The sequence below is a fragment of the Symphodus melops genome, assembly GCF_947650265.1.
Source record: "Symphodus melops genome assembly, chromosome: 11".
Classification (NCBI taxonomy): domain Eukaryota; kingdom Metazoa; phylum Chordata; class Actinopteri; order Labriformes; family Labridae; genus Symphodus; species Symphodus melops.
In genome coordinates, this window is record NC_136701.1 from 17014703 (window position 1) to 17158881 (window position 144179).

General features: G+C 39.6%; 9 protein-coding genes across 12 annotated transcripts; 5 read left to right on the forward strand and 4 right to left on the reverse strand.

Annotated features, from left to right (window-relative positions):
• Window positions 1–16205: 16205 nt before the first annotated feature.
• b3glctb (beta 3-glucosyltransferase b) lies at window positions 16206–40214 on the reverse strand. Its single transcript, XM_079355762.1, has 15 exons — window positions 39987–40214; window positions 37878–37915; window positions 37741–37780; window positions 37228–37337; window positions 27987–28063; window positions 27735–27846; window positions 27495–27631; window positions 26836–26899; window positions 25523–25639; window positions 22051–22120; window positions 21076–21189; window positions 18333–18432; window positions 17840–17959; window positions 17214–17358; window positions 16206–16434 (listed from the first exon to the last, which is right to left on the reverse strand). Exons 1-15 carry the CDS (start codon window positions 40045–40047, stop codon window positions 16300–16302), a joined length of 1440 nt encoding a protein of 479 aa, XP_079211888.1. The 5' UTR covers window positions 40048–40214; the 3' UTR covers window positions 16206–16299.
• Window positions 40215–41683: 1469 nt separating this feature from the next.
• medag (mesenteric estrogen dependent adipogenesis) lies at window positions 41684–44114 on the forward strand. The gene is made up of 6 exons (XM_079356261.1): window positions 41684–41752; window positions 42231–42581; window positions 42761–42897; window positions 43188–43303; window positions 43393–43566; window positions 43665–44114. The coding sequence occupies exons 2-6, from the start codon at window positions 42376–42378 to the stop codon at window positions 43677–43679; spliced, it is 648 nt and encodes a 215-aa protein (XP_079212387.1). The 5' UTR covers window positions 41684–41752; window positions 42231–42375; the 3' UTR covers window positions 43680–44114.
• Window positions 44041–47295, reverse strand: alox5ap (arachidonate 5-lipoxygenase-activating protein). The gene is made up of 5 exons (XM_079356262.1): window positions 47154–47295; window positions 46988–47069; window positions 45443–45513; window positions 44445–44526; window positions 44041–44367 (listed from the first exon to the last, which is right to left on the reverse strand). The coding sequence occupies exons 1-5, from the start codon at window positions 47224–47226 to the stop codon at window positions 44205–44207; spliced, it is 471 nt and encodes a 156-aa protein (XP_079212388.1). The 5' UTR covers window positions 47227–47295; the 3' UTR covers window positions 44041–44204.
• A 2635-nt stretch (window positions 47296–49930) lies between these two features.
• uspl1 (ubiquitin specific peptidase like 1) lies at window positions 49931–66751 on the reverse strand. Of its 4 annotated transcripts, XM_079355753.1 has the most exons (10): window positions 63153–63356; window positions 62564–62674; window positions 62129–62282; window positions 61373–61495; window positions 60451–61279; window positions 58490–58600; window positions 57376–57505; window positions 55224–55349; window positions 53148–53308; window positions 49931–51987 (listed from the first exon to the last, which is right to left on the reverse strand). In XM_079355753.1, the coding sequence occupies exons 1-10, from the start codon at window positions 63161–63163 to the stop codon at window positions 50264–50266; spliced, it is 3480 nt and encodes a 1159-aa protein (XP_079211879.1). In that variant the 5' UTR covers window positions 63164–63356; the 3' UTR covers window positions 49931–50263. The 4 variants fall into 4 exon arrangements, with proteins under 4 accessions (XP_079211879.1, XP_079211881.1, XP_079211880.1 ...); XM_079355755.1 differs by lacking the exons at window positions 62564–62674; window positions 63153–63356 and adding an exon at window positions 66483–66751; XM_079355754.1 differs by lacking the exon at window positions 62564–62674 and having other exon boundaries at window positions 63153–63354.
• A 97-nt stretch (window positions 66752–66848) lies between these two features.
• Window positions 66849–70826, forward strand: hmgb1a (high mobility group box 1a). The gene is made up of 5 exons (XM_079355764.1): window positions 66849–66958; window positions 69235–69395; window positions 69555–69700; window positions 69845–70019; window positions 70146–70826. The coding sequence occupies exons 2-5, from the start codon at window positions 69249–69251 to the stop codon at window positions 70287–70289; spliced, it is 612 nt and encodes a 203-aa protein (XP_079211890.1). The 5' UTR covers window positions 66849–66958; window positions 69235–69248; the 3' UTR covers window positions 70290–70826.
• Window positions 70827–86523: 15697 nt separating this feature from the next.
• ubl3a (ubiquitin-like 3a) lies at window positions 86524–118836 on the forward strand. The gene is made up of 5 exons (XM_079355766.1): window positions 86524–87237; window positions 113654–113762; window positions 115265–115351; window positions 116305–116382; window positions 116897–118836. The coding sequence occupies exons 1-5, from the start codon at window positions 87208–87210 to the stop codon at window positions 116947–116949; spliced, it is 357 nt and encodes a 118-aa protein (XP_079211892.1). The 5' UTR covers window positions 86524–87207; the 3' UTR covers window positions 116950–118836.
• A 13170-nt stretch (window positions 118837–132006) lies between these two features.
• On the forward strand, window positions 132007–132990 carry LOC306831203 (olfactory receptor 1f45-like; the record flags this gene model as incomplete). Its single annotated transcript, XM_079355156.1, has 1 exon — window positions 132007–132990. The coding sequence occupies one exon, from the start codon at window positions 132007–132009 to the stop codon at window positions 132988–132990; it is 984 nt and encodes a 327-aa protein (XP_079211282.1).
• A 3731-nt stretch (window positions 132991–136721) lies between these two features.
• Window positions 136722–137702, forward strand: LOC306831204 (olfactory receptor 1500-like; the record flags this gene model as incomplete). The annotated part of the gene is made up of 1 exon (XM_079355157.1): window positions 136722–137702. One exon carries the CDS (start codon window positions 136722–136724, stop codon window positions 137700–137702), a length of 981 nt encoding a protein of 326 aa, XP_079211283.1.
• A 4948-nt stretch (window positions 137703–142650) lies between these two features.
• On the reverse strand, window positions 142651–143674 carry or41a3 (odorant receptor, family 41, subfamily A, member 3; the record flags this gene model as incomplete). Its single annotated transcript, XM_079355158.1, has 1 exon — window positions 142651–143674. The coding sequence occupies exon 1, from the start codon at window positions 143665–143667 to the stop codon at window positions 142651–142653; it is 1017 nt and encodes a 338-aa protein (XP_079211284.1). The 5' UTR covers window positions 143668–143674.
• Between the last annotated feature and the right edge of the window lie 505 nt (window positions 143675–144179).

The window sequence follows — 144179 nt, forward strand, 5'->3', positions numbered from 1 at the left end:
AACAGAAGCACTCTATTTTTATCCTTTGTTTTCTTTTTCATTTTTTTAGACTTAATATTCTTAAATGGAAATTCACAGAACTAAGTTTGGGCTTTGTTGAGTCATGTCTTTCCGATTTGCTTTATTTTCTTTAATCAACGACATAAATTCATCAGTGAGGGTCACTGACAAGGAACAATGAGTACTGCTGTTTTTAGGCCTGCATTGCCTTAAGTAGCAGGATACATTTGCTCACACGAAGTCCCATCAGCTGCTTTGTATTTCCAGGTTGCCAACCATGTGAAATTATGTAATGGAGCTGGGGGCCGTAAAAAAAAACAGAAAAAACAGATTTTGCAGATAAAGACTAGATAGATAGATAGATGGATACTTTATTGATCCCAAGGGAAATTCAAGAAACAAAATCAGCAGGCATTTTTAAACTTTAGTTTTTAATGGCATGGATTGAGATAAGGGTTTATATTCTGTCGCATTTTTGTCTGACATTTGATAATATTGTGGACTGGTTTCAGTATGCTGTTGATAAAAGGCAAGTGTTCCAGCAGATCACATAGGGCTTAAAAAGGACTAATACATGCCAGTTCCCTATCTGGAAAACACTTCTCCTTGTCAACACAAAATAATCAGCAGCTATTTTTCCATGACACATTTGGCCAAAACAAATTGAGAGTGGTTATTTAAGGACACAGTGTATAAAGTCTGAATCCCAGAATCTGGTGACCAAATACATTATGTTGCTCACCTGTCTACAACCAAGAGAAATTATAGCTCATAAAATAATTTCAATTGTGTCCCCAGCTAACATCTAATGCTGTATTTTCTGACATAGCTTCTGTGTATCTTTGTTGTTCTACTGTTTGTACATGTTTTCTACAGATACCAGAATTATGTGAATTTGATTCTATTTTCGAAAACGAAGGACTGCCATTTTGTGTTTTCATTAAAGCAGCGGTGGTTGAAGAAATTGAAAGGCCACATAAGTACATTTTTACTGTTAATTAAAATCACGGCTGGGGATGCAATTTAGCTAACAGACGGGCAGAAAGTAACAGAAAATTAAAAATCCCTTTGAAAATAAGGAACATTCGTTAACAGCTTATTTCATTTCCGACAAGGTTATTGCTGGGTGTTCAATGTGGTACACCCTCATCTCTGACATGACTTTAAAGAAAACTCTTTACTACATGGGGTAGATAACAAGCAAGGAGACAGGGAAGTGTTCTTGCTTCATACAACTCAAACCAAGTGCAGACATTGAAGTTATGTTTTAACTGCTTCAGATGATGGATATTCTTTGTTTCTTTTTCTGAGCACATGAATTATTCATTTCTGTCAGGACCTAAAGACAATTTGAAATGTTTTATTGTGTAGACAGATTAGTACAGAGTCAGCTGAGATGATTTCTAATGCCTGTAAAGTACAGGAAATATTTCCATAGTTTAATCACCAACAAATAAACAGCTATAAAGACAAGGTTGACATTGTACGTGTGGCTTTTTGAATGTGTGTGTGTGAAAACAATGTGTGAAGGAAAACAGCCGTCACACAAGTCCTTACAGAGACAGGAGTGGCTGCAGGCTAATTGGGCTCAGGCGGAGAAGCAACATGAGATTAGGTATGACCAAAGAGGTGTCACTGTTATGCGTCATCATGTCTATGAAGATGCTGGAACACAGCGTACGTACAGTATTCATCGGTGTGAGCTTTAATGAGATGTATTTCTCTGTGAACAGGTACACAATAGCATTTGTTAATCATAAACTAAATGGTTTAAAGCTTTTTGTCTGCAGAGAGGCATTGGCAAACATCACTAAGGGAAGATCACAAAAAAGGAACATGAGACAGGCTGCACGGATGCTGTGATAACGAGCATTCACTATAGACTACACGAGAGTCGAGTCGAGACAACTGTGACAAAGAAAAGAAAAACAGACCAATTCTATATGACCTTCTGCACTGTATAGGCTAAAAGAGAGGAGGAAAGGTACTGTAGAATATAAAAGTTACTGTGAGAAGTGTTGATCTTGCTGTCTCGTGAACATGGCCATACGTCTCATCTCTTTGTCTACATTTTGTGCATTTTGATGAATAAATCTCATCCTTGTTTAATCTTCATGTCTTACTTGCAACTTACTCTAAAAGGGTTTCCATGGGAAATGCAAACAAAGGATGTTTTTTCAGCATTCTTTTTAAAAAAAAAGTTATAACAACACCCACAAACACACAAGATATACACTGTGCCTCTCCATGAAACCAAGACAGAAATAAATAAATAGGGATATCAACTATTTTTTTCAGCATGTGGTTAATGTCTTCATCTGGTACACATCATGAATAATGTTTTTTTTTTTTTAATTATTGTCAGGTTAACTTTTGCAGGTCATCAGTAGATCTCTTTTATTTTCAGGCAGCTTCCTTTCTTCAACAAGCCCACACAGTGTTGGTTATGTACCAATCACTCGATGATCCTGCACCTTCTTAACATAAATCTCTGGGAGAGAACATACCGTTAAGATAGTGTTTCACTCTGGATGTGAGAGCTAGTTAGCTTAGCCGGCCAACATCCCCACTCATCATTAAAATAATGAGATTTTTATTTATGGAGCACTTAAAATACACTGCGCAAGAGTGGAAAAGTTATAAATTTGGCAAGTTTAGAAAACTGTGCTAATTGAGTAAATAAATAAAATGCAGTTCAGGAAAAAATGAACCTCAGGCAGGGCCTCGGGGGCCTGACGGCATAAACTCTTGGCCTTTTAGTTTCCAGCTGGAACTCTGGAGCAGCCTGATCTCATTACATCTCTTCTCCATAAAAGTTAGAGATACCAGTGGAAAGCCATAAAAAAATCTTAAGAGTGAATAAATTAATGTCATTATCACCAGGCAGCTGAGTCATATGCCGCAATTATCAATCAACCAACAATATCGCTTGAAGTTCAAGTTCATAAATTACAGCTAGTATTTAGCAGTGGTTATAAACTTGTGAGGTAATTATAAAGGCTCAATGTTTCCACATGCAATTTTGCATCAGTCAAGTTACAGTCCTGACACTGTGAGTTAAAAGCAAAATATCACAGCCCTCAAAGTGCAAAGACATACAGACTAAGATAAATATATGAGAAATAACACAATAATACGATGAAAGTACCTCAGGTAAAAACTCTCCAACTGACATACATGGTCAAATGAAATGCATATGATGGCTGCTTGAGGTCATTAGACCAAATGGGACATTGGCTGTGCTTCAGATGCGTTGTAGGTAAGTGGCAAAATCTTAAAAACAAAGAACATCCTAATCATTTTCTCCCTTTTCATTCCATTCACACACACTGCTCCTTTTTTTCACAAATGTTTTATTCACCTGCTGTTCTCATGCCTATTACTATTCTTTCTCCACCTTTAAAATGTCTTATCCTGTAGAAGGTTTCCTACTGTATTTCTCACAGTAAAATACTGGGCAGCAGAAAAGAGGAAATCATTCACTGCACTTTCACGTTCCCTCATTTCTCTGCTTTTAATGCAGCATTTCTGTTTTACTATAAGGCAGAAAAGTGTATTCTTTTCACGGTTTTATTTTACTGTGAACACACATTTCATTGTTATTGACTCTGTTAGCTGTCAAACTATCAAGAACAAAAAATGGTGGCCCTGAAAGCTCAGCTTTTAGAAAAACAAGCTAATCAGGTACCATCTTCATTTCAAAATCACGTGTAACACTCAAAAAATGTCGAAAGGAGCACTACCTTAAGTGCTGTTAGCCTAGCGATTAGGTCTCATGCCTCGTCTTAAAAATGATGACGACGAAGGTCTCAATATTACTGATATTAATGATGATGGTAAAGAGGTATTGTCTGATAAAAACGACTTTTTAAGATGGTTTCTATGCTGGTTAGAGGTCTGAAGAAAGGATGCTAATGTTGTCCTTTCCTTCTGTGTAAAGCACCTGTGTGTCCAATCACACTTAAAGCTGCTCGTTTGCACTTACTGACATTGTTTCTTTTTTCTGGATCCTTGCTTGTGTTGTAGAATGTACAGAAGCCAATGTCCTTGTCGCAGCAACTGTGGGTTCGAATCAGACCTTGGTCCTTTTCTGCACGCCATGACACCATGAGACCAAGACAGGCCTGGACTTAGTACTGACCTCAAGACCATCCAACAGCACAGGGATGAACTGGACCTCTGCACTGGCAAGTCTTATCAAACAATCTCAGAGTCTGTGTGAGCAAAATAGTTGCATGCTTTGATTGGGCATAAACCATTTTCATTTTTAGAAGACATTTTTCCAACTGGAAAATCGGAACCAGAGCTGTTCAAAACAAGAAATGTAAACTATTCATATTGTACATCAAAGAGCCTGCTCAAGCTACAACAGAGATCGACTGTTTCTCGAGTTCTGTGCGCCTGCATTCATGGCGAAGGGGCAGATTATTTTTACACTGCTATTGTTTACCTACAAGTTTCTCTCTTTGGGGATTACAATGCTCAGCTGAATAGAAAGTACAGAGAGGATTTTAACACAAGAGTCTTTCAGTGTGACAAAAACATGTTTCAAATGACGTAAAGAAAATAACAACTTTGACTATAATACAGCCAGCTTGTTCCGCAAAACAGGACAAGAGGTATTCTTCTTATATTGTGAGAAGAATGATCGATATTATTCATCACTCCTCAATGTATAGCGCTGAGGCTTTGGTTATTTCTCTGGATGCAGAGAAGATATTTGACAGGCTGGAATGGCCTTACATCTTCTTCACTTAATAAACTTTCTCTGGGGGAGGATTTGGTGAAATGGATCCAGATCGTATATACCTTACCTCTATCTTCTGTAATAACTAATGGGCTCAGGTCTAGTAATTTTAGTATTGAGCGTGGCAATAGGCAGGGTTACCTTATACGGTCAACATTGCCACCGTTATAATCTATCTAGACTCTCCAATTCCCAAATTGATGGTTAATCAATATGGCTCCCTTTGTGGGTATAAAGAGTGAAGCCATGGCACTAGGCAGTCACAATTGTTAGACCCAAACGTACCAATTCGCTGGTTCCCAGACAGCTTTTCCTATCTGGGTATTAAAGTTTCTCCATGCTTTGAAAGATCTTTATAAGCTTAATTTTACTCACCTCATACGTACAATAAAGCATGTCCTTGATAGGTGGTGTGGCCTGTCCCCATCTTTGCTAGGCTGTATCCATCTGATCAAAATTAACATTCTCCTGCGTCTCCTGTATCTCTTCCAAATGCTCCCAATGTTGTCGTCAAGAAAAATTCTTGCAAAGCTGAACTGTTCTATATGATATCATTTATCTGGTATAAAAAAAGGCTAAGATACAATTTTCTCAGTCTACCAGCCAAAGTTGGCAGATTATCAGCTCCATAATTTTCATTGTATCAATTGGCGGCACAGTTTAAATATCTTGAGGAATGGACTAACTCTACTTGGCTCAGTTGTGAATCAGCTTCTTTGGATGGAATCCCCCTGTGCAACTCGTTAAATATTTCCCCGGAAAAAGCATCGTTGTTGATAAATGACAATTTGGTCTTAAGGAATATGTTAATTATTTGGATGAAGTTTGGATCACAATTGCACAACAGTGCACTTTATATCTGGGAGCCAGGACTTGTGTTTTGGGTCTGCCTAAAGAGTTACCTGCTGATCTTCATAACACAAAACTGTTGCATATTCTGCTGCACAGTGCTAGAAAGTGTATTTTCCTCATGTGGATCTCTGATAAAGCCCCAACCCTAAATCAAAGACTGTGTACTCTGACAAACATCATCCCTTTTTAAGCCTTTTCCACAGCCTTAAATGTCCCATATTATGCTTTTTCTGTATTTAGATGCTCTTTAGCAGGGTGCGAAATACAGGGGGGTCTCGGGGGGTCGGGACCCCCTGATTGACATTTGAGCCCCCCTGAAAACCTCAAAAGCAACATGTTGGTGGGTCTCTGGAAAAACTAAATCACCTGCACTTGACTTTAAACTGTGCAGTGGACCAGAGAGACAGAAAAAGAGAGCGATGTCCACTGTTTGGTCTTTGAATAGAAAGCACACAACTACAAACAATGTATTATCCTGCAGATGTGATTCTGCGCTTTCTTGGCATTTGCTGTATCTCGATAAGAAATCTCTCCACACGTGGGTCTGGGATCAGATCTTTTTAAAACGGAAGTTCTGTTGTCTTGCACAGAGATCTGCGTTAACTGCAATCGTCCAAACCATTGGCAATTAATTCTTTACAGTGTGCTGTCAGCGTTCAGTGCGCGTGCAGCCAAGCATGAGTGTGTCTGTCATTGAAATGATCTCTACCCAAAACACTAAAACTCTTCAGTCCACATTTATAGAAGTATTCAAATGAATGCATTGTTGTCTGAACATGTATCTGACTAACACTTGGAGCGTTAATAAAAAGATTGGATCATTATTGTTTTTCAGGAAAGGCACACAGTTGTTCATAAGAACTGATCAGAGTGCAGGAAAATGAAAGTTAGGTGTCCAAACTCTTCTGGGGGAGATCCCCAGATCCTCCACAACCTGTTGTATTAAACTGTGGCCACCCTCCTGTCACAATTTCTTTCTTTTTTTTCTTTTTTTTTAAGCCCTGTGTTGGAGGGGGGGGCCCCTAATGCCACCAGGTAATTCGCACCCTGCTCTTTAGTTTTTTTCCAGGTGTCTTGTGCATGTTTCGGCACATGTGCAAAAATTCAAAGCTTCTCCTACCTCTTCCTGTTAGCAGCAGGAATAGCGGCATGAAACGTTCAGCCCTTAGCCCACCTCGTTAAAAATGGGTTTGTGACATCTCAAACCCATAATGTCACTGATCCAAGCCAATTGGCTCTAGTATCAAGCACAAGCTCTCATTGGACTGACTATAACATTCCCAATATGGTAAAAGGGGCGGGACATATCCGAGAACAAAGCCAAATGACCAATCAGATCAGACTTGGTACATGTGGGGACCCTTTTTTTCCCCTCTCTCTCTCTTCATGTGGGATTCTGAGTGTTAGAAATACAGGTAGATGAGAGAGCCTGCATGGAGTGGCAGCACATGAAAACAGACACTTTTATTTCAACATTAGCGATTGTGAAGTTACTTTAGAATAAATCAGGAATTAGTCCTAAAGCCCGTAAGAGTTAGCTTTGGTTCCTAACTCTAAAAGTCAATGGAGATTTTGAATGGGTTTGTGGTTAGACACATGAAATAAAGTCTGTGGTTAACACAAGTTCAAGAGATGTTGACGTTTTGTTAGAAGAGATAAACTACGTGAGCTAAATGTCATTAGCCATAGCCTGTCATGATGTCATAATAAACCAACCACAGTGGAGTTCACTATTTAGCATAATGTCAACTTTTTACTTCTCTCGGCTGCATTAACTCTTCAAACTTCATATAAATGGTGTTCATCTGTAAAGACCAGCTGAACTAAACAGCTACACATCAGACACGTGTTTGCCACAGAGCTTATTTTCTGCTATGATCTAAAATCCCATGGGCGAATCTTCGTAGGAACAACTGGTGCCATTTGTTTCACAATTAAGTTGTTTTTCAAAAACAAAAGCGGCAATTTCAACATGCACAGACATCATGTGTCATACCAACGTTTGTAATAGAGCAAACCGTTTGTAAATCCGTCAATATTTCATGGAGTTAAGAGTATTTTTGTTTATCACTGTCTGCTCCCATAGAGCGCAGCACGCGGGCTGCCTGACCCAAGACGGCCGCCACGTTGTTACGTCAGAGAATCCCGCGTCAATCCATGAGTCATCTAGTGTTTTTATACATCTATGGGCACACACACACCAACACGCACGCTGACAAAAGTACACCGCCACCCACACCAAACGTTTCCCTCTGCCAATGCTCCCAATCACACAATAAACCACACCATCATTCTCCTCCTTCGCATTCGTCTTTCACAGCGCAACTAAGGCTGAGACACACTTGAGAGCTTTTGTCTTGCAAACATTTATCCATTCATAGCGCTCTAACCGTGTGGGGCGTGAGGTATGTGCACCGCTGTGTCCCGTTTTTGTGCCAAACCGAGGCGGTTCATTTCCTCAAGGTGAATGGATGGATGGATGGATGGATGGATGGATGGATGGATGGATGGATAGATAGATAGATAGATAGATAGATAGATAGATAGATAGATAGATAGATAGATACTTTATTGATCCCGAGGGAAATTCAAGGCATCCAGTAGCAGTATACAGACAGACAGGACACAAGACATTAGTTACAATACACACCCACTGTCCCCCCTCCCCTCTGTATACAATAATCCCCCAAACAAGATTTAGCAGCCCCTATGTGACTAAGAGTAAATATAATTACAGGTTAAACCTGTGCAGTTAGCATTAGCATTAGACTTAAAACTTATATAGCATAATGTACATAACCTGTGAAGGAGAGAAAAACATGTGCTGATTAAAAGAGACCTGTAAACAGTTAAAGAGCCTTAGAAACAAAGTGCTGACCTTCTAGAAACTAGTTAATGTACAGAGGTGTTTGAGGTAGTGCCAGAGGTGTGAGTACAGTCGTTAAACAGTCAATGCAGGAATGCAAATTGGGCCATTAAAGTGCTCAGCAACATAAGGAGGAGTGATTAGCATTAAGTGTCCAAAACAATAAGGTGAAACCAGGAGTGAATAGGCGGACGTGACGCACCATAGTGGTCACATGACTTAATTGATGACTGAAATGTTTGTTTTCAAATTATCTCCACAGAGAAGATGTTGTGGTATTACTAAAATATTGATTAAAATGGGCAAGATAGTTATGAGAAACTAATATTGTAGAAGAAAATATTGTTCACTGCACTTTGAGAGGCTGGTCAAAATAAATACATCAATGCAGTCTGTGACGACACCTGTGTTTTTGCGACCTTTTTGGGGTGTTTGAGAAGAGAACCCCATTGCACTCATCAAGTCATTCAATTTAGTATGTAAAACTCTTTATTAATTATTATTTTAAGGCTCTGCCATGTCTAACTGGAGAGCAGTTGTTATCCTCATAATTCACCCAATGAGTTCAAGATAAAGCCTTTCCTGATGACAGAGAAAAACAGCATTATTTAATAAGAGATACATCAAATAAATTAGCCAGATAGCTGCACTCATTAAAGTGAGCTGGGAAGTAATAGATTCACTGGCTCAGTCAATGATGGAGGCTGGAGGCTGAGTGTGTGCTTTCAGAGCAATTAATTATTCCTCTGGTAAAGATCAAAGCCAACAGCGGTGTATAAAATGATAAATGTAGCCTACACGTTTACTTGACATCTTTTTTCTAAATAGTGTAAATGTTTAGTCATTAAAAAAAGAGTACCTCACATGTGATTTGAGGAGCGTAAATCCTCTTTTCCTTCTTATACCCTTTAATTGCTATACAGGAACAAACGTTTGGCGATAGTGTGGAACAAAGAATACCATTAAAGTTTAGCAATTTGTCTCAACCAGAGAGAGTACTAACAGTGTATATTGTTGTCATATCCATGATCTTATCACATACATCAAAGCTTGCTTCACATCTTATTCAACTACACGTGGGTGATTAACACGTTCAGGTGACAGGTGTCACTATGAAAGAAGATACATCACCCGCCATTAAACCAAACAAACTCCCAGACAGGCTGGTGATAGAAGCAAAAGACTTCATAAAAAAAGCCCTTATAAAGGGCTAATAAAGGATCACCTGGAAAATAAGAGCAGGGCATAAAAGAACAAGGGTAATCTGTCATGTTTGGGGTTTCCACGTGCAGTTTTGTTGTGTTTGTTTCCCTGTCTGTCAGTTCCCTCGTGTCTCCCTTCCCTCACTAATCACCTCATTAGGTTTCCACTCTGATCAACTGGCTATTTAAACTGGCTCCTTCCAGGAAGCCAGCGCCAGATTATTGTTTCATCCCCATGGGGTTTGGACCTCAGTGTCAGCTCTAGCTCTTCTAGTTATCTTGGATACTTGTGTTTATTCGTGCTTGTTAACCTCTCGTGTTTCCTCCCTCTCTGTAGTTCCCGTTCCCGTCCTTCCTGCGACTCCGTCTTCCCCGTGTCGTCTCGTGTGTCCGATCTGGCTCCTCGTCACGCGTGTTTGGGTTTTTAGGGTTCACTAGAGTCACATTTATAATCGTGTTGCACAATTATTTCCCCCTGAGTCACGTTTCTAATAAATTGTTATTTGTAAACGTCAAACTGTCTCTGAGTTGTGCGCTTGGTTCTAAAGATTTTCTGGAGCACAACATAATCTTCATTATGGTGCTTATAGTGGATTAAAGATTTAGGCGCAGTGGTTCAGAAGGGACACGTGAGGTTTTAACATATTTCATATTTTTAAAGAGCTATTAAAATATTTAAAACGACTTTCATAAGATGTTCTGTTTGGTAATATACCCTATTAATTGGTGGTCTATTTTCTGGCTTTCCAAAACAAAAGGACACAAGTACAACCAAAGTAACCCATTCTTCAAGACCAAAACAACAACAAAGCAAAATTAAAACCGCAAGCGGTGATGAAGGGACCGAAGCACCCCACGCATGTCGGCGCGTGTCGCGACCGCGAGAGTACGACCGCGGGAGTGCAGCCGCGACACGAGGCCAAGCAGCAGGCCTTACAGTCATCGAAGGTTAAAAGATTGGACTGCGCCGAGACATCAAAGTTTGATGGTACGCCGTGGCCACGCCCCTTGACGAAATAACGTGCAGAGCACAACGAGAGATCTTCAACATGTCTAGAACACACTAAGATTGAGTTTGCGATGATCGGATAAACGCTTTTGGAGGAGTTCGTTCAGATAGCTAACCTGTAAACCGCGAATTTTAGCCATTCAAAAAAAATATGGCGGACTTCCTGTTGGGTTTTGACCATGGGTGTAAGAGGATTTTATGTAGCGCCTGTCATGCCCAATGAGCATAAAAAATCTCATGCATGTAGGACAAAGAAACCTCTATGGGGAGGCCATTTTTAAGATTTCATGGGGGCGCCACTGAGTCATTTAGCCACGCCCACTTACTATAACAACATGACAAGTTTAACTTTTCCCCAGGGATCATGTGTCTGATGTTTGGTGACTCTACACCTTTATTAAGCACTGTAACAAACTACTTCCTGTTTGTGACAAACAACGCGTATGTACGACCACACCCTTTAACGAAATAACGTGCAGAGCACAACGAGAGATCTTCAACATGTCAAGATCACACTGACATTGTCATCGTGTCAATCGGATAATTGCTTTTGGAGGAGTTCGTTCAAATAGCTAACCTGTGAAACGCGAATTTTCGCCATTAAAAAAAAATATGGCGGACTTCCTGTTTAGTATTGACTATGGGTGTGAGAGGATTTTTTGTAGGTCCTGACATTATGAACGTACCAAAAAATTGTCATGCATGTAAAAGAAAAAAACCTCTATGGGGAGGCCTTTCAGAAAGGTAAAATATGGGTGCGCCGAGACATCAATGTTTGATGGTACGCCATGGCCACGCCCTTAAACGAGATAACGTGCAGAGCACAACGAGAGATCTTCAACATGTCTGGAATACACTGACACTGAGTTGATGATCGGATAAACGCTGTTGGAGGAGTTCGTTCAAATAGCTAACCTGTGAAAGAGGAATTTAAGCAGTTTTTATTGCATTCAAAAAAATATGGCGGACTTCCTGTTTGGTTATGACCATGGGTGTGAGAGGATTTTATGTAGCTCCTGACATGCCCAATGAGCATAAAAAAAATTGTGTATGTAGGACAAAAAAACCTCAATGGGGAGGCCTTTTTGAAAATCTCAAGGGGGCGCCACTGAGTCACTTAGCCACGCCCACTTTTTGTGCCAACATGTCTAGTTTCATTTGTCCACTGGAATCATGTGTGTGATGTTTGATGAATGTATGACTATATTAAGACCCCTAACAAACTACTTCCTGTTTGTGACGAACAACGCGTCCGTATGACCACGCCCTTTGAGGAAATAACGTGCGGAGCACAACGAGAGATCTTCAACATGTCAAGAACAAGCAGATACTTAATTTGCGTCCATCGAAAAAACACTTTTGGAGGAGTTCGTTCAAATAGCTAACCTGTGAAACGCAAGTTTTCGCCATTGAAAAAAAATATGGCGGACTTCCTGTTCGGCTTTGACTATGGGCGTAAGAGGATTTTATGTGAGATCTCGCATGCTTAATGTGTATAAAAATGTTCATGCACGTACGACGAAAAAACGTCAATGGGGAGGCCCTTTTGAAAATTTGAAGGGGGCGCCACTGAGTCATCTTGCGAAAAAAAATTACGAAATGACGAGAATATCAAATTTTTCGCCAGACCCGATGATGTTGGAGATTTTGATGAGTTTTCATTCACGTTCAAGTCGTCAAAAGTGGCTCCAAAGATGAGGAAGAAAAAAGAAAACAAAAATAATCATTTGAAAAACAATAGGGTCCTTCGCACTGGTCAGTGCTTCGGTCCCTAATAATAAATAACAAAAGTAAACAGAAAATCAGGATGAGCGTGACAGACATTTGAGGTATAAACAGACAAATGCGAAAATGAATCTGTTTGGTCTTCTGGCATGATGCTGGGCTACTTTTGATCAACATGGGGGTCCACAAAGAAAATAAATCCCCTGAAAACTAAAAGCAAATGGTAAAAGAAGTAGTCAGCTTGTCGTCCTACAAAAAGCAGGCATCACTAATTCCATCCTTGTTAGTAACATTTACCTAAAGGCTATGACTTTAAAACATCTTTTGTCTGTTACATTAAGCTAATGGAGACCGTAAGATGAGATAACAGATATACCTTATTAAGCTCACTACATAAAAGATAAGCTCTGACATCAAATCTATTAAAATATTTTCAAGTGTGTATAAGTAAATATCTGCTTGATATTTAATCTTGATCTGAACATTTGTGATTGACATAAGCAGTCTTGTTTGTAATGCTTAATGAAAGCTGTGTCAACATTGATGAATAAAGGCCTTAAAGAGGTGACTGAAATTATTGAAACAATAAAAGATGCACTGGTTATTCAAACATCCAAAGATCTAGGTTTTGGCACTGCTTATGAAAAAACCCATAAAAAGGAAAGCCAACAATGAAAATAATCGTGCAAAAACTTTCACCATGACTAAATTCTGCACTGATTTATTACATGAAAGAGGCAGGCTAATAAACCCCTGTGTAGTGACTGAATGAGTCTGATTTACTGTTCATTCATGGTAGAAATATGGAGGAACAGAAGGAAGGGTTACAAACTGCTGCTGTGCTGCTGGAGCTTGTCAAAGGTGATTTTCTGGTCAAACAGCTTCCTGCTTTGAATGTGTGTGTGTGTGTGTGTGTGTGTGTGTGTGTGTGTGTGTGTGTGTGTGTGTGTGTGTGTGTGTGTGTGTGTGTGTGTGTGAGAGAGAGAGTGAGTGTGTGAGTGAGTGAGTGAGTGAGTGAGTGAGTGAGTGAGTGAGTGTGAGAGAGAGAGAGAGAGAGAGAGAGAGAGAGAGAGTCTAGTGGCAATTAACAAAAAAAGTGTTGTACATTTACATTGGCAATTATGGTTTCATTTATAAGATAATGTGCAGTGAAAGCCAGCATGTTTGCCCTGTCTTAATGTTGGTAACCAACAGTGATGAAATAATCACAGCACTTTCATAATGGCAGTATGTGATCTTGTGTCTACCAATAAAAATGCAACTGAAATAAGAAGTTGTAATTGAATCCTGATATGAACTCAACTTTAAACATTGAAAGAAAAAAAAAACTTCTGAGAGGAAGGAGGGCAGACGGATAACCAAATAACATCAATGCACAGCCTGTCTTGCTTCCAATATGGTTTATGGTCATCTCATGCATACAGAAGTAAATGGAAATATTAACCACTTGTGTTATGAATAATTAAAATGAGGAATCTTTATTCGTTCTTAAAACATAAGCATTACACTATCAAGAAATGATGTCATAAGCCTGAAGCCACAAAACTTTTTATGAAACTTTATGGGTGCTTACTGTTACTATGGTAACAGTGTCACAGTGACATAATAGGTAGGCACTTCAAAGCTTTTGTGATTCTCGTCTCAATGAGTGTGAAAAGTCCAGAAAAAGGAAAGAAACACAGACAAAAGGAGAAGCTGGATTTCTTTAAATATAATGAAAAAAATGCAATTACTCAGAGACATACAAGCCTTCTTGAAATCTTAGATCATCAAACATTGTTTGAGAAATGGCTTGAAGTACTGACTAATTTGAATGTAAAAACTCCACATCCTGCCCCAACACATTTGCAGTTGTATTATTTTAATGTTGAAGCAGATCTCGTTTACTAAAACGAGATAATAATTCAAAAGATTTGGCAATGATTCATTCAAGTGGAGTAAACTCATTCAAGTGCGTTATTATTCGACAGATAAAAGAAAAGTGGGAAGGAGGCAGATTTGTGATACTTTTCATTTGTTTCCTAAAACAGCACGTCTCCCTCAACTTTTGTCAGTCCGCTGATTAAAAATGGAATACACAAAAAGAGTTTGCTCAACCATATGAATACTTTATTTCAAACGTATTTCAAAGGTGTAGTTTACATCCATGAAATAACAGGTTTTCAGCTGGCACTTCAAAAAGCCAGGTGCAACAATGAATTTTAATGCAGGCTTATGTCTGTTTCCGTAATTACTTTCGCATCCACACTGATTCACTAACATATGAACAAAATATCTGTTCCCAGAACAGAAATATAACAAGTTATAAAGAAACTACCTCAGTTAGACTCATGTAAACAACACCATTACCTGTTTGAGAAGAGGCAAACAGGAAGTACAAATGCAAATACATAAAGAAAATCAGAGCAACCATAACACGGACACGCACACACAATTAAACTTTCTTTACTTTACAGTTAGTCTTTTAAACACCATGTAGTTCTTTTAATGGTGTTTAAAAGAACTACATTTTCTTTTAAACACAATTAAAAGAAAATGTAGTTCTTTGGCAAGCTAAAGAGCAGTTTTCTGTTAAAGGTTTTTTACATGTTAATATACTTACTTGTCATACGCACAAGCCAATACAGATTTAGCTACAGTTGGCCTAAAAAAAAGTGGTTAAAAAAGTAACCTTTAAAAGATATTTAATTTTTATAAAAAGCCTTGCTATTAAGCCGTGTCTCATTTTGTTTGTTGTTTTATTCTGCAGCTTGCATTGCTGCCATCATGGCCTGATCTTCTTTACCACCCTTTACAACCTCTGTAGGACTCACCTGACTACATAAATAAAATCCATTAAACAGCCATCCACATGTTTAAACACTTAATGACTCGTCGTGAGAATTAAAAAAAAAAAAAGAACATTACCTTTCTTAAATAAATCTAACCGTGTGCTGATTTTTGGAAACATTTAGTTTTGATTCATTTGACAATAATGACACTTCCATCCACTCAGACAATCAAAGCAGCAGCTACCAGTGTGGCTGAACTTTGAATATACAAGAGTGATGCAGTAATGCTTGAAACACACTATTTTTCCCTGATATCCATAGCCTATACAATTGTTATGCTTGTATACAGAATAACATCCTTGCACATCATATTTTTCAATGTGTGTGCCTGCCGGGTTGCTGAGGAGTTACAGTTCTTTAAGGGGCTGCAGTATTTGTATCATGCTCTTAGCAGCTGTGCAGTGTAGATTCAGTAATCAATAAAGTATCTCTCTCTCTATCTATCTATCTATCTATCTATCTATCTATCTATCTATCTATCTATCTATCTATCTATCTATCTATCTATCTATCTATCTATCTATCTATCTATCTATCTGGGAACCTCTCCTCCATTTAATATGTAACAGATTGCTTAATATTGGTTGTTGTAAAAGTACAGTGGTAACACCAGCCTGAAGTTCAGAGACTTGTGTTTCTAAAGACGTTGTGTACCAAGCTTTTTCTCTAGGTGAACCCTATGCTGTCGTACATGCTTATTTTTTTACCATTTGCAACAACTGGAAAGAGACACTGGCCTCAAAAACAAGCTATATGAATCAAACCCAATTCACACAACCCTAAATCCACATACCTAATGAACATACAGGCTGCAACCCTACTGCAACCACGCACAGATTAGGAAAAAAATATATGTTTAAAAAGAAAGTGACCAGCCTTTGTGTAATATACAGAAAACTGTTTTTTAAATGTTGAATTAAACTGGCTCCTTGGTATAAGAATTCTGCACAGTCCACTCTGGTGGACTTGTTTCTGTCCTGTCCCTTTCATGTGATGCACAGTGAGATTGACTCCAATCCTGCGTGGTCTCATAGAAATCTTGTCAGAATGTCTCCAACACAGTGTTTCTACAGCTCATCCCGTGGGTGTGTGTCCTTCAGCCAGAGTTTGTAGACGGCCACAGGGTCTACGTTCCAGTGCTTGTGGAAGGAGATGGCTTGCTGTGAGGAGATCAGTGTCTCTGAATAGTCGTCTGGTCTGGCCTGAAAATATCAAGAAGAAGTGGTGGTTTGTCTGTGTTGGTATTTCACATCTTCTTACGGACTAATTTTTTAATTCAGGATATTCCCAAACCTGCAAACAATGTTTCCATTGCTCCCGGGGTGGTTCATTGTATAATCTGTTAATTTAGACCACTAACAATTAAGTGCCATGCAGAGAAAACTCAATAAAGATTAATGTTGCAAGACAGACCATGGACTCAAAATTGGATTTGTTTGGAACAAATCACCTGAAACCACTACTGGGGTGTCTAAACGACATCCAAGCCTGCATGTCTTTAAACTTTTTAAATTTCAATGAAAGTGAAAAGGAGGTGATAGTGTTTGGCTGTGATGCCCCTTTTATGGACATGGGTGCTTTGCAACCACATGTAAAGCCAATGGTTACTTAGTGGGTTGTAAAAATTGATTTCTGGCTCCTCGTTTGATTGCAGCGTTTTTGTTTTTAAATCGTTAAATTGGGCGTCCCCACAGTATATTTCAGAACTTTTACCTGTCAAACAGTGCGTTGAGATCACTGAGAACCAACCACCAGATGTTTTGAGCCTTTACAAAAACTAGGCTGAAGACTGAGAAGACTGGGCTTTTTCAGCTATTGCTCCAAAACTCTGGAACGAGCTCTCTCTCCTCCAACAACGTTAGGTTGCCTCCCACACTGCCTGTTTTAAATCTCGTCTTAAAACTAACTTTGAGGCCTTGGCTTTAGCTCTGAATTAAAGTTCTGTTAGTTTGCACGCATGTGTGTGTGTACTGTTTCCTACCTGGTGGAAAAGCGGGCTGTGAATGATGGGAACACCTATTAAAGTGAAGCACCTGCCCAGCACCATGTCATCAGGAGCGTCATCACTGAAACAGTCACAGCCACTGGAGACTAACCTGGACACAGCCACCCTGCTGAGGACCATCCTAAACAACACAACAGACTTTTGATACATTATGGAAATAAACAGAGTGTTGGTAGAAACCAAACCAGACCTAAAAGGAGCATAAACATCGGACTTATCAGTATCCACCACATCATGCATAAAAATCTGTATGATGCTCAAGACATTTATTTCATGTGTTGCAATATTAAGAATGGTGCTAAAATGTATAACCTTTCTACAAATGTCCTGTGAAGCAGTTTCATTGAACTCATTTTTTGCTGTGCATTATCTAACTCTGGCAGTTTTTATTCAACCTTGAAAGCTATATTCCTTATTAAGAGACTTTTCACCTCAAGCCAAAATGTTCTCATTCATCTCTTCTCTTCATGAATGGAATATTATTTTAGGTCTCAAATATTTAAACTGCAAAAACCCCAAGGGCAACATACAGTATAAGTGAATGAAACAAAGTCAGGCTGAGCCCAATTAAACACAAACAGCACAACCACTCTTCTTCTCACCCTCCTCCTCCTGTCGTGTAGCTGTATCCACTCTGAAGCAAGCCATAGCCGTATCTCTCCCCCAGACTTATTGCTTCCTTCGGGTTGTAGCAACTCAGAAGTCGTCTCAACCTGGGTAAACTACAGATGAACAATAACCAACAAACGGCTCATAGTTCGATAAAGACACGAAACAAACTTCTAGCTGCAACAAAAACATGCTTAAAGACTCTATGGGATTTTAAGAAGATACACCTTTTTTAAGGTTTGACTTTTAAACAAATATAATCCAATAGATTTTCTCACTGATTTTGCCTGATTGAGCTTTTCTCACGGCTATGTGGGCATGCACAATTTCTTGAACCTGCGCTGAATCATAAATAGCCAGTGAGTGAAAATGCTTCTAGCGCTTTGTGAAGGACAACTCAATAAATCATATTATTCAAACAGATCTTTGACTGGAAGTTATCTTCCAAATGACTTAATTATCTTCAAAAATGTGTCTCCTAGTTACCTGACGAGTGTATCATCATCAACAATGAGCAGCCAATCGGCTTGGGGCACAGCTTTGCTCAGAAACCGCCTCAAGATTGCAAATGTCTTTCCACAATGCCCTGTCGGGAGAAAACATGTCAAAGAAATTGTGGAAAGAATGATGAAGCTGGAGTTATTAGTTCAAGCTTAGAGTTTAATGCAATCTCAAGGCAGTGGATTTCTTTCGTCCCATGAAACCCATCAGACCCTGAGGGGAAAATAAAATGTCTGCATGTAGGTGTTTCGGTTCAAAATAGAAAGCCAAACATGAAGTTGTATTCATGAAGAATAAGTGGATTTAGATTCACTGGAAAACAGGTTGATGTGTATGAAATTATTCTTCTTGATTCTCTTAACGTGTAATCCTCATTTAGTTAGATTGCTCTAAACGTGTCATGTGATAATGTGTGGCAAAGAAAATGCCACAATTTGCTGAAAGAATCGATTCATACAGGTTTGTTTGATGTGTATTGTAATGACTTTGTTTTTTTTTCTGTTTTGTTAAAGCCACAAGTACAGTATCAGCTACTCTGTCAGAAGATTAAATAAACACACACTGGTGTGGCACATATTTCAAACAAACTTGATCTGCATCTACTTGGAGGAGTTCATTGTTTCCCAGTTGCTGAATTGCTAGTGATGCTGTAAATAATGCAAATGAGTTCATACTTTTACCGCTTGAATTTCCCTCGGGATCAATGAAGTATCTATCTATCTATCTATCTATCTATCTATCTATCTATCTATCTATCTATCTATCTATCTATCTATCTATCTATCTATCTATCTATCTATCTATCTATCTATCTATCTATCTATCTATCTATCTATCTATCTATCTATCTATCTATCTATCTATCTATCTATCTATCTATCTACTACTGGCCTGATCAACACGTTATCATTTTGGTTAAATCTCTACCAAAACCACTAATTTAGCTGGCATATTATTCTGTACAGACATCCATGCTGCCCTGAAGACAAATTCTTCTGATTCAAACGGCAACACTCTGTTGGAATAAATAAAGCCAGTACAGAAGTGCAAAACACTGCTGTTCCTCGAGTGTCCTCCTGATGCTTGCTACGAAAACCAATCCAAACAAAATCCCTATTAAAGTTCACATGAAGGTGCTTCTTTTTACTGCAGAAAGAAAAACAGCCTTCAAGATAAAACTGTTGTTTTTGTTTCTATTGCTCATTCATTTCTTTGTTGGTAAAAATTCAGGGGGTTAAAACACTTACGACATTTGTTTTGATTATATCAAGGCTCTTTTCATATTAAGCCTAATAAGGGATGTGGCAGACATGACAGACTAGTGGGGACTTTGGTTTCGTCTGTTTAGTCATATGGAATATACATGATAAGCTATATTAGTTAGATGGGCATGTGTCAGCAACCATCAATTGTCCCTGTCTTGACTCCATGTCTTTGCTTGTAACTAGAATAGCCCAATGTTAGTTGGAGTCAACATTTCCTGTATGGAGGCGGCCATCATTTGGCTTCAAAACAGCCCTTCAGAAACCAGTAATTGACCTCACTGAAGCTACGTCCATGATTTGGCTGTGCCCTGACATTGGTGATCCTTTACCTTTTTTTCATTTCAAACTTTTATTCTAACTTTTAAAATCACAGAGCTTTCCCTCATTTACAATGATGTTAAAATATCAAAAAGAGCCCAAATGAAAAATCAGGTTGATTCTCAGTATAAACTATTGTGTGCCATTGTCCTTAAATTGTCCAAGAGAAACAAGAGTGAAAACCTTGAGAGTGTGTGTTTTTTTTTTTAGGTCATTAGCTAATGCTTTGTGTTTTATGCTAATTAACCATTATTTAGATTGCAAATAGCTAAATAGCATGTTGATAATGGGGCATATATATTACATCTGCTGATGCCTGTTGACAGTTTGTTGAAAGTTACAAACTTAAGTCTCACATCGCGAGCATTTCATCAGGACCAGATATTGTTTCTGACTCCTTTTGGTTTCTGGCAAACCCACCCATTGTTTCTCTAGGAATACTAAAGGCCCTGTGGTGATTAGCTTTGAGTATCTGCTCTTTGATTTATGTGTCTTTTCCCTGATTGCTGTGATGCACTCAAAGTGGATGAGAAAAGGAAGTCAACAGCTAAAGGCAGGAAACAAAAGGTGAAGGTGATAAGTGGCTGTACTATGATTGGACCTTCACTTAAAAGTTGACGATTATTGAGTTCCAAAAATATGTGAAGCATTCTGTTGCTTTAAACTACATGCTTATCGCAACATGCTAATATGTTCACGATCACAATGCAGCTTCATATTTCTAACTTCAAACCTGTCACAGCAGACAGACAAACCTTCAAGCCAGCTTATACTGAAACTGTGAAACTGATTATTCTGAGGGTGAACACATTGTGCAGGAATTCAATGTTACTATACATGCTGTAGTAGTAGTCAAATGACCAATTCTATAGTCACACAACCATCTTCTGAAGTACAGTGGTAGCGTCGGTCGCCTCTCTCAACCAGGAAGTTGAGCGTTATTATAAATCAGGAGTCTGGAAAAGTGCCATGCATGACCAAGTCCATTTAACATCTACCTCTACCATCCATTCATGTGGTAAGCATGAATGTGGGTAACGTTCTACGTGCTCACTATCTTAGACCATCCACTTCTATAGAAACATCCTTTGATCCTTCCTCCTCTTGCGTCACAGGGTATTTTAAACTGTCGCTGATAGGCTCACCTCTCTCAGTATTGGGCACTCCAAGGTTGATTGTGGGTATGGAGGCGTCGGTGACATCGCTGTAATATTCTAAAAAAGCAGCGTCTTTCTCCCAGGTTGCTTTCACCACCGGGACTGTGAGGACAAAAAGGCGTAGAAAAAAAAAAAAAAGATTTGTCACACATTGTTCTTTATGCTTGCGTACTTTGGTTAATAACTTTAAAGGTCATTGACTTCTGGGTCATTTTCACCCTTTAAATAAACATCCATGTTTTGGATAATTACACAAACCATTTCAGATGAGCTTATGCATTTAAGCAGGTAGTTTTCACCTGCATGGATTAAATTGGGCTGAATGACCAACTGACTGTTCAGCAAAAAGTGCAGTTACAAAGAAGGAGGACAAGCGTGATAACTGCAGTCAAACTTTTTCAGCTAAATGTTCTGTAATTAACATTTAATTAGCATCTTTTCCCATAATAAACATCAACTGAAAGAGACTTTTAGACCTAAAATGGAGCAGGAATCATCATAACTGACTTCACATCTTCAATCGAATTGCAAACACACATGTTCAGTGTGTAACTTACTTTGCTCTTACGCTGTACTTCCAGTCCAGCAGTTCAACTCACATCACACACATCTTATTTACTCTGCATTGGCCTCCAATGAGATTCAGGATTTTTCTTAAGATCCTAGTTTTTGTTTATAAAGCCCTGCATGATCAGGCTTATAACTCTGACCGAGCCCATCGTTGACTTCAGGAGGCTCCAGGGCTCAGCAGACACCTCACACCCCCAACGTGCGTTTGAATTTGTTGCTAAGACCCTGTGGACCCTCCTTTAGTGTTCTTCTGTTCATTTTGTAATGAATTCATGACAGCCTGCATCTATTGTTTGATGGTTAAAAAAAACTTGTGCCACCATGCAGGATCAAACTTTTTTTTCCTTTAACATCTTCTGTCCATCAAAAAGTGACCTTAAACTCCAAACTCACCTCTCTCTGAGTGGAACTTTGCACACGTTTTCACAGCAACAAAAACATCTTTCTCTGAAACTGGATCTCCCTGCCAAAAAAGAAAAAGAGAAAGACAAAAAACAATGACTATTTTTACGCTTAAACATGGATTGTAATTATTCAATGTAAGTGAGTGGACAGGTGAACACCAACATTATGCAAGGTGCAACATGCGCAGAATGTAACAGACCTAAAATTGAGTCAGTGAAGAGAAATAAAAGAGAACATGAGGTCCTAAAAGTGAATAATGTGTTAGTATCTGAAATGAACACTATCATCTCTTTGGTGCTGACATCCCATTTCAAGTTTCACCTCTTATTCCATGACATTACCAACCGTAATCTTGATGCTAGCTCTTATTGACAGGTTTAGAATATAAAGTAGGCCATAGCACTACCAGGAACTTTCTCATGCTTGATAGTAATCCTGTATGACAGGTGCTAAATGTATGATATAAGCTTTGACTTCAAATCACATTTACTCAGTAAGGGCCATGTGCAGAGTTTGGTGTGTTTTTACATTTGTGTCCACATTTATATACTCTCTTTCCTATCTAACTCATGTCGACATGATTGGGTATGAATAGAGCTTCCCAGAGGAGCAGAGTTTCTCACAGTAAATAGGACTTCACCTCTCTGTGACAGTACTGCTAATGTTTTGGAACATAAGATTGCTACTAATCAGGGCATGACATGGTATACAATACACAATGTCATAAAACAAATCTGAAGAAATCCCTGTATACGAGACAAGGCAGATATATTGGATGGCAGTGATCTCCGGGCCCTCAGACGGCCCTGCATTAAAAACAATCTGGGTTGAGGCTCACTTAAGATGGACAGAGGCGAAGTGAAATAAAGACGGCCCTTATCAAGGAGAGGAACCATCTGATCAAGAGTTTAACCTCACTACCGTCTTTATTACTGCTTCTTTATAATAAGGAAGTTGTTGTACATTCACTATTATCTTAATATGCTCTACTCAGTATGGCCCCTTTAAAAGGTAGAAATTCATGTTCAACAACTTCCTAACTTACTTCCAATAAGTAGTAAGGAAGGTATTGAAGTCAAACTTGTAGGTAATGGCCAATTATCTCCAGACTATAGTCATGTAGAATGAGCTACTAATAAGCCCTTAATGATTACAAACAAGCAGCTTTATGCTACTAATTAGCATGCTAATAAACAGCTATGATGAATATTAAAACTTTAACTTAAAGCTCTACCACATGAGCATACGTTTATTGATTTAACCTAGAGTACATTTACACTAGATGAACATATTTATTTAATGAGATATACTTAACATCCTCTTTATCATTTTCAAACAAAAACAGATTCTTACAGTTCATGAGTTTTTGTATCGTTTTCTTTACCTTCCAGTTTTAACGAGAGAAAAAAACCCTCACTCTTTACCAGGACACGTCATGCCGCTATGTAGGCTTCCTTCCTCTCAGCTTATACAAATACTACTCAGATCTAAATCCAGTGCAGGAGTTAATAGCTTGTCAACCTTAGCGTGCATGTCAGGGTGTTTTTCTTCAGCAAATGTCATGGTTGATACCTGCTGTGGATCTCAACAATAAGATAGATAGAGGTACTTTATTGATCCCGAGTTTTAAAAATGATAAAGGGTGTTTGGGTGTCTGCTTTCCTCGGAGGGAATGAAGTGTTGACATTTTTGCAGTCTAGCAGATGAGCTAAGACATTTGTACTTTATTTACCCAGTCGTAAATGAATGGGCATTTTGTTTATTTCACTGCATTAGACTCCACTGGGTGCATGTCACCCAGTGGAATTTGGGAGTGGAATTTTGAGATTTACAGAATAAACAGCTTGACAAAAATAAGATCCAAGTACTTTCCAGAATCTTTTGGATACTACACATAAAATAAAAGGTGGGTGATGGTCTCTGTAGCGTTCAATATCTGTATACCTAGCAATGAGGCTTTTGACTGAGTCTATCATATGTAGAATTAGGAAGTGTACCGCTTTGTTTGTGATACAGTATCTATACTGTAACAACCGGTAACTTCTCCACTTTATATTTTCAAGCTTAGACCTCCAGAAAAACGTTCCACTCGGAACCAATTTATTTTTTCTTCTAGTGTTCAGCAAACCTTTTACACTTTATATCTGTCAGATTCAGACCATCTAACGTCATCAGCGGTCGAATAATAAGTGTTTTTGAACCATTGAATCATTCCTATTGTAACAGCACGAGTTAAGGAATTAAATTCTCTAAGAGGCATCGGAAAGTTATGTGCGGACATTAACATTTCATGAGACAACATGTTGCCAGGTGGTCGCCATGGTTGTGGTAATTCAGGATCGCTGCATGATGTCATTTGTTTGAGGCTTTAAAGAAATGTGTTACAAGCAAACTCTCTGCACACCATTGCTGAAAAAAAAGAACATGAAAAAAGGATGAGCAGTGTAAACCTGAATATTTCCCAAAGGGATTTAAGGAGGATAAAGAGTCGAAATGCTAATATTGGTCTTTGTGACTGTATATTGCTCTTTTAACAGTCTATATATGCATTCACAACTGCAATAAAAATAATTTTGTTTTGGAGAGATACTGAGAAGAAAAGAATTTAAAGAAATGCAGTTAGTTTGCTGCAGACACTCTCTAACTACAAGGCCATTCCCCAAGTAAAAAATCCTCAACTCTCCACTTCATAAAGGTGGAAAACAGACACTTCAGACAGGTAGTTCTGCTTTTCTTCAAGCCCGATTTCTGAAGATAAACTCCATTTTGACAACATTTGACAAATCAACGCTATCTCTCCAAATACGGAGGGTCTGCCGTGTGAAAAAGCAAATCATCTCTGTCTATTTCAGATAGGTACTATGAGTAAAGATTTTGTGCGCACTAGTCGTGCCTCTCTGACATATACGCAGTCCCTCTTTTTCACCATCTTTTTTAAATGTGCTTCACTGTTTGTTTGTGTCCTTCGTCCCACTCAGCACTGTTAGCTGTTTGCTCGAGTTCCCTTTAGTCTTCAGAATGCCCACTCATCGTTGCATTTGTATTGCAGCACAATAAGCCGACTCTTGGCATTGGAAAAATGAGTGAAGGGCTCACTGTTTGACATTTAGCTGGACTATAAATATGACTGACAGCGATGGCTTTTTTATAATGTTATTCCTCCTTTTGGTGATTAGCTGTACATAAAAGTAAACATCAATTTAATATTTTCTAACACCTGTCACCACAAATGCATCCCCTGCTATTCATTTCATGTTTCTTTGGGGCTAGCAAGAGCTCATATTGTGTCTTCTAAATCAAATGTAATGTTTCTGATTTAGCAAACCTTTCCAAGTGGTGATGCAAACACATGCTTAGAGAAAATAGACACTGTCATTAACACCCATGCCCATATTTACAAAACATTTATAACATCCAATGATAGCCTCTTAAATGTCGATAAATAAAGGTTTGTACATACACAGTTTGGCAGGTAGGTTGTAAATGTGGTAGCACAGTCGTCTCTTGCCTCTGTACAAAACTCTGGAACTGCCGTCAGCTTCGGACCACTTCCTTCCTCCCAAATATACAACGCGATCTAGAACAACAGAGGCACACACACAGATTTATGAAGCTCTCGAGGGGAAACACTTTCAAAGTGATTTGTGGCCTATATATTTCCAGTCATGTACCACAGCGACCGAGAGGCCTAAAATAAGTTAATATCTTAATAACTCTCAGACAAAGTTTAAGACGGGGCACCGGGGGGCTAGTGTTTACTTGAGCATTACCAATGTATAAAATACAAGTGTCACATGCTCAATGAATATCTTGATACACTAGATGGATGGATGGATAGATGGATAGATGGATAGATAGATAGATAGATACTTTATTGATCCCGGGGGAAATTCAAGTCACTATCATTACTTTGCATTTTGGGGAGGACAGGGGGATTAACATCTCATCATATCATCTTCTCTTAATCATGAGATTAGAAATAATTTGAAACATACATTTGTCTTAACCTTGAATTCGGTCTCATACGAGAAGTAGTATTTTTAAGCTCCTGTGAGAAGATTGAACTGGCCACAAAACAGGCTGAAAGTTATATGGGTGCCCCTTTGTGACACTCAAAAGCAATCAGAAACACCAGCGAGAAGACTCTGTGACGTTTTGGCTGGTGTCACAGGAGGTGATTTACAGCCCGCTGCAGAAACAGCCTTTGTTTGCATTTACCACCACAAAGATTCACATTAGACATTCAAAATAAAGAGGGACTCTTTTTGTATAAAATATTAATAATCTGCAAGAGAGGATCAGCACAGCACAGGTACCGCTTTGTCCACAAGGTTGATCAAAATCGACACAAAATGAAACTTTCTCACAGTAGTCGTTTAAAACCCAATCTTAAACTTTATAATAGAAAAAAATTACAATCGTGAGACAAAAGGTTTTCCGATGATCACCTCTTCTGATTCTGCAGTATTCATGTCAAGAGCTTTACAGAGCCCATTAACTCAAAACCAGAAAATATACAAACACACATAAGACTGATAAATTCATACAAGTTTAAGGCATAGGAAGCTGCAGGGGCCTTTTCAACAAAAGGAGCCTGAAATGTCTGAGCAGCTCAGCAGGCCGTCTGAAAGATTACACCGTTTCCACTTTTCACTGTGGTAAAAGTAGAATTGAACCAGAGCCAGAGTCTTAACAAGTACTAAGTCATCACAGCGTACGGCAGGAAACTAGAAGAAGGGTTATATAAAGTCTCCTGGAAACTGTTTCGTGTACCTCGTGTTTCAAATCGATGGTAAAATCCGACTTCAGGGGTTCGTATTGGACCCTCGCAGCGAGTCTGAAACGAAAAGAAAAGGGAAAGGTGTTAACGAAAGAGCGTTCACAGAATAACTCTTCCTCCATTATGTGAGAGAACATACCAGTCCTCCAGGATGGTTGGTAACCTCCGAGTCCTCCTTTGTGTTAATACAAAATACTGTTCTAAAAGAGATTTTTCTTTGGCTATGAGTAATGGGTTTGAAAACAACATCCTGAATGACGGTGATACACCTCACCAAAAGCACAGTTTTATTCCATTTACTCCTTTAAATGATTAATTCAGAGCATGTTCCTTGACTGTGAGTTTTCTTCATATCCTCTTCATTTCTCTAATTACTGTACAGCACCTTATTTTGTTTGAAATATAATTACAATAAAGGTTTTCTATTATTTTTCTAATTTTCTTCTTTTCTACTGTTGGTTAAATATGATATTAATTATTCACTCTATTAGTGCCATATAGATTCATGCAGAATAGAGCTCAAGTTTCTTCTGCTGATAGGACTTCCTTGTGTGACTGTGTATTAAAAAATCTAAAAATTAGTAAAAAGGTAAAGGGAGACCCATTTATTCTAACCATAGACTGTAAATAACAGAATTCTCATGGAGCAAACCTGTGGAGCAGCGGCGTGCTAAGAGCCCAGCCTGCTGCGGGGTCTGGATAACCGAAGGAGCAGGGGGCTTCAGAGAAGGCATAGTGGTGAATGATGGAAGCCTCCTTGTCATGAAGACGCTTTCCCAAAAAACATTCCTGTGAGTTTTAGAAAAGAGAAATGGGAGTGACTGATGTGAAATGAACATCTGTTGGTCATTTTCTTCACAGAGCTTCTCAAAGATAAATATTTGTATCTCACATCTTGTTCTGGGTATCTGTTGAGAACGTGCAGCAGAGCAGACAGCATGACTCGGGTCTCCTCCTCAATGAAGAAAAACCATGATGCTGATTGACCATACGTGGCAGAGAGACTGTAAAGATCCATAAGATGACATCAACTATATGCCTTGATTAATCTATAGGAAGGGTAAGGGTAAGCTTAATTCAAATAAAACATGATTTAAACTGATTTAATTAATTTTTATTTTCATATTTTTGGGTTAACACTCACTGAGGAAGTACGGGTAGGATGCTCCAGTCCCCGTCAAACTCTGAAAGCTCATGGAGCAGGATAATAACTGGAGCGCCCTAAGAAGAACAAATGACGAAGTAAAATAACTTCCTGTGAATAAAACAGTAAAACAAGTATTTTTTTCAAGTTAAAGAAAGGTATGTGGAGTCTTGGTTAAATTATTATGACCATAAGCTTAAACAAAAACAATTTAAGAGAGAAAAAACTTTTTTTTTTTTTAAATCTCACAAACACTAAAAATAATCTGAAGAATTGTGAAAGATAAAGAACAATAGGCTCTCATGAAAGTCAAGAACAAATAGGATTTCTAATTATTATTTTTTGACCTCTAGAGGGCACTGTGAGTGAACAAAAAAGTTTATCTATCAAGATTTTTTGAAAACATGTATAATATATATATATATACACTCAACAAAAATATAAACGCAACACTTTTGTTTTTGCTCCCATTTGTCATGAGATGGACTCAAAGATCTAAAATTCATTCCAGATACACAATATTACCATTTCTCTCAAACATTGTTCACAAATCTGTCTAAATGTGTGATAGTGAGCACTTTTGCTTTGCTGAGATAATCCATCCCACCTCACAGGTGTGCCACATCAAGATGCTCATCAGACACCATGATTAGTGCACAGGTGTACCTTATACTGCCCACAATAAAAGGCCACTCTGAAATGTGCAGTTTTGTCTCACAGCAAAATGCCACAGATGGCGCAAGCATTGAGGGAGCGTGCAATTGGCATGCTGACAGCAGGAATGTCAACCAGATCTGTTGCTCGGGCATTGAATGTTCATTTCTCCACCATAAGCCGTCTCCAAAGGCGTTTCAGAGAATATGGCAGTACATCCAACCGGCCTCACAACCGCAGACCACGTGTAACCACACCAGCCCAGGACCTCCACATCCAGCAGGTTCACCTCCAAGATCGTCTGAGACCAGCTACTCAGACAGCTGCTGAAACAATTGGTTTGCATAACCAAAGAATTTCTGCACAAACTGTCAGAAACCGTCTCAGGGAAGCTCAACTGCATGCTCGTCGTCCTCATCGGGGTCTTAACCTGACTCCAGATCGTCGCCGTAACAGACTTGAGTGGGCAAATGCTCACATTCGATGGCGTCTGGCACGTTGGAGAGGTGTTCTCTTCACGGATGAATCTCGGTTTACATTGTTCAGGGCAGATGGCAGACAGCGTGTGTGGCGTCGTGTGGGTGAGCGCTTTGCTGATGTCAATGTTGTGGATCGAGTGGCCCATGGTGGTGGTGGGGTTATGGTATGGGCAGGCATCTGTTATGGACGAAGAACACAGGTGCATTTTATTGATGGCATTTTGAATGCACAGAGATACCGTGATGAGATCCTGAGGCCCATTGTTGTGCCATACATCCATGAACATCACCTCATGTTTCAGCAAGATAATGCACGGCCCCATGTTGCAAGGATCTGTACACAATTCTTGGAAGCTGAAAATGTCCCAGTTCTTGCATGGCCAGCATACTCACCGGACATGTCACCCATTGAGCATGTTTGGGATGTGCTTGACCGGCGTATACGACAGCGCGTACCAGTTCCCACTAATATCCAGCAACTTCGCACAGCCATTGAAGAGGAGTGGACCAACATTCCACAGGCCACAATTGACAATCTGATAAACTCTATGCGAAGAAGATGTGTTGCACTGCATGAGGCAAATGGTGGTCACACCAGATACTGACTGGTTCTGAGTCCCCAGACCCTCAATAAAGCAAAAACTGCACATTTCAGGGTGGCCTTTTATTGTGGACAGTCTAAGGTACACCTATGCACTAATCATGGTGTCTGATGAGCATCTTGATGTGGCACACCTGTGAGGTGGGATGGATTGTCTCAGCAAAGCAAAAGTGCTCACTATCACACATTTAGACAGATTTATGAACAATGTTTGAGAGAAATGGTAATATTGTGTATCTGGAATGAATTTTAGATCTTTGAGTCCATCTCATGACAAATGGGAGCAAAAACAAAAGTGTTGCGTTTATATTTTTGTTGAGTATATATATATATATATATATATATAGATATATTATTTTTTTCTCATGTTTTTAGGCCAGGTTTGACAATGGAGGAGAAACCTTGCAGCTGTACTGCTGTTTACAAATGTACTCTGTGTCCTTGATCAGCAAAATGTTGATAACATCTGCACACCATGCACACTATCTGCTGTGTGTGATCCTGTGAGGAGATGCTCTTCTACATCGCCCTTCTCATGAAATGACTCATCCAGAAGAACTGCAAAATGTCTTCTGTGCAGCTACAAATAGTACAGGCTTATTCACGGTGCTAAGGATTAATGGAAGCATGGCCAAAAATAGGTGTAAATGACAGTCAGTGTCTTCTGGCTTTTTTTTTTTTTTTTTTTGCTGTGTAAGCCGAGATCAAGTCTCTCACTGAGTCACATCTTTGTTTAAGTACTATAGGGTGACCAAGAGTAAACATAATAATTTGATTTATGGTGATAGCGATGCTATTCCAGGCAGCTAAAGAAAAGCTCAAATCGGCAGGCTAACATCCTCACATTGTTGATAAAATGTTGCAATATTCACAACCTTAGCAATGCTTGTTTTTTTCCTTTTAGCGCTACGCATGAACCCAATGACACAAACAGTGATCACGTTTATTTGGCTAATGACTGACACAATTATAGCCGGGTTAGCAGGGTTCAAAATACAAGTGTCCCCAAAACTATAATAATCCAGCGTTAAAAAATGTGTATCCCAAATGCCAGCTCAGCTTGAGCCATGTCACGAAAAATAAACATCAAGCTCATGATGGAGAGAGTATGATAATGAAAAGAGGATCCTAAAAGTCATAATGATTTATTCTTCGGGGCCATAAATGTCTGGACACAATTTCCACACTATCCAAAAACCATTATTTGTTGGCTTAAAAGTCTTTCAGGAGATTTAAGTAGCCTTGACAACAAAATAATCTGTAAACTCTTGCAGATGGGTCTGGATCCCATCATGTTCAGAAACATTTTCACCTCAACTGTTTCAGGCTTTGCAAATCTTTTTTTAAAGATTTATTTTTTTGCTTTTTGTGCCTTTACTGTAGAGATAGGACAGACAGAGAGAGAGAGAGAGAGATGACATGCGGGAAAGGAGCTACAGGTTGGATTTGAACCTGGGATGCCCGCATTGTGGACTACAGCCTCCTTACATGGGACCCGTACACGAGTCACCAGCGCACCATGCTACGCTAATCAGCAGCAGTATATCGAAGATGAGGAATGTTTGAAAACAATGCCTGGCTGCAGAAGAGCAAGTGTCGAGGCTATTTCGTAAACAACCAAGACGACTGAAGCTAATGAGGTACATTCTGAACTTTTACCACAAATCAACAAAGAAATAGTTCCCGTTAAGAATACAAGTTGTAGTTCTTTAGCTACTAAATCATGCCTTGCCACATCTCTATGTGCTGCACTGAATTAGAAGCCATACAATATGGAACTAGCTACCTAGCCTAGCAGTCTGCTACGACTTTAAGTTGTGTTGATCTGATCTTTTGTCTGCAGAGATTGTGTTTGTACCTGTAGCTTAAGCCCCTTGGACAGAGGGTACAAAAGGATGCATCGCACCCTCGTTTTAAATTTCGGCAGCCTCAATAGAATCAAAACAAGAATAATTTTTTTTCCAATAAGTTATAAATAGCTTTTAAATGACAGTCACAGGGCACCACATGCAGGACCCATACGCTATTTTTCATTGCTCTTGCCGGTCACTGCAGCTGCCCAACTTTAATCACAAATGCAGCCAAAGTTATTTTGTCCTAGGAGAACCTTAGAAATTCAAAAACAACTGAGAGGTTAATTACACTTTGCAATGTTGACTATTCAAGCCAAAAAAACAGCTGAGACAAAATCCCACGAGAATACTTCGTAAACAACCTGTGTCGAATAAAAAAAGTCTTTTTTTTTCTCAGATAAAGTCATGAAAAGTTTTAAGAGCGTTACATGATTTCCCCTTGGACAACCACCGTTGAAACTGTAATATCCTACCACAACTCTGCTCATTTTCAAATCCCATTCAGAGGTTGTGTGGCTGAATGTGTGGGTGAAGAGAAGAGAGCACAGCAGCCAACCGTGACAGCTGTGAATGGAGGCTGAATGATGAAGCTGCATTGGCTGTGATATCTTGGATTAAAAGCTTTCACTTAACAGCCAACAACTAAGAACCATGTGGCACTGCCGTAATCAATGTTTTGCTTTTGTTTTCATATCAATACTGATGTAGACAGGACTCGAGATTAAAAAAACAAACACTGAAAATGTAATGAAGTGCTTCTGCTTAGAACAACAGGTGCAGCCTAGCCTAATCCTTTGGGTGGCATCATGGACTGTATAAATAAAATAAATAAATAAATAAATAAAATAAAAAGAGAGGACAAGACGACAGCTCCCAAGAAGTGAAGCAAAAATTAGAGCTGAAACGATTCCTCGAATAATTCGATTACAAAAATTCATCGAGGAATTTTCGCTGCCTCGAGGCTTCGTTAAGTTTTTTTTTTTTTTTTTTTGCGTCATCAAAACTTTGGTATGAGTATAAAACACGTTTAATGTAGCTGCAGCTACCTGCTCCTCTCTCTGACACACAGACACTTCAACACGCACACGCGCGCACACACGCACACGCGGCGCGCCCCTTTTAACTTTTAGTCAGCACACAGTTGATCCGTGATCCATACGACGCAGTCGGGAACACGTGATCCGGTCAAACGTTCGGCTTTTCTCCATTCACTCTCTCCGTGTTTGCAGCTAACATAACGATAGCAACGTCCTCTCACAGTCTCTGTCATAGACGTGTCTATGGTCTCTGTAGTCTGTGAGCGCGCTGAATGCACGCGCTGCAGGAGCAGACAGAGATACACTTTTAATAATGAACAGGCTGATTATATTAAATCTCTAATGTCTTCAAAGCTAAATCAAGAGATAACTAGTTTGTGGAATAATAATTTAGCAAATATATATTTAAAGTTTCTCAATTTCCTTATCTGACATAATGATTGATTCTGTGATTGATTCAACAGAACATAATGCTTTCTCAATTAAATACTGTAACAGATGTGTAGGCTACACAAAACAGTATTTGTTATTTCAGCCATTAAAACATGTTTGGCCTGTGTTTTTAATTTACCTGCCGCCTTGACCAGTGAATCAAAAAGTGAATTTGGGACTCTGTCAGTAATATGGTGAGTGTCAGCAGCTGTAGAGCAGAGGTGGTACTCGATTACTAAAATATTCGATAGCTGCAGCTCTAGCAAAAACACACCTCTGATGGGCTGCAGTGCAGGTCACATGTTCTGCTTCCTCCATGTTCCTCCAAAAGATGGAAAATGGGTCTAACTAGAAAACGAAAACAGACTTGAAATGAATCAAACATTGTCTCCGTCTTTAAACTGCGTCGTTATCGTGCTCATTTATTAGTTATTTGATTCTTTAAAAAAAGGTACAACACCGTGATTTCCTGTGGTGCTGTGCGCATCGGATCAGCAGGGTGGAGGAGGAACTGAACAAGCACCATCTATCTATCTATCTATCTATCTATCTATCTATCTATCATAACCAAGAGTGCCCTCTGTTCTGCTACTCTACTGCACTGACCTGTTTGGGTTTGTAGAAGGGGCGGGACATCAATACTGTGTAGAATCTGGCTTCAAAATGACATCTCACCAACGCAAAATGTCAACAAGGAAACATATTTTAGACCGTGAGCGATCATCACGTCAGATTTTATGACCACCTCTGATTCTTATCTTCAGTCAGAGCACACCATCAATTATATGTCAGTTACAAATCGCATGACGCACAACATGCTCCCATTTGAAGAGAAGCACTGCAATCAAGCTCAGTCTAGCTGTGATACTCACTTCCTCAAGGAGGCCTCACAGCCCGTCATGACAGTAACACTTGCAGAGCTGATTGCACACACGAGCATAAATCCAAAGATGGTTATTTTGAACCGCACCACGAGCAGTCAATGTGTCAGCAGTCTGACGCATTCAACCCATCGAGATAAAGTGGATCGTCATAAAACCTCTTCACGCTGTAGGTGCAGATCATAATAACTGCTGGCTGAGCTTCTCTCTTTGGCCTCCCAAGGTAAACAGGATGATCTCACCATCTGTGATGTACAAATATTGTTCTTTAAATGGAGGACTAATAAAAACTATGTATGAAAACACTGAAACTGGGTTTGGTCAAAGCCGTGTCTTACCTTCCTCAGTTACTCTATGTCCATTGTGTCTTTCCCTACCAAATAAACACAATAATACGATGCCTACCTTGCGTCGTTGAGGTTCACAACAAACTGTAAAGCTCTAGAGGTTTTTTTTATAATGCAGAAAAGTAGACAGTATTCCTTGTGTCCTTAGGGCGTCTTTATGTCTGTGTATCCTCGTAGAGGATGTGACTGAGGTGGAGGAGTGCAAGTACCTGGGCAAGTATCCTTTAACATTCGCGGCGAGACGTAAGAAGGCCTGCTCTGTGACAGGCTGCAAGCTGGACTCTTTTGTAGTGGTGACAGAGAGGAGAACTCTGAACGAACAGGTATCCATTATGGATAATCCTGATCACCCTCTGCACCACCTACTGGACAGTCAGCGGAGCAGCTTCTCTAACAGACTGGTCCAACTCATCCATCCATCCATCCATTTGAACAAAATCTGGTTTCTTAAAAGTTTTGTATTTGTGTCTTAGTTTTCTTCTGTTTTTTTAAACTCACAACAACAAAAACTGTTGACTGTATTAGTACTCTTCAAACAGTGAGGCACTAACAGTTATTAGATAGACAGACAGACAGACAGACAGACAGACAGACAGACAGACAGACAGACAGACAGACAGACAGACAGACAGACAGACAGACAGACAGACAGACAGATAGATAGATTTAACAAGCTCTAAATGGTAAGATGTTGTTGATTTGTTGGGCGGCTCACTCATATTGGGTAGTGATTCACACCATGAGGGTTTTTCATCTATTCATTCTTTCTTCTGTCTGTGTGTCAGCTTGGAAGCCACCAGTCCCTGCACATAGTGTCAGATGAGAACAGTCACAGGCGTGTCGAATCCAATCACTGTCACTGTTAAATGATGTGTTCACAAAGAAAGCATTTGTTACTTGTGAGAAATTCTTCTTTTCAGTCAAGAAAGCACAACAAAGACTCCGAGAGACAAAGGGAAAAACAATTAGAAGAACGTATCGATCATATCAGCACACTTTACAAGATCATTATTGAATGTAGGTTAAAATAAACCATATCTGAAACCTTTTCAGTCGTGGTGGGGGGGTTGGGGGGGGTGATTTCACAACGCTTTTTATTTTTCCATGTTGTTGTCAAAATCTTTTGTTGGAGCTCCTGCTGACTGCCTTCTGTCATTTCTCCTATCAGGGAGCATTTTCTGGATAATAAATGAGGCTGGAGCGAGAATCAACGAGCAAATGATTCTTCCTTTCTTTTCACAGTACAAACTCCTCATCAAAGGAATATCAACAATTCTGTGTCTCGACTGCAGGCTGTCATGTCCATATGGCAGTCACTTCATTTCTTTTTTCATTCCTCTGAGGTATACAGCAAATTCTTTTTTTACAGCCACCCTGCAGGGACCTGTTTGAGCTCTGTGGTGAGGAGGACACCTATTGGTGCCTGTAAAATACCACAGCTATGATTAAATGAGCACTTTCATTGCTAAATATTGCACCTCTGTGACTATATATATATATATATATATATATATAAAAATACTGTATATACTGTATATATATAGTGATCTAATGGTGCATTGTGTTTGCTAATTGTGTTAGAAGGCTAATGGATTATTAGAAAACCCTTGTGCAATTATGTTAGCACAGCTGAAAACAGTTTAGCTGGTTAGAGAAGCTATAAAACTGACAATGTCAATGTTTACAGTGAAAAGGCGACTCTGGAATGAAGGCCTTCAGGGCAGAGTGGCAAAGAAAATGCCATATCTGACTGGCCAATGAAAGGAAATGATTAATATGGGCAAAAGCACACAGACATTGGATAGAGGAAGATCTGAAAAAAGTGTTATGGAAAGACAAATCTAAGTTTGAGGTGTTTGGATCACACAGAAGAACATTGAGACGCAGAACAACTGAAACGATGCTGGAAGAGCACCTGACGCCATCTGTTAAGCATGGTGGAGGTCATGTGATGGTCTGGGGTTGCTTTGGTGCTGGTAAAGTGGGAGATTTGTACAAGGTAAAAAAGATTTTCAATAAGGAAGGCTATCACTCCATTTTACAACGCCATGCCATACCCTGTGGACAGCGCTTGATTGGAGACAATTTCATCCTACAACAGGAAAATAACCCAAAGCACACCTTCAAATTATGTAAGAACTATTTAGGGAAGAAGCAGGCAGCTGATGTTCTATCTATTATGGAGTGGCCAGCGCAGTCCACCAAGCCAATCCAACTTGTGGGAGGGGCTTCTGGAAGCATGGGGGGAAATTTATCCAGATTATGTCAGCAAATTAACAGTCGGAATGCCAAAGGTCAGCAATACTGTAATTGCTGCAAATGGAGCATTCTTCGACGAAAGCAAAGTTTGAGGGAGAACATTATTATTTCAAATAAAAATCATTATTTCTAAAATTGTCAATGTCTTGACTATATTTTCTATTCATTTTGCAACTCATTTGATAAAAAAAGTGTGACTTTTCATGGAAAACACATAATTGTTTGGGTGACCCCAAACTTTTGAACGGTAGTGTGTGTGTGTGTGTGTATACATATATATATATATGGCAGAAAAGTATTTTGTTATACTCAAAGAAAGATCACGTCTCTCCAAAAACGTACAGTAGTCCATATTATTACCTTCTGTCTTTCTCACTTGGCCACATGAGCTCTCTCTCTCTCTCTGCTGGGAGAAATAACAGACTTGTTTCATTGATTGATGCGTTTATGATACAATTGTGTACGTGTTCATTGTATGTAGAGTAGGTAAGTGAGATCCAAACAAAGGTGGTCAATACGGACCCATCAGGAGATATTTGACCTTAATGCAAACATGCCGGAGATGAACTGTGGCTCATGTTTTAATGTCTGGAGATCGACAAGGCCGCAGTTTTGACTAAAACCAGATCTAAACTGAGTCTGTCATCCCAATGATTAGAGCAGAGCTGATCATTAAGCCGTCTACTTCCTGCTGTTACCTGTCCCAGTTCATCTGCCTGCTGAAGAATCTCCTCCTTCCTCTGGCCAGCTCGACGGGCGTGGTAGGAGTTCCTCTGGCTCTGGATCACTAACATGATCTCCTCCAATCCTGACCAAAAAAAAAAGAAAAAGAAGAAGACGAAAAAAGTCAGTTGGAAAATATAAGCGAAGCAAACCTGAACCTTCCACCCACAAATACTTTACTTTATGAAACTTTAACTCTATGAAACTCAAACTTTATGAAACAGAATGATGACCTCTGCCCTGATGACCAGGATGGCTCATTTAACGCTTATATAATGTGATCTGGGGAGACTGACCTGACAACCCAAAGAGTCCAAATGTAGCATTTTGTCCTTCATCAGTTTTTACAGGTAAAGAGCTCCCTCAGATGTATTAATTATAACAAATAACTCTAATTTGGTGGAGGCTTTCATTTGCACTTGTGTGCACTAATGGCATTTCAGATAACATTTACAAAGTGCCATCTGCTGTTTCGCTCCCTCACTCACCGACAGAGCTGTGTGCGGTGTGCTCTCGTCGCTCTGCTGCCTGAGGAGTCAGAAAGGGACTTGTGAAGTCTGACACACGCTGCTGTGCTTCGTGATGAAGAATAATCACAGTGAAAAAATTTGGGGCCGAAACTTACATGAGCACCACCTGTTTGTTTGACTCCAGCACAGGGACCTGGAGGAGAAAGGGGAAAAGGCAACAGTGCTATCATTTATAACAAAAAGGAAATAATTAGTTGTACTGACATGAGCAGCAAGCGTACAGTTTGTCGTGTTTTGAGTCAGGCTGATGATCAGTTGATAAATGAAAATAACAGCAGAAGGGGTTCATTTAAAATTCTACATCAAGCGAACAAAACAAACAGACAAAACAAGCCGACTGAATATTAATACTCAATACAAACTGAGTATACTGGACTTCACTGAAGCTGTCAGTTGAAGCCCTTAAGAAAACACTTCTCATTAACATTACCATTACTTTAAAAATTAGAGCAGCAGATAAAACATGCATACCAGCGCATCTTGCCGGCTTCTAACATCTTACCCTATCTGTGACAGTGTGACATGTTTACATGCTGCAAGATAGATAGATAGATAGATAGATAGATAGATAGATAGATAGATAGATAGATAGATAGATAGATAGATAGATAGATAGATAGATAGATAGATAGATAGATAGATAGATACTTTATTGATCCCGAGGGAAATTCAAGGCATCCAGTAGCAGTATACAGACAGGCAGGACACAAGACATTAGTTACAATACACACCCGCTGTCCCCCCTCCCCTCTGTATACAAAATCCCCCAAACAAGATCTAGCAGCCCCTATGTGACTAAGTACAGTCTGAACGGAAGCAGACTCATTAGCAGTAGGCAATTCTGCACAAACATCTCTTATCAAGATAAAACCAAACCAACAGACTTTGGAACCAGGACACACATGCAGTCGCTGTGTGCAGGATCAGTCACGGACATGTCCTACTTTTTGAGTACAATGTTGTAAATGAATATGAACATGTCTATAAGCCAGGTAGAGATATGATTGAGATATGATGACACCTGTGTTCTGTAAACAGTGTAGTTAATATAAATAATGTATTATTTTTGGCATTGCATTCATCAAAATCTAGTTTAGTTCATCTCCCTGTGTGGGTTGTTTAGCTTATAAAAGCAGCATTGCACTTTAAATAGTGTTGTGGAAAGTTCTCCTCGTGATTTGGTGAGTTGCTTTAATGAGTATGGGCATTCAGAAGTTACTCTTTAACTGAGACATCATGTCTATGAAGTCATTTGGAAAGGGTTTTTACTCCCTCTAAAAAGGGCTGATTTGATGATGACCATTTTCTTTAAATTTAACCTTTATTATATTCACAGGCATATTTTTTCTTGCTGCTCTACGAATTGAACAAAACATGTGGTCAAAGGGGAAAACACTCAACAACAACGATGTGAAAGAAACACACCATCAACAACATGGACTTTGTCACTCACCACCACACCACCTGCGACATGTGACTCTTAGATTGTGTCTGATTTAGCCTACAATCTTTGCCAGAAGGACCAGGACTTGTTAATCATTCACCTATAAGCTATTCTCTGTGCAGGTGAATGACCTCACGCATTTCCCAGCAAAGTTCAGCCCACCTTGAGTTCAGCTGAGGTCTAATTGTCTATACAAGGTGTGCAAGACATTCATCTTGTGATGATTCATGATTCATGTCATGATTATGCACGTGTGCAAACATATATTAAAGACAAAATGTGGGCTCGTTTTTCATTTGGCCAATTTGGCCAGCAGTTTTTGTTTTAAAATGTGTTATTTGCAAACATTTCTTCAAGAGACATTTGATTCTATTTAATAGCCTGCTAAATTTGAAGGGTGTCCTGGAATTCTCTTGTAGTATTGTTGTATTTATTATGTCTATATCGTATTTGGGTATTTGGCAAACTCCCAGACTTTAACCTTTATTTATTGTAAATAAAATCACATCATAGTAATAAATTATATATATTTTGTAACAAAGTATGTACCACAGCGACACCGAAAAATACCTCAGCTGGGTTATTTGACGTAAATACATTTTTCTAACTTCAGAGGTAGCCTATTTATTTTATTGTTAACGCGCATGGGTAACTTTATTTTGAAGGCCAAGTGGAAGCAGCTTCCGTTATGATTAGCGCTAGCAACGGATGAGCGGTAGCTAACACTGTAGCGGTCTCCTTCGTGAATGAACCCACTTACCAAGCCAAAGCGTCAGAACGGCAACCAGTTTACATCCGTCAGCTATGTTGTGAGGGGACATGGCTCCCGTAGCCGCTGTTTGGCGTTTGAAATTATTGAAACAGTCCTTACATGGCGTATACACAGACTGGCCAGCAGCATTCTTGTTCTCTACTGAGTGACTGTTAGTGCCGCTAACGCTTTAGTGACCTCTCGTGGACACTGTTGGTATATGGCAGACGGAAGTTTACGCCACTGTTTCTGTTCTTATCTTAAAACTGATTAAATTTATTTGATTTGATATTATTCTGTAGCCCTTTAGGCCAACTTCCAATTTCCTTTTTTAAAAACATGACAATATGTTTATAACAATCTGTTTTTTTATTTTCCGAGTTAAAAATATATATGTATATCCCACTGTGATTCTGACCATTTTTTAAAAAATGTTGAGAACAAGTTAACAAGATATTGTCTTTTAACAATGTTCATGTTTTATTTGAAAAACAAATAGGCCTGCTGTAGAAAATACAACCTTTCTTAAGACTCCTGTCAAGTACATTTACTTTGTATATTTTTTTTGTTGACAAAGGGGTTGGCTACTATTCACAGAAATACACAAAGGTCATTATCAATGTTGTCTGGGTTGTATCTGTGACTTTAAATGTGTTCAAGAGGCTTGACTGTCCTTCCCGTAGTTTGTCAATGATAAACCCCAAAACAAAAAAGATCATTAACAGGTTAAGATAAGCACATTTCCGTGTTTGAAGGGTGTGTTCTTGTTGTAGACTCTGGCACCTGTTGATAATTTTATGGATCAATAAATCACAATTTATTGTTCCTGTTGGCTGAGTTTTGTTTCACATACAGAAAGAGATATCCAGAAATTCGCATGAAACTGTGTTTTTTTGGAATTTGCTGCAGACTTACAAAACATATGAGTCAACCGTTTTCTGACCACAAAGTCCAAACATGGGCAGTTAGGCAGCAACAATTACATCGGCCGGTTTGGTGTACCATTGTGAGTGGTTGCATTTTTGTGGTAAAAAAAATTCACTTTAAAGTAAAAAATCCACTTGAGCCAGATGGGTTTTTTTAAAGAAAGTATGACATTAATCACACAACTAGGTTTATTGTCACTTTGTGTGTCAAACTGTTATAATGACTAATAGGCTGCAGTAAAACTATTGACAGCCTAACTATATCCATGCATAAATCTGTAAGAAAAAAGGTCTGAGCAAATATTGTTTCAGAACATGTGCAAAACGTGAGCAGAAGAGCCTCTGATAAAGATCCCAGATATGCAGCTCATTATTCTCTGGTGTTGATATTCTAAGGTGACTCAGAGCTCACCAAGTCTCCAACCATTGTGGGTGTGGTGTGTTTGTTTTTGTTTTTTTCCATCTGTAGCTTTTTTCAAACATTGGGCCAAATGCTGCCTTCACGTGGCACTTAAAAAGTCATAATAACATTTGAGTCGTTTACACATTTTTTTCTTCTCTTTTGTTTAGGTAGTATGTGTGTTATATTAATGTTTAATAGCATAGCATGTGCGGGGGAAGAGCCAACTAGCCTTGAAATCTACCTAACATCTAAATCAGAAATATAAACTACGGAAATAGAAAAGCACTTCACCTTCAAAATAAAAGCACATTCATTCTTTGAGTAGTTGAGGAACTTTTAAACAATAATAAGTAAATTGCTCAATGATAACGTTTTTCTTTTGAATAATTCAACACCTTCCACGTCTTAAGCTGAAGACTGTATTGTTTTGTCCGAACATAGCCGATGTATTTAATATTTTATCAATTACTTTAACATTAAATCGACTTTGGCCTTTGTGCGTGCATCTCTCACATACCTGCACAGCTCATCCTTTACACCTTTTTGTATATTTTGTGTTTTTATTTTCTCTTCTATTATTCAGCTTTTTAAATGCTTTTTATATGTATGTATTGTTAAGTTCCCTGTAGGAATTTCGGGTGTTTAATATTTGCTTGCCAGTTCTTTTGTACCAAACACCAAGTCAAATGTCGTGCATTTGTAAATATACTTGGCTATAAAAAAAACGATTCTGATATTGATTCAGCCTATTAATAGCCTGGCTGTTAATAGCTCTTCGTATTCGCAATAATTTTAGAAATGAAGCATTTCAAAGAAACAGACACATTTTTCGTGGGGAAATACGCGAAAATATTCGCGTTTTCATTTAAAACGATAAAGTCGCTTCTATTTTTATTGATGGTATTTTATTTTTTGTTGCCAAAGCTGACCGGAAGTTGTATCGTGTGACCATCGCTAACTTGATGTGAAGGACGACATATAAAAAGCAGACACGCGTCTGCGAACATAAACAATCACAGCAGTCGAGGCAGAAGATTCTCAAAGAGGCGCTGGACAGAAGTGAGACACTATGAAGACGACAAACACACATGTCCCCAGTAGGGTGACTGTGACAGAGCTGGAAGAGTTCCTGAAAAACCCTCCGGCCGGTTTCTCCGTGGAGCCTCTCAGCTCGGGTGGTTTCCGAGTTAACAGCGACACGGACGAGAGCGTGGTGCTCATCGATGACTTCGACTCCTGCAGAGGGAAAATCATTTTCCAGCAGTCGCTGCGAAGGTGAGGAAAACGTTGACTGCATGGAAGGGGTCACCTTAGTTTGCAGTGAATTGATGCTCCTTCTTCTTCATCGTCATCATCATCATCATCATCATCTTCTTCTTCTTCTTCTTCTTCTTCTTCTTCTTAAATCGCAATAAATTGTGTGGGTTTTTTTGTTGGTTTTTTTGATGTCTCAGGAAAGTTAAAATGCAGAATCTATGGGAGTACACCAGAATGAGAAAGAGTCTACTGTCGAAGAGGATTTATCTGCTCGTGTCTGCCTACGAGGAAAACTCTTCAGAGACCAACAAAAAGCCAACTGAAGAAACCAGATGTAATTCAGAATTCTTATTATTCTACCATTAGACCCTGCATAATCTAGAATTCAAAACACATTGACTGTAGTTGCACATTAATCCCATGGAAACTTTTGTTTTTGGGCCCAGTTCGGCCTAAATGGCTCATAATTTTTAGTGTCATGAAGTGTGACTCATTGTGGCTTCCAAACTTGGGTTATTTGCCATGGGTGGAGCACAGGATTTTTAATGTCAGCACATGTTTTTTTTTCTGCACTCGCTCTCCTTTCCTGGTTTCCTCACCATTTAATCTTTCTCCCTGTATCAGTGCTGAATCAGTATGTGGTGTCCATCTATGGCAATGATCCTTACATCAGGTGGCAGATGGAGCGAGGCCTGGACTGGACCATATCCTCGGTGGCTGGGGAAAGCTACAGAGTGGATGTGAGCAGAACTTTCCCTGTATTTTCATGGTTAATTTATTCCAGATTTTTCCACATTTGGATACTTAGTGTACTTTTTTGTAATTCCAGATTGACTTGACTGGAGCTCTGGAGAGCTGGGGAGCAAAAAACCTCCACATCATCCCTGACAAGCCATTAAAAGTCAAACCTGTGTGGAGAGATGCCTTTTTCACCCTCAAGTACTACTCCGATGCCCTCTTTGACTTCTCACATTGGTTGGGCTTCAGCAAAAGAAAATTTAACGTACGTGTATATTCTTCTTATTATATATCAATTGTTAGGCTTTTTGTCTAGAAGTCTAACTTTCTGTATCTGCTCTTTTTTTATGTTTCCATTTAAAGTTGAAACTGACATGAGCCAGCTATGAATGAAGACAAGCGAGTAAAAGTGAAGTTGCTGGGTTTTTTACCGGAGCCCGGCTCTGCTTCCTCAAGAAAGTCGAGGGATGTTTGTGATGGCAGCCTGCCAGGCAAAGAATGACTTGGGACTGAAGGAACTTCTCAATTTGGTCCAAATTGGCTTTTCTCCAATGGATAAAGATCACTGATAAGAACTGACGAGGGAATCTTGAAAGCCGGGGACATTTAAGGACTATTGATGTATTTTTTTAAAAACGTTCATAAGCATGTACTGCACTTTTTACTTTGTTGCTGATGTATATAGGGTTGAGGGGTTTCTTCTGTGCTACTTCAGATGTTTTCTACTAAAAAATAAGACTTTTATGTTGAGGATTTATTTTTTATTTTTTTAACCAAACTCAATTACAATAAAAGCTCTTTTACGAAATGAAAGTCTACCCAGGTTCATTTCTGTCTGATACTCTTCCATTAAAGATGCTTTTTTTTTTAATAATGAATTTCTGTTATGTGACACATACTGGACTAAGGGATGAGGAGCAGAGCAGATGCAGCGCTGGTAATGGTCTCCACGTACTCCTTGTAGTCGCTGCCATAATAATGCACCAGAAGGTAGTTAAATATGCCCACAACGGACATCAGGAGCAGGAAGAAGAGGACACGTTTTCCAAACAGGTAGCCAGGAGTGCTTGAAAGATTCAATACATTATTAAGAAAATGCCTCCAATAATCATACATGTCATGTAGCATGTTGTGGTGATTTACCTTTGACAGGTTTGTCCCATGTATCCCACAAAGTACTTCTGTCTGACAACCAGGTAGATGATCCCAGCAAAGGCGGCAGGAGCTTAAAAAAAGGCACAAAAATGATCCTGAATGAACTTTGGTTCCATTGAAGAAAAAAAACTATTATCAGGTACTGTGTTTCCTGACCCCTTTGCTTTCCATTTTAGAAGATCTGAACAGGCTTTGAATATAGATATTCAAGAGAGATGTGTGCTTCTCTGTAGCCAGTTTTAGGTTGTGTATCTGACCTTGATGTCAAAATAGTTATAAATGAAGAAAATGGCATGTAGCATACCTACGTAAGCAGGGAGGCTACATGGTAATTGACATTTGGCAACCCTTTCAAAGGACCTTTAGAAACTTCTTGTAAGTACTTTTTTGATGTGTTTTGTTAAACCACTTTTTTTAAGACTGAATTGACTAAAACATTCACTTTAAAAACATGTCTAGAGGGGTTAAAATCTTATTAAATACATATTTTCTAAAGATGCAACATCAAAAACACAAATAAGTACCTCATTTATTTTAATGAAAATACATGAGATTGATAAAGAAATTGCTTTCAAGGTTTGTGTTGCTGTCACTGATCTCCATATAAACAACTTAGATTGGGTTAAATCAGCACTTTGTTAGCTTGTCATAATTTCCTTATTTCAAGTTTTCACCCGCTTAAACTCTCTGGCCAAATTAGAGCAAAAATGTGTGCAGAGTTGTTTCATGAATTACATATTTTACAATAAAACACCACGCAGTTGTTCTGTTTTGGTGCAAACATACTTTGGGGCATATTATATATATATATATATATATATATATATATATATATATACTTAATTTGACAGTTGGTGAAGGTAAAAGGGAGATTGACAGAACAAAAGTTGTCCTTGAATGTCTGCACTTGTCCTTGGTTTAATGGCCTTGAAGTTGATTTGTTCTGTTTTCAGACAACATGTGTCCAGCTGCTGATTAATGATTACCTTGATTGAGACACACACCGGCACACCACATCACTGCCAGGAAAGTGGAATAAGCATCCATGCAATTACGACTGAAAGAAACACGCACTTGTGTGATTATGACATTTCAGAGATATCATGTGCAATAATGGTTTATGAAACTCCAAAGCATAAAAGGACTATGAAAAAAGTGCATGAGCTGAGAAAAAGGTCAATGTGGCTCTCTGAGTGTTAGTGTCCAGGAAAAACTGAATCCTATAGTCAGCCTGAGCCAGCTGTTGCAATGATTTGCAATAATCAGAGCAGTGTGTTGCACACAGTGTTCTCGAAACCTTGTTTTATATACAGTGAAAGAACACGAGGTAGGGTTTAAAAACAAGTATTTTCTTCACTTTTGTTTAAAAAAAGAGAAGATTTTTGTTGTGAAGTATTGGACACTTGATGCTAAACCATTGGCTTTCAAATAATCTGAAAAATCAAACCAGTGTCAACATTGTCTTGTCAAAGGCTTAAACCTCTGTGCCACAGGTGATCCATAAAATCTCTAATTTCGTACACTTCTGTAACCATAACCAAGCTTTTTATTAATCCTAAAATTAACCACATTTTTAACCACATTAATCTAAATTATAAATGTAAAACACATCCTGAACAGGATACAGTATATTCCAAAGAAGCTTATGTTTTTAACTGTCACCATACCTTTGCTTCACATTTCAGAGGCCTTTTAGCACTTGAAATCATTCTGTTGCATACTAAAGAGGATTTGGGTCAAACATTTCCTTTAAAAGAAGGAAGTGTAATGTTGCTTGTGTTCTACCAGAGCAACCACACAGAAGACTGAATAATTTGTTTCAACTTTGAGGTACTTGCTGTCAAAAACATCAACGTGATAAAGTGGATCTAGCAATTGATGATGACTTTGTAAAGATATTTTTATATTGATTATTTTCTAATTGGCTGATTGATGCTTTTGTCAATAAAATGTCTACAAACAGTACAAAATTATAATCCTCAGCACAAAGTGAGGTATTCAGACAGTTTGATCATCAGTCGAGAACAACAAAACACATTCAATTTGTGGTGAATTGAAAAGAAAAGAAAAGAAAAGAAAACGAGAAATCAGAGAGAGTACTTGACAAATGGAAATTTGAGTATTTCCTTTGAAAATGCATTGAAAAATTATGAATCCCTTAAAATAAGTGATTGTTTGATGAGCAATCTTTTCAGTTACATTAACTTATGAGTCAAGATGGTAAATGTGTTTTTATAGTGACAAAACAGTCACACCTTTGAAACCTGGTGAGTCACCTAACTCAGAGGATTGAGGGAAAAAAAAGTTTTCTGAGGCCTGTAGTTGTTTTTCCAGAACACATTCAAATGATCCCTCTTATCTGAGACTTCAGTCAAATGAGGACTGCCTCTCAATGGATGTGATAGTGAGGAGAAATGCAAAATTCAACGGAAAGTTTCTGAGCATTTTGTTCAGAAAGAGACATAATATATATGCTGGTTGTTTTACTGGCAAAGAAAGAAATTCTAGTTTCAAAAAAGATGGACACTTACTTGGCACAGGAAACTCGTTCAAAAGCAGATGTTTGGACATTTTTTCTGTTGCATTCCTTCTCCACCTTCAGGGCAAAGAATGCTGCGAACACAAATGTCATTTTAGTCTTAATTCAAATAATAATTTCACAGAATTTTCAAAAAAATGTAAACTGCTTTTAATCACCATTCTGAAGAACGCTGATTAGGGTGACGATGACAAGGAGGTAGATGTTTTCAACCACAATGCTGGAGTCCATGATCGCGAGCAGGTTATCTTTTCTGCTGGATGTAGAAGATAAATCTGATTTGAACCTCTACATCCTCATCCCACTCTCCATCAAACATACGCACACACATTTGTGGCTTCCTCTTATGCAAATGATTATCTGGCCTAACACATTGGTGTGCCTGTTACTTCCTCTATACTTTGCACACACAAACAGGAAATTTACATGGCCGTTATATGTGGCCTTTTTTCAGGTATTTTCTCATCTAGGCTCTTTAAAGGGGCTTTGATAAGTATTTTTTGGTAGAAGATCCATTATATTTATACAAAAGAGAGGTTAAAATACCAATCAATTTTTTTACCAAGATTTTGACCAGTCACTGGGGAAAAGAGACCACTGAAATGTATCACTCCACTTCAGTGGTTCTGAACAACTTTCGTTATTAATTGTTAAGACCCTCTTTTCCTTGGCCTTTGACACCTCGCAAGAGGTCAATTTTCTTTCTTTTACTGTGTACCTTGACTCATGTTTTATGCCTTTTAATTTATTTTGTATTTCAATTTTTTTTTTAATCTCACGTGTGCTGTTATGTATTTTATTTATTCTTCTGTACAGCACGTTTGTCAGCTGTGGTTGTTTTAAAGTGCTTAACAAACAAAGCTGGGTTGGGATACAACAGATTTCTATGATGCAATGCCCCTCAGAATCATGCAAGTCTGCAGCCGTTTGTAAAACTCCAGTTCCAGTCAACTTGCAGAACTAGTTTTGTCATCGGATTGAAAAACAAACTTCATTAGTTACTGTTCACTATTTTTGATATCTTGGGCTGCTTGTAGAACTAAGTTGTAGAGGAGTCATTACATGAAGTTGGGCAACTGTATCAAATATCAGCAGAGCAGGAATCTATTTTGGTATGAGGCTGCAGTTGGAGAAACTGATTGGATCAGCTGTGTTCAGCACAACTGCACTCTCCCTCCTGTAATATTACCACATTGTGTTTTTCAGAGTATCTTTGCAGGATTATATGGGCATTTATAATAGTATTTTTTTTTTTTAATGTCACTTTTAAAACCCAACAATAAATAATTTTAAAATATGTCTCTGTGCAGCAAATCAGTGTCATGCTCTGTGATGGTAACTATGTTGTTTGGACCCTAAAGGCAGTCTTGTTTTATTAAGGGGCACAAATGCTGTAAAGGTACTGGTAGCACGTGCTTTCACCTCCAGTCAAACAGCACCTGCACATGCTTTTTATTGGTAATGCAGTTTCCTTGTTTACATAGTCAAATGGAAAAAAAGCTAGGTTGTTGATATTCTAGGAAAGTAACAAACAAGAACAGATGCAGACAGGGACAAACGTCTGCATCATCCATCTCATCCAGAGTGCCAATATGTCTGACAGTGTGATGAATTAAGACCAGTAGTAAACATTAACTGGAATAATAGTTTCAAAATTGGTTCATTCACTTTTATAATTGAAGATGTTACATCGTCTGTTAACCAAAAGTAAATATATATTTCACAAATTTATTTCGGAACGAGATAAGGAAAATAGTTTTGTTGGATATTTTAAGACAGCAAGAAGCCGCTTTCCGAAACCATGTCCCATATGGTCTAGCGGTTAGGATTCCTGGTTTTCACCCAGGCGGCCCGGGTTCGACTCCCGGTATGGGAACGACTCTTTTGATCCCACAACGATACAACGCTTTGACAGTTAGCGACAGGTAAAACACACCGTGTTTAATTCAATAAGTATGATCTATCCTTACATACTTAACTTGGTATAACAGTCAGCACATGGTCCACAAAGGAACCACTAGATGGCTCTTTAATGTAAAGACTCTAAAAGTGGATTCATTTAAGAGATGGTTAAGAATCAATTAGGATAAAGATAAAATAGCAAATCGATGCTGTTTGTTTGATGACATGAAAAACTAATTGAATTGGCCTAAACACGGTTAAATATTAAATATATTAAACATTAAATCAAACATTTCCCTGATCACAATGTGTTTGCATTTCCAATAATGATGTGCACTAACTCACTCTCAATCAATCTTTATTGGCATCAACTCACTTTACAAAAAGCAGGTAAAGGACCATACTCTTTATTTAGTATTTAAAAAAAGCACAGGTAAAAAGATCTTATTGCTTTATCACAAAGACCCGGCTTAATCCATCATGAGCACTTGTAAGAAAAACTTGCTTTTGAGGGGCAGAAATCTTCTACAGAATCTACAGACAATCCATATATGATTGCAAGATTCAGAAAACAATTATACTGATTTATTACCGACTCACGCAACTAAACTAACCAAAGATCAATAATATTGATATATAAGGACATGGTAAATACTGGGATTCTTTTCAACTAGTATTCATGGTTGTGTCTAATTATACAATTCTCCAGATAACTCTTAAATGATGACCTTTCCACTTTCTCACATTAGTTTTTTTTAATACTTCAATAAGATTGTTAATCTGTCATTGGCGGGAAATGAATCAAATTCAGTTTAGCTCTTGGGCTCATAAATCTTTACAGTCCCAGGCTTCCCCCTTGAATAAATGTCATGAATATCTTGAATTACCCTCGGGATCAATAAAGTATCTATCTATCTATCTATCTATGTGTTGAATGTTTCCACAGTGACTTTACATATTTCAAAGGAAAACCTATATTTATTGATAATCCTTTCTCAGAAGTTTGATTTAGTCAAAATAGTACAGGTAGAAGTGATTCTAGAAAATTTATTCAATGACAAAATACATCATGTGAATTCAAGGAATTTGACAAATAACTTAAAACAAAAACAGTTTCAGATGTAAACATAACTTCATACAACCCAAATGCATACATAATACATATGTACATATACAGCTAAGTGCCAAAAGAGTAGAAAAAAATTCTGCTACAAATTCCCAGAGGAGTTAATGTACAATACTTGCACACAGTTTCATTGCATCGATTGACATTTATATCAACTTTAATGCATCCAGATGTTTCACTACTTTCATCAGTCAGCAGTCCAGGACTGCCGTCAATTTTGCATAGTAGTTTCCCAAAAGGTCAAACAAAAAAATCAAGTGCACTCAGCGCCTCGGTCTCCTCGTCTGTCGGCCTCTGAGATGCTGCCTGCAACAAGAAGTCATCCAGGAAGTTTTCATTGTTAGACTCATTTATGTAAGTGTGCGACGGTGCAACGGAAGCTCCTCCTAACGCGTCAACTCCATCTTGCCCGTTTGCGAGCATTTCGAGGAATCCAGTGCTGTCTGGCGAGCGGTTGCTGGCTGTTGTTGCAGGTGAGAGCAGGTCAGAGAGGAGGTCGTCGCAGATGGAGCCATCGTATGTGCTGGAGGAGACTGTGCTGGGAGAACCCAAGTCGGTGCTGTCTGGTCTGAGGCTAGTTCTGCCCTGATGACCCAACATTTCATCCAGCTTAGCAAGCTTCTTCTTCTTCGCCTTCAGCTTCTTCATTAGCTTGTACCTAAGGGCTTCAGCTGTGCCGAGACCTGGAGGAACCTTCGAGGAGCTGCTGTGTTTCTTTGAGAAGTAGATTTCCTTTTCTCCAGGAATAGGAAGTGCTGAACCAGGCGCCATGAACGGGCTTGACTTGGTACTGACAGGTGCAGGAGGTGGAAGCAGATTTGGTTTGTTTGAGTTCTTTGCACCGAACGCTCCGTACATTTCTGCAGCTTTCAGTGGGAGACCTTCACTTTTTTCTATTACAAGCTGGGGTTTGGGGACGATGCCTCCAGAAATCTGCTTTTTTCTTAAAGGGTTTGGTGTAGATCGAGAAACAGGAATAGGTTTCTTTACTTGTACAACTGGTGTGGGGGGGACTTTAGAAATAGGCTTGTCAATTTTGTGTAGTGGGTGTTTGCTGAGGAGGAAGGCCCAGCGGACATTCTGATCTATCGTTGGGGGACTATCCTCACTCGAGCACAGCGCTGACACGTCAGTGGAAGAAACGACTTGGGGAGCTTGCTGTGTAGCCGCCACAGATGGTGGGTTAATCTGAGCTGGAACATCCACAGGTCTGTGCCTGAGCACTTTGGGCGGCTCAGGAGATGCAGAAATATGTGGGGCAGCTTTAGATGAGGTTGACTTTTTAGTGGGTTGTCTTCCAACAGTTTGGCCTCTGCCAGCTCCTCTCCCTCTCCTACGTCCAGCCCTGACACTTGGCAAAAATGTGGGATCACTCGACGAGCTGTCCTCAGATTCAGAAGAGCTGGGGGGCGTGGGGAACTTTTCACCAGAGTTTTTATTACCTGCAACAGTTGAGGAGCTGTCGGGGGTAGAGTCGAGAATGTCATTCCCACTGAGAACAACCGAATCCGAATTTTGCTGGATGTCATTTAAAGGTTGCGTCTCTGAATCGGGATTTAATTCCACTAGTGTGAGTGTAATCATGTCATCATGGCTGAGGCCTTGGAACGCGTCGAGAAGTGTTGTTGAACCTATGGATGCATCAAGACCAGCCGTGATTGTCGAGTCTTCAGGTGCTGTGAGCGCACACACAATGTCAGTGTCATTGTGGGACGTAATAATCGACTGATCGAGAGTGTGAGCCAAATGTTGATCGGATTCAAAGTCCGTGTTGCACAGGCTGGAGTCCGTCTTGGGTTTAGATGGAGGAGATTCAGTAAAGGTGCTGGAGGGAGAGCAGACGTGACGCTCCCGATCGTCCTCGGCCTCCCAGAAGACGATGTGCATCTCTTGAGCAGGGACCGCGAGCTTCTGATGAGTTTCACAGTCTGGATGTTTCAGGTCGTCATACTCCAGCCAGGATCCTGCAAGACGCAATAAAAACAACCCACGGTTACTACAAGGAAGCAGCTTTCATAGTCACACAGATGTGTTATTAGACTCTGATCAACTCCAAGGCCACGGCTTACATAACATCTTTTACCATTACAAACATGTGTTTGTATAAATTCTCTATCGTCACAATATACTCTGTAAAGAAACAAATCTACACATTGTTTTCAAATATCTAATAACTTTATTTATACATCGGGGTTGCCGGTGGCGCAGCGGCAGTGCGCTCGACCCCATGTATTGAGGCTCAGTCCTCGCGAGCGGGCGGCCCGGGTTTGCGTCCGGCCTGTGTGCCTATTTCCCGCATGTCTCTCCCCGCTCTCTCTCCCCCCTTCCGACTCTATCCACTGTCCTCCCTCTCAAATAAAGGCAAAAAAGGCCAAAAAAATAAAACTTTAAACTTTATTTATACATCACCTTTCAAGGCAAGTTTATTTATATAGCACTGTTCAGACAAGGCAATTCAAAACAAATGTTTACAAAGTGCTCGGCAGTTTATAGTATATAAACACTAATATATGTTGTTTTTCATTGGTTGATATAAATACAGACACACTGCTTTGTTCATGCTGTATGAACAGTCATGATTAGTATAGTAATATCGCAAACAGATTAAGCTTTACTAAAGATAAATATTTTAATTTAATACAAATACCCAATTAAACCAAAACAGGCCCTGAAAACATTGCCCAGCCTGATACATTTTTAAATGCTTTAAATGAGAGAATAACCCAATATGGATTACATTCAACTTCAAACGAAGTCTTATCAATGATAATGAAACAGGCTCCAGCTCCGTCTGCAGTCCTCATTAGTTTAACACTGCAGGAGTCGTCCAGCAGAATGTGCTGTTGGCAAACTACAATGAAAAGCAACACAGCCATGTCTCTTCCTGTGACTCAGCTAAGAGCTATAGAGTTTGTGGTTTCACACCAAATCCAAAAGAAGCTCACTGATTCATAGCAAGAAGCAAAAACAATCAAGCGCTTCGTTATTCCAAACAATTGCACTTTCACTCAGACTAAACATGACAAATAATCAATTCTAATTAAGCTATTGTTAGATCTCAACACCCCCCCCCCCCAAAAAAACCCCCAAAACAAAACAAAAAACAACAAACAAAACAACCTACCATCAGAATTATGAATCCAGGTGACAAAGTGCTTCAGTGTCTGCTTGTACTGTATGACAGTGGAGACTGAGTAGCGTTTCCCCTTAAAGGTGAAGGTGTAGACGTCGACATCATTGTCAGGAAGCCCCTCTACAAAGTGCAGCGCGAACACCGGAGGCAAACTACACAAAACACAGAGCAAACCACTGGTTAGATACAAGCAAGGGGGAGGGGAACGTGCATCTCATCCACTGTTGACCATTTTTATCATCATATAAATCAGCATGTTCTTCCTTGATCCGGTGGTTAACCATTTGTTCTACGAACAATGAGTTCAATGTGACATTTCATATTGCTTTCTTTGCTGCAGAAGACACACAACTCAATATATATAGATATATTTTGTCAGCAGGAAGGTCAGGAGGCCATCTGGAACAGCCCTCCTGAAATAAGCAAGATATTTTTAAGGAGTGCGGATGCGGAAACGGCTTTAATGTGGTGCTGCTTTTCGAGAAACTCTTCTGGAGGGGAAGACGTGTTAATTAGGGCTGGGTTAAAAAAATCAATTAATCGATTCGAATCGATTTTCCTTTGAATGGCCCAATATCGATTCATAAAATCCTAAAATCGATTATTTGATAGTCTTTTCTACTGTGTGTAATGCAGCCTGCAGTTTAAAGCCGAGTAGTCTTGCGTGGACAGACAGAGATCTCGCGAGATCTCGTCACTCGGCGAGGAGTGCGAGCGTTGTTAAACATGGCGGGAGCACTGAAGGCACTACCAACAAACTTGCATTTTGGATTTAAAAAACACGAAGGCAGCAATGAACTGGACAATAGCAAAACTATATGCAAGATCTGCAGCGTGGAGGTGAAATATTGTGGAAACACAACGAATGTCCGAAATCATTTATCGAGACACCACCCGGAAACGCAGTCTGCAAAGACGTCGGACCCGAAGCAAACGCAGCTGGAGAAGGCATTTGTATGTAGGTTACCAGCAAACTCTCCGTGAGACCAGAAAATAACCGAGGCTGTCGCAACATTTATATGCAAGGACATACGACCATACAGCGTTGTTGAAAATGATGGTTTCCGCGGCCTTATAAAGACTCTGGAGCCACGCTACGTTATACCAACACGCAAACAGTTAAGTGACAGTCCCAAACATGTATGCAGACGTGAAACATAGCATCGCAACATCGCTTAAGTTAGCAGAGAGAGTCGCCCTAACTTGTGACTGTTGGAAATCCAGAGCAACGGATTCATACCCGACAACCTGACTTATTGCACTTTAAGACAATTCAGAACCTTTTAAATTTCTGGTTGTTTACTTTTATTTATTAATTATTTATTCATTTGTATGATTGTTTGTCTCTTTTGGTTGTTTCTCTTCTGATACAGTTGTTGGATTTTTTTTGCAACCAATGTATCATATTGCACAAAACCTTTGTGAGACAGTCACAGGCAGCAAAGTGAATGTCCTCAGTTTACAATGTGTTTGTAGCCACCTTATTTACACTGCCTGCCTTGTGATTTGATTTAAATTATTACATGTTTGTTTTGGTCAGGTCATGTTTAATAAAAAGTACATGATTAATGGCACTGCTTTGGGCTTAATTCAACAATAATATCTTTAATAATGCACCAAGTTAGAGTTAAAATTATTCAAGTAAAATTGGTACTGTGACTGAAATATCCTGAATCGAATTGAATCGTGAATCGAATCGAATCGATTCGGGAAATCTGAATCGATACCCAGCTCTAGTGTTAATCTCTTTGTGTTCAGTGTAGAAGTTATTTGAAGACTATGAGGAAGCGTATTGGCTATTATAGAATCATTCTTTATTCAGAAGTTAGTCTTGTTTGTTTAATAGACTTCCTATATTGACACAGTCATTCATTTACTGTGTGTTTCAACAGCTCAAGTACCGTCGGTCTGTAAAGGAGGAGTAATTATTCAAACAGCGTTCCAATCAGCACACTAAACCGTAGTTTGATCAGTAAACATGTTGAATTACTGCACCTTCTTGAAGCTTCTGTCCACATGTTTTTTTACTCAAGGTAGATAGAGCTCAATATCCCCCTCCCCCCTCACCTCTCCAGCAACATCGTCCTCCTCTGTTTCTTCTTGCCGCACACATTACATGGGGTGGAGTGGACTGCATGAAGAGGGTGCCAGTCAGGTAAAATGTTTGTGAAGGTAGGGAGAGTTTTCGTTACCCTGGAAAAATAACACAACAGACATTTAGGATTTTAACAGTTTAACTACTGCTGCACCTTCTACTAGCCGAGGAAATCTCAACAAACAGATGCTGATCTATCAAAAAAACAAAAACTAAATTCAATTATTCTACAGACGGTGGACAATATTTTCACATCCCAACCAGTGATCCAATTCTAAGAAACGTGCAACACAGACTAACACTCCATCACCACCCAAGCACCTCCAGAGGATTTTTTTTCCTTAATGTGGGCTAAAAATATGGTTATTGTTATTTACTGCCCTGTATGTTTATCTTTTTTGTGTCATTTACAAATGATATATTTCTCCTCTCTTACAATGCAGACAACCCTTTACCTTACTGCTTTTGTTAAATCTGAAATTTGAGAAGACATGACAGTAAAAATTTAAGTAAAATAAAACTGAGAACATGAGTTATTAAGTTATCAATGTATGAAAAGGGGCTGGAAGTCTTAAAGCTCCTGATGTTACATTATGTTCAACACTGATCATAACCATGATATTTACTCCACACAGATGGGAGGAAGATGTTAAACAGTCACTGACCCGAGTCCTTCAGGAGGACTATTTTGTCTTCCACAGACGACGTGGCGTCACTGCCATTTGTTTACATTAGACTGAAGCCAAACTGTTACTGCCACGCCGTTGATTGTAAGTGACACGTTTAAATTGAGATGTAAATGAAGTCATTATCGGACTGATACTGATGTTAGATCTGTCCCATCTCTACCTTTACTTTGGCTCGTAGAGCTGATCTCACAGATGCTGCATTAACTTCCCCGGCAGGTTTTGTGGACGGGGTGCTCAGTGGTCTTTAATAACTCCCTGGTTTTGGTATAAGAATAAAAAACGTATAATAATGTCATCTTGGTTATTATAAGGCCTGGAGGAGTTTTTAAAGAGTTAAAGTCCAGCACGTTCCTTACCCACAATTGTTAAGACTTTGGAAACTTTACAATCCCACTAAATTAAGTTAAACTAAGTTAATTTCTTTCAGCTGCTCACCTTCCTTCATACAGCTGTGCTCAGAAGGAAATCTTTGATATTTTCGTGAGCCAGGCAGTTGGCGTTTAAACAACATGTTGCTAAAGTAAGGACTAAATCCACCTGTTGTCTAGTAACCATTGCTTTGAGCCTGCTGTGAGACGCCAGCAGAAAACAAACATTAAAAAGGGTCGTCTTTCATTTCTTATTGTGCAGATTCTTAGTCCACATTAACGATCGGGATGCTCAGGTTAAGTTTGATATCCAGCAATTCTAAAAGACTAAAATAAAGTGTTTTAGACTTATCTTATCTTTATATTTGTTCATGTTTACGTCGTCTCAAACGGCTGTAATTAATGTTCTCAGTCCTCTCCAAATTATCATTTGAATATGTCATTGGTGCTCATATTGAATCTATACTCCTAATTATTATCCTTCGATTATCTTTAATTTTGTGAAGTTCAACAACTAATACAGAGAACTATTACCATTACTATTTACCAAAGGCGAGTTAACTTGAACCAGCTCATAACTTAGCCGAGATATTTGTAGTACTAAAACAGTTACACAGAGCAAGCAGCATAAAGTGGTCTGTACAAAAGAAGTGGTGTGGTCAATGACAACAAATAGAGGATTTGGACAGGCTTGGAGGTAAAACATGCGCTGGCCAATCAGGGCGTAGATAGGTTTCTGAAGATGTATCTTACAGAATCACTATTGGCTTGTGGTTGCATCCTTTCACATCACATAATTAATACATGGCAGTACAATGCTACTTTAAGTGTGACTGAAATCTATTTCTTGAGTTTAGACAGAGATTCTCACTTTTGTCCAAACTCAATAAAACAAACCTGTTCATGATGAACTCAGAGTTTGAAGCCATCAAGAGAGACTATCAATCAGTGATCGGAGTACGTCCATCTAATATCACAAGTTTCTTTCTCTCAGTTTTCAACCTCTTCTGGGAGGAAAAAAAAACACTTAGCCGAGTCCAAAGTGTCATGCATTGATCATCACTTACCTTTCTTTCATGGCAGCTTTGCATTCACTGCACTTGAACTCCCAATGAAAGGTCGACTGAAAGAAAGGCTCTGCCCACGAGTCCATGGCAAGTAGAAGAGGCATGGCAAAAACCGGGCTTTCCTTGCGACCTGAAGTACAAAAACTGGTTACTCTGGTTATACTCTTCATCGCAGGATCATGATTAGAAGGTAAATCTGTGAATAAAAAAACTAATTATGAATCTCTCTTTTGTACTTTAAACTGCCTGCTTTTCTTTCTCATCTTTCGCTGCCTCCCTCTCAATTTTAAAACCCTAACGAGTGAAAGCAACTACAGTGCATATCCAGACTTGTCACTTTCTGCTATTATCAGATGATGATTCTTACTTTGAAATATCATCGTTTACTTCCGCCTTGTGAGCCCAATATCTGAAGCTAAATCTCTCATTGTAGAAAAATCAGACACGGTCATTAATTATGCACGTTAGCGGTTGGGAGCCCGTCACTTTGTGTTTTATTAAAGTGTGCATGTTTGTCGCAAAAACAAACCTCTGTGACTCCGTTGTGCGGGAGTAATCTGTGTGAAATGCAAAGTGGCATTAGGCTGTGTAAAAATGTGAAATCTAATATTAATGAACAGAAGGCTTGAGGGGCCTTGTGATTGCTGTGCAGTTTGAAAAACGTTTTGCCCAGACAACTTGTCTCTTAAGAGAAGCTCATCGGTCTGTAGTTTTTTAAACTTCTTACAGCCACGTGGGACAGGCAGGTTTCGTCTTTCCAAACAACGAAGGCCCCCGACAAAAGGATCCAGTTAAATATTAACCTTCACTGGCTTATTCTTCAAACCGAGTCAAGATACAACTAAGAAACTCTGCGACCTGTCTCAAAACGCATCATAAAATGTGGTCTAATAAGGAATGAACTTTTGGGTGGAAGGATAACTACAACTACACACTGTTTGACTGCCACTACGATCACTTGTTGTTAGTGTTTAAAAACAATTCATGTCAAGAGTCTTGATTTCTGAATTGGTGCTGTTGGCTGAAAAAGAAACAGGAAGTAGCTTCGTTCTCAAAAACGACACGTTTGTCTGAGTGAACCGGTGCAGAGTACGCCTTCAGTGGCTGAGCTTACCCAGTTTGACGTGCAGCTTGGGCTGCACAAGTTTGAAGACGGACATCCTGAGACGCTGCAGTTCTTCATTGGTTCCTTGCAGCACGTGATGTGGAACCCTCACAACGCCATCTAGGCAGAATCCAATTCAGATAAAATAGAGTACATGTCGAGGCAATGCAAAAAAAAATAATTAAAAGACTGAAGCGTTTCCCCCCCAGTATGATGCTATAGATTATTTAACTTATTTAGTTAGTGTAACAAAAAACTTTGAAGTGCTCATCTTACTCCTGATTCTTGTTTTTTTTAAAGATTTATTTTTGGCCTTGATGCTTTATTATAGAGAGGAAAGTGGATAGAGGCGGAAATCAGGGAGAGAGACATGCGGGAGATGAGCCACGGGCCGCCCGCGCGAGGACTGAGCCTCAATGCATGGGCCGTGCGCTACCGCTGCGCCCCGTCTTACTCCTGATTCTCTTATCCCACACACACCTGCACCTCTAACGCTCAGCGTCTTATCAGTAGCAGCTGGTTGTGACGGGTGAAAACAACCAGAAACTTAACGTAACAATTAAACCTGTTATAGTTTCTACCCGTAAACTCAGTCAAACAAATCCATGATAGAAGGGCTGAGACATACATGCACACGTTGATGTTTTGTCTGACTCATGCAGCGGCTGAGTCGTCTTGCTCCTATCAAAACTGAAGCTTGTCATGGCTTTGTTTTAATAATGATAATGTACAGCTGAACTCTATAAATGAATATCTACTGAAACACTTCACAATACAAGGCGTAGTCCTGGGGCCTCATCCACAAAGCCATCACGAAAAGCTGCTCCAAGTGACTAAATTCTATGAATATTCTTAGAATCAGTACATTTTCTAAGAATTTACCTTATAAGTTAAGACTTAAGATGAAAGATATTTCACAAAGAGTCTTAGCCTTTAATCGAGTTCTTAAGGTATAAAATTACTAGGAATAGTGAGGAGGACTTCTAATGGGCTTAAGAGTTTGTCAGGGAGGAGAAAATAGAGAAATGTTCTCATAACAGGACACGAGGAATCATCTGTTTGACTCAACAATGGGTCCAATCGACAAAACTGATCCATTTCCCACTACTCTGAAGAAAGGCATGTTGAGTTTCACAACGTGTCGTTACCTCCACAGGTGCATCCAATCACGAAGCCTCGTGGCGTAAGGCCCGCCTCACGTTACTGACACCCTAACTCGGATATGATATGCACGATGGCTCAATAAATGATACAAAAGTTAATATTCAATGAGAACAATTTAACATTTGAAAAGTGCGTTATTCAAACAGGCCTCGTCTCTCCTCTGGTTTTTTTTTTAATCCTCCATCCTAGTTTGTTTTGATTTGGAGGCGCACGTGAAGAGACTGTTTCCATTTAATTTCGCACAGCATCGTGGTTGTTAAAATACAATTCATTTCCTGACAAGATGCATCCAAACCAACAGAGCATAAAATCCAGAAGTTAGCATCCACGTCTACTGAGGTGGACCCAAAAACAGCCTGCTGAATGACCACAGGGGTTGAGAGTATTGTCTACATTGCACACTGAACTGTGGCTTTTTCAGAAAGGGTCTCTGTCTCTTCCTTGCCCAGGGAATGTTCCTAAATCACTCCTTACTTGCTGGGATTTTTAGGCTAAGTTCAGAGCTCTCTGAGGGGATTCTCAGAGATTTTGTAAATCAGGCCCTGGTGTTTATGTCTGTGTGAATACATGGATAAGATGAGCCGATTTAAGTTTGTCGCAAAAACTAAATAATTTATCCGAAAAAAAAACATTTGATAGAAATACAAACCTAATATTAGAAAATATAGTCTTAGATATTGGTCAAAAATAATAATTATGTCAACCCCACGGTAAATCAAAAAGAAAAAAGCATCAACTGGACAATAAAAACATCTAAATTGTCATGGACCACACACTCCCTCATCTATCTAAATCATCTGTCTCACCTCTGCCGGTCTGACGATGGACTCGGACATCAGCAGAAATGTCTTCGTATCTTTGCAGCAGCTGGCGGACAGAAGAAAGCTGAGGCTCATCTTTAGCTGTACACCCTCTCAAGCTCTTACAGTTCACCAAAGCAACGAGCAGTGAGTCCAACCAGCACAGGCTGTTGCTGTTCCTCCAGAAAAGCTGATTGGAAACCGCTACAAGCTCGTCGGACTCCGCCTCCGTCTCCGACTCAACATTCATGTTCCTGCGCGTGTCGTTTTCTCCCGTCTCCTTTTTCTTTGTCTTCAGAGAGTTGATTGGGGTTGAATGAATGTCCTCGCCTGTGAAGAGGCATCGATTGGAGTCCAAACTGCAGCGTCTGGTCTCCTCTGTTTCACGCTTGTCCTCGTCAGTGATCGACAAGCCATCAAAGCTCCGCAGGTGTCCGACGGGGGTCTTGTTGTACGTTGAAACAATACCATCCATGCAAGAAGCCTTCTCTGACTCCTCGTCTGGTTCATCCTCTTGTTGTGATTCCCATCCTGCCATTGCAACTGGAGAATTCCTGTGGCATCCATTTGACTTTCCACCGTCTGTCTTTGGTTCTGCTTGTTGACCATTACCGTCAGCGTTTAGAGCAACATCCTCTGCTTGGCCGACATGCGTGTCTTCCAGACTTTGACTGTCCTGGTGACTTGATCGCAGACGTTTTTGCATCGGTTTGATCAGCTCTTCCTCGTCCTCCTTTGCCAGGGTATTTTTTCTTTTGCTCCCAACAGAGGGCTCCTCAGGAACCAAGTTGGCCAAAACATCCTCCAAGGAACGGCTGACCAGAGGGAAAAGGCACTGTGTGGGAATAGAGAGAAAATGATTAACATGGCAAGAAAACGCTGTTTTGTGAGAAGTGTTTGTACATGTGAAATCAGTACTGGGACTTACCTCTGGGTTTGTGCAGAGCGTTATTGACTCCTTTAGGTTGATGCGGTAAGAGCGCAGAGCAAAGTTTAAGCCCTTTGCAGTACACCAGGGACAACACTCCAGTGTAGCAGCTCTTTCCTGAACCTTTTGGACAAAATTAAGGTGATAGAAATGTAAGTATAAATGTAAGAACACGGACCTCAAGAAAAAAAGATGAGTTAATTCTCTAAATCTAAACTTTGAATCCAAGATATCTCAAAGATGAAACAGCGTAAAATTTTGACAAATCTAAGACTTTCCAGTCTACATTTTTGGATTGTAAACATTTTCATTACCGATAAACTCACTGCCATATATCAGCAACTTTCAACCCAGTGCCCCAGCTGGCTAATTAAGTTTTTTTCAATATGGTTATTGGATTTGTCTGGTCACAATCATCTTAAATATATTCTTTTAGAAGTTCAACATTAAAGTATAAAAAAATAGATGGTTTCAATAAATTAATCAAAACCCTTTCTTTCAAAGATCAAGAAATCATGTTGCATGTGATACACATGCTTCAAACCAATGAAAGAAAAAAAAAAATTCTCCTCCTCTACACATCTTCAAAAGCATCAACTTCACCAGAAACTTTCGCCTTTTACTACCAAAGATTTCCGTTTTTTATTTATTGTTGTTGTTTAATTTGGATTGGTACTGCCCATTCACAGTTTGTTTCAAATTCAATTCAGCTTTGCGCAAGTGACACTGCGAGAGGAAAACAAGAGCTCCACTGACTTTTCCCAAATACCCCACCAGTGGTGAGGCCAAAGCCCCCAAACCAGTGTCTTCATCGGTCAGTGGCAAACTGCAGCTGCTCTTCGGGTCCATTGCTGTCTGGTGCCATTCAGAAAACAAAACCATGTCACTGCGGCCCCGCTCTCCGCTCCTCCTGAAGAGACAAATATCACAATGTTACTTAATCAAACAGGTGAACGACCCTTTAAAGGTGACTTAAATGATGATATGTTAAATCTGAACAAATGTTTGTTGGCAATCACTATTTTAGCTGGAGTTCTTCTCAGTTAAATTTTAAAAGACATAAAATAAGTCCATGCGAAATAATACAATTAAACCTCAAAGGCAGACTTTTTCCAATTACTGTACAGATTTATAAAATAATCATAAACATGTTGAGTGTTAGAAAGGATTATTGTTTGTTTCTATCCATACACCTCCAGCCTCGTGACCAAATCACGTTTACAGGCACGCACGTGGAAGCACCGGCCATGTATACAAACATATACAAGAAAAGTCCAGTAAGGTTCAAAGTTTGAGGCAGGTCTGGAAGGGAAAATAGATGTTTTATGAGATGCACACACTCAGAATAAATAAAAAGAAATCAGATTAAGAAATGTTTTGACCATTAAAACTCGGCTGGATCCGGAGTTAAAGCTTCATCAAAGTGGTATAGACACTTTTTTCAATCCAGCATTGAAAAGGGTTCGCCTTCAATAAATAAAAACTATTCTTATAAAATGAAAGATTAAGGACAATTAATCGAGCTGTTATAATAAACAAGAGACATCATGAGACCTGCTTAGTTATTACAAAGCCCAGATTATGTAATGATAGTAATACATGATACACTTTCTATAGGCTGCACACCATAACGCAACAATATTGATACAATTGTAAAAAATAATGTAACTTACTGTTGAGATAAGCTCACCAGGCTGCTAGCATGCTAATGAGTTAGCCTAAAACCGAGTATTCGTTTCAGCCTCATTCAAAGTTATTTTGAGATTTAATTCACACATACCGTGACAACATTTACATTCAATCTGTTCGAGCGATGTTGAAGTGTTAAATCCATAAGAAGAGCGCAGCCTTCTTTAAATAATGTTTGCGAGGAGAGCCCATGTGCACCCATTAGTCAGTTCGTGTCCTGAACGTTTGGTTGCCGGTTGTAGGTGCAGCACCCTTTGTCGTCCCCCTGTAGAGAACAAAGGTTCCGCCGGCCCCCACATGGTAGCCGAAGTGAACTGCGACAAGTGCACGGATCAGTGTTCATGTTATAAACTGTCCCGTTGTTATTTACAGCAACATTGTGACGTTACTGATGTTTCTTTATTGCACTACCCACAGAAGCAACACCGGTCGAGATTACACAAAGTTGTTAATTTTGAAGTTGCATTCAAACACGAAAATAAGTCATCATTATTTCAATAAACCTATTTATATGGTTATATTTCTGTCACAGCCTAGTTATTAAAGTCTGAAATATACAGAATAACAGCGATTAAAAATCACGGGAAATACCTAGTTCTCTTACTCTCAACTATTTATCCAAAATAATAATGTTATCTTTATTTATACTAATAACAATATTAATAATCATTATTATTTCTAATAATATTAATACTCTTCTAAGGAGTAGTGGTTATAGTATGAGTAGACGCATATGTTTATAATAAATGAACACATCACACATTTAACACGGCATTATACACAACAAATCGGATTATCTAATCTGTTATATTGTTATTTTTTTAGATGGATATTTTTGATGATCAAGCCTGTGTCTTTTTGAGAGAAAGAAGTGTAGATTAGATGGTGGGGTTTTATGTCCCTCACTCTGCTTCAAGAATATACCTTCTGCTCCTTTAGCCTCCCATCTCTCATGCATAAACACACACGCGAACGCACGCACGCACATACACAGACACTCAGATCTCCCTCCACCCAATCCCGCCTCTTGCATGTGCCCTCCTCCATTAAGCCCCTCCTGTATCTACTGCTCTCCTGTCCTCTATTTTCCTCTTGATGACAAAATGAATTTGCATATTTTTCCCAGGGAGCGCTCATTAGAATGCATAAACCGGCCGCCTCCTGGCTTCATGAGCAGGCTATAGCTTTCTGCCGTGGCATCTCCTGATGCAAAATGAGACTCAGACAGGCAGCATCACAGGCAGACATGTGGCCTGAGTCTGGGTTGTGATTGGCATTTGGAATCAGTTCACCCTTCCCTTCCTTAATTCATGGATAAGAATAAACTATGTGTCAGCCATTTTTTCTTTGTTTCTGTATTAGCTGCTAAGCAGAGGCATCTTAGATGCCCATTTCATCATTAACTGTGTACTGAAATAATCAATCATTTCTTGAGTATAAGATTAGAGAAAAAGATTATCCTAAATGGGCCTGGGAAAAATGGACTGTTAGCAGGACTACATTTTAAAATATCAGAATAAACATTTGCATTCCCCTCATATTTGGTCCTCAAACTCCCACATCTATATTTAAACACATTCAGCTTACATTACCTTACATTTGGACAAAAGACAGCCTTACCACATTAAAATAATGAAAAGGCCTGGCCTTTACAATGCACGCTCATTCTTCTGTTTACAACTCAGTATTTTGCCCAGGGTGGCACAAGAGGCCAAATCACTGGCTCAAAAAAGTTAGCATTCTTAACTACCACTACTATGGATGCAAACAATTGGCAAATGCACTTCTGTAATCTTTACAGGTTAAGCAACTACTGTCTTAAATCATATAAAGTCAGCTTACAGAGCACCTGTATCTGTTTAACAGCTCAAGAGATATATGGATACAGTTTAACAGCGATATGTTTGTTCCATCAATACAGACTGTCATCAAACTCATTGCAGTATAGATTGCTTTATTGTGTGCAGGAAATGCTATGCCAAACCATAATCATGATTTGTAGTGAATAATCACATAACATGTTCTACATAAAGAGTAATAGCTTCTGCCCTCTGGTAAGAAACAAAAAAAAAAACATGTATCCCTGTGTCTATAAGGTTTCTAAATAGCGGCAAATAAGACTGGATAGGCACTGGACTATAATATGTCTTTGCGTTTAAGCCCTGAGATTTTATCAACCTGATGTTATATTTATATATTTTTTTTCTGGACATTTTTTAATAATGTTCTTTGTTTTTTTATGTAAATGATGTAGATTGTTGTCTTATTTATGGCTGCGTCATTGGTGAAGAGCCCAAGAAAAATGTCTCCCCTTGTGATAAAATAAAGTAAATATTGAATCTTGAATAGCCTACATCCTGCTGACATCCCTTGGCAGAGCTAATGTCTGTAGGACAGCAAGGACTGCAAATAGTATAATGAACTGTTGCATTTGTGTGAGGGAAAAATGCTGAAAATGTGCCAATAAGCCTTGTTCGATATTCCATTTAGTTTTCTCAATAACATGATGAAATTAGTTATAATTGTCCAGAAGAGATGTATAAGTAACATGTATATGTATAAGTTAGTACTGGAAGAACATAATACAAAATTTTATCCAACCCCCCCCCCCCCAAAAAAAGAAAAAAAACCCATCTCTGAACAGACAAAAATAAAAGGATTTGGCCATTTATTGCTTCTGTTAACGCAGGGATTTTTTTTTAGAGCTATACAGGCAGGAGATCTAGAAAAGCTACCATACCTGTACAACTAATGTATGTTAAGTAGCCTACAAGCAGACTTTCTATCAACACTTCCCCTCTGTCTTTTTGATAGAAAAATCATTATTCTGGGCACTATATTACAAAATCCGTCTATCTTATGAATGCATTATCTACTAACTTCGGCTAAAGCGTAACGTAAACTGTGTTACAGAATACTAGCATGTTTCAGTCAGAAAATGAAACAAAAAAAACGAGACATAAAATACTGACTGTGCTATGAAAATGTATAACCGTCAATCATGAAGCTTATCTACCAATGTGACTCATCATTTGAAGTTTCTGTCTTAATAAGAAATGCTGCTTGTGTGTAAAAAAAATCAATTTTTAAAAATCAAATGAGTGCCTCATTAGTGCTAATTAAGTGTGCTTGTGGGAAAGACTAGCAGTACACTTTGTGATCTTGCCATGTAGTGACTCAGCCTGTTTCTAATATAGGGCGAAAACGGAAAATTACGAGTTAAAAAGCAATTAAAAGGCGTGTCAAAGACTGGAAGGCTATTTAGCTTGCATTCAAAGTCCAGTCCAAATTATTTAAAATGTCATCTACAGTGCCTAATTGTCCCATATGGGATGGGCAAGTGCGTCTTCAGTCATTTACATGCGATTACGCCATGTTCTTCTGATGCGTTTTCATAGTCATAATTTGCAAATAAACTCACGTGTATTGAGGAGAATGGACAATGGTTCTAGTTGATGAAGAGGGGGACAGCCTGTCCAACACGGCCGCACAACAGTTTAGAGTCGCCCGGTTCACTGACTACAAGCGCTCCACGTTGTCTCATTCATTTAACTTGCCTACTGTACACTGTGCTCGACGTAGTGAATTCAATACTATGGCAAACACACTACACTACTACCAGCTACAGCATGCTCGGACAGAAATATTTTTGTATCCACGCGCCTCGGAAAACTTCAGTGACGTTTCACAAAAGGCAACCAATGCACCTTCGTCTTCTATTAGGACAATGAAAAGCCTCCGCCCAATCAGAGGAGCGCCAGAATGGGTGCTGGCCAATGGCGTTTAAGCCCCGCCGAGAGTAATGTTAGAGAGCTGAAGACTGAAGACACTGCGTATCGCCTCTGTTCCCTCACATACAGCCATTGCAGCGCATTGAGATCCAGCGATAGACCCTTGGTAAGTATCACACACGCAAATATGAAGTGTTCATAATGATGAAAATGACGATAACATGTTTCAATATCATACTTATTTTATTGCTGTGATTGATTCTTAAAACATCTTACCGTTTATAAATGATTTTCTTGCGAGGAATCGTGATAAAAAACAACAACAAAAAATAGCCGGCTCTGAGCAGGTAACGTTACATTGCCCTGTCGGAGTGTGGACCAGACGCTCTTTAAAAAAGGAAGAAAAAAATATTAACCATGACGAAATTCGACGATAAATGTTGATTCTGTCTAATAAGAATAATTTTGTTAATTACTGTCTAGTCATTTGTTCAAAATGGAGTCGAATCAAATGGTATTTATCGCGTTAAAATTCAGGAATGTCAAGCGGACGGCACGGTTAGCGACAATGGTAGGAGACTTACCGTTAGCTAGCGGTTGGCATTGCAGTGCACTGCGAAGCTGAAGCCTGTCATGGGAAGACAGCGATTTTCCTTACTGACATAAAAAATGTTAAAACATAAGAAAAAGAAAGACAGGCTTGAAACCTATACAAATGTGTGTTTGCTTTGCAATAATTCACCCAACAAGATGGTGAAAAAATTACCTCACGATCTGCGCTTTTACTGTAATGGCTGACTGTATTCGCATAGGAGGCAAGGCAAAGGGAAGGCAGCGACAGAGGCGCAGTTCAGCTCAACTTTTTCCAACCGTGTTTTCTCGAAAATCACACGCGTAACTGTTAAATGTAACGACGGCAAAATAAAGTTCAACCTTTCGTCTTTCGAACAACACCTTTTCGAGATTTTTCCGCTGTTGTTAACAGTCTCAATTCGGGGCTTGGAATGAAGTGGTCTCCGCGGTCGCTCTGCCCTCTATTGCATGCAGTGCAATGGCTGTGCGCTGACACAAAGAGAAGGAGCCATATTCTCCATGTTAGTGGATGAAGACGAGCGGCCATTAGGAGCTCATAGAAACCAAGGCAGTAGCACAGCCCGCTCATAGACACAGTACAGACCCAATGTATTACTATACAAACCGGCTAGTGCAATAGGTTTCAATCGGGGAAATATTTTGCCAAGATAAACGACTTTCCAGACATATTTGCCGTGTTGCAAAGGGAATAGGGGGGCGGGAGGAGACATTTGAGGGGGACTTTCTTTCATGAGGAAGGCATTCTCACAAAATGGAAGAAGAAATATTGCCGTCGTTGTTGACCTCCTTTTCCACAACGAAAGCCTATGCGCCATTACTACTCCGGCGGACGGAGCTTTACAGGGAGTTACAGTGGCGTTTAGTAGGAGAATACGGCGACCAATTTCACCAGTTTTTAAGATTTTGGATGAAGATGAAGAATAATTTTCCGAAGAAGACACATTTAACATTAAAACGGTGAAGTGTTAAATCTCATTAAACGCAGTCTGAAGTGTTACATTTTCAATAAATAACGACTTTATCTGTCTTTTGTGTCAAAGTTATTTGTTTGATTTAAAACATGAGCATGAATGAAATGGGGAGTTTCCTGGAGGTCTATTTTTATTTCAAACCATGTCTGAGTGTTTTTTTTCTTCTTTTTCCCTAACCATTTTTTTTTTTTTTTAAATCCGAGTCATATTTTGTCGACGCTCTAGCGGTCCCACACAGGGTTAAGCCCATGTTAGTTGCACTTGGGGAACTTTTGCAGCTTCATAGAAAGGTGGTCAGAGAGTTAATAGCTGCAGGAAAATATAATAGACCTGTCTATATGATTTAAATCATAGACGTGTGGCAATGGGGTCTGGTCAGTAAAATCACGAACATTGGGAGTTCATTGGTCTTTGTTTAAATGGCACAGTAACAATGGCTTCATCGAGGAAATTATTTATTTATTTATTACGAGCATCTGTCTCATCTTTGCGACATTGTGTTGTTGGCAGGGCGAGTCTTAACTTAGTGCAGTTTGACAGCAAAGAGGGCGGGTCACAATTAGTAGTGCCATCACTATATTGTATTAATTGAAGTCTCTATATATCAAACAGGTATGCATGGTAAGTGAGAGTGAAACATTCAGAAGTGACATGCTTCATACGTTTTTTAATTAACTTGATATATAGTGTGGTGTAAAGGGGTAATTAGACACGTCCACAAATACATAATGGGTTTAGTTTTATTTCAGATTGCTTATTAAGTTTTATTTTTTTAATTTAGAATTAAGACCGTTTAGTACTGCACCCATATAGTAGGCCAAAGTTTTTATTCAATATCCGTGTAGTTAAACTATAGCTGATTATGTTTCTTTTGTAGATACTGCTGTCATAATGGGGAAAGATCCGACCAAGCCGAGGGGCAAGATGTCCTCTTATGCATATTTTGTCCAGACCTGTCGGGAGGAACACAAGAAGAAACACCCTGAGGCTTCTGTGAACTTTGCCGAGTTCTCCAAGAAGTGCTCTGAGCGCTGGAAGGTAAGAGTTCGATGACTGTAGAAACTGGGATCCACATTTCTTTTAAAACAGGTCCACATAATTTAGATTAAGTTAGCTGGTGGTAACCCAGTCCCTAACTTAACCTTCATATTCAAAGTTAGGAATAGTACATTGAAACAGTTTTCCTTCTTCTTACAGACAATGTCTGCCAAGGAGAAGGGCAAGTTTGAGGATCTGGCCAGGCAGGACAAGGTCCGCTATGAGAGGGAGATGGTGAACTACATGCCTGCCAGAGGAGGCAAGAAGAAGAAGTTCAAGGACCCCAATGCCCCCAAGAGACCCCCGTAAGTAGTCCCCACCTCATGTGTTAATGGTAAAAGTGATTTAATGGTGAGTCAAACAAAGAAATAATGCAAAGGAAAATTAACAATGTTTTTATGATGTGTAAATAAATGAAATATAAATATTTTTCTGGTTTTCCTCCGCAGGTCCGCTTTCTTCATCTTTTGCGCAGATTTTCGCCCAAAGGTGAAAGGTGAGAGCCCTGGTCTGACCATTGGAGATGTTGCCAAGAGGCTGGGCGAGATGTGGAACGGCACCTCTTCAGAGGACAAGCAGCCGTACGAGAAGAAGGCTGCTAAACTGAAGGAGAAGTATGAGAAGGTAAGGAAAAGGATATTTGTTGCATTAATGCTACCAGAGGACTTAAATGGAACAAATGATGAGTCATGCTTTGTTCATATCTTTAAGTCTCCATATTACATACACATTTTAATTACTTCAATACAGGATGTTGCAGCCTATCGTGCTAAGGGCAAAACCGGCGGTGCAGCACCAGCGAAAGCCCCGGCCAAGGTGGAGAAAAAAGACGATGACGACGATGATGATGACGAGGAAGACGAGGAGGACGACTTTGATGATGATGATGATTAGATGGTGAATGACATATATAGTGGTCAATTTCTTGTTTATAAAGCATTTAACCCCCTTGTACACACTTCACTTACTGAAAGAAAATACGTTCGTATCCAAGGGGTAAAAAAAAAACATCAAAAAAGGCTGTGTATATCAGTTGTTTTTATGCTGTACAGTTTTTTTCTCCTTTTTTGTATAGTTAACACTACAAAAGTGTCGTATCTGTATCTTTCTGCCAGTCTTATTGTTTCCAGTGATAGTTCCTAGACCACTATCCGGCCTGGTACAGTGCAGAGGGGTGGGCCCTCAGTAATTACCCTAGTTAGAGGTGCACGGCACATAAAAATGTTCTGAGTTAGATCTGAGTGTTTCTCTTCTCTTTTTTCCACCTTTTCCTGTGTGTTTTTATTTTAAAAGACATGTTATCGAATTTGACGTATCACGGTTGTTTTACTGATCTTTACGTACCACTGTAATAGCAAAAGTAAGAAAAAGCCTTGTTTATTGTTGAAATTTAAATTGCTTCTGATGTCAATAAACATTTTTTTTTAATAACTTGTCTATGAGTGGGAGGGGGGCGCCTTTTGACTTTTGTTGTGGGTGAGAGTATAGATCATATATTGTACTGTACTTCTGTTAACTGTGATGTGCTCTGTCTGGAAGAATGGATTTGAGACAGCCCTATCTTTTACATTTCAATATACAGCTGTATATATTGAAAAGAGACATGACTACATGCGAGTAATCTTGGAAAGTAACTTTGTTTGATTCTACAACATCAAATCAAACTGAACTGACTAGTCTGCTGGGAGACAAAAAAAATGGGTTACCCAGGTTTTTATTAGCTTCTTGTATGAAAGAGGAAGAGAATCCTCACCAAAAACTGGTGGATGTACAATATATTGTTTTTTTTAAGGATAACATGGGTAATTTCAAACAAGTTTGTGCAGCTGGAGGTTCTTGCCCTGTAGGAGATGCAATGAACGTGGCATATAGTCTGCTCTGCATGTGAACATGCATCGCTGCCTGTTCCTGTTTTATTTAGATACAGCTGCTTCATCTCGCACGTACTCTCTAGGTCCCATCCAGGGTAAAAAAAAAATATTATATAAGGAGGATTATGTGCTTTGACAGACCCAGTGACATAAGAATGTGGCTGGTGTGTACAAACCACTGCCTTCAAATCCTAAAAGAAACGGTAGGCTTCAACGTGCTGTAAATGTGTGATGACAGCAGGGGTTCGGACTGTCAGCCTGCGGACACAAGTATTTGTGAAAATGATCGGAGCAGCACAGAAATGCAAATAAACATGTCTCTTCTCTTCTGCATTTAATACCTTGTAACGCAGGATTGGCCCACAGAATGAGCCTTTCTATGAAGGACAGTCAGGCAAACACAGGGCAGCAGCTGACCTCCGCACTACTCTGATAAACACCAGCCAGCTCGTCCCTGAAGGGGACGCAGCCTCCTGCTAACCCTGATCTCGCCCTACGTTTACCCATCATGCCTTTTATTCCTTTTCAATTTGAATTTAGTGAAAGGTGACAGTCGTGTTTATAAAATTCCCCCCCTCCAACCTTGGTTCATATCATAGATGTGTCGTCTACATCCGCGTAATAGTAAATCTGTTTGGGAACCTGACTTGAAGGCTCTCTCGCCAAACATGTGACAGCTGCAAGCTGCTGTCACTGCTCATTATTATTTCCACTCTCCTTCTGTGTACAACATGCTATATGGCCTGCATACAGTTATAGTAGATGTAGGCAGGCAGTTAGAGACTGTTTACACTCTGAATGTGCCGACAGACGCATATTGCACAGCAGGGAGTCTGTAAAGAGGTGAACTGTGCAGAACAGTTGCAGCGCCTTGTGGCTGCTCTCAGCTGTTGATCAGAGTCTGTGTATGGGCCTGTGTAGGCCACTGTGCGCATTCAGTATATAGCAAGGCTTAGCTACAGAGCGCCACGGCTGGCTCCAAAACCATATAATCCCAGCCACCTGGTGTCTACTGTGCACACTGCGATCAAACGGTGGTCTTTGTGCGACACCAAGTGGTCAAATACAACAAATGCATCCAAAACCGTCGGTAAAATCAGAGGTGTGTCCAAAATGTAGCAAATTTTAACCGTCAATATAATAAATTTAGAGGCGACGTTGAATAGAAGCATCAATTTGAGCTTTCTGTACTTCCAAGGTGAATAGTGTCACTATTAAAAATGTTTAACGGTACAAAACAAGGCAAGTTTATTTATTTAGCACATTTCAACAAGGCAATTCAAAGAGCTTCAAAATACATCAACAAGTATCATGAAAGGAAAGAAAATAAACATTGAAATAGAAAGTTTAGAAATCTCTGAAATTATTAAAACTTAAAATATTTAATAGTAAATAATAAAATTAATTTTATTGAAGTAATAATATAAATTGAGTTGAAAGTTACAGTGCAGAGTGAAAGATTAAAATCTTTACTAAAATGTTTGAGTTAAAGGCAGCTAATGACAGACTGGCAGCCAGTGTAAAGACATGATATGATCAATTTTCTTGGTTTTGGCAAGGCAAGCTGTGCTGGTGTTGAGCTTCTATCAGGTGCACTTCTTTACACTGTTATCCTTCTTCGATGTTAACTTACAACTATAATCCATCAATGTACACACTGTTGGCTTGTTTTTCACTGCTGCATGTCATCAAGTGCAGCATTAGTTTTGGTGTCCGTGTTGTCACTTTATGACATGCATCATTATACTGTATTGATTGTAAGAAATCAGCCAGACAACAACTTTAACCAAATGTGTTTAATAATGTGTGAACGACTGCGGGTCAGCATAACATTTATAATTCATCACCAATATTAAAAGGTACGAGCTGTAAGATTGGTATTTCATTTATTGATTTCATTTCCTCAGCTGTGAAGACTAATGAACCATTCTCAGCATTATATTCTTACACCTTTGTGTGGTGCATTACGTTTATCTGTATAAAATATTTTTTTCCTGATTTATTTTATCATTTAATATTGACTGAAATGCATGTGTGGACTTCCTGTCTTGGTGTGTTTTCCTGCATGCTTGTGTGGGGGGTTTTTTGGGCACTGTGTGATTTTTCTTCTTCTCTCCCGCTTTACTGCTGTAACACTGTAAATTTCTCTGTTGGTGAATGAAAAAAGGATTATCTTATCTTATCTTGTCTCATGTTGCAGGCCCTTACTGTGTCGTCTGTCCGAATTGACACCTCCTGTGTCATATAGTTTCATTTAGTTTCATATACTCTTAGTGCCAGTTCATTTCTTAACGCAATATGTTTTGTGTGTGGATTTGCTTTTTAAGGCTCTGCCTAGGTATTTACGTGTTTCTCTGCTGGACTTGTCATTTGTTTTTGTTTCAGTGGATATGTACTGTAACTCTGTGTACTCTTAGCAGTAAGCCTTTTGTCTTTTTGTTGACTACGTTCACCTTATTGTCTGAAACTGGGTTCTCTCACTTCGTATTCAACTATAATGTGAAACTTAAATATTTGTACAATATTTTTGAGAATGAATTCTAAGACTCCTGATTTTTATTTAACCTTCTGTTGTACTTCTTCATCTTAGAACAGCATTACAGATAACATTCAGATCTCCATCCCAGGAATAGATAGGTGTGCTTTTTTGCACAACTTTTCTTGGACAATGTTATGGATTGAGCACTTGCTCTTTTAACAATAATTAAAAAAAAAAAAAGATGCATCTTTTTTAAAAGATTTATTTTGGGGCAGCCGGCTGGCACTGGTGAAATACATTTCTGGAATAATGAAGCCCTGCAGTATGCGAGCCCTTGTCCTTTGTTTTGTTGGTTGGGATGTGCATGTTTTTTCGATTGTTGTTCACTGTCGACGTTTGAAGAAAGAAAAAAAAAAGATTGTGCATATTTAACTTTTCAAAAACTGAAAAATTGTCAGTTGTTTTCGAGTGCATGTGACAACCACAAAGTGACATTTATACTCAATAGAAAGTCTGTGTGAAACAATTGATTTCTTCTTTTTTTGCACAGTCACAAGGCTGCAGGCAGCACGAGAAGTTCATCATGAAGCTGCAACTATCAGATGTGTGTTCACTGAAGTAAGCGTACCAAGGCTCTGCAGAGGACTAGCAGGATAGTTGGATTACAGTAATTTCTTTCTCTGGATAAGACAATAGACACCCTTCAAGATTGTGAGTCCCAGTTATAAAATGTGTTCTGTTTCATTATATGTGCATGCATATGTAAAGAACCACTGCAACAGAAATTCCCATCTCCCATAATAACTGGAGACAAAAAGTCCCACAGGCTTTTCTCGTCTTTTGACGAGTCAAAACCCTTCTACACTACCTGTCACATTCACACCCTGGTGACAACGGCTGCTACATAGAGTCTCAAACTGCCCACCCATACTATTGCCGCAAAGAGCAATTTGGGGTTCAGTGTCTAGCCCAAGAACACTTCAACATGTGATAACATGAGCTGAGCATCAAACCCCTGATCTTCTGCTTAAGGGACGACCAACTTTGCCATTGAGCCACAGCAACAATGAAAGGATATGCCGTTTTTACGGTCCAAAAGACGATGATAGTTCATGCTGAGCTAAAAAAGTGTAATTACAGTGTACATTGAAGGATCAATGAGTTACCTGAATTTCCCTCGGGATCAATAAAGTATCTATCTATCTATCTATCTATCTATCTATCTATCTATCTATCTATCTATCTATCTATCTATCTATCTATCTATCTATCTATCTATCTATCTATCTATCTATCTATCTATCTATCTATCTATCTATCTATCTATCTATCTATCTATCTATCTATCTATCTATCTATCTGCAGAAATGTGTGAGTGTGTCATCAGAACCTTTACCAAAAAATGTAATAAAACATTGATTAAATGATAAAGCTTCATATACCTAAACGCTAACGTGATTCTAAGTGAGCGACCAATCAGGTGCATGATCTCAGTCCCAGCCCACCTCTGCACCAATCACGGGAGAGCTGTTGTAATTAAACATAAAACATGAAGATCAACCGACTGGCTGTGCAGACAAATATCCACATTCATGTAAAGAAAGGAGTCAATTAAAACATAATTTTGCTGGATAAAAACCTGCAGATAATCTGAAGGAAACAGCTTTTTTAAAAAGATGTTTTTGCAGCATCATTTGACTCCAGCTATACACTGATATTCCTCTCGTTCTCCACTGGATGGTGCTATTGCAAAGAACAAGTCCCCATACCTTAATGGTAGATGTCTGACACAAACTCATCAGACAAAAATGATTATTTCAAAGTTATTGTGAAACCTGTCCTGTCTCCTCAGAGCCAGCAGAAACAAACAGAAAGAAATCATCAGTGCAAGTTCAGGTCCTGTCACGGTATCACATTTATCTGACAACAGTTGAAATAAACTGAAATCAAGCACTCATTGTCAACTGAAACAGCACAGTCCATCCAAAACGAAAATTATATAGAATATTTCTGTTGGTTAATAAATGAAAATCGAGAAAAAGAAACAAATTCAAAGTCATAAAACACAAAAACAATATTTCTAAAAGAACTTTTGGAAAACTAGAGCCAGGTTAAAGTTGTGCCTATAAGCTACACATCTGAAAAAAACAAACAAACAGTGTTTCTGAGTGTTGCAAATGAGTGGATGGATTATCTTCTGAGTTGTCTCATGATGAGTCACGTAAAGCTTCTTTCTGTGTTCATTGTATTTCTTTTGCATGACACAGTGTCAGTGATGTGTTAGTCTTTAAACAGTATGTGCTTGTGTGTCTGTATGACCTGTAGTGTTTCTGAGTGTTGACTTTTGGCTTATGAACAAAGGAGAGAAAGAGAGAGAGAGAGAGAGAGAGAGAGAGAGAGAGAGAGAGAGAGAGAGAGAGAGAGAGAGAGAGAGAGAGAAGGGTGGGTAACAGTTTGTGTGGATCAACACTCACCATGAAGTGTTCTGTTGGTAAAATTGAATAATAAGGACATTTGTTGAAGAAATATACCTGTTTGACTTGGATTATCAAACTCCCCCAGAATGATAAGGTAGAAGTTCAGGGGAGAGCAACAATATGAATTAATTATTGGAAAGACATTTTAAGGAGAGCTTAGAGCTTAGAGAGCATTATTTAATAGTGTGTGTCTTCATAGAGGCAAACCTATTGTCTTACTGATCTATTTATTTAAAATACTATAATAAGCAACATGTACCTGCCCAGAAACAGACAGGATTTGGAGATAATGGTGACTTGCAGGCAAAGAAAGTTACAATAAAAGTAAATAGTAAATAAAAGTAAATGGCATGCAGTTGGACAACTCCAAATAGATAGATGCAGACATTTTGACTACTCAGTAATAAACGACCATGTGATGCTAGGCTCCCTTGTATTAAAAATTCAGAGAACCCAGAGAGAACCGGAGAACATACAATCACATGAATGCTTAAACGCTAATGAACTAACAGTGGAATGACAATACACGATGTGTTCAAACAAACACTGTTTGCACCCTGCAGTAATAATCGTGTTTTTTCCTTTGACTGGTTTAGAGCTGCTTCCTTGTTCTGACCTCCTTTTTCTCTCGGATCATGAGCAAGTGATCAATTCATTTGTGATGCCTTTTGCCAGCTGCAAATAGGTCAAATTAAAAAAAAAAAAAAAAATTCTGTTAAACACCCAAATCAAATCATGTGAGGCCATCCGTATCTAATTAACTGTGTGAGTGAGTGTGTGTGTGCATGTGTGTGTTTGAGACAGAGAGGGAGAGAGAGAGGGCTAGAGAGAGAGAGAGAGAGAGAGAGAGAGAGAGAGAGAGAGAGAGAGAGAGAGAGAGAGAGAGAGAGAGAGAGAGAGAGAGAGAGGATGTGTATGGATTGTTATGGCTACCTTATTATGGACATAATAGCAATTTTTTTTTAAATATTTTTGCTTTTCTATTTTAGCTTAAATAAGTATCCCAACTGATAGCCTATACAGTGAATAATGTATATGCTATGTCCATTAAACAGAGTGTAAACCGAATAAAGTTGTGTAAACAAAGGGAATCTGTCAAATCTTTGCACCTATTGAATAGTTACAATCCTGCAGGATGTTTGACCATATTCAGGGGTTAAAAAACACACGTTGTGCATAACACAAGTTGTTCTCTGACAGGGCTTATGTAAGCATTTAACTACTTATAAGTGAACTTTCCTCAAAGTTTGGGAATCGCTGAATGCCAACATTACATAGTGATGTTAAATGATAGAAAAGGTAATATTTCATGTGTTTTGTAAGCCTTTAGGTATGGCCTGATAACAGCTTTTATTTGCATTTAGCCTCTCCCAAAGCCAATATTACCTTGTGTGCTAGAAGGCTGCTTAGTGCTGTAGTTACAGATTGTTAGAGCCAAACGATGTGATAGAAACTAAGTTACATGTCATGGGTGTAAAAGTGGCAGCACATACAGTATGTTTTTCATGTACATTATTTAAAGGTGCAATATGGAGTTTTGGTGAACTGGTAAAGTTGGAGAAGTGTACAGATTCTGTGATATATGTCCATAACTCGATACACAAACTGTACTCAGAGGTAAATTTGGTCTCTGGAACAATTTGAAGATAAAATGCTTCCAAAGAACGTATGGTGGTTGGCCTGCAACAGTGAAACTGTAACTCTCCTGGTAGCTTTTTAGTTCCAAACAGCGTTTTAGGGACCCATTTTGTTCTTTAAGTAAAGTTTGTCTATTCAGTTCAGAAAATATAGCATAGAATTGCTCACTTCTCCAACTTTCACATTTTATTACCAAATCTCCATAGTGCACCTTTAAACTGGAAATATGACTGGCCCTCTAGTCTAGATAAACTATAGATTCTCTACCTTTCCCAGAAGCATGGCCAATAAACTGTTAAAAAGCAACAACTCAAACTCTGGCATATTTTTCTTGAGTTTGTCTTTTTCAGACTCTTTTAATGAAACATTAAATTGAATCAGAAGATGTTGTTTGTTTTTTTTGTCATTCTTAACCTTCTATTACCCATTTACTTTTGCTGAGTCAGCATTATTCCTGCTCTCTCTGTTTCCCTTTCTGTGTTTTTCTTCTATGAACCCTCTGTATTTATAAATTTGCCATGTGCTGGGTGTGAAAAAACAAAACCATGTAACAACAACACAACCCTGATGACTCAATGCAGCATCCTGGAACAAACATCTATTGAGCTAACCACTTGAAAAACAAAGTCGACATGAGTAAAACACAAACCATTATCATTTGCTTTGAAGAGTTACACACTTTCACAGAATGTGAGACTGATTTGGTTTTTGTGGTGTTTCAGCTTAGAAAGTTTTAAAACCAAAGGGTAACCATGAAAGCCACAATCCATGCTGTCTGACAGGCCTCTTGGTGTGGCTGTGGGCTCTGCAGAGAGGACTGCAACTCATCTTCACAATAACTGTATGACATCCACATGGTGGCTTTAATGCTTGTCATGCACTGCCATAACCCTCACCTCACCCTCTACTTTATACCTGCCTTGTCACTGTGAGCGAGAGAGGAACAGAGAGAGGAGCATCAGGAGAGGGAGGAGGTTGGCTCAGGTAGGCAAAGGTTGACGCCTGTGCTCTAAAAATACACGTGTATGACTGTGTTTTGTGTGTGTACATGGTAATGTCTGACTATGACTACTGGAGTGAAAAGACAATAGACACTATGATTAGGAAAATTGCAGCAGCAGCAGCAGCAGCAGCAGCCAGGTAGGGTGGTAATAGTCACTGCAGGCACACACAGGTTTGAAGGTTTCTAAGTGACAAGTTAGTCTTAGATATAACTCCTGTGGAGGTTAATGGAATAACTGTTGATTCTATATTCATGCTTATTTGCCCATTATACAGAAAAGTCTAATTGTAAAATGAAAAAAGCTGAGAGCAAAATATGTCTTATCCATGGCAGCATAATTGGCCTTGGTGAACAGCAGTATCAAAAGAGTGCTCAGAAGTTTTAAGAGATGTGTGTGAAAGTATTTTTTGTGAGGACTGTTTAGGCCTTGCAAGTAATCATTTTATACTATGACTTCCATACATATTATCTATATAGAGCAAGGACATACAAGAATTTTTTTTTTTTATGATTTTTATTACACTACATGTACATTCCTTGAGACTATACAATGTTTTGTTCACCATAAACATTTAACAGTATAACAGGTCATGGACACAGTGATTTATTCTAATCTAATAGTGCATCACATTTTATTTTCATGCAGTAGATTTATGGAGAAGATACCAGTTTTGCTGTTACATTCCATTAAAAGGGAATCAGACAATATGTGACATGCCTGCACACACCCAGAGACAGAAGAACTGTGATGAAGCAATGTGTGACTACAGTATGAGGCTGGAGAAACAAATGTTTCTTAAAAGCCAGTTAAGGTAGACTGAACAACCTCTCTGGGATAAAAATGTACTCATAAAAACACAACACAAAACATGTTAAATAACTCCCACTCACAGGTAAACAGGAGGAGAGCAGGCCTGTGTACACAGCCGGAGGCTGGCTTACAGACTCCAGATACAAAACACAATCACTGAGCATGCACTTTACTCCCTACTGTGGGAGACAGATGGCAAAACGTGAGATGATGACAAATTGTTTTCTCAGCAGAGGGGAGGAGGCTTTTATCTATGACGAGGGCTAGAGCGCCGCCTCGCCCAACAAACAACCAGCTGCACTTGACAATGACTCAAAACACAAACACTCAGAAGCAGTTACTTTAAACCTTATATCTCCGATTTAGCCTCTAGCAAAAAAAAAAAAAAAAAGCCTATCAGTGAAATCTCAGGACAAATCCCTTTGTATATTCACCATAGAGTGTGTTCGACAGGTGGAGCGCCCACCTCCTCCTGATCCCCACAACAACAGTTCGTTGTAGATAAGCTCAGGCTTATGCTGTCTTCTGCTAAGTCTGAGCCAAATCCAACTCAGGTTTTGACTATCCCTTTCTAGAGGAAGCTGATCCCAAGTAATGAAGACAGCTCTTAGAGGATTGGGGACATTTTAACAGAGCTGTCAGTCACAGAGAAGAATGGGTTCAAATGTGAGATGATTTATATTTTGCACTCTTAATCATCACCGCCTTGCCACAGTTCAGTCAAAGTATGGAAAAGTTTTGATCACATTTGTCATAGCCTTCTGTCACTGACGAGCTTCATCTAAATGCTTAGCTTCACCAGCTAACATGCGCACTCGGGCGATGCAAACATGATGATTGTCTACAGGGATCATTTTAAAACGTTTCTATAAAACAGTGACAAATCACAAGTTGAAAGTAAAAATACGGGGTTACCAAGGATGTGTCTCTTGAATGCTATATACCACAATAGCATGCCAATAGCACATGCCAATGTTTATTAGATTATATTACACAGGCCTGAGTCTGATATCTAACATCGACAATGAACATTTGAGAGTAGAGCTCCAATGTCTGCTGAACACAAAGTGTATGCAAGGCTGATTGGATTGTCAGTAGTCCTGTTTTGCCTGTAACAAAAATATTCTCTAAAGATGGAAAGAAAGAGGATCGTCTAAGTCCTCCTGAGACATTATTGTCTCGACCAAATCCACCACAGTATATTTGAGTTATTTCATCAAAAATATCAATATTTTATGAAAATGCTGGAGGGAGAAAGACAAACTGTTGGTTGATAAAATAATCCTAAAACAGACCATCAGTTCTAAAAAAAACAACAGGTTTCTACCAGAAGAAAATATGCCATATATCCCAGATAAAGTCAGACAGTCTTTCTGTCATTAATCTCCCACTCAAGGATTGGATGGATATCCAGGAGACATGCAGCAAGGGGACACAAACAGGACTGTGGGTATATGGTAGGGAGATATTGTCCACGTCCTCTATGAGAGCTACACTGAATTGTCCTTCCAGTCAGGGCAGTGCGAAACGTCATGCTGGGTGTTGTGTTGCTTTGATGGCTCCAAGCAGCACCAACCTTTGCACAGCCACAGTCGGAGCTCAAAGTCTGCCTCAGTTTCTTAGAATAGCCGATGGCACATGGTTCATGTTAATAATCTGTGTGAAGCGAAGCAACAGGATGTTCGTGTACTGATCAGCGTCAGTGTTTATATATGGATCAGTGGTGACCACAAAGTGCGTAGTGCATGCCGCCCTTCAAACTCAAAGAGCAGCAACTGTCATGTAGTGACACTGGGAGCAGAAATAGATCAGTGTATCTTCTTCTCTGACAGTGTGCAATGAACTGCTGAACTATTATTATACCCCTTGACTTTTCAAATACAAAACCTTGTTAATGATGGTCCTTTTTTTATGAGATATATGCTACATGTGCTTCATGTTTATAGTTTGTCTGTGTGTGGTCTGAATAAGGCAGCAGGTGCTCAGATGAAAGTTTAAGTGAGAGCAGAGTCGAAGAGGATTACAGAGTTGTATTGTCTTAACACAAAATGTAACATTTATATTTGATCAGCAGACCTTAAAGAGAGGCTCTGAGGCACTGTAAAGGTGACCTGCTGGTTCACATTACACAGACTGGCACTATGGAACAAGTACAGGCAAGTTGCTTAGGAAGGGAAACACAGGCGGCATAGACACACACAAACCTTTCAGTGGACACACCGAGTGCAGACAGACAGACACACACACACACACACACACACACACACACACACACACACACACACACCTCTTCTCTCTAGGTTCAGTCAGGATTTGGTTGGAACTCATGAAACAGCCAGCAGATTATACATAAGCACTTCTGTTTGAATGTGAAGTCAGACTGGGCTTCTTTCACCCAGTTTCATGTTATATGCAGAATACAAATAAGATCATAGTCAATAATATTGAGTAAAATCCTCTTTACTAAAAATTATTCAGACAGTGTTTTTTTGTTTCCTGGGGCCTGGGTCATTCATTGGACATTACATTTTTAACGTGTTAGTTTGTTTGACTGAAAGACATTGTTGAGATCAGAAGGCAGCAAACTTTATTTAGAAAGTATCTTTGTACATCCTGCTTTACGTTGTACTTATACTTATTTTAAAGAGGTACTGTAGCAGGTAACTATTGTAATAACTACCATCAACGAATACTGAAAAAATGAGTAATTAATTGTGATCACGTAATGTTCTAAGTCTTATTTTTGAACAACTAACAGATCACTTTATGCACATTTTATAATACACGATTAGATACTTTAGATGGTGCCTGATTAAAATGTGTAAGTCAAGCTCATTATGTAGTATGAAAAAGAACATTATGAACAACTTTAATGGCTATAAAATGTCAGACTTTTGAGACACTTACCCTTACTGTTGTGTCTTTTAAATAGCTGATCAAAATACTGATATTAATAGCTTCTGCAAGCCAAAAAAAAATGTATCTATGTATTCCATGTTCCTATACATGCAATCTATTTATAGCAGTTTGTGAAAGTACAAATGAGTGAGAGAAAGTTTATTTCTGCCGGTGCTGATGTGTACCTCTTTTGCTTTCCTGTCTAAAAATGTTGAAACATGATTGTTGTAATTAATTTAGTACTTTTTTACAAACTGTGAAATAAATAAATTACATCATTAATATAAATCCTTTTAAAATTCAGAGATTTGCTATGACTGTTGTAATATTATTACATATAACAGCTTTGGTCAGACAAAGCAAACATATCTTTGGAATTATGACACTTTGGAAATATTTGTCATTTTGTGTCTAAAAACAACCAATAATAAAGGAATCAGGAGTGTATAAGGACAATAGGTTTGGTTTGCTGCCCCACTTGGCTTAGTGGCTGACCTTAATTTTGAAAACATGGCCAACAAAAACACATTCACACCTCACCGTGTTTGTGCAGGCATGCTTACGCTTTTGTGTGTGTCAGACTCACTACCCCCCTCTCCACTCTCCCTTTATGGTGGGGAGATTAGGTAGTTAATCCTGTAGATCTCAGAGAAAAAGCCACTCCTGATGCCACAATGGATTTCACTCAGTCCACCAGAGAGAGGACAGACCTGCTGCTGATACACATCTCAACCTCTGACGGAAACAGGGCCCACACACACTCACACATATACACACACAGAAAGAAAAGACACTTCTGCAAACAGGATATTATATTACATATGCATTAGATGCATGCCATAAATAAGACCACAACTAAATTGAACTAATATGATAAAATAGTGGTAACTCTCATTCATTTGATTTATTATAATATTAGATATAGTCTCTATCATGTACTTTATTGTATAGATACATTCAATCCTTTATTCAGCTCCCAAAAATCACTAATGCTCTTTATCAAAGGCCATCATTGACCCAGTTCAGTGGTGCTGTCCACTTTACTGATTGATTCATTCAATGATTAGTTGTTTCTGGACAGTTGTTGCTGGAACCTTATCCTGTAAGACACTGATCACTTACAATGAACTGTATTCATTCATATTTGTCAAAACATTGTCTTACTTCAATTGTGAACACTCAACTCTGATATTTTCATCTTGACTTTATTCTAGATGTGTCCTGCTAGCCTGATTGTAAAATTTCTGGAAGAAATGTGGGTAAGTTGATGTGTGAATGCAGCAAGAAATATTCAGCAAAACCCACTGCTTCTGAGTGGGAAAAGTATAAGTAAGTAATTCAAGTTTATTTATAAAGCACTTTTCGCAGACAAAGGTCACAAAGTGCTGTACATCAACAAAAAAACAAACAAACATGGACTGACATTACAAAATCCTTCTTTTTGACCGAAACAATGACTGGTATGGTAAACATAGGTAGACTGTGGACCTGATTACCCATAGGCCTGTCTAAACATCAATGTTTAACTGCTTTTTAAAAAGCACAACACAAAGATTTTTAAAAGACACAACATTAAGAGTAAGTGTCAAAGAAGCCTGAAACTTTTAAGCCACTTAATAAAAGGTGTACATACAAACGCACAGATTCATGGGCAGGGATTCAAGAGGATCGGTGCTATGGGCTCAAACGCCTTAAAACAAGTCTTAAAATGTGTCTGTGGGACAGACAGCAGGTTTAGGGTGTTTAACCTCAGTGAACAGGTGGGTCAATGTCAGTTTTTTTCTTCTTGTAATGTTGTGTTTGTCATGAACGGAAAAACTCATACATTTAAGCACTTCAAAGGGGCAAAGCTCACAGAAAGTTGCTGGTTTGAATCTCAGCAGGGGTCTAGCTGGAATGTTCTTGCTTTCACTAATTGGAGCTCGGAACAAACTTTTGAAATACAAAAATCAATTGGAAAGTTAATAAACCTTAACAAGTAACAAACTGCTTTGTGTGATGAACACTGCCTCCTGACGTGAATTTGTGAGCAGCATGTTGACCTGAGCATGAATGCAGTGGGAAACACACCAGTTGGCATCAAAAAAGTGTACAATGTGCATCACTGCATAAAAGCAGTTTCGTGGAAATAATCTGTAGGAGTTTTGATGTTAGTAAATCCGTAGCTTGCCCTGATCTTTTGAGATCTTTAGAGAGTTTATCGTGATAATTTGTGTTTAAAAATAATAGCAAAAAGAGAAAAAAAGACTTAATTACACAGCTTTACCAACTGAGATTTTTCTATAGCGGAAAAACTGAGACAAGAGTCTTCATTAGTTTGTTTGGAAGAGGAGTCCCATCTGAAACACATAAATAGCAGTCTATCAAATAATAAAGGAATAATTTCCTCCTTTACCAGTAAAATCCCACTTCCCATTTCCCACCAAACATTTCTCCCTCTCAGTAAAAGAAATCTCCACCTTCTCCCTCCATCCTCTAGTTTCTCCGGAGGTGTGTGTGTTTCCTCCGCATTACGCTCTCCCAATGATATCCCATTACTTCAGACACTCCTCTCTGATGCGGCCCCCGATCTGAGGACTGCCGCCATGTTTTTAAAGGGGCTGCATCAAGTAGCACTTCAACAGACAATAAAACCCGGATTCAATCTCATTTAGACTTCAAAATAAAACTTCAAATGGCTCGTTCATCATCGTGAAGTGATTTGTAAAACAATAAAAAAGAAAAAATTTTATGTATTTATAGAGCTGTGTTTTTACTCGATATTCAAAGGATGTATTTCAACGTCGTAATACTTTATTAATACTTATTTTATTAATAATAATCCATATACATTATATGACATTATATATTTTTTCATTAGATTTTGCTAAGGACTTTTTCCCAATTTCCCATTTGGAAGGACAATCTGGACTGCATACTTTCACCTAATGTCTTCTCCTCTGAACAGGCATGCTAAATGGCTCTTTATCATGTTTTCTTCCATGACAGAGAGGACACTCCATTTAAAGGGCACCCATAAAAGAACACAGTCTGCTTCTTCTTTAAATTGATGCATTTTAGAAGGGTGAAATTGACCACTAATGTGGTGTACCCATATATGCTTAAAAACCCCAGTGCTGATTGCAGTGTGACCGGGCTATAAGGCATCTGAAGAAGGGGCTTCTGTGTTGCTGCCTCCCCAAAGAAGATTTAATAAGTTGTTATGTTTTGTTAGTGAATTTCTTGGTAGGTCGTTTGGTGTAGGTTTGCGATTCAATCCTAGCTTTTCTTGTCCATATGTTTAAGTGTTTTTGAGCAGAATATGAATGAGTCTAAATGGCATTGATGCTGATTAACATGGCACTTTATTTAGGCTAGCATCCTCTGTGTGAATTTGTCTGAATTGGTGAATGTAATGTGTATCATGTTAAGGCATTTACCATTTAAAGCAGTGGTGTCCAAACTTTTTTTCTTGCGGGCCAAAATTGTCACGTTAGAATCGCTCACGGGCCACAGGGTTTTTTTGTTTGTTTTTTTTAAATATTGGAAGGAACTTTTTGTAATGTAAATACACAATAACTAATTGCAGTGGGAAACTGTTATATTCTAATTTTTTGGAAAGAATAGTCAGGCTTTTATAGGTCTCCCTCGCTAACATGAAAAAGAAAAAAAGAACAAAATATGCCATCTGATGAGGCCTGGGGCCAAAATTTTCTGATTCTTCGATTTGAAGTCAAGGGCCACAAAAAATCCACTCAAGGGCCACAAATGGCCCCCGGGCCGCACTTTGGACACCCCTGATTTAAAACATGGCCCAGGCCACCTATGGCTACTCCATGCACCCACTCGTGTCCAAGAGGGTAGTTTTGCAATCCATAATAGGAGAAGATTTCATTCATTTCTGTCAATGGAGTATGTTTTGTGTTTTATTCTGAAATATTTAACAGGAAGTCCCGTGTCGTCATACGTCACTGTGTTGACGTTAGTTTGGTGAGACAGGATGACAGCTGAACGGCTCTCAAAGGTAAAGCACCGCAGTCAGTAAATTAACAACAATCACCACAAACTCCTGTTTCAAAGAGAAGGACCTGCACGTCGTTTGTCACGTTTTTAACAACTACCTGAAGCGTGCGAGGGTTTTTTTTTAGAGGACGAGAACAGTTAACCTCACGGATATAGTTTCTTCTTTTTTTCCACCAAGAGCGAAAAAGATCCGAGTCCGGATGTGCCAGCAGTATTTAGTTTTTCGCATGGCGTAGGCACCTTTTTCTACAGCAGCAGATTCTTGATGATTGGAGAGTTGGAGGAGGCCCTCGGGTCGACCCGCTTTATCCAACTATCATTAACTACGCACCCAAAATTTGACTCATTTCTGTGGAAAATGATCAACGAGAAGATTGTGCAATAAGAGAGGAAGAGAAGCACAAACACCGACCACCTCCGTGTTGTGACAGTGGAGAGTGCGAGTCACCATCTGGGATACATCGTTTCCTCCTATGAACCAAAAAAAAACAACCATTTGGATTCCATAGTTTTTCGTGAGCTTTGTGCAGGGGAGACCGAAAGAGGAAATACTTGTGTCCTTGCCTTGTGTGTGTGTGTATGTGAGTGTGTGTGTGTGAGTAGAACAGTGTGTGGACCGGGAAAACCTGCACGATGACGAGCAGCTGCACCCCAGCGGACATGGTGAGAGACTGGACACTTTTGACCATCCTAAACCATTTACATAGATTTAATTCCACAGGGTGTTTTTTTCTTACTCAAAGATGTAGAATAGAAGGATTTGTGGATGTTCTTTGTGATTGCTTCTTTTTTATTAGTGCCAACACTTTAGTCTTATAGGCCCTGTATGACAGTGATGGTGAGCTTTATGTCCCACTGATTCCCACTGGTTTGTGGATTTCCAGCCCATCTAGTGAAGGAAACAGTGGCACTTTGTTTAAACCTATATGGTCTTCTTATAAGAGTTCAGTCTTCAGATTTTATTTGTTATACCTTTTATTTTTTCTGACCATTTCCTGAAAAAAAAACAAAAAAAAAACTTTGTTGATGCTATTTTCCAGTACTCCAGTTCAGTCATCGACTCCCATTGATGTATATATAGTAGCTTGAACGTGTAGGCCTACCAGTAAGCTCTTAAAGCTCAATAGTTCCTTATTTATCAAAAAATGATAGTGTTACATTACTGCAAGTTCATTACAGTAAATACCATTGTGGTGATAATTGTTTTGACATATCAAAGATGTGCCGATGAAATGAAAATTGGGTAGATATTGTAGTTGTCATTTGTCCTGCTAAAAGGGCATAAACACAAGAAAGTCTAGTAATTGGTTATTATGTCAGATGGAAATTAAAGGATGTAAATGACATCCCGACTAAGTATGACATATATGTTTATGGCTACTTTGAGATATCCAAAAGGCAACGTTGAATTTTCAAAATGATTAACTGTGATCATAAGTAGAAGGTAGTGAAGGAGTCAAATAAAAAGTAAACCATTGTTTTTGTCGAGGGAGACATGTTCAGACATGTTCAACTTCTTACATTTTATTTGCACTTGGATTTACTGGTATGCCCTATTTCAAGTTTGGTTGTACTTGCGCCTCATCCATTTGTCTCACCCTTTTGAGTCTCATCTCAATGTTGTGTGTGACATGTTGTAGTTTCAAACAAGTTTAGCTGTTCTTTTTCTGGAGTTTCTTGTTTTGATTGTAAGCGGTGGTTCTTATGACATCTGCTGATGCAGTTGCACTTTAACTTAGAGCTAAACTTTATGACCCTAAGTACGTGGTCATCACCAGGTGACTTTATCAGCTTACCCCCTCCCCACCCCCCTCTCAAGACACTATCCTATTATGACTTATGTACTTGTTGTACCCAAGCTTCCTGGTTGTGTATTACGAGCCGTCAGCGAAAAAGATTTATGCCATTCCTTGTGAGTAAGCTATTCCTCAAACGGAAAAGCTTCTAAAACGTGTTGCCAGTCTTTGACATAATATTCACCCTCCATCTGTCATCTTTGCAGCGAATGTGTGGTGGCTCTAAGAATACTTCCAGGTCTATGTATAGAAAGGATAAAACCACGTAATGTGCCCCTCGATGCAAAGACCAGCAATCCCAGCTGTGCCTGTGCTCCTGCTACGTCCACATTCAGCTGATCCCCTGAAAGAGCAGGTCCATTATGCCGTCAGGATATCGGGATAATGATGTGTGGAAGTTCGATGTGTATGTGTATGTGTGCTCCGGTCAAGGCTAAAGCATCTAAGTATAGCAAAGAAGTTCAATGGATTATGGACATAATCATGAGCCAGATCTCTAATATTCTGACCTGATGTAACACATAAGCTAAATCTTACAGCATATCCATAGATAGTCTCATGGGTCACTCTGTGTGTGTGGATGACTGTAGTTACCCATTACCCTGAGGTCGAGTGTGTTAGAGGGCAGCTGTGTTGACTGTATCCTCAAAGTGTTTTACTTTACTGATACAGCTACCCAAACTTGAACACCAGTCGATACCACTTACACTTCCTGTACCAAAAACAACAAAACAATTTATTGGTGTAAAAAATAGATTGCGGAAATGTTGCTACCTTTGACCATTATACTTTCAGCTTGCACCAAAGTATTTCAGTGGCTCTTTAGGGTAATCTAATGGAATTGGCGTGGTGCGTTGAATTTAAAGGTAGAGTTGCATGACAATGTACACATTTAAAATATGGACGTGAAATTAATCTTAATTGAAGTTTTTCCAGATAGCTGTGTCAGTATTAGAGCATCTGCATTTGTTGTGTTTCACAGACTCACCAATCGTTTGAGCCTCCTGTCCCACTGCTAAAGAGTCTTTTAACAATTCTGAATTCCCGCCAGCTGGTTTAAAGTTCATCCTGATTTAGGCTCCTTATTTTCCATGTAAGGGAAACGTCCCATTGTTATCACATCATTCATCCGTAGGGCTCAGCCTACGGGTCACTACTGTAATGGTGAAGTAGTAATCCTTTCCTCATCTGCTAAATCTCAAGCATTGTTTTAAACTGGTTTTTATTGTTGCCAGAACTGCTGTCTTAAGGCTCATGTTATTCACGTGCCTGCAGCAGAAACATAAAGGTCAAATTATGCACATCAGTAAAGACGTTCAGTATTCCTGCCAGTGTAAATCTCAAGAAGAAATGTCTTCTCTGTGTGGCTTGGCTTGCATTAAACCAGCTCTGTGTGGGAAACATGGGGAAATATGTGCATTGAACTCATCCTGTGTGGTTGCAATCAGCAGCAGATGCAGATTCTCCCTCCATCTCCTTTCCCTGAACTGTGTCTGTGTGTATGCACACACTTCTGCAGGCTGTATAGGGTGGGAGTGGGAGTAGGAGGAGAGGAGATTGCTGCTGCCAAACATTGTGGGTGAATGAATCTGAGACAGAATAGTCATGCCTCTTGAGAACGGAGGATGGTATTTTTTTTTTCTTTCTTAGAAAAGGAAAGAAAGGAGAGAGGAGGGTTTGAAGGGAGGAGGGGGAGAAATTACCTCGCTCCAGGCAGAGCTCAGTAGTGCTGACAGGGTATGAAGTGGTATCCACGGCAACAGTGGGACGCTTGGATCTGAGGTCTGGATGCTCTTGCGAGTGAATGTGTGAGTATGTGAGGGGATTTGGGTGGGGGTTCGCAGGTATGAGAGAAAAAAGAGAGAGAGTCATACAGAGGCAGCAGGAGAATAAAGCGCCTCAGATAAGACCAGGTGAATGAATACACGCCAGAAAAGACAGAGAGGCCCGTGGAGCAGAGGGGGGTTTTCAAACGTCAACACTCTGGATCAGTCCCAAACAGCAGATCAGGCCTCTGATCTATAGAGAAGTACACCCTTATGAGCCTAATAAATGATTTACTATGGGTGTAGATTGATTTGTTTTCCCTGAAGGCTAATTCTTCAACTGACTCGACTATTAATTAAGAATATAAATGGCAGATTAATTGATTAAAAAATCATGAACAGTAAAAGAAAAAGAAAGCCAGTGTTGAAGTGCAAAAAACCTCCACTGCTGTTCCTCGAGTTTCCACTTGAAGCTGGCTCCGAAAACAAAGAAATACCCATATTATAATGCCCAACTTTTTCTTCTTTTTACAGCGTGGCTCAATAAACAGTTTTGGTCTGTGTAGCTCTTTTATTTGTAGGCACAAGCTAGGTAAGACTTTGGGCGTGTCTGAGACAACTTTGGGCGTGTTGAAGCTGTTTGCACTGAGGAGAGGCTTCACTAATTAAATCCCACTAATGACCTCAAACTGTCGGCTTTGTTCGTGCTAGCTGTCTAGCAAGACAAGCGAGACCAAATGCGCTCCACCTCGCTGCATTCTTATCAGGTAGCTGGAAGTTAATGGGAGCTAGAATATTCAACATGGTGAACACCAGCCTTGGGCTTAAAAACACTTCTTGAGACTCAACGACTGTAAATGAGTCAGTCATTGAATGGCATTCTTGTAACAGTTTAGTTACAGTACGCCATAACTATTTTCCTTTAATGACTTTTACTACCTCTTCCAAGGCCACATCGAAGAAGGAAAAACAACAACCCAGAAAACAAGTTGTGCTCATGAATGATGTATAAAGAATGGGTCAATAATTTATCAACCATTAGTAGAGCAGTGAGTAACGTTTGGTTGTCTGCAGACATGTAACAACATGACGTGCAGATTCTCCTCCAGGGTTAGTTATTGAAGGTGAACAGACGGACATCTAAAGCGGAGAGAATACACACACACACACACACACACACACACACACACACACACACACACACACACACACGTACACACACACACACACACACACACACACACACACACACACACACACACACACACACACACACACACGTACACACCCTCGCACTGACCCAAACACTGTGTTAGTCATGTTTCTCAATCAGACCGGGAAGTACAAGAGACTGTGTCAACACTCTCGACATGTTGTTCATCTATTAGAACCAATATAGTATTGATTTGAAGTTAGGACAGAGTTTTTCATAAACATTGTACCAACTGTCGGTCCACCGTGATGTCTAAGGGCGCACTCACACTAGGCCGTGCCTCAGCATGCTTCACACTCAAAGTCCAGTTCTTTGACGACTTCCACAGTTGGTTACGCACAAGCACACAACATGGACACTTCATGTATTTTCAGCCTCCATGAGGAAGAATTCCCAAAGTGTTATGGCTATCGTGAGCTCTGTGTTGTTTTCCAATGTGTGGATGGTGGTTCACACGGCAGGATAATTTGGCCCCGATTCTCCCCTTACTGTAATCTTGAGGAAGCCAAGATCATCGTAAAATAATCGTATAAAATAATCCTGCCGTGTGTGGGGCTCTCGTCTGCTCAGAGGGATGTCTGGACTAGTCCGATCTCAAATTGGGGATATTCAACATGTTGGATTGTTTTGGCCTCGTGTGTGGTGTCCTCCTGAGGGTGAAAACGAGCACAAACCCCGTTGACTGTGACGCGTAGCCAATCAGAAAGCGAGGTGACGTAGTGGCGGGGAAACACCGGGAGCAAAACAACAACAAATCACCTCCATATCATCATGTAGCAAGGACAGTCCATGTTCCCGCTGTCTCCACCCCTTTGACCGACACCTCTTGTCTTCTTTTTAGAAAATTCTTTCTTTTCTTTTTTTTCTCGAGAGGTTTTGCGAGAATTCCAATCGGCTCGTGTGAGATGTGGCCGCACACCACACACCGTATGACCAATGTCCCGGAGCAATGTGAGTGCGGGCCATTTGGGGGAATGGGGGACAGTTATGCTTAAGCAGGGTATGAGACAACTGGGCCTAGTGTGAGCTGGCCCTTATGGTCAAGATAAAAGGACCAAAGAAGCATTGAAAGTCACTTTTCTTTAAACTTTCTTATCATTGGTATCTATGCAGTTCTTAGTCTTTATTTGTGAAGCTCTAACTCATCACGTTTTCTCGGGACAGTTTCGAGAATCAAAGAAAAACTGATGTGAAAGAGGCAGAAACCACAAGCGGCACCAGACTCATGTTGAGCAGCCATCTGTTGTCACAGTCTCCACTCATCTGTGTGGAAGATGGTCGATAAGATATAATCTATAAAACTTAATGTTGTCACAGGATGAAAGGATGGAGACAAAGATATCCTTTCATTTGTACGAGTAAACTTTAGACATTATTTCAAGTAGAAGACTGAAATCCTTTAAAAACATTAATTCTGTTCAGTTTCATCGAAATGCATCAAACATTTGCGGGTTTACAAAATTAAATTGCCATTCTGACTAATGACTGTTGAAAATGATCACATTAGAAAACACAAGTACTCTTAACAAATGTGTCTATATCTACATACGTCAGTATGTAACTTCAGCAAGTTACCTCAGCCTCTCTGTGTGAGGGCTCTTTTAAATTTGGAGCTTTGAAAGCAGTTCATAGTTCATTCCCACATTGTTCAGAGTCCCACCGCGGTGCCCACACACACACACACACACACACACACACACACACACATATAGACACACACCAACGCAGGAGTCAAAGGTCGTTGTCAGAGGTCAGGTTGGTCGCGGTCTGAAGAAGAATGAGGGGGAATCCTTGCTCCTGAAAACAACGCTCTCTGTCCATCTTCTCTCTCGAGCTTGGCTCAGCATTACAACACAAAGCATCTCGGGACAGAGACGCGTGTAGGTGTGGTGTGAAGCCCCGGGGGCGGAGCGGCTGACAGAGGCTGATTGATTGACACGTTCAGTGGCAGAACCAAAGAACCCTATTGAACGGTGAGAGCAACACTTGGACGAGGCCTGTTGGTAAACGTGTGTGTTGCTGATGCCGTGTGTTGTGAGTCTGAGTCACAGATCATTATTACATCATAGTGCCCGGGTGCACGCGTTGATGCATCGACTGTGACAATGTCACATGTCGGCCTCGGAGCGCCACGGAAAGTTCTGACAGTAAGTTGTGAAGGTGCAGGAGTTTTGCTCCATTCATTTTAAATGTCAAACGTCAGAAGAAAATAACGACTCAGAGCGTTAACGCTGACAGATTTTGTAGCATAAGTGTCAGTTTAATATGAGAGATGGGTAGCTGTTTGAGACATTTAAATGGATGTAAAGTGAAGTCCACTGTGGAAGTTGTTGATCTGTTTCTACACTGCGTCAGAGAATATCTGGTTTATATTGTGCTTTGCCTTTATTAAAGACTTCCTTTGGTATTTCCAGTGGCAGCTGCTCGTACTAGCCCAGCTTTTGTCGACATCCAGCCATCCTCTGTGGTTGTGTACGGCAAATTCAATGGTATTGATGGCTGTCCTATTGAGAACCCCTCGTGTATTGATTGCTTATGCAACTGTTTGCTTGTGTTTCGTTTTTAAATGCGGCATGTGCATGTGACACCCTTTATGCCTAATGAGCTACAATGAGCTATACCTTACTTACTGCTACTTGAATGTTTTGAAGTCTCTTGTTCAGGTTTTTGAACGTCTCCATCTTGTTCCTTTTGAGCTAAAAGTGACCTTATTAAGACAACAGGGTGGACAAACATTGCATCTTCTCTTTCCGGTTCACATCGTTCACATCGTTCACCTACTTTATTATCCATCTCACACTGCACCAGGACTAACCGTGCCCTCTTTTACTTCACGTAGGAATACAAAAACTACATGCTTTACGTTATTACGATGCGTGCTCAGTTTACAACCAGACGATCTCGAAATTTTAAAAAAAAAAAAAAAAAAAAAAGGAATGCACTACCGTGGACGCACATCAGAGAACGACACTGAAAGCATGACAGCTACTTTGTGGCTTATATTGAGTCATTTTAGTCCGGTCCAGTCCGGTCTATAACGTTACTGCTGCTTACAGTTTTCAGTTGACCCTTCACACACATGGCTCTGCCACCATGGTAGACCAGTTTCAAAGTGCACATTTGACACACTGCCTTTGCCTTGTTTTCTCTTAATGTGTTCATGTGTTCCCACACAGCTGAAGTCTAATGCATTCTTGTCTTCCCGTGTTGATGTGTGGCGTTCACTGACCGCTGTGAGGATAGGAATATCAGGTACTTAAAAAATATTCGACTCCTGCCCTACCTTATATACACTCTTTGAGAATGAAAGATTTAATGAAAGCAGTGACACATTGCACAAACTCACAGGGTATGTTTATGTACCAACATCAGGGTGTGTTATAGAGCAATGCTCCTCCACCATAGATCTATAAACAGCTGAAAGTAGGTTCAGAACAGGTGAATAACAATGGCATAGCTTATTTTGTCTCTGTTACACCTAACTCTCTAAATAGTTATACTTGCTGGTGGTTTGAACTTAGCTCGGAGTAGATGTTTTGCAAAATTCATGTTTCCCTGAAGTTTAGGGGCTTCTACTCCTAAATGAATAAATCCACATCATCACATTGAAACCCATGTGTCCTTAACGAAACTGTCCGTCTGATTGTTTGCTGCAGGCAGTGGTGATCAAAACTGCAGTTTCTTTCTTAGTTGGTTAGTCTGAGGTACATTCTGTTCATTTCACAAAGCAAACATTGATAATCAGCAAGATTAAATCCTAAGAATGAGCTATTGGATTTCATTTCCAGCAGGCTTGAAAGGGACCCCAGCTCTTTTACAGCGCGTTTGCACTTCTGATCAGCCCAAGTCAGAAGAATGAGCCGTTCTGTGAGTAACCCAGAGGACGAAAAAAGTCAGGGTGTGCTTATTGGGATAAGAGCTTATTCTGCTGGAAAATCCCCTGCTTTTCAGCAGGCAGTGTTGGCAGGTATGGCTTTGCTCAGGCTGAGGAATGTGTTGAACTACTTCATCGTTTTGAGGGGCTCCTTGGTTTCGCTTCGAGAGGAAGCCTCTGGTCTACACTCTAGATTCTGCTCCTGATCTTTCACGACAGTGAAAAGGCACTTTTAAAGTTCTGCCTGTCTTCATTGGCTTGAAAATTTAGTCGAAACAGCAGCTGTGACATCATAGACACCGAATACACCGTGCTGATTGGTTACTGATTCATAGTCGAACAGCAGCCATCTCCGCAGCTAAATCAGGACCCTGAACAACTCGGGTCTGAAGCAACGTGAGGACACTCACTTGCTTTTTTTTTTGTGTGTGTGTGTGTTGGGCAGTCTGACGACATAAATGAGTGGGTGTCAGTGTGAGTAATATGTGAGCATGGGGCTGAAACGTCAAAGTCCAAAATGTACTCTGCCTCTGGCCGCTTCTGAAGTACGTGTGTTCATGCATGTGTCTGTGTGTTTTGTCCTTGGATTTATGCATGCACACATTTGCATAAAGAGAAGCAGGCGTAAGCACAACCTGTTCTTCCTGTTAAGTGTGACGTGTTAGCTGATGGCTTTGCCAGTCGAGTAACACCCACACCACCGGTTCACTTTTGTTACCCAGAAAAGCACAAACTTGAACTGCACCTACAGGCCTTTGTCTGCATGTAAGGGTGCTATGGCAAGTTTTTTTTTTTTTTAATCCAGTGTAGAAATGCAATTAATCAATCTTCTTGCCTGAATAAATACTGCAGCTTGTTCATTGACTAGTTGTCCCACTATTAAGATATTCATTACATTTTTTAAGTGTTCCTTTTTTAGGCTGTATCAGACTTGGGTTTGAGTTAAAGTACAATATAATTGCTCTGTGGTTCATTACTAGGGATGAAACTCTTCACTCCACTCACGATACGATTTACGATACTGGATTCGATTCTCTCACGATTTATTTGGAGAGAATCGGGAGGTGATTGGAGCTTCTCACTGTGATGTCGATGAAATTCACCATCATGTTGGATGTGCTATTGGTTGCGATATTTGCACAAAGTTTTTGTCTTTCATTTTCTGTCTAGGGAAAGCCAAAATGCTTCCACTGCCATGATAGCGCCTGCTTATTACAACCAACCTCCTCTGCTCTACAGCTGCTGACGCTCACGATACGACTGCAATTCACTTTTCAGAGAACCGATTCGAACCCTGACACCGTTCAGCTGCCTCGTGATTAATCTATACATCCATTACAGTAAAATAAAAAGACACAAGCAATAGCATTAGCAATGATGCTAATGTCCAAAGTGTTCATTATTCTACATTTTAGGAAAAACTAGCAAGGAGACTGAACTTGAACTTCACCTTGTTTGTACGTCGGCCCTTTTCTGCTTGACTACGGAAAATGGTAGTTTGGTTGGCGCTAGTTTTGCTCAGAGCAGAAGAGCAGGCGTGCTTTTGTACAGAGGCACTTCATGCACCGGAAGACCTGTGACCATTTGGTGCATGTCATCCCCAATCTCCCTCCCCCCCTCACATTTCCTCTCATCCAAAGAAAAAAAAAAAAAAGAAGAAAGTTTGGAGACCTCTGGTTGTGTCAGACTAATCGGCTCACGTTAAGTCTGTGGCTCGTCTCTGCTCACTTCCTACTGAAGAAGAGTCTTAACACATCCTGGAAACACTTTACCCTCTGCTGCATCACACGGCCTTTGCAACTCTTACAACATCCCACTGAAAACTTACTGCGTCGGCTGTAAATCTTCATAAAATGCCACCCACCCCTTTGTGTCTCAAGGCGGTAAAAAGGCCTGGCAGGTGACACAATGGATGGGTGTGGAAGGGTCAAAGAGAACAGACGAGATGCAGCTCCTGGAGTTTAAAGCTTAAAGAAGTAGCAGACTCGTGACATTTTTGGTACGTTTGGTCAACCCTTTTTAGCTCAGTTTGTGACTGTAAGTCAAACTAAATGAGCAAAACTAAAGCATTTGGGTTAAAGTTAAGCATGTAAGTTACGTCTGATTCTGAAGACATAAACGCAGTATAGTGTTGGATCGCTGAATGAAGAAACTAAAAAGGGGAAGTGAAATTTAAGAGTCACAGAGTCTCATGAGAAGACGATGAGTTGCCAAACATCTTCAGAAACTTCATAAAGACTAAGTAAATTTCAAGTTCACACATTTGTATAACCAGTTATAAACCTGCATGTTAGCCTCATCTAATATGTAACCATCCAGACATCAATTAGCCTTGAACTTTTCTCTGTAAATTCTGCTCAGGCATTTTGCTCAGCCTATCCTGCATTTTTTTTTCAGTTTTACAATAGGCCTTATTTTCATGCATCTTGATAAAGGTTCTTGTTGTGATGTACGACATTCAAATAATGTTACACAAGATGGTCTTTCCATGGAACTCTTCAGCTGTTTTTAATATTTTATTTAAATAGATGTAAAACAACAACACTGGTGAATAAGCACTTTGTGTTTCCATCAATCGAAGTGTTGAGTAAAGAGAGTAACGTGGAGGAATAGTCAGGGGTGGGATGGGCTACGGGTGGTGTTTGACTAGTGCAATAAAAGGAGCCTTTCACAGCTACACTGGAAACAATTTCCAGCTGAGGGGACATTTATATTAAAGCAGCAGCATGCCAGCGCACGCTGTGTGTGCGTGCGACAGAGCAGCCGACGCGCAAGAATCAATTGTCTCGCTTCCTGATTCATTTTTTTTGGGGGGGGGGACAGGCTGCCATTTCTAAATCAGTGCTTAATTCTAACCTGATATTCACAGTCCCGCGCCAGCCCGGTCAGATAGACAATATGCTCTGAGGGAATAAGAGTCAGTGGAGAGACTTCTTTTTTTGGTTCCTAGAGAGGGCAGAGAGAGCAGAGAGTGCAGAGAGAGCAGTCATCCAAAGGTCAGGCTGCACTGGCCGGATGGTCAGCTGGTATACAGCTCTCACACAGGCCTAAACACAGACTGTTTCCATGTTTTATGTTTTACTCTTTCTATCAATATTTGTGGTTTAGTGATCTATTTATAAAAGTTTTTCCTCTCCACTTTTCAAGAGCATTTGGCAACATCCTCTGCTCTGTTTAGTGAGCTCCTCAGTCCCAAATCTCAGAGAATCTTTTTAGCAACTTCACATGTTAGCGAAGCCAACGCTCTGAAGCTAACGGTAATGTTGAGAATTATACCTTTTTAGTTTGAATCCTGTTATCCCATATTAATGCATGATGGTTAATGACAGCAGCTAATGGTTTCTCTAATATGTTTTTATTTAACTATGACCTGAATCCACTGCTGCTAATTTTAATGTACATCACTAAACTTTGTTGTCTTCTCAACAACCCAACCACTGGTCCGGATATGATCTTAATGTTGTAGACATTACGTCGACAGGATGTAACACCATATTGATCTGGTGTTTGAATGTTTCAGCAGTCAGAGGAAAAACAGCAACATGCAGATGAGACCTTTCTTCCTTGTCTGCATCTTTTTGTATTGAATGTGGAGACCTGCAGAGACAGCGGGAAACAGTCTGTGAGAAAACGAGAGGTCAGAGACGGCCAGGACAAGTGTGTGTGTGTGTGTGTGTGTGTGTGTGTGTGTGTGTGTGTGTGTGTGTGTGTGTGTGTGTGTGTGTGTGTGTGTGTGTGTGTGTGTGTGTGTGTGTGTGTGTGTGTGTGTGTGTGTGTGTGTGTGTGTGTGTGTGTGTATAATGTGAGTGAAAGGGGGAGCATGCACAGAGGGTATATTTGGCCTTCATGCTGTCTTGCACAAATGTGTCATTGCATGCTGGATATTATTGAACAATTCTGACTATGAATATCTGTAATGACCCTGTGTGTGTGTGTGTTCTTATCTGAATGAGCTGGCAGTAATGAAGCATTAGACCTTGGACTAGAGTGATTTCGCGCTTTTCATCAGTTTTTCTTTTTTTTTCTTTTCCCTGTTTTCTGGAATGAGGAAGCGTTGGTTTGTCTTTGGGGAAGCAGCAGCAGCAGCAACAGAACTTTTGACTTCCTCTAAAGGACATCAGATACAAACCTAAGGTTCACTCTTATTACACATTTTGGCGAAGTGGCCCGTCTGAGTCACTGAATCAGAGATCAGTTGGTTACAGATACAGTTGGTGTGTGTTGATGATGTGCGTTGGGAAATCAGAGCGGCATTAGCTCTTCACCGAACGTCTCATTCAGCAGATCTTGGTGATATTTGGTTAACTAACTAACCATAAAGGCTCAAATCCTGCAAAGTAATACAGCTTGAATATTAATCAGAAGGTCAAAGTGTTGATTACTTTGACTTTATAAACCTGTCCCCAGACGTTGGCGTAACAAATCAAATTCTTTATGATACTTTTAGCATGGATATAAACGTCTTATGACCCTCAAACAGCATCATCAAAATCCTTTTTTTTCGTCTTCCTCCGGGTGCAACAATGCTTGTTTAAAGATCTCTGATTTTATCCCCAGACGCCCCCCCCCCCCCCCCCCCCCTCCTTGTCTGCTCTGTTCCTTCCTGTTGTTGCTCGAGTTGCTTCCCCTGCCTCCCCACAGACGCTGCCTCTCTTCTGTTGCGCTCAACACAAACGTATAACCAAAGGCTCAGAACTCGAACCAGACAACAATGATTTTTCAAACAGAACAAAATGGAACTCCCTGTGTAGATGCATGTTTTACCCACTGCAGACACTGCAGAGACAGACACATGGAGGAGTAAGCTGCGGTGTCGATTTGAAAAATTCCTGATTTATTGTATTTGCATAGCAGATCTCTAGAACTCCGGCGGTGACAAGAAGTGAAAGGATAAAGCATGCTAAGAGGTGAAACTGACACCAGGTAGTGGATGCAACATTTTAAGAGCTGCTTCTTTTGCATATCCACCTGAGCAGGCAAAATTGTGTGTGTGTGCATGTGTGTGTTAATTAGTAATATTCCTACTTGTGTTTTTTCAGTGCCATCTGGTAAATTACAGGATAGAGGGCATTTCAGTTTGCTAGCAATCTGTGCGTCCTCCTCGCTCTCTCTCCCTCTATTTCTCTCTCTCTTCTCCACACACTCACGTTGTAGACACACAATTTCTGATCTACACACACACACACACACACACACACACACACACACACACACACACACACACACACACACACACACACACACAGACAGACAGACAGCGAGCGTCACGTGCATCATGACTGCAGGGCAGTACTCTTCACTGAGGGAGAGAAGAAAACGCAGCGTTGTGGATGTCACTGTCGTCCCCCAGCCGTTTCTCCGTCTCTGACTCTCTCACATGTTACGTCAGTTTGCCTTTTAAATGTCTGCCCAGCCAGTCTATCTCATCTGAGGAAAGGGACAAAGAAGGTGACACTAAAGAGAAGGAGTTCCACAACCTCAGTGTGTGCGGCAGTGTCCTCCCTTTAAAACATCTTTTTCGAAACAAACAACTTCAAATACATGTTTTTATCACGCAGCTACAGTGTCATGGGACAAGACAATGGCGGATTTGTGGTCAATTGTAAATCTAAACATGGAGAAGCCCATAATTAATTGAAGAGTTGTAACTTCTGATCATGTAATACAGAAGTTCCCTACACAGGCCTTTAAATGGTCAGAATTTAGAAGCTGGAAGAAGCACGCAAACAGGAGAGCTACATCCTTGAAATTACGAAACATGAATAAAAACTACAGTTTGAGCATTAATGCATTTCAACATAAGTCTTATCTTTAAGTTTAAAGTCTTAGAAAAAAAGCTTCAGTGCCAACATTTCTAGATGCATGCATGATCGTAAAGGGAGTCGCTTGGGTTTGTAAAGGACATGAAAAGGTTACATATGAAGCTAATCCTGACTGCAGGGCATCTGACTGCACACCGCTGGGGAGACCACCTAGGAAATAGGGGGGGAGGGTGTGTCGAGAAAAGGGGAGGGAGGTAGACAGGGGGAGGCAGAGGTCACATTAGAGTATGTATGTTCTCTCTTGGGGGGGGGGGGTGGAGGGAGGTAGAAACAGCACGAGGAGGCTTTTTACTTGACTTCAGGGTTCTCACGTAGCCGGGGGGGGGGGGGGGGGGGTCAGGAAACCGGGGGGGGGGGGGGGGAGGAAGTCACACTGGTGAGACACCCTGTGATGGAAGTCAGTGAGTGAGAGGAAGTTGGAGTGGGGGAAGGGCAGACAGGGCTGATGCAGAGCAAATGGTAGCATGGAGGATGTTAAGGACAGGAGGTCGTCTCATCAAAGTCATCAGCGGGGCTGACGGTCCGTCTGTGTGGTCCCTTCACAGCAGCAGCATGACATGTGGTGTGTCAGCCTTTGGGTGGTTCACTAGTAGTTCTTTTTTTTTTTTTTTTGGTTTAAAGCTGAACAGACAGAAAAGAGGGCTGGTTGCTGCAAATATAAGGCATTTGCGGGAAACAGAGCTGCTCAGAAATAAAGACACTAAAAAGAATTCTGGTGCTCTTTTAAAGTAGAGAAGTGTAAAGTCACCATTTGCTGTTTTATTTTTTTGCATTTTAAAGCAAACAAAAGGAGAAGGTCGCTATAGTGAACTGTAAGACATTAAAAACATTAAACAAAAAATAACTAATGGCGCAGACTTTAACAATGGTGAGAAGGGAAAGGGTGAGATTGGGGCAGATTCTGTTGAATTTGGCATTATTAGTGCAGCCGATGAATGACTTTAAACAGAATAAGTGGAAGCCTTTGAAGATATTAAAAAAATGAACAGAGGGCTGTAAAAAAAAAAAGAAAGACCAAGTAATTGATGTTGCATTACTTAATTGGGCCAACAAACCTCCCTGTTTCTCCAGCAAGGACACAGTGTGCTCGCCCCACTCAGCTGAAATATGGTTCCAGAAAATCCATTCTCAGGCATTACCAGCCCAATCATAATGTCAGAATACAGGAAGGCTAAATCCATCATCAGTTGTGAGCTTCTGCAGGTTTGCCTTGCAGATACAAGGGTATATATATTTTTAGCTTAGATAAAAGGCCTTTATATGGAGTCGAGAAGGATAAGAAAGATGGCTCCCGTAAATCGGTTCTAATTGACTAAGTTTCTCCCTGAATACTGTCAGCTGTGACCAAAACTATTCAGCCACCTGACACATAGGTCTGGCTTTGAATACCTTCACATAACCCCTCTTCATAGCTGGAACACATTGGAAGTTTCCTCTGCATTCTTACATTTTTTCTATCTAAAGACGTAGGTTGATGTAAGCAGCTGATAGCCACCTGCTTATCCTGAAGCACGCGGGCTGAATTACATCGGACTCCTTATCAGCACCAAACGGTGCTTACGATCTTTCCCCTGTTGCCCTTTTTGCACATCCAACGATGGCATGAGAAACAAATCTTATTCTACTTTTTAGAACCTTGTTATGGCATTGTCTTTTGTCGTCCATTTCCTCGCGTTTCACCGTGAGAGAAGGGCGAACAGTCTGGGACGCTGACAGAGGGATGAGAGGAGAATCGATTGAAGCAAAGAAAAAGCAATTTCATGTCTAGGCCCACGGCTCCACGAGCCGAGCCTCGGCAGCAGGCATTTCAAAGTGTGCATACAAGAAAGTTTATATAAAAAAGCAGATTTCATTGCTCTCTTCAGCGTCACGCTTCGTCCTCTTGTAGCCTGTTTTTGACCTTCATTGCCCCGGCTTTCTTTTCGGAGTTTCCGTCTTGTCCCTTTGCTCTCTCTCTCTCTCTCTCTCTCTAATTTCCCTCCTCTGTCCCTCTGGCACGTCTCCAAAAGCGTCAGCGTTTCCTCTGTGTGTCCTCCTGCAGCATTAGACCTCGTCATCACTCTCATGGTGCCTGCACAGCATCAGATCAGCACCACACTGCTGATTTGCAAGAACGGAATCTCAAACATCTTTGTGAAATGTGTGTTATTCAATTTCTCAAAGTATCCACTGGAGTTTTATTTTTCCTGAAGAGATGAGGACAGCACAGCCTTGAAGCTGAGGTGTGATGTGTGGCTCGGGCTGTCAAAGGAAAAAAAAAAGAAGATTGCATCACTGAAGTATCTACACTGAGTGATTTTCTTTCATGGTTCTCCATCAGTCTGTAGTCTTCTCTGGCTCTTCTTTTTTTGAAGAAGATTCCTTACTCCCGTGTTGAATTTGAAAATGTGTGATCTGAAAAGTTGTAAACATTGCTGTGTGTGTGTGTGTGTGTGTGTGTGTGTGTGTGTGTGTGTGTGTGTGTGTGTGTGTGTGTGTGTGTGTGTGTGTGTGTGTGTGTGTGTGTGTGTGTGTGTGTGTGTGTGTGTGTGTGTGTGTGTGTGTGTAAATGTTGGTTTTGTCCTGGCAAATGTCAAATGTGTGTCATAAAGCCTCATGGGAATGCATTTGAAATTCCATACAAAAAACTTGACAGTAGATTTACTTGTTTAAAAAAGGCTCTTAACATGAAGCACAAGTTTTAAAATATGAACAAGACTGTGTTCAATTAATCAGGGACTAAAGAAGAGAAATATAATTATATATTATATATATATATTTATTATATTTATTAGTCTGATGTGACAAAGCACTTGTTTTTTTTTTGTTTGTTTTTTTCAATTGCAACAATGAAGGTATTCAAATGTGTGCTGAGTGCTTCGGCATCTGTTTTCAAGGGAGTTGGTTAAATCTTAAGATATAAAAAGAGGAAGTAGGTATAAAGATAGAAGTTTTTTGTAACCTCAATCGCTCATGTTTATCTCTTCAAGAAATTTAAGCCCCGTTTCCCCCAAGCGGTCTGGGTCAGTTTGGTTCGTTACCCATGTTTCCACCGTCAAAAGTGGAGATTGGTACCAAAATGAGGGATCCATATCGTCCTGATTTTTTGGTGGTGGTCTTGTTTGGTGTCCCAGGGTACCTATCTGGCCCTCAAGGGTTCCTTTTATTTTCTCTGTCCCGTTCCTCTTAATTGAACTTAAATAGCGGACTACACTGTGTTGGGCTGCCATGATGTCACACGAATTCACAGCTTTCTCCATCTGGCTCACACTCCGCTTATCAAATCAGGCTACGGTTAGCTGTGGAAACACAAGCAAGATCAGAGTTATCCCTACCAATCTGAACCAAACTGTACTGAACCAAACCAAACCGGACAGCTTGGTGGAAACGGGGCTTTAAAGTCAAGCGTGTTCATTTCTTCACGAGGATTAACATGGTGCTATTAATGATACTGACAGTAAAGTAAAGCCAGGTTGTTAGATGAAATCATTGACAGAGGTTGTTATAAAAAGCTGCAGCCGACAGCTTAGCTTAGCTTAGCTTAGTTTAGCCTAAAGAGTGGAAACAGGAGGGGACAGCTAGCCTGGCTCTGGCTTATGTTAGTAGTAGTGTTAGTAAGTAATTAAACCACTACAGCTAAATCTAGCTAATAGATAAGAGCTCATCCAAGACAATGCTTGACAGAGGGTCTTTAATATCTAACATTTGATGTTAAAATAAATAATGGCAAACTCCTTTTTTTTAATCCAAATGTTAAAGTTGCAGTTGTGTCTGTTCGTCACTGCCTGTAGATTTATCTCAATATTTCATCACCATAACTTAAACAAAACCTACTTGATTTACAAACCTAAAACACACAGTATGTGTTCCCTAGAAAAAGGCAGTGTTTGGACATTTTCTAATCTTTATGATAGCTTTAAGTCATCTCCATTCTTGTACAGTTACTCTTTAAAAGCCACATCGTTGGTTGACTAACAGTTGTTCTGGTTTTTAATGGATAAAGGGGAAGAAACCAAAAAGGAGGGCAGCCAAACTTCTGGTAGCTGATAAACATGGATGTAAATATTTAGCCACAGATGAACCAGTTCAAACGCTTCATCATGCAAGCTCATGCAGCTGCATGTTGTAGAGTCCATCAGCTCTTTCACCTTCGTCCTCACAGCCTTCTCTCTCTCTCTGTCACATCACACACTTATGTCTGCTTAAGATCCCTTTGATCCCTCTCTGTCCATCCCCTCGGTGTGTGGGTAATGCAAAGTAGTTTGCTTCAGTTTTGGCAGGGCTCACATTTCGCATGTTAATTCATTTAGCCCTGAGGTGTTGAACTGCTATTTTTGAAGAATGAATGAAGCAAGACACAGGAGTCAAGGGAGAGTCGGAAGGCAGCAAGTGCGACGTAAAACCTGCGTCAACCTGTCGTGACAGCTCTGATCACGGAGACGAGGTGTGAGGAAGAGCGTTTGATCAAAGGCGTATACCTACCTTCATGCTGTCAGTCAGGAAAGAGGAATGCAGCCGTGTGCGTGTGTGCGCGCGCGCGCGTGCGTGTGTGTGATTTTTTTTTTTTCACTTCAGCATCGAGAGGGGAGATGACAGCATGAAAGAGAGCTATACCTGATTCTGTGAAGTGGAGAAGCGACTGATGGATTAAAGGGTTATCAGACTGTAAGCGAAGAGGAGGGAGTGATGAAGAGAGAGCGGACAGAAAGCGGAGAGCTGTCAGGTGCGGTGCCAGCCGGAGCGCAGGAAACAGCTGATGGTGCTCGTGACAGGAAGGACAGGGAGCTGTGATGAGGACGTCAGCATATCAAAGGCTAGGTTTATTGAATGACAGTTGGAAAAAGAAAGGGGCTTTGAGAGATACGAGGAATGATGAGGCGACTGAGTCGTAACGAGACGTGTGAGGGATGCTAGTTTGAGCAGCTTAAAGAACAGTAGCTTTGTTGTTCATTTTCTTCTGAATCCAAAGTGGAGAAATATCTTAGCTACAAACCCTACAGTATGATGGTGGGGGATTAAATCCCCCCCCCCAAAAAAGACTTAATTTTATTTCACTTCAAATTAGTCTTTTTGGGTTTATTCCTAGAATAAAATAAATACATCTTAAATTGCGTATTTTTAAGCGCATACATATTTTAATGGAGCAGGGGTATTTGATCACTCCAAGAAACCATAATCTAACCCTATAAAGCAACGGTCAATATTTTAGCAGTAGTTAGCAACAAATAACTAACAACTGTCTTCTCTGTGCATTGCATTGTTTACAGTCCGGCTAGCAATTAAAGATAAAGTGTGAGTGAAGTGGATGTTCAGATCAGACATGACATTAAAGAGCAGATTATACAGTCCTTGTTGTAAGAAAATATCTTTTTATTAGACACTAATGAACGCAAAATAATAATTTTAACCCCCTGAAGAGAACTCCAGTTTACTTACAAAGGGAGATTCAGTTCGGTTTTTATTTGTTTGTTTTTTTATTAATAAAATAAAAGGAAGTCATATTATGTTTGTTTTTTAAACCAGAGATTTTATCTTTAGGCCGTATGTCCAGCCCTATCACACAACTTGAAAACACTTTACATTAGTCTGTGCACTGATGATGGTTAATCATTGCTCCCCCTGCAGGCCCAAAGGATCAAGTATGTCCTTAAACATACAGTAGAGTTCGCAGTTTAAAAGATTTTGACAAAAGACCAAAATGTTTCTTCACATTTCAACTTAACAGTCAGAACCTTTTCACAAGAACAACTTGTTCTTGTACACTTTGATGCACAATTCACGTAGATTTGATTTTCATTGTTTCTCCAACTATCTAATCATTTGTCTGAATGATAAGTAATTGATGATTTTTCCTATTGTAAATCACTGTATCATTCTTAAAAAGTCAATATCACAACTAAAGTAGTGAAATATCAAACATTAATTTGAACGGCATTTAAATTTATTAGAATGTATTAGCCTGCCATTAGCTGCCTCAGCTCTAGGAAGTTAGCACTCAGCAGCAGCAAATGTATCTGACGAAGGTCTGTGGCGTTTTCTCTTACAGTCTCTCTAACATTAGATTCGCGCTTTAATGATTAATGGCCTTTAAAGAGTCCAGCAGGGTCTGTGTTTAATGTCTGCCGAACCCTCAGCTCTCTTTCTGCACAAAGAAGAAAACTTTAATCAGAGACCAGCAGGGCCAGCAGGCATATTGAATCTTCAGAAACATCAGAATAAAGCTTGTTTAAGGAGTAACTGTGAATTGTATCGCAGTGTAAAATGCTAACTGTCAGTTTTAAACATGGAGACAAAGCAGGGTTGTTTTCCATTTTGGATTATTCAAGCATGACAGTTTCGCCTGAATGAATGCAGCTGCAATGCTTGCTCAGGATTATTTGCATTTTTATTAAAAGATACAAAATCGCTGCGTCCTGTTTGCTATTGAAGAAAAGAGGAAATGTTTGCTTGTTTCACACATGATAAATGATCAATCATTGGTTTAAAAAAAGATAGCAAATGGATAGATAGTAATTTATTTAATGTCATTCAATATTAACTGAACCAAAGCCTGAGCCAAATATCTTCAACTAACAATGTTTGATGGTGGAAAGTAGCTCCTCATAGAAGTTAACATAATAATGACAGAGCTTTTCAAACAGCCCCTGTTTATTTTCAGAAATAGCAAAGTATGTGCAATCTCACTAAAGGCCATTCTCTTATTGTCATGATGTTATGTCAATTACAAGGGCTCTGTCTGAGAGGTGCTCTTCATACTAATCATGCATAAAACATGACATAACGGCACAGATGACTAACCAGCTCCCTGGTGTTGGCATGGCAACCCTGTAGCGCTTGACTGTAAGTATAATGTGTCTGGATAAATCTGAGCCTGAGCTTGTCTTTTTATGTTGTCTAACTGAAAAAAAAAGGAAGAAATATATCACAAGAGTTGTGCTGCGTCTCAGTCTCCTGCTGAAACTGTCTGCACTCTGCCCTATTTTCTGATGGTTTGACTTTCAGACAAATATGTTACCTGTTGTGTGTTCTAATCCACAGTTTATATATTAGCTTGGTGCTCTTTGTCAGCCTTTATTTAGCTGTTCAGACTGTATTTTCTGTTTGTGAAGTTAATCAAGATAAATGCTCCTTTCAGGAATAGAACAAAGGTCAGGGTCTATTTCCACCTCCTGCTGTCCTGCATCTGATCTGAAGTTAAAGTCTGTTGCATCCCTGCAGAAAGCTGTTACTGAAGGGACTCAAAACTTAGCCTATTTATTTATTGTTTTATTTCGAACATGTGAAGACAACTCAGCCTAAGTCGGACGAATCGTGAACAAAGTTTCAGCAGCGCAGTCGGTCAGGATCGCACATTGCTCCAGGGAAAACCGGGCTCATTTCGTCGTCCTTTATTTAAAAAGAAGCACGGTCACAGAGTCGCCACAATAAAGAAGACTACATCTTTTCTGACTTTAAAAGCTCTGCACCACGGCCACTGTTTGAAATCATTGTCGAGAGGAACAGTCGCATTGATGGCAGTGTATGTAAGCGTTGCGTCCAAGTACTGAGCAGAACTTACTGGTTGTAAGTGCTGCTCAATTTCATCTTCTTGAGTAAACTCGGCTACTTCAGTTTGTATGTTTTAATTTCACAATAGGGCAAATCTGCCTCCTGGGAGGATCGATTAAAGTTGCTTTGTAGCTTGATTTAAACTTTCACTGCTCTCATTTAAGAGACACACTCCTCTGCACTTGACTCTGCTCTTTTCCAGGATGAAAATATCCATCTGACAATCTAAACTCACGTTTGTCTGCAGTTGCGTATCTACAAATGTGTGCGATCTCTCAATTTCAAGGAACTGAAAACTAAAGAAGCTAGAAGAGTTTAATAAAGCACCTAAAAACAGATTGGATTAATACACTACTTCCCCCCCCCCCTCCTTGTCAGACACACAACCTCACAGAGATGCTGAGATTACAAGTCCTCGCCTCAGGCTTTGTTTCTCATATCTCATCATCAGTCAGCCGCCGTTACATAACCGCTGTCTGTGTGAATGTGTGAGCACTAAGAGAATCCATTTCATTTAGACAGTGCCAGATTTGAACAGAAGTTATCTTTTCATGCAGAGCAGGTCTAGACACCACTGTGGTAAAGAACGGGCATGAACAGGAAAAAACCCCCCCCCCCCATCAATATTTAATTAAAAGTAAAAAATGAGGCTGTTTGACGACTCACATTTTTTGTAACATCTTAAAAACTGAAGCTGCAGCTTCTGATTCATGCATGCAACCTGCCACTTCTTCTTGTACAGAGCAGCTTCGGCCTGATATTCCCTTTTAATTGTGCTTGAATAAAATAAGAAGATGGTGTCATGACAGATTGATGGGCTTATGGAGACAAATCGTTGCCGTTATTCTTTCTGCATTTGTTCAGCTTGCGAGGCTGTCACACTTACAAAGTTTTGACTAATTAAAAAATTGGACGAGTGTTTGTCAGGCTGCTCTTTTCCTTCTTTTCTTCTCACACGTTTTCCAATGAGCAATTAAATACCCCATTATGCCTCCAGGAAGTTGGTAGCAATTCACATTCATTTAGATAAGTTGATTTCCTGAAATAAAGTGTGTCGATAATGTCAGCGACTGATGATTCGTGCGGGATTTCATGTTGTCTGAATGCTGTGCAGCTTCATTCTTCAGTGCACAGTTCAGTTTTCTGCATGTTTAATGAACCAGTCAAAGGGGAGCTGCTTTAAAACAGACCCCAGTCAGGCTAATCACCCCTCCTTCCTCTCCTGAATTCATTCATACAGTTAGGAATCCACACTGACAGCAGCAGCAAACCTCCCTGCATAGACTACCTAAAAAGCTGCTCTAATAAATCCCCACAGGAAGGCTTTCTACTCTGTAATTTGTTGACTGCTGCATAGACTCTAGAGAGTGGCAATACTCTTAAATGCACTTATAAACACAGGCACACATAAACACAGACACACACACACACACGCATGAACATATCCACACACATTATTGCCCCTGAGAAGGACTTGAGAGTGGTACTCAGGGAAGAATGATTATAGATGGCATTGAATTTCCTGCTCTGCAAAGTGAGCAAGCAGTGTTTAGCCAGGAGGGATCTGCTTATTGCACATGTTTACACCGTGGCACTACTTGGCAGCCGCGTCGCATTATTGTAGTGTTTCCGACGGCTGCAGAGGAGGTAGAAAAGCAGGGCGCTGTGAGGCCTGTTTCATGCACGAGTTGCCTGTTTCTGTAGTACGTTTTGACGTTCACATTTTGGCTCGCTGGTACAGAACTGACAAAAGCTTTCACATCCTCATATTAAAGGGAGTGAGCTACTCAGTATACTGTATCTCCTTCCCTTTTTTCTCCCCCCCCCCAGGTCTTAATGAAAAACCACTTGAAGGCGAGGACACGCTGTTTGTTGTTGACTGTTAGCCTGCAGATATGTGTAGTTACTGCACGGTTATGCATGAAGCGCTGCTCTCCCTGAACCTGGAGCTGTTGTATTTGTTATAGAGAACAGGTTGTAATTGAATATTCTCTCTGAGCCGGCTGCGAAAGCTCATTACCTGCCGCTCTGCGCCAAAGACTCGGGAGAGAGGGAAGAGGGACCCTCGGGGAGAGACGAGAAGAAATCCAGTGAAGAGATTGATTCAGTAAAAAAACAGTCAAGTCATGAAAAATAAGAAATGTGGAGATCGAGAGATCCAGTAGATGACTAATCGTTGGCTGTCGCTCCAGCTTCAGCTTTATAAAACTTTTTAGTCAAGGATTATGTGATGAGATGTCACCTTCTACTTGCAGAGATGTGTGCAAGTCTCCCCGTGAAGTGTTGTTGTGTTGCTATGGGTTAGCAGTGAAACTAATCGGAGCATTTCAAATCCATTCTGACACCAGTTCTGATATCTGGACCTTTACAGCAGTGCAAACAATAATACATTTAATATTGATGGACATTGATTTCTGGCTTTGACAGACATAACCTACCTGAAACCAGTGGATTTAAAGTAGCCTAGATACATTATGGCTTTGGATCAGTGTATTGACGTGCAAAACACTCGGATAACATTTTTGGCATTCTTCATTTAAGAACAACTAGTTTCAGTGTATTTGTGTGATATTTCATCCGAATCAATGTAACATTGCAGTGGAACCAAATGGCTTTACTGTAGACTAAGAAATCTGGTGTGTTGAGTCACCTTCCTCTCTCCTCCCCCTGCCTGCATCAGTCTGATGTTACTGTGGCTTTTAATTAGTGTAGTGCCACAGATAAGTCTTGTACCATTCACTTCGCAACAAAACACACAGCTGCAATTTGATGACATTTCGGTCATTTAAAAAGTGTTTAAAGGCTTGTAGATCATTTTTCTGAACTAAACGGAACGATGGTGATTCAACTTAACTCATGTTTGACTGATCTCGAGTGTGTTATTATTTTAATTTATTCATTAGTTGATTTGTCTAAATTAAACCCGATTGAAGTTGTTGATCTGTAGTAAGATGTTCGGATGTAAAGGGAGAGAGAATTGAGAAAGCAGTGGATGATGGAAAGAGGGAGGGAAGCAAACAGTGAATGAGAGCTGTGCAGGTTGATGATGAGAAGAGAGAGAGAGAGAGAGGCAGAGTTTAACTCATTTAATTGAAGCTAGCTCAGTGCCTCTTGTTATTCTGGCCTTGTACATTCCTCCACTGTAAAACTGAGCAGAGAGAGATCGACAGACACAGTGACGAAGGGAGAGGAGAGGAGGCAGGGACTGCTGCGCAGAGAGAAAGACAATGTGATGTGACACGGTTGGAAAAAGGTGGTGGGGGGGGGGGGGATGGGGGGCTTAGAGCTATCTTGTAGGAGTTATCAGGTTAAGCCACCCACCAGCAGCTGTCACCATGGTGATACCATGGTAACAGCCAGGTGTCTCACTAGCAAGGAGCAAGGCCGTGCTTATGTAAAGGTGCTTCCTGCTCTCATTATTTCTGTCTCCATCTGTCTCATTCAGATTCATTCACAGGTTTCTTTGCGAGAGTAAAGAAACAATGGTGCCAATCCAACCTTCAACAAACGCTTGATTTATGATCAGTGTGTCATCTGTGTTTATCTTTGTCTTTAATTAGTCCAATCATACTGTAGGTAGGACTTTGGCAAACAGGACTTTATGACACATACAGATTTTTTAAAAGCATTTTGTTGTTTTATAACCCAAACATCTGATGGGGAAATTGATCATAGATTTGTAGAAAGTGTGTGATAATGAGTGTTAGTCTCAGACTTTTTGCTTGTCTTTTTAGTGTGTTTTTATGGATGATGGTCACACAGGACATGTGATCTCTCAAAGGCAGATTATAAAATGTGTGATTGATGGGTCACTGTTTCGGTCATGTGTGAAGTGGCCTACCTGTTTAAAAAAAAAAAAGATATGTGTGTGTGTTTATGTTTCTGTATGGCTCTTACATTCTTAAACCTATAAGCTGATTTGATAACGGGCTTACAGAGATCTATGCTACATCCACTGGTGTTAGCTCTGTTACATCACTGCAGCCGCCTGTGCGTGCGTGCGTGCGTGTGGTTGTCTGTGTGCGTGTGTGTATACGTTTACACGTGTGTGTTTGTGTCACTCTGTCACTGTGAGTGGGTTAGTTGGGCCGGGGGGTTGTAGCGTAGAGGGCCAACGCTCGGCACATGGAAACACACTGGGAACAATGACACACACGTGCTCGTGCCATGCAGGCCCTGCAGGAAAGACACACTAAGCAAAGGCACGGAGACACACAAGAACTCACGCAGGCACGCACGCACACACACACACACACACACACACACACACATACGCATGCACGCAAACAAACCATAACAAACAAACATACACACACACACTCACATGCACACTTTGCTCTGGCTCTTAAAGGCAAACTGTACCGCTTATAAATACACATTAAGCCTGATAGTAAATATCACCATCATGTCTGCATCCTAATTAAATTAAATTAAATTAAAAAGCAAATGTGTATTTTTTTGGTCTGTTTTTTTGTGTGTTAAATCTGTTTTTGTGGATGTTAGTGATTTAGGATGAAAGAAGAAAAACGTCTGTGACTCCCCTCTCGTGGGATTATGTCCAGCAAATTACAACCAATCAGATGTAAACTAAATTTATTCATGTCTCCTTTCAGAAGTTTGGGCTGCACATTATTATTGTTGTGGTAAAAAAAAAAAACTATTGAAGAGGTTATTGAAAAATGTAGATGCCGTCTGTATTTGGAGATTACAGTAGATGAAGAAAATCAAGTCGGTGATGGGAAATGATCTTGTTTGAGAAAGCTGTAAAGATGATGAGGTAGCAAATGTTCAAGGAAGCAGCAGAATATTGAACCACAGACAACTAAAAGGAGAGTAAGGCAGCTATGAGAGGAGAGAGGAAGCTGTGGAGACAGATGGGAGTTGATCCAGCGGAAGAACGCTCCTCAGGGTCCTCATATCCGTCTCCTGTTTCCTATTAAATAAGTGAACTAGGACCTGCATGCCTCCTGATTTGAATGTGTTAATCTAACACATGGGACAGGTATTTGTGTACAATGTGTCGCTATAATGTTTCTCATGCTCTGTTCTGTCTTGTTTTTTTTTCCCCATCTGTATTGCAGATAAACCTGCGGCTTATTTTAGTCAGCGGGAAGACGAAAGAATTCCTCTTCTCTCCCAACGACTCGGCAGCGGACATCGCCAAACATGTTTATGACAACTGGCCGATGGGTGAGTCGGTGCACTGAGACACCTGTTTGTTACCTGCAGACAGACCAGCAGCTGTCACTTCAATCAAGGATGAAAAAGGAATGAACTTTCTTATCTACCCTCGATTTAATAGTTATAATTCTTACAGTCTCATCGGCTGTTTTTACACTCAAATTAAAACAGCATCAAATATTTGGATTGTTGAAAGTGTTTTTGCCCCACCACATTGTGCATCAAGAAAGTATCCTGTTGTTGTCTTTTTTGTAATTAAGCACGTCGCATAAGCGCAGCATCTGTGTGTTTGTATGAGCACTAATTGTGAACAGTTTAGCTGCTAAAGCACTTGGAAAGCAGCTGTTCTGACTAAGTTATAGGCCATATTTCTATAACACATAAAGGCAGATGAAAGAGCTGAAATCAAAACCACTCTGTGATAATTATTATCATTGATTGTCATTTCATGTTGTAGCGTGGGATCACAGTACAGCCACCTCTTCTTCCCTCACCGCTTCAGGGTCGACCTTACGCCACCTTCAAATCTAAACAGACTGTTGCCTTTTCCCACGATGCGCCGACTCTAGTCTGCTTTATGGGCAGCCCACAGTGCATGAAAAACCATAAATTATGCTGACTGATGCAGATTCTACTTGACAAGAGGGCTTTTCCTTTCACTCCACTCAGTTTTGGAAGCGCCTCGCGTTCCACCCAGACAACAAATCTCAACCCTGTGAGACCCGGAGCAGGCTCTCAGTCAGCAGCAACACCCTCCGCTTAGCTGGACACAAACATCTGGCGTCCAGACTCTGCTGCCGTCTCTTGTTTTCTCTCTCATTTAAATGCTCTCACTTTTTGTCCTCAGCTCTTCCCAAGCCACACCTTGTGTTCTTCAACTCTCATTTTCAGTCATCCATTCCACAAAGCCATCTTATTATACATTCTAAATAAATGAAGGCTCTAAAATGTCTTAAAATATCTTCAGCGCGGTTGTTGGTGGCCTTTTTATGTCACCATGCAAATCTTTTGACCACACTGTTAACCCTTAAGATTTATGTAGTGGTTTAAAATGTAAAGCTTTTCATCAGGAAGTCAGACAGAGCCCTTTGAAGACTTGATACATGTTGACTTTTTAAATCGTCAATCTGTTGTCTTTGACCTTTCAGTAGCAATATTCTATGAACAAAACTTTGTTAGTTAGATCTTGTGGGCAATACAAGGGTTGAGCAATGTGATTATTGTCCCTGTTGTTTCTCAGATTTTATATGAAAGGTTGTCAGTCACTTTTAAGGCGAGGAAAGTTTGTTTATTAAGCACATTTCAGCAACAATGTGCTTCACGCAAGACATCAAAAGCATCGCTGACGAAGGGAAAAGAAACATTAAGCCAGATTAAAACGAGACCAGAGAGAAATAATGTGGGCATTTAGGATAAAAGAATCATTTCTGAGAGCAAGCTTTCAACAGGAAAAAGATGTTGTTGATTTCCTCTCAACTCTCTCTTTCCATCCATCTCTTCCTTTTTTTCAGACTGGGAGGAAGAGCAGGTCAGCAGTCCCAACATCCTGAGATTGATCTACCAAGGCCGTTTTCTACATGGAAATGTAACATTAGGAGGTGAGAAAAAACCCACATGTGCTCACATGCACACAAAATCACAGCAGTGTGTTGCTGGAAAGTTCTTTGCTGTTCTCATCCCTTTCCTGCGCTGCAGAACAGAGGTACCTCAGTGCTCCGGACAAGCCTGCTTTGACTGAGAGAGGGAGGGGAGAGGAAATAGAGAAAAAGAGGGGAAAGAGGGTGGTCAGGAAAAGGGCAAGACTGCATGGCAGGAGCAGCACAATGAAGAAACAGAAAACCTGTGTGTGTGTGTGTGTGTGTGTGTGTGTGTGTGTGTGTGTGTGTGTGTGTGTGTGTGTGTGTGTGTGTGTGTGTGTGTGTGTGTGTGTGTGTGTGTGTGTGTGTGTGTGTGTGTGTGTGTGTGTGTGTGTGTGTGTGTGTGTGTGTGTGTGTGTGTGTGTGTGTGTGTGTGTGTGTGTGTGTGTGTGTGTGTGTGTGTGTGGGGGGCTTTTAAGAAAACTTAGCCCTTTTCATTTAAGCTTAGGTTTAAATGCTGCCCCTGAGTGATGTGATTATTCCCTTGATTCTTGATTCTACAATTTATTAAATGATGGTTAATTTCAGATGAACATTCAGCTTATATAAAACATTTCGATCAAGACATTGTTTTTTACTATGTGCTGAGCGTTTTTATAACGGGAGTGCAGCGGCTCGTAAACTTTTCATAAAGGGGGAAAATGGCTTTAGCTGCTTTAGTGAGAAAAATAAATAAAAACAAATATTGCACAACAGAACGACCTCAGTCAAACATTTGAGACTTTGCTCTACATTTTATTAATTCATGATGTTGCTTGAAAGCGGTTCGCTGCTTTCTATTGGAGCTCAACGTAGCAGACAGTTACAGAGAGCTGTTTAAAATAGATACTGATGGTTAATGACTTTGCAAAGACACTCATACTGTAGCTCACTGAATAACCTTTACATCCCTTCTCTCTCTCTCCCCCTGCCAGCTCTCAAACTGCCCTTGGGGAAGACCACAGTGATGCATTTAGTTGCCAGAGAGACTTTGCCCGAGCCAAATTCCCAAGGTAACCAGCTTTCTGTCTCCCTCCTTCCTTGCAGCGAACCTTTCACACGCCAGGCTTTAAACGTTCTGCTCTGGGGCCATTATTTATTTCTGCACATAGCTTCTGTTTTGGAATGCTAACTGGTGCAAATAATTGGCTCTCTTAAGTGTTTCCCTAAGATACGGCATGGCGTGCAGAATATACAACTAATAAACCCTGACTTTATTAGGTACACCCTGCTAGTACCTGGTTCGGTCACTCCTGTCTGTAGATTTGACTCAATTCTTTGTGGTTGTTAAACATGGTGCTGGAAGTGATTCACTGAGATTTGACCTAGCTTCCATGTGATTGGTTAATTCAAAATGTTGGTTAATAAGCAGCTGATGGAGTCCGATTGATATTAACAGGCCAGTGCAGTGATAAATAGAGCATCTTTCTTTTAGCCTACCACTTTGACTGTGTAGGATCAGTGTTTGCTTTGATGATGACGATTATGTGTGTGTGCGTGCGTGTGCGTGTGTGTGTGTGTTTCCAGGTCAGAGGAATAGAGAGAAGACTGGGGAGAGTAACTGCTGCGTCATCCTGTAAATAAACACCTTCGCCCCTGGCCCTCCGTCATTCTTCTCATCCGTTCTCAGCCCCCGACATCCTGGACCTTAAGAGCTCGTCCCCCTGTCCTGGAGCCTGTCCACAGTGCGGATATGCATACAGAGAAATGCACACACACTCTTCTTGTATTCTTGTTTTCATACCCCCTCTCTGAAACTCACACTTCCATAGAAAGACAGCAGGACGATCCAAGAACAGATTCAGAAGCATGAAATTGATCAAAAAAGGAGTTTATGCATTGTTTTATACGTGATTTGTTGTCATAACTAAAACAATGAGAGGAAGGAAGTGGACTTTGGTGCATATTTAATTTTTTGGTTATTTTCTTCTTAATACACACCTCCAGCCTTTTGCTATCCTCCTACACACACAGATCAACACAAACCTTTTCTAGCTACCCTCAGCAGGTCTGGTAAAAGTGTGTTTCTAGCTGGCTCCTCGTTGTCTAGCTGGATGTCCTAATAATGCAGTGGCCAAGTGTGTGTGTGTAGCTTTGTTTTCTCATACAGACTGCTGAGAATTTTAACCACACACACACACACACTCACACACACACACACACACACACACACACACACACACACTCACACACTCACACACAAACATACACAGGCGTTCAAACACTTGGGCGTCCTGTCTACACATCCAACCATATGTTCCTGTGTGATCTCCCTTGGTGCAGCAGACGAAGCTTAGACGTGCCTGATCAGATAACTCAAGCAAGGATACACACACACACACACACACACACACACACACACACGCACACAGTAGATGCGATGCACACTGATACACACACACAGACACATACACTTGTGTCCTTTTTACTGCCCTCCTCTCTGTGTGCCTTTAAAGGTCACAAGAGAGAACTCTTTCTGTTTTGTCTGCAGAGCACTGTAGAGACGAAGCACGTCAATCTTTCAGTCGTCATATTTTAGCCAAACAAAGCCTAACAAACAAACAAGTAAACAAACAAACAATCCGTGGCGGTTGTCTTGTTTAGGTTATTTGTTTGTCCATTACATTTGTGACTGTGTTTTTGACAGTCCATGCATATTACTGACCGACCAGTGTTGTGATTAAAATACGTCATGTCAGTTTCCTCCTCTTCCTCCTCTTCCTCTCTGATAGGAACGCCTCCTATTTGTGCTCCTTTTATAACAGTGTTGTGAAGGATCTCTGTTCTGGCAGTTACTGTCCAAGAAGGGGAAATGAAAATGTTCCTCATTTGTCTTACTTTGCGCTTCTTAATCTGCTCTCTGCATTAATAAGTCCATTTTGCACAATTTAAGCATGTGCTCCATCAGATTAATACACATGTATATGAGTTTTATTGCTTTATTTTATATTTTTCAAAAGGAAGTAATGCTCCAGACAAACTAAGGTAATGTGTACAATATATTTAATATGAATCTTATATAGGACATGATGACTCTAGATCTTGTTGCTATACAGTATATCGGTGTGTAGTCTACGATTGTGTATACGGTTAGCTTCTAGCCTGTTCACAGTCACTCGCTGACAATGTCTTGTGCTTAGCAGCAGGAAAAAAAGACCTCCCTAATCATTGACGGACTGTACTTTTATTTTCTTCTGTGCTCTTTTATTATTTTTTTCAGTTGTTTATAATTTAACGTAATCCCTTTTCTTTGTGTGTTAATTTTTTTGTTTGTTTTCAAGAAATGCGTTGTAATAGCACTATAGATCTTTCAAAAAGAAATATTGTTTATATTGATCAGGGTTCAAATCTGTACAGAGATAAACGTTTTCAAACCAATTGTAAATAGCACTAATACTCCCTCTACCCTCTCTAAACTTTAAAAATGGGAAACATCTGTAAACTAAAATAAAGGTTATTGAAGTGCACTGCTTCCTTTGGTCATTACTTAGCTCACATCATCCATAAAATGCTTAAGTATTGAATGATTTTTGCTGCCTTTAAATGTTTTATCAGCTTTGATTTTGAAGATTTATAAATAAAGTCGAAGATATGTATAATAAGCACTGAAAATTAAATGTTTGTGAGTCTTCAAACTCGGCTGCTGTCAAGTCTTATAAGGAAACCCTTTGACTGTTAGGTTCTGATAGTATTTTTCGGTCTATTATTGTTACATTTATGTTCCTACACTGCCCTCTTGTGGAGAAATTCACTACATGCCATTTTATTTAGTCATAAAGTGATCACAGTGGGAATTTGTGTGCTCTCTTTTATTGTTGAATACATTTTTTTAGCAAATAATTTTTGGAAGAAATTAATTATCAAGTGATAGCAGAGCAAGATTGACTTTAATAACGACACACTTCACGTTATTTTCCACATAAGGGAAAACATTCCCTGGAGATCAATCGAGTCATCTTATTTTATATGAATTAATACAATTTTCGTACATTTTAATTTACTATTTTGTACTGCACTAGTAAACACTGGGTATTTTTTGTTTAAAAGCAACACAAATATTAAACATTTTAGAGAAACGTCCATGTGAATTATAAATTAGCGAAATTAATGAATAATAATTGAAAGTAAAGAAGATTCTTTTCAGCTCATTTAAACACAGCCTAAGCTGACCCAGTTGACATCAACTTGCAGGATATCTGAGGATATTCATCCTGTAACAAGTCACGCTGCTGACTTAGTCCAAACTCAAAGGATTCTGTTCAGTTTATTTCTAGGGTATAGCCTAGAAATAAATAAATAAATAAATAATAATTAATAAACCTGCTCATGAACTGCTGCTCTTTGATTTGTTTCTTTTTAACTTTATTGGCCTGTTTGCCTTTTAACTTGAAATTTTGTGTGTCAGTCTGTTATTATGCATACATCATATCAAATTAACACTAATATTAACTGATTCTGTATGGTATAGACCAGGTATATCCCTAAGGGGACAGAGTAGGAAATAAGAAAGGTAAAGAACAGAAAAAAATATATAGGAGTCTCAATAAAAAGATTTAAGAGAGGATTAAAAAAAAAAAAGCTTATTATTTGGCTGGCTTAAATTATCCTAATTGGCAGAGAGTTCATAGTCTGGGGGTTCTGACGGCAAAGGCCTGGTCACCGTTGTTACAATGCAGGATTTATGTCCAATCAGCAGAGCTGAATCCATTGAGGGAACGACCAGCCACATATAGAGTTCCTGTAAAAGATCTCTTTCAACATTAGCTGCAAAATCTTATGCAGACTGTTTGAAACTGACAGCCAGTTCAATGCTGGCAGAAATGTTGATGCCTGTTAAAAAAAAAAGCTCCAGCTGGACTGTCAAGCTTCAGTAAAGGCTGTAATAACATGTCAGTATTACATGGGTTATTTATTCAGGTTGTGCAGTATTTATTCATCACACAGGCATACATTTCACACTACAGCTGTAACTCTAAATTAAATTATTACTGATGTCCTGCATTTCGTACAGTCACACTGTCAGTACAGAAGTGGATTGATCTCTAACCAAAGACTGTCCTGAGGCACAGATTGCAGTGAGTGTAAAAGTTAAGTGAAAGAGTTAAGTCATATCAAACCCATCTTCTAAGCTCAAACCAACACTTGGTGCTTACAGTCTACAAGTTGAAGGCAGGATAGTGTCATAACCTGGCTCGTGGGTAATGACAAAAGACAGGAGCTGTACGAGAAGAGAAGGATTTTTTTTTTTTACAAAAACATGTTACGTAAATCCAAAACAAGAGAGATGAGGTGTGTAAAGGCATTATGTGGTGGGAGTTGTTGAAAACTGCACTAACGCAAGAACTGAGCGTCAGCCAGGCTTAGGCAGAAGAGAGCAAGAGGTGCAGGAAGCTGGGCTTTATATCCTGGGTGTAGCGATGGCCCTGGTGATCTATCAGAATGCTTCATCACTGTGGCACCTCAAAGACAATACACAAGAGCACACACCTGCACACACACACTCAAAGCTGGGGTCGTCACAATAGTAACACCTCTGTTATGCCTTGGATATGTGTAACGCACAGAGGAGGAGTGGTGGGGCAAAGTGGCGACGCCTCTGATCTGACATCAGATAGTAACAGAGGGAAGACGATGGCAATGTGTAACATCAAGCTGGCAGCGTGAAGCAACGCTGTGTGTGTGCATGCCTGAGAGAGTGCGTGTGTGTTTGAGAAGCTCCTACTGTGTGAGCACACGTCCAGCTTCTGGTGCTTCTGCAATGCCCTAACACATTATGAAACACAATTGGACACCAATCTAACAGTGATGTGGATACAATTTCTAAGTACAAAGGTATTGTGATAGTGAAACTTTGTAATAACGCTGTTGGGCATAATTGTAGTCTGACACCTACACCAGTGAACAAAAAAACCCCACAAACCAGAGGCCCAGTCCAAAAAAAGAAACTAAATATAATCAAAAGTACCAGCATTTGTTTCACACCAGAGCTTGTTTTAAAATGAAATGGAGGGAGCATAATAGACACTATATGTATTATTATTATATTATATTATTATTACTATATATTCTTCAACAATAATGCTGTTACGTGAGCTGGTTGCCCTAATTGTCTACCTTCTTAAAACAATTTATTTCCAATCATTTTTATTCTGTTTAATATTCTGATTATAGTTCATCAAGAACATGATCTTAATTACATATTTCTCAATTATTTTTGGTATTGTGAAAATTAAAAAAAAAGTATATTTTTCTTTTCCTATGTCACCAAGTTCATTGTGGTAAATATTGTTGTGTGTCTCTGTCTGTATGAGGGAAGCAGGGAGCCTCTCCCAGGATCAATTAGTTCCTTTAGTCATAACAGGTTAGCGGTAGACTGTTGTCCTCTGGGACTCAGCTTGGTAATGAGAAAAACAGATCATGTCCCTATTGAGGAGGAATGAGAAGTTAACAGTGACTTTTCTGTGATTTATTCTCCTGGGTCAGAAGAAATGACAGACTTGTTTGTAATGGATCAAAGGTAGTGAAGTTCATTTTATGATCTATGATGGGGGCATAAGAAGTTTTCTTGCAACTAAAGTAACTAATAGCATTACTACAGTGCAAACTGTGAGTATGACTGCTACAACTACAAATGCAAATTCAGCCAGCAATAATACTGTTAACATAACTAAAGTTACATCTTTTTTTTTTTATCTTAGTCCTAATAAGTATTATTGCATCTTTAGCTACTATGTCACCATGACAACAAGCAATACCAATCTGCACGGTGAAAAAAATGTACAAATCGAAAGTTGATTGTTTGTTAGTGTATTGTTTATTTAATCAAAAGTAGCTTCATCATTGATCATCATCATTAATGCACTCAGTAATGCGTTTCTGTATGTACATCAGGCAGGGCTGTAAACTTACTTCTGTTTCTAAAATGTGTTAGAACACCAAGCTGCCGTTGTTTTGTTTTTTAAAATCCAAATAAACTTTCACAGACTCATCTTATTAACAGGTGATTTGTTCTCTTTGGATACCAACTTGTGCCTCTTTTCTTTGTGAAGACACAAAAAAGTACAAAGTATTTCGGCAGGCCTGCAGCATTGGTTGCATTTTTCAAGTTGTCCTCTTTATTACGTCTTTCCAGACATGTCTCTCTCTGAGGGAATGAGTAAATTACCCCGGGAATTAAATCCATTTATCTGGCAACAATCCTGCATTGCCTTAATATTTAACCCCTTTGGACTATATCCCATGTAATAGCTTGAGTTCAGAGGCATCAAGGCCCTGGAGTTTTAATAATCTCTTGAGGATGCTCCTCTATTGTTTTTGGCACAGGTTGAAATAGATTAAATTAGTAAGAATCGGCATGTTTATGAGGAATACAGAAGTGATGTTTTTTCAATTGATTTTCGAGGTTTCATTTTCAATAGTCAAATGTTGTTATTCTTTGCATTACTTTTGTCTAAATACTATATCTAATTTTTTTGTCAGATCAATATTGATATTGGTATCAACCCCAACAATCCCATGTTAGTCGGCCTTGTTTGTATTTCTTGCTGGATGCCAGGAGTTCACAACCTTTATGACCCCACGGACCAGACAGCAGCTGTACATTTCTGACCGACTGATGGGGTTGCGGTTATTATTATGGCCCCCCTTTACTATATGTCATGTTAAGATTTATAAAGTACATTAAAAACCCAAGGCCAGCTACTGGTCTGAGGCCTGGTGGCTGAGAACCTCTGCTGTATGTTACTGTACAGTGCATGTCTATAACAGCTCCAGGTATTGACTGGAGTCTGTGAATATTGAGAATATCTGTCAATAAAAGAAGCATGTTGTGAATCACTCATCTACCCCTCAGAGGCAGTTTCAGGCATTGGACATTACTATTGATCAAATTACTACAATGTTTATGCTGATAATCTCATTTGTATGCACAAAGAGGCATGCTAGAGACCGAAATGTAACAACTACCCAAAAAATAAAAATGACCTAAAATGTTGTAAAAAAAAAAAAAAAAAAAAAAAAAAAAAAAGGAAAAAAACAAAACCCAGAAGGTAATAACTGGTCGATAATATAACAAAATGCTGAGTCCAAAACATAATAACTTTTTTGGTCAGTTATTACCTTAAGGGGCATTTCGGGTCGTTGTTACATTTCGGGCTCTAACAGGGCATCAATGTGAACTTAACTTCGTACAGCCGCTTTAAGAGTGATTCTTTTAAGTTTTATTGGTCTGAAAAATAACGTAAAAATAAAAAATGTAGTAGCTCAACGAAGTCCAACTTTTTTATTCAACTAAATTCAGCTGTCAAAAACAAAATGCACCCAAACACACACTCTCCCTCTTGTAGTTTGGGAAGCAGCAGTTTGCTAACTGTGTCATCATCCTGCATGACCAGTGTCAACAAACAAGTCATTAACAGCCTCATTAGGCAGAGTTGTTGTGGGTTACAACAAGGGAGTAAAAAAGCTGCTGTGTTGGTGAGATCTGAGCAACTTTCTTCAAGTTTGTTAAAATCTTCCACCACAATAAATGCAGATTTGGCTCCTATTATAGTGATATTGATATCCCTAAAAGATATTGAAAATTCATTAATGAGACACAGGTGAAGTACAGTTAATCATGTTGTGACATTAAAGAATATTAAACTACATTTAACCATCGGCTTTCTTTATTGTTTACTCAGGAGCAACAATGTCCCTTTAAATTGAAAGAAAAAGTGCAACACATTCATCCTGAATATTATCGACATCAGCTGATACGACTTTTTTTTAATCGGGATAACATTTTTAATCATATTGCCAAACCCTTATCAAATTTCTTTCTTACTGTAATACCATAAACACCAACACATCTGTCCATCCCGTATACAGTATCTTCAAAATCCCTGCATTTATTTTTTGAAAATCTAATGTCAAGTATTGCTTCAACAGCCTTTTTATGATATTGGTTTTGTGCTGGCTGGGACAAAGCTGTGATTATTATATGTTTGGTATACCCAGATCATAACATGAGGCATCAGCTATTAATTGCAATTTGAATTAAGCATTTGTAGACGTATTTATATAATCTATATAAACAATAGCTACTTACCCTAAAGTGATGACTTGGTATCACTGTCCTTTGAAAGATAACTTTCATCGTCCTATTGTCAAGTTACCTACAAGTTCAAAATAAATAAAAAATAAATAAATTAAAACTTAATGCTTCTGTGAGTCACAAAGATGTTTCATGCCAAGCAAGGCTCCATACACAATTGCTTGGTTGGATTTTATCTTAGTGTGTCTTCTAAGGATGTCGCTGCTCAGGTATTTTGTTTATGTAATCAACAAATTAAGAAGGTTTGTCTGCTGCTGATTGGCCTAGACGCAGTAGACCAAGGGGACCAGTTTTTATATGTTTTATATATATTTAACATGACCTGAGAAGGGCTGCTCTTATAAACCATTAATGTTTAAAAGGTTAGACAAAGCTTTGAGTCTGACAAAGAACTACAGAATATGATATGAACACAGTGAAGAAGACGTTCTTTGAATTTAACCACTTGACTCTCCTTTTACAATGAACTTATTCAACTCTGCTCTGGGGAAGAACATCACTTTTGTGCATCCTGCTTATTTCATAATAAGCGGTTTATCTGGCATCCCGAATATCAAATATTATTGTGTCTTCTTCTTTTTTGTTTATGTTATTTCAGTGATATCCTAGTTATGTCCTCAGTTGTTTTTACCCTGTACTTATATTTTGGCTTCCACTAGTTTTTATCTTATTAAGTTATCTATATATTGGCTGGCCAAAGTGGCCTCAGTACAAGAAGGACTCAAGGCCTTTAAAACATGCATAGGTCATCTGTCTTTGGTGGCAATCTATTTCATTCCTCTGTTGATCACATTTACCTTGATGGAAAACATTCATCCCAATGCCAGGATCATAAACTTGTCTCTAACTTCCGTCTTTCCCCCCATGTTGAACCCAATCATTTATGTTCTGCAAACAAAAGAAATCAAAGAATCTTTGATACGGCTACTAAAAATGAGAAAGAAATCTCAAATATCGAGAACAAAAATATTCACAATGTAATAGCGAAGTCCCAGCTTTGGGATTTTATTTGTAGACTGTTTGCAGTGGTAAATGTGAAAGGAGGCAATTTTGAATGAAGTATTGAAAGATGTTTTTCTCTTAATCTGTGAAAACAGAAATGAATAATTTTAAGGTTATAGTAGAAGACTGAAAATAGACATACGACATATGGCATACCTCTTATGAAAATGTCTATTTTAGTTGCTGTGGTATCAGACAGGTATCAATATTATTTGATTTTTAAACTAAAAAAAGTGTCAAAGTTCAATTTTTTTGTTCCACGTCAACTTTAAATAACTAAAACTTTGTGTTGCACGCTTAAAAACATTATTGAAGTTTTGCTTCGTACTTCTTTAAGTGAGAGCTACGCATCATGTTTATTTATTCATCCAGTTTTGCCTTTACTATTATACAGTTATGACTTGGAGAGAAACAAATCCAAATCATCTTCAGGTCCAATGAGGGGCCCCTTCCTCCATTGGGGGCCTGGATATTTTAACAGTTTTTTAACATGTGAGAATAAGAGAGCAGTTTGAGCTCCAAGACTATTGATCATTACACAAATGAAATCATTCCTCAATCAGGCTCAGTATGTGCACATTTGCACTTTTTGATGGATGTCCAGATAAAATGGCCATGCTCTCAGCTATCCCTAGATTCATTTGAGCCAACTGTGTTATGATTTGGGTTTTTGTTAGTGTGTGCACTTTTGTTGTTTGCTTTCCCCGTTTGTCTTCTCCTCCTGTGTGCTCCCCTTCCCCTTGATTACAATTTGTTTCAGCTGCACAACCAGGTGTCACTCATTCCACGTCTCGTCAACTCCTCCTCTTAAGCCGGCTCTCCACATGCAGCCGGCGCCAGAGTATTGTCAACCCTCCGTGCTCCCAGTCCAGACCTACCTGCCCCTTCGTGTCCTGTCGTCTCATCGTGTTCACTTGGATTCCACCTCACGCGTGCTGGATTAGGGTTTTTTGAGAGTCACTTGGATTATTGTCTACACTACGCACCTGAGCTTGGACTCTTGCTCATTATTGTCACCAGTGTCACTTTCCCTATTTATAATAAATTGTTGTTGTTACCTGATCCTTGGTCTCGCGCTTGGGTTCTATTCTGGTTCCGTAACAGAATACTCTGGCCAACATGGACCCAGCGGACCAGGATTCAGAGATTAGTGTTAGCTCCCTTCAGTTCGCTCTCTCCTCTCAAGGAGCCATGCTCGGGCAGCATGACCAGGCTCTGCGCAAAATGGTCGAGTCACTGCAGGTGATATCGACAAGCCTCAGTCGTGTTGAAGCGCAGCTAAACCCCGTTCAACCGACTGTTACTAACCCTGTTGTTCCCTCTCCCAGCCAGGCCCAGCCTCGTGAACCGTTCGTCCCTGCCCCAGAGAGATACGACGGAAAGTTGGGTGATTGTAGAGCTTTTTTATTTCAGTGTGCACTTGTTTTTGAGACTCAGCCACTCACTTACGGCCACGATCGTTCCAAGATAGCTTATGTTCTCGGGTTGCTATCGGGCAGAGCTAGGGCGTGGGGAACAGCCTTCTGGCACAACCCGCTAACTAGTCACGTCAATTACAAAGGTTTTTTCGAAGATATGATTTCTGTTTTCGATCATCCCGTGGCTAGCAGAGATACTGGGGATCAGCTGCTCAGCCTTCGCCAGGGTTCACTAAGCGTTGCGGAGTATTCCATTGATTTTCGCACATTAGCAGCAGAGGTAGGCTGGGATGATCAGGCCTTGCAGGCGATTTTTTCAAAGGGGTTAAACGGAGCAGTTAAAGATTGTTTGGTGGGCCGTCCTGAAACTAAGAACTTACAGGAATTAATAACTCTGGCTATCAAGATCGATAACCGCATCCGCGATAGGGAACGAGAGGAGCCCAGTAAAACCCCTGTTAAACCCCTTTTGCTTCCTGACACTAGTTTTACTCTGAGAGATAGTTCTCGTTCAGTTGTTACACCAGAGGTCCCTATGCAGTTGGGACGCAGCCGGCTAACTCCGGCCGAGAGAGACCGTCGCTTCAAACATAGATTGTGTATCTATTGTGGTGAAGGGGGACACCGCTTGATTAACTGTCCGGTTCGGTTAAACTAGGCCACTCACCAGTTTCAGCCGGGGTTCTGGTGAGTAGCGCAACTGTTCTTAATTCTCCCCGTAAACGTGTAAATTTGGAAGCTATCCTGTTAATTAACAATAAACCACTGTCATTGTTAGCTCTTGTTGATTCAGGTTCAGACGCTAACTTTATTGACTGCGAGTTCGTTCGTGAAGCCGGTATTCAGGTTCTCCCCGTTTCCCAGACACTAAGAGTTGATGGTTTAAATGGCCAGTCGCTAGCTCAAGTTGTGAGTGAAACCCCCCCGCTATCGTTGCTGTTGGCAGGTAATCACAGGGAGAGTTTAGCTTTCCACATTATGCCCTCATCTCATGCCCCCATCGTCTTAGGCCTCCCGTGGTTGCAGCTCCATAACCCACAGATTGATTGGTCCAAGGGTAAAATTACAAGCTGGAGTGAGTACTGTCATGCTAAATGCCTTACTTCAGCATCACCCTCATGTAAGACTCTTGGTGGTACTAAGTTTCCGGAACCCCCCGACTTATCTTCAGTGCCCTCAGTTTACCATCATCTAGGAGAGGTGTTTAGTAAGGAGAGGGCTCTCACCCTTCCTCCTCACAGGCCTTACGACTGTTCAGTTGACTTACTGCCGGGTGCCCCGTTTCCAACCAGTCGCCTGTATAATCTGTCAGGTCCTGAGAGAGAGGCCATGGAGAGCTACATAACAGAGTCCCTCAATTCAGGATTTATTCGTCCCTCGTCTTCTCCACTCGGAGCTGGTTTCTTCTTTGTCGATAAGAAGGATAAGACTCTCCGACCATGCATTGACTTTCGAGGCCTGAACAATATAACAGTGAAAAACAAATATCCCTTACCTCTCATCAGCTCAGCTTTTGAACCGCTTCAAGGCGCCACCATCTTCACCAAACTGGATCTCCGTAACGCCTATCATCTGGTTCGTATTAAGGAGGGGGACGAGTGGAAGACAGCGTTCAACTCTCCTCTAGGACATTTCGAATATCTCGTAATGCCGTTTGGTTTAACCAATGCTCCTGCGGTGTTCCAAGCCCTTATCAATGACGTATTGAGAGACTTTTTGAACCACTCTGTGTTTGTTTATTTAGACGACATTTTGATTTTTTCTCGTTCACTGGAGGAACACATTGGTCATGTGCAGAAGGTTCTGCAAAGACTATTAATGAACAAACTCTTCGTGAAAGCTGAGAAGTGCGAATTTCATACCCCCTCAGTCTCTTTTCTAGGATACATTCTGGAGAGTGGTCAGGTTAGACCAGATCCTGCAAAGATCGAAGCTGTCATGGAGTGGGAGACACCAACTTCTCGCAAGCAGCTGCAGAGATTCTTGGGCTTCGCTAACTTTTATAGACGTTTCATCCGGAACTACAGCCAGGTTGTAGCCCCCCTCACAAGACTAACCTCTCTCTCTGAACCTTTCCTGTGGTCTCCTGCTGCACAGGAGGCGTTTGCTGACCTAAAGAGAAGGTTTTCTTCAGCACCTATCTTGGTGCAACCAGACATCCAGAGACAATTCATCGTGGAAGTGGACGCGTCAGACATTGGAGTGGGGGCAGTTCTCTCTCAGAGGTCTTCCTGTGACCAGAAACTCCATCCGTGCGCCTTCTTCTCCCGCAAACTATCTCCGGCTGAGAGGAACTACGACGTGGGAAATCGGGAGTTGTTGGCGGTGAAGTTAGCCTTGGAGGAGTGGCGGCACTGGCTAGAGGGTGCTGAAACACCATTTGTGGTCTGGTCCGATCACAAGAACCTCTCCTACATCCAGACAGCCAAGAGGTTGAATTCTCGTCAAGCCCGGTGGGCGTTGTTTTTTACCAGATTCCATTTTACGGTCACCTACCGACCTGGGAGTAAGAACATAAAACCAGATGCATTATCAAGACAGTTTGATAGAGACAAAGAAACACAAAAAACTATTGACACGATTCTTCCCTCATCCTGCCTGGTGGCTTCGGTGACATGGGAGATCGAGTCAGCTGTCCGTAATGCCTTGAGGGATCACCCCGACCCCGGTGGGGGCCCAGATAACTGCTTGTTCGTTCCTGTTATTGTCCGTTCTCAGGTTCTTCAGTGGGGACATTCATCCAAGATAGCCTGTCATCCGGGTGTTTCTCGGACAACGGACCTGCTCAAAAGACATTTCTGGTGGCCATCCATGAACAGGGACATTAAGGACTATGTGTTGGCTTGTTCTGTGTGTGCCCGGGGCAAGGCGTCACATCGGCCGCCGGCGGGTCTGCTTCATCCCCTCCCTGTTCCGGGTAGACCATGGTCTCACATTGCGTTGGACTTCATCACCGGTTTACCCCCCTCAGAAGGTAATACTGTCATACTTACCATTGTTGACCGTTTTTCTAAATCTGCTCATTTTGTTGCACTCCCTAAATTACCCTCTGCTTCCGAGACCGCTGAACTGCTCACAGTTCATGTCTTTCGGTTGCACGGTATTCCCTCTGACATTGTCTCCGATCGAGGTCCCCAGTTTACATCACAAGTCTGGAGGGCGTTCTGTCAGGCACTGGGAGCTACGGTGAGCCTCTCTTCAGGATACCACCCACAGTCCAACGGCCAGACTGAGAGGGATAATCAGGACGTAGAGGCTATGCTCCGTTGTGTTTGCGCCCAGAGACCAGATAAATGGAGCCAGCATCTGTCATGGGTTGAATACGCCCACAACTCCCACACATCCTCGGCCACAGGTATGGCACCGTTTCAAGTTTCTCTTGGTTACTTACCCCCGTTATTTCCCAGTCAAGAACAAGACATTAACGTTCCCTCCGTCCAAAGTCACCTGCGACGGTTACGCAGGACCTGGAGGGAGACACGAGCCGCATTGTTGAGGACTAGGGAACGGAATCGTAGGTTGGCTGATCGCCACAGGGTTCCGGCACCTACCTACACGCCAGGCCAAAGGGTCTGGTTGAACTCTAAAGACATTCCCCTTAGCGTTTCCTCTAAAAAGTTGGCCCCTCGGTTCATTGGTCCCTATGAGGTCTTGGAGATAGTGAATCCCTCAGCGGTACGTCTCAGACTTCCTCCTGCACTCAGGATCCACCCCACATTCCATGTGTCACAACTAAAACCGGTTAACACCAGTGAGTTTAGCCCTCCGGCCGTCACCCCTCCACCCCCCCGACTCATCGATGGCCATCCGGCCTTTACGGTTAACAAGGTGATGGACGTTCGCCGCAGGGGACGTGGTTTTCAATTTCTTGTTGACTGGGTTGGTTATGGTCCAGAGGAAAGAAGCTGGATATCTAGAACTCTGATTTTAGATCACTCAGTAATTCGTGACTTTTATCGGGACAATCCGGGAAAGCCGGGTGGACCGCCAGGAGGCGGTCGTTGAGGGGGGGGTACTGTTATGATTTGGGTTTTTGTTAGTGTGTGCACTTTTGTTGTTTGCTTTCCCCGTTTGTCTTCTCCTCCTGTGTGCTCCCCTTCCCCTTGATTACAATTTGTTTCAGCTGCACAACCAGGTGTCACTCATTCCACGTCTCGTCAACTCCTCCTCTTAAGCCGGCTCTCCACATGCAGCCGGCGCCAGAGTATTGTCAACCCTCCGTGCTCCCAGTCCAGACCTACCTGCCCCTTCGTGTCCTGTCGTCTCATCGTGTTCACTTGGATTCCACCTCACGCGTGCTGGATTAGGGTTTTTTGAGAGTCACTTGGATTATTGTCTACACTACGCACCTGAGCTTGGACTCTTGCTCATTATTGTCACCAGTGTCACTTTCCCTATTTATAATAAATTGTTGTTGTTACCTGATCCTTGGTCTCGCGCTTGGGTTCTATTCTGGTTCCGTAACAAACTGAGAGGTTAAAAAAGTTTTTTTTTGTTTTTTTTTAGCTTGGGAGGGAATGTGTGTAAAACATAAAGAGCAACAGTTATAGATAGCATGCACTCTTATTTACTGTAAGTGTTTTAACACTTTAATTTCTCTTTAATCATTAATCAAAGTAATATTGTACACTTTTTTAATCATGCAAGTTTCACATGTACATAAAAAGCAGTACTAATTAATCTCATTAGATTTTTCTCTTTTTTCATATCACAATATATATCCCTGAAAGAAAAGGTACTAAATTCCAGTTTCATCAAATTAGGAAATGTGTTGTGGAGAGCTAAACAATATGCAACAACCCCCAATAAATTGAGTGAGTAATGGGTAAATGATTGCTGCTATCACAAATTGGCACACCCAAAAAAGTCCCTTCAGTTTACTTACTGAAATACATCAAATTAATGTTAAAAAGCTGGCACTAATGATGGCTGGCTCACATGTACTGTCCACAGGGGAATATTTATTGACTGCCCTTATTTCTAGTCACCTCAGACCAAACATTTAAAGCCTGACAGAGCTCTGTTGCTGAAAAAGAGAGAATCGTTTTGTTCTATCTAAACACTGAAAGAGAACACATCACTGTCTGATGCAAAGAAGAGGATTCTATTTTTTTGAAATCACAATGAACTTATTCAACTCTGCTCTGGGGAAGAACATCACTTTTGTGCATCCTGCTTATTTCATAATAAGCGGTTTATCTGGCATCCCGAATATCAAATATTATTATGTCTTCCTCTTTTTTGTTTATGTTATTTCAGTGATAGGAAACACAGTTGTGATGGCTGTAATATACTTGGATCATAATCTAAGAGCACCAAAATACATAGCAGTTTTTAATCTGGCATTTGTGGACCTGTTTGGAAACTCTGCTCTGGTGCCAAAGCTTTTGGACATCTTTCTGTTTAACCATCACTCCATCCCCTTCAACGACTGTTTAACTTTCCTTTTTTTCTGCTACACCTGCCTTTCCATGCAGTCATTTAATTTGGTTGCACTCTCCTACGACAGACTGGTCGCCATTATCTTCCCGCTGCACTATCAAGTAAAAGTAACCCACAGGTTCATGCTGTCTTTGATTGCTTCTTTCTGGACATTCATAATCATTGCTGTTTTAATTGCTGTTTGCCTTCTTACAAGACTTTCATTCTGTAAGTCTGTAATAATCAATAGCTATTTCTGTGACCATGGCCAGATATATCGACTGGCTTGCAATGACCACTATCCTAATTATGTCCTAAGTTGTTTTTACCCTGTACTTATATTTTGGCTTCCACTAGTTTTTATCTTATTAAGTTATCTATATATTGGCTGTACGTTGGCCAAAGTGGCCTCAGTACAAGAAGGACTCAAGGCCTTTAAAACATGCATAGGTCATCTGTCTTTGGTGGCAATCTATTTCATTCCTCTGTTGATCACATTTACCTTGATGGAAAATATTCATCCCAATGCCAGGATCATAAACTTGTCTCTAACTTCCGTCTTTCCCCCCATGTTGAACCCAATCATTTATGTTCTGCAAACAAAAGAAATCAAAGAATCTTTGAAACGGCTACTAAAAATGAGAAAGAAATCTCAAATATCGAGAACAAAAATATTCACAATGTAATAGCGAAGTCCCAGCTTTGGGATTTTATTCGTAGACTGTTTGCAGTGGTAAATGTGAAAGGAGGCAATTAGATAATAATGATGACATAAAAGACATCTATGAATCAAGGTCATAGTTTTAAGGTCATAGTAGATTGAAAATAAAGTATGACTTCAATAAAGATGTATGAAAAATCAAAAAGAGAGCAGTTCTTGTTTTTAAAAAAATGAGGGCAATTTCTATGAGAATATCTGAATATTTGTTTCTGCTTTTTTGGACACTGAAATCATTTACTGATTACAAGTTTTATTAGCATATTTGGGTTTTGATGAAAAGCAATAAATAATTCATATTTGCTTTAGTTTTCAATCACTTATTATACAAAAATGGTATAGTGAGACAGTGTGTGTTTCAACATTAATAACAACCTTTATTTAAAGAGTGCTTTAGTTCTTTACAAGGAAAGAAAGATAAAGACACTCATGATGAAACAAGACTGTTTGTTACACATTTTCAAGATGAAGCATGTACACTTAATGTTTTGATATCTTTGCTTTTGCCATCGTTTAATCTCTTCAGAAGAACTGTTTATTTTCTCGTCCTTTAGTCGTCTTTAATATCTCTATGACAACACCATTTAGGGGGTAAATGTGTTGACTGATTTTAAGCCTAAACATGTCATTATGGTCACCTTTGAGGTTATTGATTGTCACTCATAATCAATGTCTTTGCTCAGAAAACTGCACAAACCTGTGTATTAATCACAGATATCCTGCAGTTATTTAAAAGACAAAATTAAAACATTAGGCATTTGGAAAAGATGAGCTGTTGTTGAACTATATGGTTTGTTCTAATATGTTACAGACAGGAACATTTCTGTGAAGGAAACTGCTCACTGTACTTTTCTGCCCCAGTAACAATCTTCGAATCAGGATCTGTTCCACAGCCTAATGACTGATTATTTTTGCTGTTCATACTGGTCATTTGATCGACAGTCTTTAAATTCAAAGCCAATTAAACTTAGTTTGAAATTTTAAGAAAACTTTGTTTGTCTGAACCCTCCGGGCTCTCAGACGGTCATTTAGATCACACTCAAACACTGAAATTCAGAAATTTATAACGATTAATCCAATTGTCGATCACATGTTTTAAATACCATCATTTTTCATTCTTAAAAAAGTGTTATAGTATATTTGTAGTGTCTTGACCTAAGGGTAGGACAGACAAGGGAAAATGAGACAGGAATACAGTGAACACATCTACTCTTAACTTATGAGAATGTATCTATGACAAAGGACCATAAATATTTGACTTTAGTAAAAAAAAAAAAATGCTCCAATTACTGAACTTCATCGAGGTTCGTGCTCAATTGATTCAAGTCAGTGGGCAAAATGAGCCTTCTGGGGGTAAACTGACCTTCCTATTTTTCAAGTTTTTATGTAGGCGTAACTAGAAATAATGGCATACCTCTTATTAAAATGTCTATTTTAGTTGCTGTGGTATCAGACAGGTATCAATATTGTTTGATTTTTAAACTAAAAAAAGTATCAAAGTTTTGGTATCGTGTCAGCTTTAAATAACTAAAACTTAGTGTTACACGCTAAAAACATTGCAGTTTAATTTAAACAATAACAATGAAACACGTAGGGTAGTTAAACAGTTTTTAACATGTGAGAACAAGAGGGCAGTTTGAGCTTCATGACTGTTGCAACATTGCACAATATAAACAATCCATGATTGCATGGAAATATGGTTGGACCGTTCCGTTTAATAATAATAATAATAATAATAATAATAATAATAATAATGATAATAATAATAATAATAATAATAATAATAATAATAATAATAATAATAACAATAATAATAATAATAATAATAATAATAATACATTTATTTTGTAAGCGCTTTTACAGGAGCTCAAAGGCACTTTACACGTGCAAATCACACAAAGGACAGTTAAAAACAGCAAAAGACAGTATAAGACAGAAAAACAGAAAGAAAAGAAGGGAAAGAAAAAAGTTATGTATTAAAAGCTAATTTCAAAAGGTGAGTTTTGAGCATGGTCTTAAAAGTTGGGAGGTGTGTGCAGGAACGGATGGGTTTGGGGAGTGAGTTCCAGAGGGAGGGGGCAGCGACGGAGAAGGCTCTGTCGCCCCAGGTTCGGTGCTTGGTTTCCTTCAGATGAGCGGAGGTCACGGGAGGGGGTGTGGTGGTGAAGCAGGTCTGTGAGGTAAGGTGGGGCCAGGTTATTTAGTGCTTTGTGTGTGAGGAGGATGATTTTGAACTGTATGCGGTGAGTGATGGGGAGCCAGTGCAGGTCACAGAGGACGGGACGGGTATACCCCAATGCATCCAGCTGATTTGAATATGTTGTGGTTGTCCCTCTATTTTCAGCGAATACACAGAAAACCTGTGTTATGGCTTAACATTGTTCAGTGTTTTTGAATTCTAGTTAAGAGAAAAACACAGTTTAAGTTAAATTGTTGTCAGACTACACAGTGAGCTGTCCAACACTGCCCTCTAGGTTTCAGACACAGACATTACAGTTAACAGAAACATCAAATGGAACATGACAAGTGTACTCGTCATTTTTGCTACACACTGATGGCAGCACGTAATAGTTAGCTTACAGTTAGTTACTTTGCAAATATAAAGTGTATTTAATGTTGTCAACCACTGTCTTGTTTTTTTTTTCTCTCCCAAAACTATTGATTCAAAAGTATACATATAACACAAAACCATATCAATATCGAAGTCTACTTTACATCTATACTTTTGTGAATTTAACCCCAATGAGGGCGACATGCCATAACAGCAGTGGTTGAAGAATATTTATTCCAGAATAATTTCGAGAGCAGGTGGAAATTACGTTGTCTTATTTTTTTATTTTTTTTTATTTTTTTTTTGCATTTGCTGAATAGAATTCATTTGTTTTACTTGGTCATGTATTGTTTATAAGGGCAATTCTTTTACTTTGGGATTTTGCTCTTCAATCTCTAGAGAGATGCAATTTTCTGTAGTTTGAACAGTTCAGCAGTTTAATACGTCTTCTCTTTATATAATCTGATTATGTCAATTTCAGGTGATTAATTCCATGACATTGACTTTACTTCATGTTAAAATAATACTCCCACAGCACATCCACAATTACTGTATGAGCTTAGCAGGATTGAGGTTGAATGTGTCACATGAATCTGTCAGGTTTGTTCAAGCTGGTATTTCTTTGTCAGATCTTTTATGAATTTCGGTGGCCAAAGAGCCTTATCAGGACAACCTCAGTGTAGTTTGATTTTATCTAAAGATACGAATTTGATTTCTTCTACATAGATAAAAGTAGAAACAACAGGCTACCAAGAAATTAATTGAAATCAATATTGAAATGCATGTGAATAAACTTTCTACTTTAATTTTATTTTTATTTTCATAATAGTATATATTTTCATGGCAGTAGTTACTGTATCTCAGTTGATAGTTGAACATAACAATGTAATAAATCCCAAGACAGTCACACATGAGACATGTATGGGATTATGAGTGACAACGCTAACTACACATCTCCTGTCTCTCTGGGACAAAGGAAACATATAACCGTCAGACCCTTCACACATGGAGCCACAGGAGTGAACTACACTCTTGACTCACAGGTGAGTTTAACATATACCGTATTCAGCTTTAATCAAATGGTAAAACGTTGTTCTCGTTCAAAACATGTTGTGTTTTTTTTACAGGTGTAAAAACAGGTGTCAGCAATGGAACCAGAGGAAAAAGCTGCCATCGTATTTAATGCCTCATTTGTTCGTCCTGAAAAGTTCTATCTCAGGGGTTTTACCAACATGCCTCATGCAAAGTATTACTATGTGTTTTTGTGTTTTGTCTACATCATGACTGTTCTGGGGAATGGCCTCCTTCTTACAGTCATTTACCTGGTGGAGTCCCTGCATACTCCTAAATACATGCTGGTGTTTAACCTGGCTGTCGCTGATTTGTGTGGCAGCACTGCTCTCGTCCCAAAACTCTTGGACACATTTTTGTTTAACAAAAGGTACATTGTCTATGAGACGTGTTTGAGTTACATGTTCTTTGTTTTATTCTTTGCAAGCATGCAGTCATGGACACTTGCCACAATGTCCTATGACAGATTCATTGCAATTTGTTTTCCTTTAAGGTACCATGTTATTGTGACAAAACCAACTATTGGAGTAATGCTGCTGTGTTTATGGCTTTTTGTACTGAGTATTATCGGACCCATCATTAAGCTTATTGATCGCCTCTCATTTTGTAGATCTTTAGTGATAGAGACTTTTTTCTGTGATCACTCCCCTGTTTATCGTCTGGCTTGTAATGACACCTCTATAAATAACATTATGGCATATGTTGCTTTCATAACGTTACTTTGTATTCCTCTTATATTGATAGCATTAACATATATTTGTATTTCCATAGCCCTGAGCAGGATAGCGTCAGGACAGGAACGACTCAAAGCATTTAAAACGTGTAGCTCTCATCTGATCCTTGTGGCAATTTTCTTCTTACCAATATTTGGCACCAACATAGCAACAGTGACGTCCGGGATTCAGCCAAATGTGAGAATACTTAACTCCTCTCTGACACACACCATACCTGCTATGCTCAACCCAATTATCTATTCTTTAAAGACCGAAGAAGTGCTGAACTCTATTAAGAAGCTTATCAACAGAAAGAAAATTAGTAACACAACTAAGAAATGGTGACCTCTTCTTCACTTCCATAATTATTATTTAAGGAGTGTTATCGTAGCATTGTTCTGTTTTTGCTTTATAAACTCAACTCTTACTTAAGTGAACTGCAAGTATATTCAAGGAATGCATTTTTTTTTTATCATGTGCTTTGCTGTAAAAAGGGACATGGTATGCATTATATTTCATGAAAGGTGATTTCTGTGCAAGTGAAATTGCTGTTTCTATTTCTATTTATCAACTATTTTGGTCAAAGATCCACTACATTAACTTAATTAATCACTGTTTTAAAAATTTGAAAATGATCAGATGTTATAATTTCTGTCTTGAGAGTTGGATCTCCCAGATTAACCTTTGACTTGTGAACAAGCTCATTTCTATTCTGGTTTAGTCCACTCCATGTCCATCAATCCACTGGTGCTTGAAGTTAAACTTTTACGACTAATTTAATGTCAATCCATTGTTTTAGTTGATATTTGAGGATAAAAGGAACTGCTTCTGCTCCTTCTTTGGTTTGAATGCTTTTATGATCATATACTGTATGATCATAAACTAAATGTCTTTGGGTTTTGACTTTTGGTTGAATAAAGAAAAATATGTCAATATATTCCAATTGTTCCAATCAAGTTATTACAAAATGGTCTCTGATTTTTCAGAAATGTCATAGTTTTTGAAAGACTGTGACGTGTATACTGCACTTCACAGTAATAAATGATTCTATAGTCATGTGCATTTAACTTAATATAGCTGATAAAATGTATTTAATATAAATGCGTCCTTGATTTTGTGACAATTATTTAAGTAACTTTCAAACAAAAATGTTTGAGATAGTATCTGCTTATTTTCGTTGCATTAAATATAATATTTAATATAATATTTAAATATATGTAATTCTAAATTAAGAGAATTTTTAATAAATCCAACTCAACAGAATTAGCCAGTTTTTAGTTGACGAGCACTTCCTGGTTTTTGCGCTTTTTTTCTGCTTTTGAATTCACCCGCTATTGACACACAAGACATAAAGAAAGTGCGGATGATTTAACTCAACAATTTCAATTTGTTGACAAAGGCAAGGAGAGTTATTTTATACTGTGATGTCAATGACAACCTGTGGGTGTATACTACATAGTTTAAAGCAGACTCTAAGCTATGTCTGTTTACTATACTCAAAACCTTTTGAGCTGGAATCATTGGGTCACCTTACAGTTTATTTGTTGTTTAATTTGACAGTAGCAGCATTCATGTTGACATTGCCCTTCCAAATAACACTAACTTTATTTCAATCGTTTATAAGTTTGTATTGCCTATTTTGTATATCACATTAAAGCATATTTTAGGCAGTTGTGTGTAGTCTACAGAATAATGAAGTTGTATTCTTAGTTGCACTGATATTATAAATCTTTAAAATGCAGTATTTAGTTATTTTATTATCTTTAGTGTATCTATTGTAAACTGTGATAAGTTGAAGTAACATAAAAGTTCTTTACAGTCGCTGAACTTTATATAAATTGAATTTAATTTATATGAAATCGAGATATCCTCCCTCGACTGGTTGATATCTTTTATCCAGATCAAGACAAATGCATGTCATATTTGTGGTATCTCTGCAGCCAGCTCTGCACCGTGACATCTACTTAATATTTTTGTTTAAATTTGGTTAACTTGTTTGTGTGCTTTATTTTAATCTTCAATTTAAACAGGTTATTTTTTAGCAACTGATTTGATTTGTATTAACTCAACTTTTAACAAGGTTAGATGTAATTAATAATAATGTGTGCAATCTGCTGCCTCAATTTTAGCTGGGCCTCGCCTCCGAGCAGCATACTGCACCGATGCTCTGAGAAGACGCTTTGGAGCATGGAAAATTAGTTTTCACACATGACAGCAGAAGCTCCTAAAGTTAGGGCAAAGGTGTGTGCTGTGAGAACAGTCCGCATAGCCTGCATTTATACGGATATCCATGGCGAAATTAAGTGAGTAAGCCGGCTATAACTCATCCAGTTTTCAAAAATCTGCGGTAACGTCGAGTGGCTACATCACGTACGTCGTTTAACTTTCTTTTTAGTCAGTGCGTGATAGACTGTTGCAGTGTAAATTCCCATCAAACACAATCACACCATTGTTTCTTTATATTTTTGATGGTTTACTGATAAAGAATGCAACATCAAATTTGCATCTATGATAATATATTAGCTCATAGCGACGGGTGTGGTCCGAAGCCAAATAATGAGAAAAGAGCATCAAGGCTCAAACAGGACATTTTTTGGTGGATTGCACCATCTAGTGGATTTTCTTTTAAGTCACAAAATCTGAAAGGTTGTATTGCCTTCATAGGGGGGACATGATTTTAAAATTCATTTTACCATAAGATCAGAAATGATCAAGATGTTTCTCTCTTTCTTGCATTGTGCTGACATTATTAAACCCATCAAGTCTTCACATGTAAGTTTCAAAATATCAACTTTGAGCTTCAAGGATATCTGTCAAGAAAAACTGTACCTTAAAGGTGTTTTAGAATGGTTTGTTTTATTCTAATCATTTATCTTGATCTGGTCAAAACATGAACACTTTTATTAAGAAAACAAATCCCCTCAGAAGATTGTGGCAGCTGACTTATTGATTTCTTTGATCTCTGGTTGAAATCTGTCAGTTTTTAATACATTAACAGACACAGATTCATCACCAGGCACTTAAATTAGAAGGAACCCAACAAGATCACAAGACAGTGAAAGCTGATCATACATTTTATTGACGCATAAATAATTATAGTCTTTCCATGTCACACAGAACAAGCAGGTTCTGCTGTGCTTGGGTTGTATCTGGATGTTGTGATATCAGCTGGGTGCAGACTCGGCTGGAGTGGAGGTTTGCTGCTGCTTCCTCAGCTGTTCTCTCCGGGCATTTTGGAAATTCACCATGCAGTTTTTAAAAGTCTGGACCTGGATCTGGCACACTCTCCAGTCCTGGTGTTCAGCCATGCACTCCTGCACAGCATAGTGAAGCTCAGCACAGCCGGTGCGGGATATCATCCGTTCAACAGGGTCGTCCTCGTCCTCCTCTTTACGGCTGCGGTCATGCGGGGAAGGTGACATCATCCTTTTCAGGACATGAGGACAATAAATTTAAGTTATTAAGGATTTCAAAAATACCACAGAACATTCCGACTACCGTATTGACTTAGTAAAATATACACAGCACATTGTGTAGTCTTCTAAGAAATACTGAAACAATACAAGATCACCATCAATCGTTGATGTTAATATTGTGACTAGAAACGAAATGGTACTAAAATAAAATAATTGCTTCGATGGCTCTTCATGTTTTTTTGTTTTTTTTTAAAATCAAAGTTAGATTTAGGCCTGAAATGTTTACCTGATAAATTCTGCTGGAGAATAATTACAGTTATTTACAAAAAGGCGTTATTATTTGCAATGCATGTTATTTTAAATAACTCGAGGTGAAAACGGCGTGTCATGACTTTTGTATTTATTTGCTTCTCATTTGAGTTCAAACCTTTTTAATTCTACCAAGTTTAAAGCACTGTCTGATATGAGGATAAATACAGTATATTGCACTGAAACTCAAAACTAGGACCGTGGAAGTCGTGTCCTGTTAGGTTACACCTTGAGTTGATCCAGTGCAACATTAGAAACCTTTAAATAATTTAATAGAAGATTCACCTCCTCTTGTTCTTACCGTTTTGTTTTCTTCAAGAAAGTTTTCCCGTCAAGACCCTGAATTTAAGTTCTCACGATCTGCATTCAAAGTTCTAAATTGTTTATCCGAAACCGAACACACTTTAAGCTATTTTTTTTAGGCGGACATATTTGGGCGGGGGACAGTGCAGCTATACAACAGTTCCGTCGATGCAGTACACCACTTCCGCTCTTCAGCGATTCCACAGTTGTTGTTAATCTAAGTTTGTTTTTTTTGTTTCGTTTCGAACGTGTCAAGAAATATCAATAACAAAAAACAATAATAATTAGAGGAAAATTCTATAATAATTATGTTAAAAAAAAAGAATAATAACAAAATAAGAATAGATTGATTTTGTTATGAAATAAATAAACTTACTAAATAACCAAAAACATATTTAAACAGTGTAACGTTTCCGAAAAGGAGTAGTCAGAAAAAAACGTTTTTATTACTACCCCTTCTCTATTCTTAAACTTTGCTGTTTCACACATCTTTGTTGTTTTTGTTGTTGTTACTTTTGTTTGTGTTACTGTGTGTGTTGTGTGTGTTACTTTATATATAGATACGTGTGTGTGTGTGTGTGTGTGTGTGTGTGTGTGTGTCTTATAAGATACAGTCTCAAAATAAGAATACTAGAAGACTCAAATAAGATAATGAAAACTTTAATAATGTACAAGTAGATGTACTTCATACATCCAGTTGGTGTCACCTCTGTAACAACATCTCATCATTTATGATTTGGTTGAGCATGAACAGGGTTAACCACTATAACCAGTGTTTCTGTCTGTAAAAACAGTTAAATTTAGGATCATTTTGTCAGATTGTTGATGAAAAGAAAAGGCATAGTAGTGACGCCACAAGCAATCCGTAAGCAGACATAAAATAACATCACTGAGCATTTCAATTATCATGGCATTTGAAAAATAATTTTGGTAAATAAACCACATATTTATGTGAAACACACACAAAGCTAACGACAATTCACCTGAACTTAAATGACCAGATGTGACGTAACAACAGCATTACTAGTGATATTATTGTTGTAGCACATGGTCACCTCACATGAACAGAGATTTATCTCTTTGAACATAGTTAAAAAAATGTTCCTAAGTGATATGGAAGCATATTGATGTGAAAAAAACTTCCACACAGCCTCAATCAAATTGCCTAATCTTAAATCCTGTTAAACTTATGACATTTAAAAAAAAACACAAGGTTTTTATTCTTAAAGTCTGCAGCGTTTTTTCTTGTAATACATTACAAACATTTAGCGCTGGAATTTCGTTGATGTGTCATTAACTCTCCGATTTTTGATCGTGTAGTCTGTGCCAATTTTTTGTTTTTTAACTAGTGCCAGGAATCTGACTTTAATCTCTTTGGTTTTCAAAGAATATACAATAGGATTGATGCAGGGTGGGAGACAAGATGCCAGAGACAGACTCAGCACACGCTGGTCGGGGTCAATGAGATGAAGATAAAACCCAACAGAAAAAATGGTAATGAGAGGAATGTAAAATACTGCTACAAGAATTAGATGCTCAACACAAGTCCCCAAAGCTTTTACTCGATTGTCTAAAGATTTCATCCTGAACACAGTCACCAGGATGCAGACATAAGACAGACATATAAAAGTAAAGGGTACCACAAGTAACAGAAAGGTAAGCAAAGAGGCCACAGTCCACTGCAATGAGAAATCATTACAAGCAAGCCGGAACACAGGCGCATAGTCACAGAAATAACTGAACACTTGCACAGACTTGCAAAAAGACAGTTTTGTCATTATCGCTATTGAAAACACAAGAATTCCCAGAGCTATAGTCCAAGTCATGCCCAAAATATAAGCCATGCTCCGCAGTGTGTTGATGGAGCTACGACGCAGAGGGAAACAAATTGCAATCAACCTGTCAAAGGCAAGAACAGCAAGCGCATATGACTCCAAAGTCCCAAAAGCATAGTAGAAAAACATTTGCACCAGACACAAGTTGTATGGAATGAAATTGTCCTTCACTAGGAATATCTTTATCATGCTGGGAATCGTACACGTGTTAAGAATCACGTCAACCACTGCCAGGTTTGCTACTGCCAAAAATTTTGGAGTGTGTAAACAATAGTCAAAAGCAATTATACAGATCACAAAGCTGTTGAAGAGCAATGTAACAGCATAAACAATCAGCAGAAAGATTAAGTAGACGCTGATAAAGGGAAATGTCTCAAATCCGACTATGTAAAAGCCTGGAGGATGAACAATGACAGATTTGTTAAAGACAGTCCTGAGAGAGGACATGGCTGGACCTCACAGTCAGTGTGTTGAAGGACAGCTTCTTGTCTGCAATGTTGAAAGAAGATGACAGTTTTAAAAACATCACGAATCATTTAACTGAAAAATCAAAATGCCTATATTGTATTTCACTCTGAGGAAACAAGAAAGCAAACATAATGCATATAATCTTCTCCATGTATGTTGAATTAAAGTCAGTGAATGCAGCTTACCTGATCCCCTGTTTTCTCTAAATTGTGTACTGCCTATCAGTGATGCTGTCTCTTATAGCAAAATGCAGATAACTGCTTGTCTGATTTGTGGACTCCGATAATATAGTCCCATGATTATTCTCCGGAGATCAATAAGGAGGTAATTTTCAAAAGAGTCTCAGGAAGTCACTGTGCAGTGATATTAAATTGAACCTTTGAGAGAAGGGCTGTGTAGGGTGTACTTTAAATAATAAAACGTATCTACATTCAAAATACAAATTATTATTTTGTTTGACCAGTAACTTATAATTAAACTTTTTTTAAATG

Bases quoted from the DNA above. Each gene is read 5' to 3' on its own strand.
- b3glctb (XM_079355762.1), bottom strand. From the start codon at position 40,047: ATGTCCCCTCACAACATAGCTGACGGATGTAAACTGGTTGCCGTTCTG. The intron at 37,781-37,877 runs GTAAGTTTCGGC...CTGACTCCTCAG, and splicing joins AACAAACAGGTGGTGCTCAT to GCAGCAGAGCGACGAGAGCA. The intron at 27,847-27,986 runs GTGAGTGTTAAC...GGATCTTTACAG, and splicing joins ATCCTACCCGTACTTCCTCA to TCTCTCTGCCACGTATGGTC.
- medag (XM_079356261.1), top strand. From the start codon at position 42,376: ATGAAGACGACAAACACACATGTCCCCAGTAGGGTGACTGTGACAGAG. The intron at 42,582-42,760 runs GTGAGGAAAACG...TTGATGTCTCAG, and splicing joins TTCCAGCAGTCGCTGCGAAG to GAAAGTTAAAATGCAGAATC. The intron at 42,898-43,187 runs GTAATTCAGAAT...TCCCTGTATCAG, and splicing joins GCCAACTGAAGAAACCAGAT to TGCTGAATCAGTATGTGGTG.
- alox5ap (XM_079356262.1), bottom strand. From the start codon at position 47,226: ATGGACTCCAGCATTGTGGTTGAAAACATCTACCTCCTTGTCATCGTC. The intron at 45,514-46,987 runs GTAAGTGTCCAT...TGTTTCTTTCAG, and splicing joins GAACGAGTTTCCTGTGCCAA to TCGTAATTGCATGGATGCTT. The intron at 44,527-45,442 runs GTAATCATTAAT...CCTTTTTTTAAG, and splicing joins CGGTGTGTGTCTCAATCAAG to CTCCTGCCGCCTTTGCTGGG.
- uspl1 (XM_079355753.1), bottom strand. The intron at 61,280-61,372 runs GTAAGTCCCAGT...ATTCCCACACAG, and splicing joins CGCTCTGCACAAACCCAGAG to TGCCTTTTCCCTCTGGTCAG. The intron at 51,988-53,147 runs GTAGGTTGTTTT...TGCGTCTTGCAG, and splicing joins CTGGATTCATAATTCTGATG to GATCCTGGCTGGAGTATGAC.
- hmgb1a (XM_079355764.1), top strand. From the start codon at position 69,249: ATGGGGAAAGATCCGACCAAGCCGAGGGGCAAGATGTCCTCTTATGCA. The intron at 69,396-69,554 runs GTAAGAGTTCGA...TTCTTCTTACAG, and splicing joins AGTGCTCTGAGCGCTGGAAG to ACAATGTCTGCCAAGGAGAA. The intron at 69,701-69,844 runs GTAAGTAGTCCC...TTTCCTCCGCAG, and splicing joins AATGCCCCCAAGAGACCCCC to GTCCGCTTTCTTCATCTTTT.
- ubl3a (XM_079355766.1), top strand. From the start codon at position 87,208: ATGACGAGCAGCTGCACCCCAGCGGACATG. The intron at 113,763-115,264 runs GTGAGTCGGTGC...CCTTTTTTTCAG, and splicing joins TTATGACAACTGGCCGATGG to ACTGGGAGGAAGAGCAGGTC. The intron at 115,352-116,304 runs GTGAGAAAAAAC...TCCCCCTGCCAG, and splicing joins TGGAAATGTAACATTAGGAG to CTCTCAAACTGCCCTTGGGG.